The 144,179-nt window shown below is 39.9% G+C and overlaps 7 protein-coding genes and 4 long non-coding RNA genes across 22 annotated transcripts in view; 2 read left to right on the forward strand and 9 right to left on the reverse strand.

Moving 5' to 3' along the window:
* Positions 1–3,903: 3,903 nt before the first annotated feature.
* Positions 3,904–5,698, reverse strand: LOC116064550 (glycogen synthase kinase binding protein). The gene has a single exon (XM_031319790.2). It carries the CDS (start codon positions 5,583–5,585, stop codon positions 5,058–5,060), a length of 528 nt encoding a protein of 175 aa, XP_031175650.1. The 5' UTR covers positions 5,586–5,698; the 3' UTR covers positions 3,904–5,057.
* Positions 5,699–29,973: 24,275 nt separating this feature from the next.
* Positions 29,974–80,963, forward strand: LOC116064787 (C-type lectin domain family 12 member B-like). 2 transcript variants are annotated; one of them, XM_036006501.1, is made up of 7 exons: positions 29,974–30,188; positions 30,291–30,368; positions 34,268–34,357; positions 60,814–60,938; positions 61,161–61,215; positions 80,253–80,407; positions 80,556–80,963. In XM_036006501.1, exons 1-7 carry the CDS (start codon positions 30,161–30,163, stop codon positions 80,661–80,663), a joined length of 639 nt encoding a protein of 212 aa, XP_035862394.1. In that variant the 5' UTR covers positions 29,974–30,160; the 3' UTR covers positions 80,664–80,963. The 2 variants fall into 2 exon arrangements, with proteins under 2 accessions (XP_035862394.1, XP_035862393.1); XM_036006500.1 differs by having other exon boundaries at positions 29,975–30,188; positions 80,247–80,407.
* On the reverse strand, positions 50,885–64,725 carry LOC116064504. Of its 8 annotated transcripts, XM_031319751.2 has the most exons (14): positions 64,690–64,725; positions 55,268–55,397; positions 54,696–54,903; positions 54,313–54,583; positions 54,045–54,222; positions 53,749–53,825; positions 53,392–53,572; positions 53,026–53,268; positions 52,741–52,912; positions 52,370–52,518; positions 52,006–52,191; positions 51,699–51,772; positions 51,486–51,559; positions 51,192–51,411 (listed from the first exon to the last, which is right to left on the reverse strand). In XM_031319751.2, the coding sequence occupies exons 3-13, from the start codon at positions 54,719–54,721 to the stop codon at positions 51,557–51,559; spliced, it is 1,560 nt and encodes a 519-aa protein (XP_031175611.1). In that variant the 5' UTR covers positions 54,722–54,903; positions 55,268–55,397; positions 64,690–64,725; the 3' UTR covers positions 51,192–51,411; positions 51,486–51,556. The 8 variants fall into 8 exon arrangements, with proteins under 8 accessions (XP_035862392.1, XP_031175611.1, XP_031175628.1 ...); XM_036006499.1 differs by lacking the exons at positions 51,192–51,411; positions 51,486–51,559 and adding an exon at positions 50,885–50,904 and having other exon boundaries at positions 51,699–51,763; positions 52,082–52,191; XM_031319768.1 differs by lacking the exon at positions 51,192–51,411 and having other exon boundaries at positions 51,547–51,559; positions 52,006–52,156; positions 52,366–52,518.
* A 7,524-nt stretch (positions 80,964–88,487) lies between the features above and the next one.
* Positions 88,488–89,023, reverse strand: LOC118496130. The gene is made up of 2 exons (XR_004898595.1): positions 88,774–89,023; positions 88,488–88,650 (listed from the first exon to the last, which is right to left on the reverse strand). It is a non-coding gene; the product is annotated as an uncharacterized LOC118496130 (long non-coding RNA).
* Positions 89,024–114,910: 25,887 nt separating this feature from the next.
* LOC116064486 lies at positions 114,911–115,235 on the reverse strand. The gene is made up of 2 exons (XR_004108540.1): positions 115,169–115,235; positions 114,911–115,133 (listed from the first exon to the last, which is right to left on the reverse strand). It is a non-coding gene; the product is annotated as an uncharacterized LOC116064486 (long non-coding RNA).
* A 7,685-nt stretch (positions 115,236–122,920) lies between these two features.
* Positions 122,921–123,661, reverse strand: LOC116064777 (C-type lectin domain family 4 member A-like). The gene is made up of 3 exons (XM_036005926.1): positions 123,388–123,661; positions 123,154–123,245; positions 122,921–123,077 (listed from the first exon to the last, which is right to left on the reverse strand). Exons 1-3 carry the CDS (start codon positions 123,502–123,504, stop codon positions 122,930–122,932), a joined length of 357 nt encoding a protein of 118 aa, XP_035861819.1. The 5' UTR covers positions 123,505–123,661; the 3' UTR covers positions 122,921–122,929.
* A 1,874-nt stretch (positions 123,662–125,535) lies between these two features.
* LOC118496005 lies at positions 125,536–126,434 on the reverse strand. Its single transcript, XR_004898467.1, has 2 exons — positions 126,335–126,434; positions 125,536–126,258 (listed from the first exon to the last, which is right to left on the reverse strand). It is a non-coding gene; the product is annotated as an uncharacterized LOC118496005 (long non-coding RNA).
* A 121-nt stretch (positions 126,435–126,555) lies between these two features.
* On the reverse strand, positions 126,556–130,327 carry LOC116064331 (C-type lectin domain family 12 member B-like). Its single transcript, XM_031319476.2, has 5 exons — positions 130,226–130,327; positions 130,046–130,123; positions 129,779–129,868; positions 126,856–127,041; positions 126,556–126,749 (listed from the first exon to the last, which is right to left on the reverse strand). Exons 1-5 carry the CDS (start codon positions 130,251–130,253, stop codon positions 126,556–126,558), a joined length of 576 nt encoding a protein of 191 aa, XP_031175336.2. The 5' UTR covers positions 130,254–130,327.
* A 1,243-nt stretch (positions 130,328–131,570) lies between these two features.
* On the reverse strand, positions 131,571–131,986 carry LOC116064498. Its single transcript, XR_004108542.1, has 2 exons — positions 131,880–131,986; positions 131,571–131,804 (listed from the first exon to the last, which is right to left on the reverse strand). It is a non-coding gene; the product is annotated as an uncharacterized LOC116064498 (long non-coding RNA).
* A 3,035-nt stretch (positions 131,987–135,021) lies between these two features.
* The window catches only part of LOC116064311 (CD209 antigen-like protein E), a 114,107-nt gene continuing 104,949 nt past the window's right edge, over positions 135,022–144,179 (reverse strand). For 2 of the 4 annotated variants that reach the window (XM_036005925.1, XM_036005924.1), the window contains exons 4-7: positions 140,425–140,670; positions 140,184–140,344; positions 139,936–140,039; positions 135,022–135,252 (exon numbers count right to left, since the gene is read on the reverse strand). In XM_036005925.1, the coding sequence (XP_035861818.1) occupies positions 135,120–135,252; positions 139,936–140,039; positions 140,184–140,344; positions 140,425–140,670 (644 nt within the window). In that variant the 3' untranslated portion in view covers positions 135,022–135,119. Of the gene's footprint in view, positions 135,253–139,935; positions 140,040–140,183; positions 140,345–140,424; positions 140,671–141,147; positions 141,238–142,518; positions 142,594–142,701; positions 142,843–144,179 lie in introns of those variants that run through there. The other 2 variants (XM_031319432.2, XM_031319442.2) reach the window with 2 other exon arrangements.
* Positions 143,963–144,179, forward strand: part of LOC118496004 — a 1,343-nt gene continuing 1,126 nt past the window's right edge. The window contains exon 1 of the mRNA XM_036005922.1: positions 143,963–144,179. This exon is cut by the window's right edge and continues 12 nt beyond it. Coding sequence (XP_035861815.1) covers positions 144,100–144,179 — 80 coding nt within the window. The 5' untranslated portion in view covers positions 143,963–144,099.

Consider the following 144,179-nt stretch of genomic DNA (forward strand, 5'->3'; position numbering starts at 1 on the left):
CACAACGGAAGTTCTCCAGGCTTCTAGAGGGAGCAGCTAGTGGAACAGCTGGATTTTCGACCCCATGGAGGGAGGGAGAGAGAGAGAGAAAGAAAGAGAGAGGGAGCGAGAGAGAGAGAGAGAGAGAAAGAGAGAGGGAGAGAGAGAGAGAGAGAGAGAGAGAGAGAGCTGGGACACGTTCAATCACAGAACGCTGTACACCGTTGTGAAACGGTGTGCAACTGCTTTGAGATCATAGACTAGATATTAAATCTATGTTTGAGATCTGTTTTCTCTCGTTTGGTGGGTGTGTCTCGGCTCAGGTCACAGGTGATACTCAATCAGCAGAGACGTCTGCAAACTAGAAGAACTAGAAACTAGTAGAAGCCTGGAAAACTTCTGTTGTGTAATCTGGATGCTGCGTTTTTTTGTTGCATTTGTTTTCGGGGTTTGTGTGCTTTTCTTTTTGTATCGTTTTTTTTTTTGCAGCGCGTTTATGTATTTGGCTGTGTTGTGGTATTTGCAGCGCGTTTGCTGAATGCGCATGTGTTGTCAAATTAATGAAGTTGTTTTGTTAATTTGCTTGTGCTTTGTCTATTTGCATGTGTTTTCTTAAGTGACAGGGTGTTTGCCCCTTTCGGCCACCGTAGAAAAGTATGCAATATTCCGTGTATTTTGTGAGATGCGCATAGTGACAGCGAAAGAAACGAGAAGCGAAAGAAACGAGAAGCGTGAGGACAGAAAGAGAGAGTGCGAACTGAGAAGCGTGTGTTTAAATAAACCCTTGTGTTGTACGAAAACCTGTTGTTTTGATATTGTATTAATCTATTTTGATGTGTTTTCAACTTTTGTGTTTATGTTGAAGAATATCGGAATGAATATCGATATCGCAATATTCACGCTCAATGTCGCAAAATCACATTTTGTCAATATCGGGCAACCCTAGTAAGTACACATAGCCTAGAAATCTATACGTACCCTAGCGCCAGGGTCAGTCTAGCAACTCTCCATTGGCTTGCGAGCTGGAAAAGCCAAACTCTGGTCAGGCCAATCACATCGTGTATTGAGTCGGTGGGCGGGGCTTAACATAATGACGGCAGAGTTGCGACGGTTCGGCGTGAATTCCCTGCTACTTCAAAACAAAGAAGATGGCTGCTGCTGCTGGCGAACAGCGGTCTTTGGAATCGGCTTTGGCCGCGACTCTGGAAGACTTGGAGTTAAGCTTTTCTTTAAGAAAAGAACAAAGAACGCCACTGAAGTCATTCTTAAAAAAGGAAGATGTGTTCGGAGTTTAGGCGACCGGATACGGCAAAAGTTGAATCTATCAACTAGCGTTGCTGTGGTTGGTTGTAGCGCTATCCTATTGGGTGCAGAGGGAATTTGAAAGACAACCGTTTATCCCGCCCCTCAGATTGAGCTCTGCCAATGGTGAGTTCCCAGACCCAACATCTGGATGTGGGACTGGCTTGTCAGGCTAAAGTACACAAGGAACTGTGACAAATAAATGAATCTGAATCTGAATGTAATCTGAATCTGAAGACGTTTCTTTTTGTTGCCGTTCAAGTTGCTGCTTTCGGATACAATACAATACAATAGAAGATCCATCAATGTTCAGTACGTGTAGAGACAAGATGAGTGAGGCTGCAGGCAGATATAAAGTCATGTCTCTGTTCAGCTGTGTTTTGTGTTTCTTCTTCACAAGATGACGTATTTTGAGTTGAGAGAAGGTACAGACAGAGTATGTTTTTATGAGTGAGAGAGCTTACACAACTACAGTCACAGCTTTTTCTATTTTTATCTTCTATTTGTGCTCTGTGTGCGTCAGGGATGCAGTGAAACTGTGTGGGAGGCCGACCTGAAGAACAAACAGCCGCCCATGAAAAAACGAGATCATTCACACTCAGTGTTTTATTCTCAGATTCAGACTGCAACACATTTTATCCCAATTTTATCATAGTGAAACACAATTCATCTAAAGTGGACAGAAACTACGCTAAAAGCAGTGGTGTAGTCTACGTGATACGCAGGTATACTCACTATACCCACTAAGAAAGCTCCAGTATTTCCATATACCCTCTTAAAAATGCCCAATGATACGCAACAACATACTTTCCATTATATTTTGGATACGTTTTGAATTGTCATCCGTGTTTTTTTTCTTCGCATAGGCTAAATAAAGGTATTTCCACTGTAAATTGGTGCATACAAGTTATCTGAATGCAGGAAATGGAGTCTTTGACGCTCAAAATAACCCTGGGGGAGGACAGCCAGACCCCACCACTATGATATGCCCCCAAAGGCAGATTCTGGCCCATATCTATAGGCCAATATATTTATATACTGTACAGTATACCCACTACAATACATTTGACTAAACCACTGGCTAAAAGTAGTTATTTTACATGGAGTCTGGTGGGTTCGGTGATGGAGAGTTGGGGTCTGTTTTAAGTTCATTCACAAAAAGAATCCTTCATGTTACATACATTTTACCCCTCTGTTTCTCCATTTTGTGACAAATGTACATCAAATGATGGTACATAGTTGCATTTATTGTGGAGCTGTCCCTTTGGATGCTCAGATGACTTTTCACTCCTCCCTATACACATCCAAACAACTTTATTGATAGGCAAGATGCAAGTAAAACAACTAATTCTCAAGGACTGGATAACATCAAATCCACCCTGTTTCAGAAACTGGCTACATGAACTTGTTTCGATGATCCACCTGGAGAAACTGTGGACTAAGTACTTTTGCTGCGTTCCAGGCAACCCGTAACCCGTGTTTTCACAACCTTCTACCCGTGAAAGTACCCTGGAACGGCAGTCAAACCTGTAACTTACTGCCTGTGAACTGGTACCAGATCGTTGTTCTCCCAGTTAGTTTTTGACGTCACACAAACATAAACAACAATGGCGACCCCTGTTGATGCTGTACAGACGCCGGTGATTAACGGTGAGAAATAGAAATAAATAGACATAAATAGGCAACGTAAAGTAATTCTGCACATTGTAATCAAAACAATACACATACGATTGTGTACTACTACAGGTTATGTTAATTAAATGAAGCCCAAAATATGTCGCTGACAAGAAATCGCTAGTGTCAGCTAGCGTTAGCTAACGTCAACGTTAGGTAGCCGCTAGCTAACGCTAGCTAGAAGGGTTTGTCGTGACTTTGCCTGGAACGCTACCAAGTCGTGAGTCGTGACTTGAAGTCGTAACTTACGGGCTAAAAATTGTGTCTGGAACTCCGCATTAAAACATCAGCATAAATGGGAAGAATCTTTGATTCTACTTGTATTTATTCATGTAATTATGCACTGATTTTGTTTTTGGTATGGGTTTTAGTCTCCTTGACTTGTGGTTAAGATCTTTTTTTTAAGATTGTCTGAGTTTTTTGATAGCATATGAACACAATTTAACAATCACCCAAAGCAACACACACCCACAGGTGAGTGTGTTCAGTCTCGACCTGGGATCTCAGTCTGAAAGAGGATTTGTTTGTGTTGTGATGAGGTCAAACATCCACCCAGTGACTCCAAACAGCCGCGTTGGCTCCATCTGCTGCTGCTGTGACGGATGACACACACTGTGACACACAGTTACAAATCTCACACACACACACACACACACACACACAATATAACGGAGCAGCAACAGCAGAGGGAGCCATCGTAAACAACATGTAGGACCTCCACGGCTCAGCCACTGGAGCAAAACATGTTTTTCACCGCTGGTGTCATGCCTGCCTGCTGTGATTCAGCAGAGAGAAGGGGGGGGGGGGGGGTATTTATAGGCCCATAATGACCATGTGTCCTTCAAGACCACGCCGTCCACACTCTCAGGCCCAGAGGAAGCAGCAGGGACACATATTTCCACGTGTGTGACAAAACAAGTGAGCGAACTTTCCAATAAAACTCTTACAGAGATTTGGAAAAACAGAAGTTTATTAAGACAACAACAACAACAACAAAAAAACAGCCTGAATACTCAGGAACATTATCAGATACTTCGTTACGAAGCAGGAGTGGCAATTGTTTTTCTTTACACAGAAGAAATGAATGCAAAAAAAAAACAAAAAGGAACTCTGTGTAGTAGTTCCAAAAAGGTGAAAGCACCACAAAAAGTATTGTCATGTTACGGCCAACCTTTTCTCCCACCCCACCAAAAAAAAAAAAAAAACAACAAAAAAAACACATTACAAACAGTTACACATCACCCAAAGCCCTGTGGGAAACGGGCGTGTTTGCTCTTCTTCCCCATGCACCCCCTTCTCCTGCAAATGTTAGACGCCCTTGAGAAGAAAAAAAGTATTTAGAAGAGCTGCCGTAGACAAGAGGTGCAGTGTGTTGTCCTGTAACATCAGCTTTTTTTTGAAAATAAACCCGCATTCCTGAGGCTCAGGTCACTAGCTGAAATGAGCTGCTCCCAGGTCAGTTAAAGGACAACCCACTGAAGAACCTGAAATGAGAATAATAAGGAGGAGGAGGGGACTACAGCCATTTAACAGCCAGCATTAGATAGTAAACAAAATGGACTACTAAACCCCCCCCCATCTCACATTATAAAAAGGTCTGTTGTCACAGCAGGGAATGGCAAACCTTCCTCCCAAACCCCCTGAAACACATGGACGAAATTCCAGGATGCAGTGGTAAAAAACAAATGAATAGGCTTTGATTTCCTGCTACTGTTCACTGTGACTCAACCATTCATACAAAAAATTTTTTTTAATCACATCACAGGATGACAACATCAGTCGTTAAAAAGGGTGAAATAAACGTCATTTCTTAAGAAAAGGCCGGTAAAAAATGAGTTTCTGGTGGGTCAAAGCTCCACTGTTACCCCCGGGCGTCTGACCCGCAATGAGACATTCAAACATAAACAACACGGCTCATTAGCCGGGTGGCTAGCGAGCTAAGTAAGCTAGCTAGGCTTACTGCTAATTATTGAAAAATTCATGAAATTAAAAAACATAGCTACCAGTCCTGTAAAAAAAAAAACAGTCCTGTGAAATTTTATTCTAAACAGTCTTAGTTTTGTTGTGTCCATCCAGGGGAAAAGGGGGGGGAACACTGGCTCTCAGCACGGCACACTGTCCGCCGTCTTGGGGAAATCTCCACAGTCTGCAGCGGAGAACTGAAGCCTCCTCACAGCCTCTTTAATCAGGTTCCCCGATAAAATTAAGTCCTGCAGCAGCCGGTGAGGATCGTCCTCCTCCACGTTGATCCTCTTTTTGTTCCACGGTTTGATTTTTTGGTCCCAGTCCTGGTCGCTGTTAGAACCGGGGATGTTATACGGGCTTGCCCGGCTGCTCCCCCGGTGTCCCCGGTTCCGGAGCCGCATGCAGCAGCCGTGGTGTTTCTGTTTTTGCGATGGAGCTCCCGCGCTGCCGCTGATTATGGCTGCCGGTTTGACCACGCCGGAGCCGCCGCCAGTGAGCCCGTGCAGGCAGGACATGGACACGGACACTGACGTCTTCTGGTGGCCGCCGCTATTGTTGTGGAGCTGCAGCGCCTCGCCGATTTTCGTAACCAGCGCGTCCACTTCTTTGGAGCCGACCGTAACGGACTGCTCCAGAAAGATGTAGTTCTCCTTCCGACACGGCATAATGGCGGATATGTTGTCGAGTTTCTGTGAGTGGTTTTTGTTCTTGGTATGACTGAGAGCCGCCGGGCTGCTGCTCCTCGCTCTCACCACGCCGCTCAGCAGTAAACCAACAAGCCATCCGAGTTCATTTGTAAACAATGGGTGACGCGTTGTGGAATGTACCATGTTTCTTGCGAGTGAGAGGGGTGTTTTTCAAATCAAAATACATTACACCGTTATACATCATATACATTCACGAAATTAATCATTATGTTTACATTACATAAAAATAGAGGGGATTATTTAAAAGTTTGCAACGCAAAAGGCGAACAATAACATTCGTTTTTGGTATTATACCGTTGATCCGATTTCCCGCCTCAACCCGACTACGCTGCGGCGTTGGGCCTGCTCCTTTCAAATGGACATTACATAACACATAACTGTCTGCTGCTGCTGTCTGTCCATGCAAAACAAACAAAGCGCCATATCTTTTATGGGGGGAAAAAATCACATTTAATCTATACACAAACTCTCATTTTTATTCAAGCATTCATGTATGAACGAGCACATGCTGAAATCATAATATATTTTGAAAATCATCACAATATGTTCTATAAAATCCAATGTTTTACCAAATTCTGTCTCATATATAGCCGGCTTTATCAAATACTTTATACAATAGCTCCTGATTCCAAAAATGATGTCACGCATTTTGATGTCTGTAAAGAAAACAAATGTGACCTACATAGTTAGATATGGCAGACTTTGATAGCATAGTATTTACATCGTTGTTTTGGTCTTTTTAATGTAATCACCTAATCCTAAGGCTCACAGATGTTACCAGAGTCACAGCTATTAAAATGTGTGGCCCTATCGAAGAAAAAAACAACAACTAAGGATCTATCATGTTTGGTAAAGGCTATCAAAATCAAGTCTGTGATAATAAAACATTTGCAGCCACAACATCTGATCAAAAGAATTTGCTGTGACACTTGCATAATGATTATTTCTTTGTCCGAACAAACACTTTAAATCCCATATTAAAGGACAAACATCTGCACGATGTAACTACATCTTGAAACCGAACATAGTGTGAACTAGGCTAAAAACTAGGCCTAAATACACACATGTGGTCAAAATAGTTGGCTGTGAGCATGATTAGAAAGCACGTGGAGCTGCATGCTGGCATGCAGCGTGTACACACTGACAATAGGAGTGGAGGCAGGGTGTGTGTCTGTGGGAGAACACGGTGTTCATTTCTGTTTCTGAGAAACAGCAGCCGAGCTAAACCTGACTCTCCAGTCAAAGAGAGAGAGAGTCCTCATGACCGTACAAGGAGCTACTATCACTGCCTCCGCGTTGTATGTCGGCCAATCAGAGGGCTCCGGGTGAGGTTTCCTGTGTGTCTCAAAGGCAGGAGTCCAGTCATACTGGAATCCAGTGAGGTTGTGGCAGTTGGGAGAGATATCAACATGTGAAACCAAGATAAACTGTCATCACTTCCTGGAACAGAAAACAAACACTTTAGATGACTTGAATCCTTCTCCAAGTCAGAATAAGCAGTCATAACATGCACATAAAACATATGTTTATTTTGTTTACTACACATACAGTGTGCTATTTATATCAGTACATTTATAGTTTATTAGATTAAAGTCAAATGTTCAGATGTAAAATATGATATTTTACATTGCAAGGCTGTGTTTGGTTGTCAGGTTGTAAAAGTGCCAAATAAAGATTTAATTTGTCTTGCATTGCCAGCTCTATCTCCACAGCGCTGTGGAGTAGTGCTGCGTTCCAGACACAATTTTTAGCCCTTAAGTTACGACTTCAAGTCACGACTCACGACTTGGTAGCGTTCCAGGGTTCAGGTTAGGCTACCTAACGTTGACGTAAGCTAGCGGCTACCTAACGTTGACGTCAGCTAGCGGCTATCTAACGCTGACGTTAGCTAGCGCTAGCTGATACTAGCGATTTCTAGTCGGCGATGTATTTTGGGCTTCATTTAATTAACATAACCTGTAGTAGTACACAATCGTATGTGTATTGTTTTGATTACAATGTGCAGAATTACTTTACGTTGCCTATTCATGTCTATTTATTTCTATTTCTCACTGTTAATCACTGGCGTCTGTACAGCATCAACAGGGGGTCTCCATTGTTGTTTATGTGTGTGTGACGTCAAAAACTGTAACTGGGAGTACAACCATCTGGTACGAGTTCACGGGGAGTAAGTTAATGGTTTGACTGCCGTTCCAGGGCCCTTTTACCGGTAGAAGGTTGTGAAAACACGGGTTAGGTCTATCTGGGATAGGAGGGAAAAAAAAACGCTCTGGGTTGTTTACATTTCTTTAAACCAATCGCTGCGATGGTGGCTCTGCTAAATAGTCTCAGGAAGGAAATTGTTTGGGTGGAACATTTGCACCCCGCAAAAGAAAACGCCACATACAATATTAAATGAAGTTAACTGTTGACGCAATACAGTAACGTGAGCTATTTCAATTAGCTGATACATGGTTAAACCTCATTAGCTCTTCCCATCAATTGTTCCCAAAATGTCCCAGTTAGAGAGGAAATGCCATCAATATATTATTTGTAAATCTTTACAATCATTCCCCGAAAGAAATAAGCACGCCTGCCTTGTTGCAGGATCCAAATGTTCTTCAAAACTTGCCATTTTCAGTGTGTAACTTGCTAGCTGAAAATGTTCTGTCGTTGATCCAGTCTAAGATTAAGTTAATACATTTATTTTGAATAGTCTCTGTCATACACACAAACCCGATGTCCAAGAACTAGTGGCGACGAAGGCCGACTGTTGCGTCGCCTCAGTTAACGGTTGTCATTTACGGTCAGTTAGAGTTGTGTTGTGTTGTTTGCATGATAACAGGAGGAAGTGTGACATTGACGAGCGGTGCGACTGCGCCTCCTGCTGAAAAGTTGAGAATATTTAAATTTGTATGCGCGTCTTTAAAACCCTTCGAAAAACGTGACGCACTGCGCAAGAGGTTTTGCTGGCGAGAGAGCTAACGTCAGCGTTAGGTAGCCGCTAGCTAACGTTAACGTTAGGTAGCCTAACCTGAACCCTGGAACGCTACCAAGTCGGGAGTCGTGACTTGAAGTCGTAACTTACGGGCTAAAAATTGTGTCTGGAACGCAGCATGACTACAGCTCTCACAATTGTTGATGCACGGAGCAGCCATGTTGGATTTTTAGCTCAGGGTACTCTGTGGTTGCCCGAGTTCCAAGCTCAGAAATCCGAGGTCAGGGGGTGTGTTTCCGACTTTGACCTCCGAAAATCAGAGTTCCGAGTACAAATGAGGTTTTAAGCTGCTACAGTGGACTACACATGTATTAGTCTAGTTAGTGTGTCTACACGCTGTACAGTGTGTGTGCTTGTGTTTTAACACTGCATTTATTGAAGAAGTAAGAAATACACAAAATCGAGACGAAAATTGAAAATGTGTGATGAAGAAATCAGCAGAAAAGGCTTCCCACCGTCCAAGAATATGTAGAACTCCCTGTGAGCCACATGAGTCATGTTATACCAACCCTCCTCCCTTCCTACAGTGTAATGTCCACTGCTGGATTGTTGTGTCTTTACACTGAAAAATGGTCGGTCCACAACACAAGGAAGTGAGCTGGCAGAAAAGTGTGTCACACACTTCCTGCCTTACATGTTATCCTGTATGGCTGTGGTAAACACAATTCCTGTTTGTCTGCAGCAGCAGCTGCTGCTCTTACAGGTCCCTGAACTCACCACGACCACAACAGAAATGCTGTGTGTGACCTCATTCTCTTTCTTTTCTTTTCTGTGTACTTGTGAAACCTTCTGTAATCCCTCTGTGTGTGTGAGAGAGATAAACAGTGGTGGAATGTAACTAAGTACATTTACTCAAGTACTGGACTTAAGTACAAATGTTGAGCTACTTGTACTTTACTTTAGTCTTTTCTTTTCATGCCACTTTCTACTTCTACTCCGCTACATTTCAGAGAGAAATATTGTACTTTTTACTCCACTACATTCATCTGTTACAGCTACGAGTTACTTTACAAATTAGGATTCAGCACACAAAATACATGTAGTTTATAAAATCTGATGTTTTATTCTAAATTAAACCAACCAACAATATAATGGCCGAGCTGAAATGATTAGACCATTAAACACACAACTGGTTGGATCATTTCCAGTTTCTAAAATGTGACGATTTTTCTGTATTATGGACTTTTTACTTTTAAAACTTCAGGTACATTTTCCTGATGAAACTTACATACGTTTACTTAAGTAACATTTTCAATGGAGGACTTTTATGTGTAACAGAGTATTTTTACAGTGAGTGTGTGAGATCTTTTCCTGAAGTAAAGGATCTCAATACTTCTTCCACCGCTGGAGACAGTAAACAGGGGGGTGGGGGGGGGGGGGGCAGATGAACTAAAGAGGAGATTAATGATACTGTTTGTCACGGTAGGGAGCCTGGTCTTCCAGTCGGTGTTGAAATACAAACCAGGAAGTCCAGTCTGAAGGCTTATCCCGCTTATCTTCTCTGTCTGATACTGATATTCAGGAGCTTAAACAAGACTAAGAGTCTACAGTCATGCTAACTCTGTGACACAGCTAACATCGGCACGCTAACACACACAATAACAGTGTTAAGATGAACTTCCTCTGAGCCATAGAGCTCTGTCGTTGTTAAAAACACATAAATGAGCCCCACTGTTGATCTGGGCGGAGGTGGGAGTGAGTCACACATGTGCAAGTCACAAGCGAATCTCAAGTTTTAACCTTGAAGTTGCAAGCGAGTCTCAAGTCACTGTGGTGAGAACCAAGTAAAAAAGGCAAGGCAGCTTTATTTGTACAGCACATTTCAGCAACAGGGCAATTCAAAGTGCTTTACATAAAACATTAAAGAGCAGTTCAAAAAATAAAAACTGAAAAAATACGAGAATAAAAGTTACAGTGCAGTATAAAAAATGAACACTTACTACTCTGCTTGACTTATAGCAGGGAATCGACTTGAAAGTCAAGTTACGTCCCTGCTATAGGTCAAGTTACGTCCCTGCTATAAGTCAAGTTACGTCCCTGCTATATGTCAAGTAGAGTCCCTGCTATAAGTCAAGTTACGTCCCTGCTATAAGTCAAGTAGAGTCCCTGCTATATGTCAAGTAGAGTCCCTGCTATAAGTCAAGTAGAGTCCCTGCTATAAGTCAAGTAGAGTCCCTGCTATAAGTCAAGTTACGTCCCTGCTATATGTCAAGTAGAGTCCCTGCTATAAGTCAAGTTACGTCCCTGCTATAAGTCAAGTTACGTCCCTGCTATAAGTCAAGTTACGTCCCTGCTATAAGTCAAGTTACGTCCCTGCTATAAGTCAAGTTACGTCCCTGCTATATGTCAAGTTACGTCCCTGCTATAAGTCAAGTTACGTCCCTGCTATATGTCAAGTTACGTCCCTGCTATAAGTCAAGTTACGTCCCTGCTATAAGTCAAGTTACGTCCCTGCTATAAGTCAAGTTACGTCCCTACTATAAGTCAAGTTACGTCCCTGCTATAAGTCAAGTTACGTCCCTGCTATATGTCAAGTTACGTCCCTGCTATAAGTCAAGTTACGTCCCTGCTATATGTCAAGTTACGTCCCTGCTATAAGTCAAGTTACGTCCCTGCTATATGTCAAGTTACGTCCCTGCTATAAGTCAAGTTACGTCCCTGCTATAAGTCAAGTTACGTCCCTGCTATAAGTCAAGTAGAGTCCCTGCTATAAGTCAAGTAGAGTCCCTGCTATAAGTCAAGTTACGTCCCTGCTATATGTCAAGTTACGTCCCTGCTATAAGTCAAGTAGAGTCCCTGCTATAAGTCAAGTTACGTCCCTGCTATATGTCAAGTTACGTCCCTGCTATAAGTCAAGTTACGTCCCTGCTATAAGTCAAGTTACGTCCCTGCTATAAGTCAAGTTACGTCCCTGCTATAAGTCAAGTTACGTCCCTGCTATAAGTCAAGTTACGTCCCTGCTATATGTCAAGTAGAGTCCCTGCTATAAGTCCAAGTCAAGTCACATGACAAGGCCTACAAAATTCTGATGATCTACCCCAATTTTCACATTTAAATCAGTTGAAAATAGTCCACAACAAATGCACTATTTCCTCCTGTTTGTTTGATTTGATTGAGTTCTATTATCTTTATTGTGTCTCTGTGTCCAACCAGCAGCGGCAGATGGCCACCCACCAAGAATCAGGGTCTGTCCAAGGTTTCTGCCTGTTAAAAGGAAGTCTTTCCTCGCCACTGTCGCACCAAATGCTTGCTCTTGGTGGGAGGGTGGGGGGGAATTGTTGGGTCTTTGTGAATTATATTGTGGTCTAGACCTACTCTATCTGTAAGGTGTCCTGTTGCATTTCCATCAACTGGTTTGTAGCCAATAAACTCGGCTAAAGGTCGCCATAAGCAGCGCATGTCTGCAATCCGCCAGGAAACAGAGTAAAAGAAGTAGAGGGTTTTAGCCGGGAACAAAACAAGTCGCCTTGGCCATCTAAGCAAGGACCAAAGAAATACGGAGAGAGGTCTTCAGGAATTTGGTTCAAATGGGCAAGTATTGGCCATGTTGTCTGGAGACAAAGACACGTTATAGGAATATCTGGGAAGACGCAAACGGCAGAAACAAGTGATCAGTCCTCTAAGTTAAATGTTTGCTACACCAGAACTTATTCGGCAAAGACATTACCCCATTTTGTCCACAAAGGCAAAAACAACTTCAAGTGAGCATAAAAACTTTTTAGCGGAAGTTTAATCAAATGTTTCCATCCAGATTTTCGAATGCAAAACCAAAATGCATGAATGGAAACACGACTAATATTAAAGCAGCACATGGGATTTGTCGACAGGAAGAAAAACATTTATCTACAGCCTCATCCTTTAAAAAGCTAGATCGTGTGAACATCATTTAAAAAAAAAAGTTTATTCCCAGCTCCCTAAAGTTTGGGCAGCTATGAGGCACTGTGACTAAATTGGGAAGTGTATCTTTAAAAGTGGATCCCTCCCCTACAAATCCTTTAAACTTTCCATTTGTAATCATTATTTTGACGGCCCATACTTTACTTTAACAGGCTGCGGTGCCACCGGAGCCGTCTGAGCTGAATGGAGAGCGAGCAGAAAAGAAAACAGGCCTTTCAGCCAGAGGATCAACTTTGATAGCAGTTGGAGGGCTGCCAGCGGCTTGGGTTCACCGAGTTTGTTTCCTCCATTCAAAGAGAGCGAGAGAGAGAGAGAGAGTGAGAGAGAGAGAGCGAGAGAGAGGCCATTTTTACATTGCCTCTAGACACACCCCTCGCTCTCTCTCAGAGGAATGTGAAGAGGTTGCACATGGCAGGAAGTAATATCAAAGGATTTATTTGTTGCTGTGCTGTGATCCCGCCGGCCTGTGGGTCCGTGCTGTAAACACGCGCAGAAACATAATCACAGCCTCAATTATTAACAGCAAATTGAATAGAAAAGTTATTGTTTGTGTTGTTCAGACATGTTCCTGAACCTGACTGAGGGCCACTTAGCTGATGTGCACCGAATAACAGAGTTCCTTCACCACTAAAAGCTTAACCCTTGTGCTGTCTTCCCGTCGACTTTTCTCGACGTTTTTGTCAATTTTATTCAAATTTTTTTTGTCACTTTTTTGGCAATTTTTTAATTATGTTTTTGTCACTTTTTTAACAAGTTTTTAGTTGCTTTTTCCGATGTTTTTTTGCACTTTTTTTAAAGAAGTTTTTATCACCTCTGGTGATGTTTTTGATGTTTTTTTGGTCACTTTATTCAGCAATTTTTTTCCTGCGTTTTTGTAGCTTTTTGCAACATTTGTCACTTTTTTTAACGTTCTTTTGTCATAGTTCTGATATAGAACGTTTTTGTAAACGGGTCAAATTTGACCCGAGGACAACAGGAGGGTTAAAACATGTTTCTTTTATATATGACTATGATTACATGCATATAATATTCTGTTTTTTGCTCTTATTCTGAAAAAGACAATATTCCTCTAAGTTGTTTCCATGGCTGATGAAAGAGAATATTCCACTAATATTCTCGTTTACATGCAGCAGTGCAAAATAGGATTATTAGTTTTCCAGCGGTGGAGGACTTGTTGGAGCGTGTGAACACAGCGTCCCTCTTTCATTCCTTCAACCAGCTTCTAGAAAAGGTCGGCTCATATCCAAAAACCTGTTGATATCCAAGTCTTTGATAATGTTTAACTATAGCTGTGTTTCTCCTTCTTTTCTCTTGGCTGAGCATCTCTACCGCAGCCCTGCAAACTGTCGGCTGCTTGGTTTGTGTCCAACAACCATAGCAACGCACAGAGCTGACCGTAAAAAGGCAAGAGGCCGTAAACTGTCACAAACTGTTGTAAAAACTCTGATTGATATACAGATTCTAAATGCGTTGTAAACATGTCCAAAGAATGCTTTTTATAACCTGAATAATACCGACATATCACACATATCTTAATCACAAAATGCTAAATTGGGAAAAAGCTTTATTCTGAATATCCTAACAGAATATGCTGTTTACATGACCTGTATCAAATTCCGAATATCGTCATAGTCAATATTATTGATGTAATGCATGTAAACATACTCAGTGATCTGAAGCCAGAAATAAACACGGCCTGTCATGTGCTATTTGCTACATACAGGCAACAGATTGTGTTTGTCCTGTTTCAACACGACGACGTCCCCGGGCCCGAAGCCGGCTCCACGAAGAAATGGTTTCCCATGTTTTGGTGTGGGAAGAATTCGACTGATCTGCACAGAGATCTGACCTCAACACCATGGGAGGAAGTGGAACACCGACTGGGCCAACTCCGGTTTTGTTATTCTTCATGGTTTATTTTAAAGACACCTTTACACCTTTGGAATTAATCCATATAAAGTTGTTTCTAATGCAAATACAAAGTAGAATATATCAATTAAACATACACAAACACTCAGTTTAGTGCGGTCAGTTCCACTGTTACGAGTTTTACTTTGTTGGGTACGATCAGTGGCTAACGTCAGCTCACTTTAGCCAGGTATTGCTGATGTTACTGAGTCATGCTGCTGGCTTTATGAGTCTTCTCTATTTGTGCTCTCTGCTGTCTCAGCCCGTCACGGATCAACACTGCCGAGACTGTAACACAAGAAGTAAACACAATGTCGCTCTCCTGCTTCAAAGGTCACACTGAGGCGTCACCATTTAATGCTTTCAAAGTTACACAATCTGACATGTCTTAAAGGAGAATTCCGGTCGAGTCCTGTCAGTAGTGAGAAAAACGAAAGCAATCGGTGCTGCCTACACCGTGTTATCCTCCTGCTACAGTTTGCACCCAGGAGGCAGTTTTAAACGTTTTAAAGTTTTTAACATGTTCGAGATGTCATTACAAGTGCCTACCCATGTGAAGTGATTCCTTCTGAGTGAACACAGTGAATCTGACTGCAGTAGATGTGAAAGAAATGCATAAAAGTTCTGCTAATTCAGCTCTGTTTAGTTCCGGTGTTGAGACGGCAAGGAGTGCTACGGGACCGTCTACAAACTACAACACCGAAAAGAGATACAAAAATATTTTCATATATATTTCATATATGCATATGCTTATTTTTTAAAAGTAAGTGCTGTAGTACAACTAGCAGGAGACAAGTTATAATTGAGGTAAGTCTGGAGACACTACCTTATTTAATCATTAAATGAATAAATATTTTTGTTGTATTGTATCACTTTTCGGTGTAGACGGTCCCTAAGCACTCGTCTTGCCGTCTCAACACCGGAACTAAACAGAGCTGAATTAGCAGAACTTTTATGCATTTCTTTCACATCTACTGCAGTCAGATTCACTGTGTTCACTCAGAAGGAATCACTTCACATGGGTAGGCACTTGTAATGACATGTGGAACATGTTAAGAGGCTAAAAGCACGTTTAAAACTTGCCCGGTTTCAGCCTCCTGGGTGCTAACGCTAGCAGGAGGATAACACGGTGTAGGCAACACCGATTGCTTTCGTTTTTCTCGCTACTGACAGCACTCCAAATTTACAAACAACAGAGCTACGTGTTGAAATCGACCGGAATTCTCCTTTAAAGTTGGGCTGGGTTTAATAAAAAAGCTTTTCCGATTCATATCGACCTTCATTCGACTGATCGGACATCGGCCACGAGGTTAACATGTGTGAACTGAAGTGAGCCTTCCCTCCTCCACGCCTCTCTCCACCCACGTGGCATTGTGGGATTGATAAACAGAGATTATGTAATGGCAGTTTGTAAAACCTGGCATTACATAACCCTGATCGCTTCACCTCACGTTACTGATTCTCTGAATGTAAAGAAAACTCTGGCTACGAGTGTGTGTGTGTGTGTGTGTGTGTGTGTTTAAATTCTTGCTGACTGCAGAGCTTTGTGTTCAGATGCAGCCCGTGTTCCTCCCAGCCTGCACACATCCAACCAACTTTCTGAGCATCTGAGCAATTTATCAAGAGACTGGACCCCAGATGGAGCGTCTGAGTGGAGTATTTTTCACTTTGTCAGCTTTGTTTGTTCCTGGACCACTGACTCTCTCCTCGGCCCTGTCATATATGTACACGTATGTACACATATATGTACATCTGTGTGTCGGTATGTTAACAATTTGTGGACACGCAGACTGTAATAATTTCAAGAACATAACATAGTGCAGTTCAGATGTTTTTCAAGTGTGGTTGTATGAGCTCCTTCTCCTAAAAAAAGGATCCCATACTTCATAAAACTTTGTTTAAACCCTGTCTCCTATATATATATATATATATATATATATATATATATATATATGTATATACATATTAACAATTGTAGCTTTTGTTTTAACAGATAAACGCGCAGGTTCTTACACTTTTGATTTTGTGTTTTTGATCACCATCACTTTCGCCTCCTCTGGTGTTCCGTTTAGTTTTATGAATGAATAAACAAATGAGTTTGTGGACCATGTAGATTGTATTTATTTCTGCTTCTTCAAGGATCGTGCTTTCCAGGCGATATCAGCATTTTGTTTGGTGAGATGTTCATTCATGTAGACGTCTGTTCCCTTCAACTTCCAGAGGATGACAAGCCTCAATGGCGTTACAGTCCAATTCGACGCCCTTGGACTGTAGAAAGGCTGCCACTTGTTGTTCCACGGAGTCAGAAACCGACCTGTTGGGCTCTCGATCGTGGTCAGTGGTCACTGCCCGTGCGTACGACCGAGGTTTTATTTTGAGCCCTGATACAATAACATCATTCATTCTCATGTACTGCTCCAGATCAGTCACTCTGTTCTCCCAACACAGTCTCACGGCAGTTCGTGTAATTGTCACGTTATTTTTAATCTATTGATACGTGTACAACAACACGTTTATCTCGTTTTTTTCGTGGTGGCACGAAATGGGAACCATCTATTCAGAGGTTGGGTTTCGGGGAAAAACACAACGGGGAAAGGACGCCTTACACGCCGGGAGGCGACCGCTGGGGACGGGCGACAATAACGGGACGGTTGTGATTAGGAAGACTACGGGGAAACAAAACGCCAAATGCGGGACGTGATCCCCGGTCTCCCGGGTGTAAGTCTTGTGTTGTTTGACCCATCCACCCCCCCGACCAATCCTCCCTACGCGGATTTTCGGCTTTTCATACTACTCCCTACCGTTTTCGTGCTATGACCACGAAATATGCTTCCCATTGAAATACATTACTTTACATTTTTGTGCTGGCCACCACGAAAAAAACAAGAAAAACGTCCCCGTGAACACGTATCAATAGATCAAATAACGTGACCATTTCACGAACTGCTGTGAGACTGGGTTGCTCCAGGAAGGCGAGTCTCTTGTCCTTCTCTTCATTTTGAAGCCGGAGAGCCTTTACTTCCACAACCAGGTCTAAAATGGATTTTAATCTCTTCAGAGAGAAAGGCAAGCGACCTCTTAATGTCATTGATTTCCTCTATCGCCGGTTGCTTTTTCCGAGGACTTTTTCACGTCATGGTTCCAAGATGATGTATCCTATTTTTTTTGTTTTGGAAAGCCACAGCATTTAAACTCTTTGACTTCTTTACCCCGGCCAGTTTTGATAATTGGGGGGGGGGGGAATGGTCGGGGGGTTGTTATTACTACCACAAAGGGACACAAACCCACTACAAAGAGACAGAAAACCACAAAGAGAAAAAATCCCACAAAAGACACAAAATGTATGGGGAAATGGCATTATTTTAAATTGAAGAACGCAACATTTTCTTGAGGAAGGACGCCTAAAACCCCCCTCCCCCGCCAAATATGCACACCTAAGTCTTCAGCTAAGAAAAACACTGTGGAGTCCATTTATTAAAGTGAAAAACATGAATTTGCATAAACATTCTCAGATAAATATCAGCTCCGACCAGCACAAAGAGACCCTTCTGTTTCCCAGAGGAACCATTATAGTTCCTGGCACTAACATGCCTCCGGGGACGCAACAACCAGGCGGACTCCTTCTGTCTCTGAGGAGGATGTTCGTAATAACTGACACATCTTTCTGTTGTCTTTCTAGAGGCGGATGTGAAACCTGATGCAACCTCACTTATCAAGCTGCTGTTGCTTACAATAGAGTGCTTGCTAACCTTTTTGGTCACAGCCCTGTCGGATGAACCTGCGTACCTCTTCATACATTCCCAACGTATGTTCTAAATGAATAACATTTTTATGCTATAAACCCTAACCCCTAACCCTAACCGTTAGGGGTTAGGGGTTAGTGTATTTTGGATCCCAGTGACTTCCCCACGCATCCAATGACTACGCAGTTGAAATGGAAGCCAAAGGCAATGCACGGGCCGGAGTGTGTCAGTCAGATTTCTCCCGACCGTACGTCAATGAATCCGATGAAAAATAAAGAGTTGAACCCCTTTGTTTAACCCTTGTGTTTTCCTCGGGTCAAATTTGACCCATTTTCAAAGTCTTTAACTTCAGGAACTTGGGTTTCTTTCAACCAAATTGCCTAAAAATAACATGGATGCCATACAATGTTCTTCAGGTAAAATGAATGATTACTTTCATAGAATTTTGGTTGTTTTATTCAATTTTATGGCATTTAAATAAAATGGTTTTAAATGGTTTCAAGACAGTATCCTGACTAAACTTTGACATGTCTATAATTATCCATCCACATCCTCTGATCTTAACTATTAGTCAAAATAATTCATAATTCCGAAAAAGTGACAAAAACGTTGAAAAACGTGAAAAATATTGAAAGAAAGCAACAAAAAGCCGGTGAAAAAAGTGACAAAAACCTCGGAAGAAACGACAAACAAAATTGACAAAAAGCAAAAAAAAAAAAGTAATAAAAATTAGGTTTATTGGCCATGAATAAAAAAATAAAAAAGCTTTGAAAAAAAAACAACAAAAACGTTGGAAAAAGCACCAAGAGCTGATGGTTGATGAGAAGACAACACAAGGGTTAAAGGAGGGATAGAGGGTTGGAACTCACGTACCCCTTCATCATTTCATATTGTTAGTGTATAACAATATGTATTATATAAAAGTTGATATTGTTAATTATGTCATACAACCAAACTGTCAATATTAGGGTTGGTTTGGTCAGCAATCTTACTACTACTAGCCTTCTAAGCTGCTACTACTTAGAATAAAGCTGGATATTTATTACCACTTATCCATTAACGTTGCACATGCACACACATTCATTCTCCCTTCTGGGGGGAGGGGCTTAGGAGACCGTTTTGGGTTTTTAGCAGAAAGGGGGGAGGGACTGAGAAGTTGTGATGGTCAAATTTTTTGGCTAAGTCCTGGATCTTCACAATCCTACCTACAGCACCTTTAATATGTCGATAAATTCTTCCAATCAAATCAATATTTTTTCCAATTGCAGAAATACCCATGGGGTTCTCGTACCCCTGGCTGGGAATCTCTGTTCTAGGCTACTACTACGGAGTGAAGCTGAAGTTTCGAACATTAAACGGTTAACATTACTTTTCATGTGCTGAGCAGGGGACACTGACATGATGTAGCATCGATGCTAGTATCCCATTCATCTCCATTAAGCCATGCTAATATTTGTACACATGCACACAGAGTTCGATGAATTTGAGGTTAACATTTCAAGGAACCGTTTGGGACAAAACAAACAGCGATTGCTTAATGTACTGCTGAGCTGAGCCGGGTTGGACATGCTGTGATTTGGCTGGATGTAGTTAGAGAACACATTCAGGACATAACTTATGCCACACACACACACATATAAAGATACACACTCTGCTGACGCCGCACATAATGCAGCTGATGGGTTTGAAACTATGCAGGTTTATTACATTGTGAGATTTTATTACATTATTTTATGACAGTATGTGCTGTTATCGGCTGTACTTTTGCTGCACACACACACACACACACACACACACACGCACGCATGTGTGTGTGTGTGTGTGTGTGTGTGTGTGTGGGTGCGATCAGGGTCACAGCAGGGTGTGGCTTGTTGTCATGAAATAACAACAGAGAGTCTGGAGATCAACCTGAAAGCAGCTGCTATCTCGTAGCCAATCGGACGTGTCCATCCGTGTTTGTACATGTGAGTGAGTTTGTGTGTCGACACACAGAGAGAGAGAGAGAGAGAGAGAGAGAGAAGGATTAAGAAATAGTGTGCATTGCTCTGCTCACTGCAGGAAAAAAAGTGTAAATCGTCCCTGGTCCCCTGCTGCCCTGAATGTAAGACCACCCTGAGTATAACGTCGCTCTCAGACAGAAACCTCGTACCTCCATAATTCGTCTTTTTTCTTTTTTTTTTTTTTTTTTTTTTTTTCATAAATCAAGGCTATTGGTTAAGTCTGTCTGAGGGTTGTACACATATTTAAACTGTGCAGATGCGATTTCATCTGACTTTGTCTGAGGTAAATAGCTCAATAAAATGCTTACAAAGTAGCCTTTTTTAATTTTTAATTTCCTGAAAAATAATGGTTTAGGACATTTTACCAGTAACGTTAAAACAACCCTCCCAATTCACTCTTAAAACGGTCTGAAACTAAACTGAATTGAGAACAGAAATTAAAAACGAAATGAAACTAAAAACTATTGAAAAATACAGAACTACACTTGTGGTGTGTGTGTGTGTGTGTGTGTGATCAGGGTCACAGCAGGGTGTGGCTTGTTTTCATGAAATAACAACAGAGAGTCTGGAGATCAACCTGAAAGCGGTTTAGGACATTTAATCCGGCAGTAACGATAAAACACACCTCCCAACTCACTCTGGAAACTGTGTGTGTGTGTGTGTGTGTGTGTGTGTGTGTGCGTGCGTGCGTGCGTGCGTGTGTGTGTGTGTGTGTGCGTGCATGTGACTCATCAGTCATCTTTGTGTTCAGACTCAGGGAGCGGCTGGTCATTGTTCACTGATTTACAACTGAAGGTTAACAAATAAACTACAAACCCATGTTTACATGTCAACATCCACGAACTAGGTTAACCTGTCAGGTGCCTCGCTGCAGAAACGGATGAAACGGCTCAAACAGGGTCAAAATGTCTGTCCTCTGGGTGCGAGACCTTCCCGTTCTCGTTGCTAACCATGTCAGCAGCACTGTGCATTTTGCAAAGCATGTTTAGCGTGGAACACGGTGGGAAAATGACATCAGCAAACATGCTAATTATAGCAAACATGCAAATTATAGCAAGCATTTAAGGCTCATTTAAAGTCATTCAAGCCGCCTTCACATTGGCACAGTAGATACGGCTGCGAAACGACCGGAAGTCAATCATTTCCTATGGAGATTCGCAGACCACATTGCGAACAAGTGCGGTGTGAAAAAAAATCGGGTCTGTTGGTCATCCAGATGTGTTAAAAAAGTTGAACTCGTTCCTATCCGACAATCTGAGTGGAAGTTAGCATTGCTATGGTACTGATAAACAAATCTGAATTCTTAAAGGTGCTGTAGGTAGGATTGTGAAGATCCAGGACTTAGCCAAAATGTTTTAACATTGACAACTTCTCAGTCCCTCCCCCCTTTCTGCTAAAGCCCAAAACGGTCTCCTAAGCCCCTCCCCCCACAAGGGAGAATGAATGTGTGTGCATGAGCAGTGATTGACACGCAGTTAGACACCCCCCCCTGGCCCTGATTGGTGCATCTGAACAGGGAGCTGTGGATTTTTTCAAATCTCACTACAGACTGTAGGTGGTGCCAGAGGAGCTGGATTATTTATTTTTTTAATGACCTGCTTCATGTAGTTCTACTGGAACATAGGGTCAGTTTCAGCAAATATGACAGAAAGTTAGTTTTATAAGGCTTACCTACTGCACCTTTAACTTTTAATAAAATAAATAATGATTTCATAACGATATGTTGTCATGTAATTTATTAATTTTTATGATTTCCTAACGTTATTAGGGCAGTTAATACAATTAAAATGTATAATTATATATACAGACATCAAACTATTGACATTATAACGCTATATCACATTTAACCGACCTAACATATCAACATCCTGTGCAACTTTTCTCCACTCAGCAGCCTTTCTGTTTATATCTCTGTAGCCCTCAGATGAGAGGTCATAGAGAATTGAACATTCGGACACTGACAGAATGAGTCGTCTCCTCGCCATTTTTGTTCTACTAGCTTCCGACGCTTTCAACGGTGTGGTACGACGTCCACTGGGGGCGCATTGCGTATTATGGGGCTGATTTCAAGTGCCAGTGTAAAGGCGGCATTGGTCTACACCAGGGGTCACCAACCTTTTAGAAACTGAGAGCTACTTCATGGGTACTGAGTCATACGAAGGGCTACCAGTTTGATAAGCTCTTCTGAAATAACTAATTTGCTCAGTTTGCCTTTAGTTATATATGATTATTAATGATTAATGATAGTGATCTATGTGAAGACACTGATCACGTTAATGATTTCTCATTATCAATAATTATCAACAATGACTTAACAAGGTGGGAAACAGATAATATCAATATTCAATTTTCATTTTTAGAACAGGCCTGAGGGCTACTCATGTGGTCTTTGGGGGCTACCTGGTGCCCGCGGACACCGTGTTGGTGACCCCTGGTCTACACCATTGTACTCATTTGTGGTGTAGGGATATATGGGGGTGGGGACCTTGCAAGTAGGCCTTTTCAACCGATACCCCAGGAAATCTCCCTCTTTTTCACAGCCCGATGTTGGCTCGTATGCTTTTATTATTCTTTCTCTAGATGTTAAATGTAAGCATCAACAGAGGCTCTGCAGAAAGCATTTGTATGTCTCTCTTTCTCTCTCTCTCTCTCTCTGTTCCCTTTGACTACTTGCTGAGTTTATTTCCCTTTGTTGTAGAGAAATAATTAGCCAAACACGACAGTTGCAGACTTTATATTCAGTGTTCTCAGTCTGCAGTTCGGTATCTCTGACCTGCAGGTGGTCTCTGTTTGCCTTTTGGTGGATGATACACTTGGTGGCAGTTGCTATTTCTGAGAATCTCTCCCTCCTCCTCCCTCCCTCCCTCCCTCCCTCCCTCCCTCCCTGCCTCCTCCACCCTCTCCCTCTCTGGGTAATGAAGCCCAGGGGCTTCATGTTGTTGTTGTTGAGTGTGGAGGAGACAGCACGTGGCCCAGAGAGTGAACACAGGTGGAGGAGGAGAGTGTAACAGGGAAAACAGAACAAAATAATGCTAAAAGTTGTTCATCTCTAACACAAAGATACATGTCTGATGATGCTCTACAATGGAAGCACTGAATATGGTTTAAACTGCTCCCTTCTGACAGAAGATATGAAACTGCTGCTTTGCACCAAGAAGTGTCAATACTTTATAGACTGCGCGGCTGGTCAAGGGTTCATTTATGTGGATTATATTAATTGTATTCAGAACTGAAGAATATGTCTTCAAAACCTTATGAGGATATGGGTCGTTAGTTTCATAAATTAGGGCCCCTAGCGGTGGCAGAAATATGGGAGCATGCCTATGTTCCCACAGCCCTATGTTCCCACATTTCTAAGAATTTTTTTTTTCACTGAAAATTAGGCCCTATGTTCCCACATTTCTAAGATTTTTTTCAAAATTAGGCCCTATGTTCCCACATTTCCTTTTTCATAAATTTGTATCAGATTTTTTCCCCCTTTCTCCCAATTTGGTAGCCAATTACACCCAACCTATTATCCAGTAGCAATGGTAGTAGTAATAGTACAGATGGAATGTAACTCTAACATAGGGCCTAATTTTAAGAAAAATCTTAGAAATGTGGGAACTGTGGGAACATAGGGCTGACCCCGAGAAATACAACCTCATATCTAAACCAGAGAACTCAACAGTCACGATTTTAAACACGTCAACAGTTTGGTTAGGTTTAGGCACCAAAACTACTTAACTACTACTTAAACTATTTAAGTTTAGAAAAAGATGGTGGTTTGGGTTAAAATCAGACTTTACTGATTGTGACGTAGTTCCGTAAAAAAAAACAACTCGCTGTTTAATTTTGATTTTCAAGCGGAACATGAAAGTCCTGTGATGGTTTCACCCATCCATCACCCCAACCTGCTCCCTTATACTTCGTCACCTTTCTTCCTGCTTTGCTCCCGTCATAACTCACACGGCCACAAGAGGGCGCTGCCACTATAAACGTAAAGATAGGTCGTAATTGCTGCTTGAACAGAGGACATCTGGGAGCGTTTTCCAGGGGAGGACAGTCTCCATTGTCTGGGTCCAAACTTACATCAAGAACCCCTAAATTCACACAAATTAGACCATGAACCCCCCCATCGATAAGATTTTGTCCTAGGGTCCCCCTTTTAATTTTAAATGTGTTATTATAGAAAGTGTATGAAACCTTTGACCAGAATAGTTATACATCATGTCATTGTGTTACTTATGGATGGAATTATAGTGAAAATAATGATTCCCCTTCTTGTTGGTGAACCCCTGGAACACATTCATTGACCCCTTGAAGTCCACACATACACACACACACACACACACACACACACACACACACACAGATGGACCTGCTGCCCTCTGATATCAGATCAACTGTCTCTCCAGGAGCCAGTTGGCTTTCGGCCCCAACGACACTGATAGTCTCTCACCAAGTTCAACAATAAACACGGACTCTAAGTCTAAGACTTTAAACCTATAGCGTGTTCACACAGCAAACTTTAGATTACGTAACATAGAGAAGATTACAAGATGTAAGACAGAATCCACAATGTGTGAAAAACTGCAATTAAAAGTTCAGCTGAAGATAATTTGGCTTCCACTTGATAACCCACTTGATATAAATATCAAGTGGGTTATCTTTAGTTCAAAATTTGTGTTTCCACGAACTGTGTTTCCTTTCAGAGCTTTGACGCAGAGGTCACAACATTTTATTATTTATGATTTATGGTTATGTTATGGTCCCATGTATTTTAAAATAGACGATAAAGCAGGAAATGCTTCAGGACCTGTTTATGACGCTTAGCAATGCTAACCATGCTAACATTAAAATAGTCCTCAACTTGATTCTATCTGTTGTCCGTTTTTTCATCTTAAACTTTGACCCTTTTTTTTACCTCATCAAATTTAACTGGAACATTTTGGTCGCCTACAAATGTCTCGTTCAGCGTTGTGCCAACCAAGCTAGCTAGCTATTGCTAGCATTAGCTTATAACTTAACCCTCCTGTTGTCCTCGGGTCAAACTTGACCCATTTTCAAAAAGTTTCTATATCAGAAATTTGGGTTTCTTTCAACCAAATTGTCCAAAAAAATAATGTGTATGGTACCATACAACCATTACTCTATACATGTAAAATGAATGATCAGTTCACTACTTTCATTCAATTTGGGTGTGTTATTCAAACAGGAGGGTTAACTGGAGCCAGCAGGCTGCATGGGGGCCTTGGAAGTTGAGCTAATTCTGCAGGGACCAAAGATCTCCAACACAAACAGTGACGGAGGGTCAGCCCCCATCGACCCGTCTGGTGTCCACGCAGCAGAGCTCGTACGAGGCTATTTCTGTCCCTCACTCTGTCTGCTGGCAGCTCTAAACGGCACTCTGCTGACTGTTTGGACTCTGAATATAGAAGCTGAGCACACTGACAACGTGATGCTGCAAAGTCCACCATCATCTTGTGTGTTTAGTGTTAATCTGGCTCTAAACCTCTGAATCGCTGGCCAACTTTCTGCTTTTTTAAATAAATGCAAACCGGTCTGGTGTCGTGCTCACTGACGGCTGTTGTCCTGGTTGAACAGAGCCAATCACAGACAAAATTTGTCGACAACATTTAATTTCTGGGATTGTTCAGGTGCCGCCGGAAATTCCGTCGGATGTCCCTCTTTCCGTCCCCTTCCTCTTTCTTTGTGTTGGCGTTCTAACCTCTGGTGGATTTCTGAGGACTATGGTTAACTGCTCCTCAGATCTCTGCAGGGTAAATCCAGACAGCTAGCTAGACTATCTGTCCAATCTGAGTTTTCTGTTGCACGACTAAAACTACTTTTAAACGTACACGTTCCACCAAAACTAGTTCCTTCCTGAGGCTATTTTGCAGAGGCACCGTTGCTCCGTGCAGCACTTAGCGCCGCCCAAGACGATTGTGATTGGTTTAAAGAAATGCCAATAAACCAGACCACGATTTTCTCCCATCCCAAAATGCTGTGTGAACTAGCCAGACCTTCCTCCGCAGCGCTGAAATTATTACAAATTTGCGAATGTATTTTAACATTTGTCTTTTAATGTGAAAAGAATTAATTTTCTTTAACAAAAAAGAGGAAACTTTATGGTTATTCACAGTACAGGTTTTTTTTTACGTTCTTTTAACATAGACATGTAAATTCAGTCTATGATTTTATTTATTTTTATTTTCCTGTTTTAAAAAACTACAAAAAAATCTGTAAAGTAAAACAGAATAATTCCATAAACTTACAGTTTCTTTAACAGTGCGCAGAGGAAAAAGAAAAATATGTGTTCTGTGTTGTTGGTTTGGGTGAACTGAGCCTTGAAACTCTGGGGGACATTACATAACACCTCAGCTGAAACGTTGCAACATGTGCGAACACATACTGTACTCACACTGTACTTCACAAGTGGTGTTGTACATACTGTAACAGTACATGGTGTGTGTGTGTGTGTGTGTGTGTGTGTATGTCACTGTGTCTGTCTGTGTGTGTGTGTGTGTGTGTGTATGTCACTGTGTCTGTCTGTGTGTGTGTGTGTGTGTGTGCTTGAGGAAGTTATTTTCACTATAATTCCATCCATAAGTAACACTATGACAGATTGTATAAGTACTTTGGTCATAGGTTTCAAACACTTTCTGTAACAAAACATCAAAAAGCAAAAATCCTTTCAAAAGATGAACCCTGGGATGAAATCTTATCGAATAGGGGTCTAATTGTTGTCAGTTTAGAGGTACTTGATGTGAAAAAGTTTGGGAACCGCTGACCCAAACAGTGGAGACTGTCCTACCCCAAAAAACAGTGGCGGTGCCCTCTAGCGGCCGTAGTAGGTATGACGGGACCAAAGAATGAGAAATAGACTTATTGCCAGGTGAGTAGCACTAACCAGAATTTTGGTTGATGTTCAAATTTTACCAGCCACTCAATAGATTAGCATTGTTTTTTTGTCTGGTGAGTGAAGCAAATCTACCAGCCACTTGTATATTTTACCAGCATTTGGTTAGTAGTAGGTGCTAATCTTGGACCCTGGAGACATGTGCTAAAAGTTCAGGATATAGAAAATGTGCAGAGGACAGGATGTAAGGTGACAAAGTACAAGAGCGTGTGCTTCTGTGTGAGTGGCTGTTTCTTTGTATAAAGGGCATTAATAAAGAGAGAGCAATGCAATATGGGTGAGGTAAGAAAGGGAGAGAATAAGAGAGAGCGAGAGAGAAAAATAAAAGAAATCAACCTAAACACAATGCTTCTTTTGGGGGTGGAGGGGGTGGGTATCTCTGCCTGGGAATATCAGCACGCTTTACTCAAGTGATAGAGGAACAACCTTATTCAGGATGTTGTAACATGTTGAATCAAGTGCTCTGCCTTTTAGTACGAGTTCACGGACATGTCCAGCCATTAAACACAGTTGTGTGTCCAGTCCACCACCATACTTTGGTCCATATGGGGACTTGAACCAGCAACCCTCCGGTTCCCAACCCAACTCCCTACTCCCTATAGGTAACTATCACTAGTAATAAGTAGGTAATTATAGAGAAACTACAGCTGAAGTACGAGGTAAAACCTAAGGTATTAATCAATAATTCAACAAAGTACCATGTACATGACCAGTTTAGAATGGTAATAATGTAGAAAAAAGTGTGTATTTCCTTAAAAAGTAGGCAACTAATCCTTAGAAATAGCCCCTCAATTACCTAGCAATAAAAGGTACCAATTAAGTTATCCGGGGCTTTATTTTGTAATAGCCCAAGTATTATTATGTTTTGCTTTCTATGAATTAAGATAGTACTTTCCAATTAATTATTTAGATTTGTAAAGTTAGTGATCATGGCTATATACGCTTTGTTTAATTAATTTTAGAAAATATGAAACATTAGGCTCGTTCGAGATGAGCCAGGTCTGCGCAGAATCGATCACCGGCGATCGCCGCCCAATACATGCCGGTTAGATTTGTGTCCGACTTGATCCCGACTTGCTCTGACGTCATGCACACGTGGGCATCGATAACCTCACGAGATCAAGGCGGCCACAGTTCTGAGACTGCAAGACCCAGGCGGACCCAGGGCATGCTGGGAAACGCCGGCCTCTCAGCTGATCTAACTCAACATGATGACGTTATATATAAACGTTTTATTGATTTTGAATTGGAGGGATTTTACAGGCGCTGCTCTTTCACTTTCCCCACCCAGATTTTGTCCTGCCGATCTGGGGATTGAACCAGCGACCTCCCAGTCCCATTACATTACATTACATTACATGTCACTTAGCTGACGCTTTTATCCAAAGTGACTTACAATTGCTACGTACGTCAGAGGTTGCACACCTCTGGAGTTAAGTGGGTTAAGTGTCTTCCTCAGGGACACATTGGTTGATGTATTGCAGTGGGAATTGAACCCAAATCTCCCACACTAAAGGCATGTGTCATATCCACTGCACCATCACCACCCAAGCTCGCGTCCTTAACCCCTAAGCCACCACATTGAGTACTACTAACTTAAAGTCAAATTAAAAGTACAAAAACATACATAAACTTTATTTATCAATTATGATGTTAAAAAAAATGTGATTGTTTAAAAGTTCAGCTTCTTTTTCCTGTAAGACTTAAAGGCACATTTAACTGTTAAATCAGCATCATCAAGTAAACTGAATTCTTATTTCTCTCCATCAACCAGTGGCTGCTGTTGCGTTTCAAACAAGAAAACAGCGCGGAGAGGACGGCAGGAAGCTGACAGAAGTTTGGAGAAGAGGATAGAGACGGGCTGCTGATGTGTCTTTGAAATTTCCTCCAACTATAAAAACTGTTTTGCAGCTTTGACCAAGAGGAAACTGGAAACGGATAGTGGTGGAAGAAGTATTCAGACCCTTTACTTCAGTAAAAATACTAATACCACACTGAAAGAAGCGAATAACTCTGCATCTCTTTGAATCGCCAGGCTGCAGAAACAATGTGACAGATTGCTGGATTGGTCTATTTTCTCCTCAAGAAATTTGGGCAGTTTTATGTGTGTTTGGCTTGGAAACATAATCTTAACTAGCAACACTACTTGTAGTTCTAATCCTACATTTCCCTTGAACACATTGTCGTGACGTGTTGTCCAACCATTGGCTACGTGCCTAGCGCGCGGTATCGATTACTAGCTACCCTGAAACAGAGAAGATGAACGGTAAAGAAAAGTTAGTTAGGAAACAACAAACAAACATTTGGCTAGTGGAAAGTCTGATTGGCTGGTAACTTTAACAATCTGCTAGCTGTGTTGGCTGGTGATCAAAAAAGTTAATTTAAAGCCCTGCACACCACGATCACGTTATTGATCATGTCTTGACTTAAAGAAACAGCAAAAAGAAGAATTTCATGTTTTGTCAGATGGATCTTCAGTCTCAGCAGAAAGAAATTATTGAATTTGATTATGATAAAAGTTACTGTCATATCACTGTGATGATAGGTTGACGACAGCAGCGTGGGAAAATGCTGCAGATACACAGTGTGGTTTAACACCATTAAAGGAGAAGACTTAAGACATTAGCTGCTAAACACACAACAACTCCGCCACACTTTAAAAGCAGAACTGACAACTAAACATATTCTCTGTGAAATTTAAGTTGGTACACATTATTTTTCATAATGCATGATGCTTTTGAAGTATGACAACACATTGGCAGCAAATGCAAAACTTACAGCCGTGTTGAAATCAAACATTTTTGTAATTAGTGTAATTATTTAGGCAACCAGAGTCTGTACATTTCTGACTTTGTTCCCCCTGTGGTCTGTGGACACTAAGACACAGACTTTGTTCCCCTTGTGGTCTTATGTTTTTAAGCCACTTTGGACAGCAATGCACGCACTCTACTTCCTCTTCAGAAAACACCTTCTTATTAGCTGGCGACTTAAAATAAAACAGTCACATCCTCAAAGCAGAAGTCCAGTAAAGACCATCACAGCGGAGCAGACACCCTCCTAACAGCTCTCATACAGGACTGCAGCAGGACTTTAAACATTTGTTCAGGATGAACAGAAATCCACAGGAGGAAATTGGTAATTAAAAATACTCTAATGTTTATGTTTCTGAGTGTAAATCTACTATATGTTCATGTGCCAGGATGTTGTCTACATTTGTGTTTGATGTTTATCTTTCAGAGGAAATGGAGGAAGAAGCAGCAGCTAACTATGTTATTGCACCAGCATGCACTGTGGAGAAAGTGGCAGCTCGTCCAGGTAAAGCTGAAATGTTGATGTTCGCTTTTTAAAATTCCTCAAATCTCTTTTGAAAACAAACCTTAACTTATGATGTGTTGTACAAACTTAGGAAGTCTTAGGTTATATATGATTAAAATAGTAAATATATGTCTGAAATGAAATTTTGTAATATCACTTTGAGAAGGAGTTTTGTCAAACATTGTTTCATCATATCAAACCCTGGAGTGTAATGTTGCTTAATTCAAAGCACCTTTCTGACCGCTACTAGAAATCATTCCTACCACAGGCAATACAACTTGTTAACACATCATCACTGAGTGTTACATAAACATCATAATCAGGGTTCAATATTAACTTTTTTGTTGACTAGCCAAATGGATTAGTGATGTTCAAATGTAATCAGCGACTCAGTAGACTAACATTGTTTTTATTGGCTGGTGAATGAAGCTAATCTACCAGCCACTTGCATATTTTACCAGCACGTGGCTGGTAGATGGTGCTAATTATAAACCCTGATGACAACACTGCAACTTGCACAAACATAGGTTTTACTTACATCTTTATAAATACTATTAAGTATTAGTAGGTTGTACATTATTTATTCATCACTTGTATATACGTTTGTACGTTCTTTCTTTTTTGAAGTTGTTCTTGTATTCTATCCTATTTATTATTTCTTTCATATTCTGTATGTGTGTCTTATATTTTGCTGCTGTAGCACTGAAATTTCCCAATTTGAGATCAATAGAGTCTAATCATCTAATCTCTGACTGAATAATCAACATCATTAAGTAAACTGAATTGTTATTCAGTTCAGTTTTTATGCTCCACATATCTGAAACAAACTCCCAGAAAACTGCAGGTGTGCCGCAACTCTCAGTTCTTTTAAATCAAGGCTGAAGACCTATCTTTTTGATGTTGCATTTATTTAAATAATTGTTAATTTCTTATACTGCACTTTACATTTTATTCTCGCATTTTATCTGTTTTTAATTTTTTTTTTATCGTTTTTAACTGCTCTTTAATTTTTTTATGTAAACCACTTTGAATTGCCTTGTTACTCAAATGTGCTATATATACGTTTGTATAATCTTTTCTAAATAGTTGTTCTTGTACTCTATCCTATTAATTATTTCTTTTATATTCTGTATGTGTGTCTTCTTATATTCTTCTTATCTTATATTTTGCTGCTGTAGCACTGAAATTTCCCAATTTGGGATCAATAGAGTCTAATCATCTAATCTCTGACTGATTAATCAACATCATTTAGTAAACTGAGTTCTTATTTCTCTCTCAGACCAGAGGTTTCGCTGCTTCTCTCAGTATTTTTGTAAGGAAAAAGTATACTAGCTTCTGTTATTATGAGTAATGAAAGCTCAAAGCCGTGCGAAGCATCTGGGCCCATTGTGGGTGAGATGGTTGGAAAAATATGGACCGGACTGCTTGAGATGTTTGTCATATTGGTAAAAATGGAACACTAAGTACAAACAAAGACTGAAGTTGCATTGTTGACACGTTTATAACAATCAATATAAGCATATAAAGAGAAATTCCTATTTTATCTGCTTTTATATATTTAACTGTTTTAATTGCTCTTTAATGTTTCACTTCTTATACTGCACTGTAACTTTTATTCTTGTATTTTATCTGTTTTAAATTTTTTATTCTGTTTTCATGTAAAGCACTTTGAATTGCCCTGTTGCTGAAATGTGCTATACAAATAAAGCTGCCTTGCCTTGCCTTTTCTACTGATAGCAGTGTGTTGGCTGATACTGTTAGTCATCATGGGCCTCCGTATCTACTGTGAGTACCACTGTCTTAACTTGTTGTTGTTAGTCCTTATTTAAAGGACAGGTTCACATTTTATCAAGTCTGTCAGATGCCCATATGTTCATAGAAACATATTTTTTGCTCGTTGTAATCCTTCCTCCTTTTCATACCGGCTCTGTGCAAAAATGTATTCCAAAGTGTATCTGAAGCTAATATGAGGCTTCAGCAGTCTGAGTTAGAGAAATCAAGTGTGTATCATCTAAAGTTACAACCTTTATAGTACCAAGTTCACTCTTTGTGTTTTCCCAGACAGGATTTCTGAAGCAGAGTGATAGAGAGACAAAGAAGATATTTAAATATAAGAACGTTTTTGGCAAACTTTGTTCCCATCTTTTAAATTACAAGTGCATTTGTAAAAAAAATCTCTTATTCTCTAGAATGAACAGAAGGAATGAAAACCCAGTTGTAATGTTCATATGAACACCTGACTATTGTTTTAAGATAGATTTGAAACATGTGAATCCATCCTGTATTGTATTTTATTATAAGGTGAAACACTAAAGTGGCATAATTGATATTTTTGAATGAATTTCTGCCTAAAATGAAGTTTTTCGTTGCCAAATTCGCACCAGATGCTAGCTCGTGGGAAATAGTTTGGTCTCTGTAAATTATAGAGTGTGGTCTAGACCTACTCTATCTGCAAAGTGTCCCTGAGATAACTCCAGTTGTGAGTTGACACTATAAATAAAATTGAATTAAAGGAGAACACTTGAGACATTAGCTGCTAACTACACAACAACTCTGCAACAGTTCTGTCACGACTTCAAAGCAGAACTAAAAACCAAACACTTCCCTGAGGAACTTTGATTGGTACACTGTGATTGTTACCACTTCCCTTCATACAGGCTCTGTTTATTATTTTTTCTTATCTGCTGGTATGATAATCTATAATAGAACAACACTGTAAGCATCTCATCCATGTGTAACAGTATGTTGTGTTATTATTTGTCATAATGCATGATGGGTTTGAAGCATGACAACACATTCAAAAACATTTAAAATGACCAATTTTACAGCCCTGATATAATCTAACATTTGTTTATTAATATATACTTATTTTAGGCCACAAGAATCTGTACATTCCTGACTTTGTTCCCCCTGTGGCCTTGTCATACGGGAAACTGAGTACAGTAGAGCACGCACAGTAGAGTACTTCCCTACTCAGAAAACCGTTATAATATCTGCTGAATTTAAAATTTTAAAACAATCTCAAAGCAGGAGTCCAGTAAAGACCATCACAGGGGACCAGACGCCCTCCTAACAGCTCTCATACAGGACTGAAGCAGGACTTTAAATATTTTGTTCAGGATGAACAGTAATCCACAGGAGAAAATTGGTACTTAAAAATACTTTCATGTCTGCCTTTAAAATATAATTTACTATATGTTTATGTGGCAGGATGTTGTCTACATTTGTGTTTGATGTTTATCTTTCAGAGGAAATCAAAGAAGAAAATGACTATGTTAATGTACCAGCATGCACTGTGGAGAAAGTGGCAGCTCCTCCAGGTACATTTCACACATTTAATATTGTTAAACACACTGTAAACCAGAAAAAGTACTCACATTTTTTTTTGAGTTTATGAACTGAAACATCTGAGGTTGTTAGAGCTTAAATATTAGGAGTAATGTGAACTTGCATTTTTTGATTACCGTTCTAATTAAGCCATCTCAAATATTATCAGAATAAAAAATATCGAAAATATTAAGTTAACATAACTGAATAATTTTAAGTATAATAACTCAGTATTTCATGTTCACTAAACTCAATATTTATTAGTATCTTGTCAATCGTTTTAATTATCCATAACTCAACACCGACTTCATAAATATCAAAATCCTTTACATCAAAACCAAACCAAATCCAAATATTTGTTGCAACTGATTGCCTTAAGTCAAATTAAAAGTACAAAAACATACATACACTTTATTTAATTTATCAATTATGATGTGAAAGAAATATGATTTTTTGAAGATTAAAAATGTGAATGTTTAAAAGTTTAGCTTCTTTTCCCTGTAAGATTTAAAAGCACCTTTGACTGTTAAATCAGCATCACCAAGTAAACTGAATTCTTATTTCTCTCTCAGACCAGAGGTTTCTCTGCTTCTCTCAGTATTTTCTACCGATAGCAGTGTGTTGGCTGATACTGTTAGTCATCATGGGCCTCCGTATCTACTGTGAGTACCACTGTCTTAACTTGTTGTTGTTAGTCCTTATTTAAAGGACAGGTTCACTTAATTTTGTCACATCTGTCAGATGCCCATATGTTCATAGAAACAGTTTTTGCTCGGTGTAATCCTTCAACCCGTTCTCATTCCGAACTCGTAAAATAAGGACGTTTGGACAGTGGCTGTCAGCGTCTGATGTGACGGAAAAGGCGTCTTTCAGCGTATTTGTGTAACGCACTGGGGAGAGCAGCAGTTAGAGAGGATTTAGAGAGTAGTATGTAAGGGCGAATTTCCACGTATGGAGGTTGGTTGGGGTGGTGGATGGGTCAAACAAACACAGGACTTTCACCCAGGAGAGCGGGGTTCGCGTCACGCTTGCTATAGTCGCTTTTTATTTTCCTCCCGCGTGTCACAGAACCGTACGCCCACCCACGACCTTTTCCTTAACATAACTGCGTCAAAAGGGACGGCAATAGTCCCGACTAAGCGCGTTTACTTATAGCGCTAAAGGGACGGCAATAGTCCCGACCAAGCGCGTTTACTTATAGCGCTAAAGGAGACTTTTAGCGTCGGACGGCAATAGTCCCGACTAAGCGCGTTTACTTATAGCGCTAAAGGGACGGCAATAGTCCCGACCAAGCGCGTTTACTTATAGCGCTAAAGGAGACTTTTAGCGTCGGACGGCAATAGTCCCGACTAAGCGCGTTTACTTATAGCGCTAAAGGGACGGCAATAGTCCCGACCAAGCGCGTTTACTTATAGCGCTAAAGGGACGACAATAGTCCCGACCAAGCGCGTTTACTTATAGCGCTAAAGGAGACTTTTAGCGTCAATAAGAACGACAAAGGCACCTGACCAAGCGTCCAGATTTTACGAGATGAGTGTGAGAACCTGTTGAATCCTTCCTCCTCTTCATACCGGCTTTGCTCAAACATGTATTCCAAAGTTGATCTGAAGCTAATATGAGGCTTCAGCAGTCTGAGTTAGAGAAATCAAGTGTGTATCATCTAAAGTTACAACCTTTATAGTACCAAGTTCACTCTTTGTGTTTTCCCAGACAGGATTTCTGCTGCAGAGTGATAACAACACGAAGATATTTAAAGATAAAAACATATTTTGACAACCTTAGACGACTGAAGTAGGACTGTGGACTGTATCCTCTATATCTTACTTTGGAAGTGCATTAGAAAGATTATTCTCAAAAAACAAAACAAAATGTCCCTACCACTATGATTAAGAAGCTCATTTTCATTTTGCAGTTGCTACATTAAGTCATGGCAGTGATGCCAATCGCAACCTGACAAACCTCAACGACAAACTCAGCGTCTTAGAAAACCAGATCACAGACCTGACTGCAGTAAACCAGGAGCTGGAGACACGAAACCAGGAGCTGGAGACACTAAACCAGGAGCTGGAGACGGAGAGGAACAACTTAAGAGGACAAATACAAAACATCAGTCGAGCTCAGTGGAGCATTGATGAATACTGCCCCAGAGTAAATAATGGTGTGTTCAGATCCCATTAATTAGGTCCAATAAAAACCAATAATAAAAATAATATCACAATGCAGTAATGTTGTTTATTGGTTGGTCTCATAAACTGTCTCAGAGAGACAGTGTAGAGCTTGTCAGAAGGGCTGGGAACCTGACGAGTCCAGCTGCTATCTGGTTAACGACGCTGATCAGAAAACCTGGGAAGAAGCTCGAGAAGACTGCAGAGGACGGAGTTCAGATTTGGCTGTTGTAGATGATAGAGATGAATGGGTAATGAGAAAACTGGCATTTTTATGATGCAATTATGAAATGAAAATGTATTTTTCTGTAGGTCTGAACACACTGAATCTGTAGATCAGTGTGATTATTTAAGTGTTGTTTTTAAATATTTGACAACTGTTGCTCTCTTCTCAGGGTGTACTCAGATTTTACAGCCTGACCGTTGGATACTGGATTGGCCTGAGAGCTGAAGGAGGGAGATGGAAGTGGATCGATGGAAGTGATCTGACTGAAGGGTAAGCAAGACATTCCTAAAAACTTTGAATAATAAATCTATCTGCCTTGATCTAAACATCATGTTCTTCCCTCAGCTTCTGGATACCACCAACACCACCACCTCCTACTGACGGTCAGTGTGTAGTTTTTGTCCAACACAGTAGCTGGTTAGGTTGGAGCTCAGTGAGCTGTGCTGACATAAACGGATGGATCTGCAAAAAGAGTGCTTTATCTGTTTAAACACTGCAGTCAGACTTGAGAAGTTTACTGGATGCTCTGCATGATAATATCAACTGGCTTCATAAATATCAAACCATGAAGACTTCTACTTCACAATTTAATGTTTTTGTTTTTCCAAAATATTGAGAGATTTTACTGTATGAAAAAGAGAAAAGAAATATTTACAATTACTTTTAAAGCTGTGTGTGTGTGTGTGTGTGTGTGTGTGTGTAAATGTAATGTATAGGTGAATTAGATACTGGATTATAGAGGTTTGCTACTAAACTGTTAACTATTAATAACTCTGAATGTGCTTTTGTTCTCCTTTGTTAGAGATGTGATGCTTATAATTTGTATATCAGCAGATTGATGAGAGGGACAGACAGACTGCTCAGCTTCCTGTTTCCTGTGTAACAGGTTATATTGTTGCTCCTCATGAGCCAAAATGGAGGCACAGCATCACTTGTTTTTCTTCAGCATTTAATGTAAAGCATATTAATATTAAGGGCCCTATTTTAACGATCTGAGCACACGGCGTGAAGCACATGGCGCAGGTGCGTTTAGGGCGTGTCCAAATCCACTTTTGCTAGTTTGACGGCTGAAAAAAGTGTCCGTGCGCCGGGCTCATGCTTCAAAAGGGTTCCCTTTAAAAGCCAGGCAAGTTTGTACGTTGGCGCATTGCTATTATGATGGAGGATTTTGCTTTACTATTTTTATTTGTAATCTTTTGCATGTTTGTGTGCTGCTGCGCTTCCCTGTGTGTGTGTTTGTAACAAACATTGTGTGCGTGCGCTGTGCATAAGCCTAGACACATTTTGATAATGTGCTGTTAAAATAACAATGACATGCTGCGCTATTGACCTTAGACCAGTTTAATTTTGCTGCCTCAAGATAGCAATACGCCAAGAATTCACCTTAACACACCTCCCTGCAAGACTCACACGCCCATGGGGGCAAAGATGGGCGCAGGTGCATTTGCTATTTAAACAACGTGGGCGCTGGACGGTCTTAAAATAGCAGACACTTGCTTCGGGCTTTGCGCCGTGCTCCGCCGGGTGCAAGATAGGGCCCGTAGTTGTGTAATCTATCTAGAAGCAAAGTCCTGTTTCATTACATTGAATAAAAACCCTGCAACACATTGTTGTTGTCATCTTTTCCGTACATCATGCTGACTCCATGTCAGAACAAACAACATTATTCAGGAAGTTACAACATCATTGATCAAGATGTGTGAGAAACAGAAGTTCACTAAGACTGTCACAGCGGAGCAGACGTTGCTAGCACCAATTCGGCTCGTGGTTTTTGCAATAAACAGTACTCAAAAAAGTATAGCGATCAAGATTAACGTAAAAATTGCCCGGAGTTCTCCTTTAACTAAATAGACAAGTTACCTTTGGCATTAATAGCAGATGGCGTCTCGTTAGCTCCGCTGCTGCTTGACTCACTTGTTGTTGCTGTGTCGCTGAGTAGTAGAGAATCAAACACACGACAGTCCTGCAAACGGATTGCGTGCTGTGTGGCCAAATGTTTCTGCATATTGGAGGTAGTTCCCCCCTTTGCCGAAATTAAACTTTTACAACTGTTGCAAATGACTGCATTGGCGTCTTTTCGAATGAAATATAACCACACTTTAGATCACTTCTGCCTCGATGACATGTTTGCTGCGTAACCAAAAGAACGCAGCGTGTGTGTGACGTCATGGTCATGACACATTTGCAACGAGCGGAACCGTTAAGCGGAATTGTTAAGCAGGTACACTAGCAGTTCCAAGGAATCGATTCACTGGGAACCGGTTCTAAAGAAGAACCGATTCCCATCCCTAGAAGAGACTGAAAGGGTTCTTCTAAAAAAAACACAACATCATCCGCAAATAGTGAGAGGTGATGCTGTGTATTGCAAATGCATATCGGTGATACCATAATCGATTGGCGAATGGCTTGAGCCAGAGGCTCTAGAGAGAGGACAAATAATGCTGGACTCAATGGGCAACCTTGGTGTGTAGATCTAGAAACTGGAAATAAGGAGGACGAGGTGCACCCGGTCAACCTGATCTCACAGAATTCCATGAAATGAACACGGCCCCTTAACTCAAAATCTGTGGCAGTTTCACGGAATCGCAAACATTCCGTGATGGACCCACGGAAGAATTCCGTGAAATGAACACGGCCCCTTAAGTTAAGGAAAAGGTCATGGGCTTACGGTTCTGTGACACGCGAGAAGAACTGGACGGAAAAGAAGAAAGCTGTTAGGAGTTTCCTAACAGCTTTCTTCTTTTGACATGCGGGACACGAACCCCGGTCTCCTGGGTTAAAGTCTTCGGCCTTACATAGTACATAGTACCATAGTCGCTCTTAATGCTACGTCATCTTCTCATTGACTTGGACTTGGCATTGTTTTCCGTGGTGGCCACACAGATTTTTCACACATTCCGTGCCACCACCACGTAATGCGCTGTTAACAATTTGTGATCATTTCACGGAATTCTGTGCGACCAGGCTGGCCCGGTTAAGACTCGGGCTGAAGGATTAGAATACAGAACTTTATTCATACCTATGAAAGTGTTACCAAAGCCCATCACCTCTAAGACGACCATAAGAATGACAACTCAAGCCTGTCAAAGGCTTTCATTGCATCAAGAGAAAGAAGTGACACTGGCGTCTTGCTGTCTTCTGCAGCATCAGTAATGTGGAGAAGGCATCTAACATTACCTGCTGCATTTCTCGTTTTTGGTCAGAATTCACTATTTTTGACATATGGGACTCCAAACGACAGGCTAGGAGCTTTGCAAAGATTTTCAAATCAGAGTTTAGCAGGCTCAGAGGTCGATAGCTAGAGCACTCTGTAGGATCCTTATCCTGTGTGACAGGTTATATTGTTGCTACTCATTGGCAAAAATGGAGGCACTGCATCACTTGTTTTTCTTCAGCATTAAATGTAAATCATATTAATATGTAGAGTGTTTTATCTATCTAGAAGCAAAGTCCTGTTTCATTACATTAAATAAAAACGCTGCGACACATTGTTGTTATCGTCTTTTCCGTACATCATGCTGACTCCATGTCAGAACAGACAACATCATTCAGGAAGTTACAACATTATTGATCAGGATGTGTGAGAAGCAGAAGTTCACTAAAAGTAGGCCATAATATTGTTGGCTAGTTTAATTTATAATAAAACATTAGATTTTACAAACTACATGTGTTTTGTGTGCAGAAATCTTAATTTGTAAAGTAACTAGTAACTAAAGCTGTTGGTAACCCTTCCTTTTACAGTCCCCTTAATTACAAAGGATTTATCCTGTAAATACATAGTAATACTAATTCCATTATTAGGTAACTATCACTGGTAATAAGTAGGTAATTATAGAGAAACTACAGCTGAAGTACGAGGTAAAATCTAAGGTATTACTCAATAATTCAACAAAGTACCATATAGTTCTGACCAGTTTAACCTAGATAAAATTGTGTGCATCTAATTCTCAGAAATAGCCCCTCAATTAACCAGCAATAAAAGGTACCAGTTAAGTTATCCCGGGGTTTATTTTGTAGTAGCCCAAGTTTTATAATGTTTTGCTTTCTATGAATTAAGATAGTGTTTTCCAATAAATTACTTAGATTTGTAAAAATATTGTTCATGGCTATATAAGCTTTATTTAATTAACCTTAGAAAATATGAACCATTACATCTGTACTTACCTGGTAACAGCCACTGGGTAGGCAGTGTATCTCTTAGGTAGTCATGATAGAACATCTTCATAAGTAGTGGGTATGTTCTTGTAGATGTGTTCACAATTTACTCAAAACATAAGCAGAAACTGGACTGTAAAAGGAAGTCTTGTTCATTTCCAGGTTGTTACCAGGGTATTACCATACAAATTGTAAGAGATTACTCCATTTGTGTGTTCAGTCATCATCAACTTGTACCATATAGGTTCCACAACGTAACTATGAAAAACATGAATATTTACCCATTACTTAGTCACCAATACTTACTTATTACCAGTGGGAGTTAACTAATACTCTAATAGTATTGCCATAAATGATCCAATTTATTTGTTTTGATAAAGGGTCAGTTGATGAAGACTCTGCAGACAGTGTGGGTTAAAACTATTAAAGCCAGGGTCTGTCCGAGGTTTCTGAAGTTTTTCCTTGCCAACTTTGCACCAAATGCTTGCTCGTGGGAAATAGTTGTCTTTGTCAATTATAGTGTGGTCTAGACCTACTCTATCTGTAAAGTGTCCTGAGATAACTCCAGTTGTGAGTTGACACTATAAATAAAATTGAATTGAATGAAAGGAGAACACTTAAAACATTAGCTGCTAACCACACAACAACTCTGCAACAGTTCTGTCACGACTTCAAAGTAGAACTAAAAACCAAACACTTCCCTGAGGAACTTTAATTAGTACACTGTAATTGTTACCACTTCCCTTCATACAGGTTACTTTAAGATAAGAAACTGTAAGCATCTCATCCAGTGTAACAGTATGTTGTGTTATTATTTGTGTATGATGGATTTGAAGCATGACAACACATTCAAACGCATTTAAAATGACCAATTTTACAGCCATGATATAATCAAACATTTGTTTATTAACATATACTTATTTTAGGCCACAAGAATCTGTACATTCCTGACTTTGTTCCCCCTGTGACCTTGTTATGGGGGATACTGTGGATAGTGAGCGGACAGTAGATAAGGAATACTGCGAGCACACATTTTACTTCCCCATTCAGAAAACAGTTATAATATCTGCTGAATTGAAAACCCCAGTCACAATCTCAAAGTAGGAGTCCAGTAAAGACCATCACAGCGGAGCAGATGCCCTCCTAACAGCTCTCATACAGGACTGCAGCAGGACTTTAAACATTTTGTTCAGGATGAATAGAAATCCACAGGAGAAAATTGGTACTTAAAAATACTTTCAAATTTATATGTCTGCATTTAAAATATAATTTACTATATGTTTATGTGGCAGGATGTTGTCTACATTTATGGTTGATTTTTATCTTTCAGAGGAAATCAAAGAAGAAGATGACTATGTTAATGTACCAGCATGCACTGTGGATAAAGTGGCAGTTCCTCCAGGTACATTTCACACATTTAACATAGTTAAACACACTGTAAACCCGAAAAAGTACTCAAATTTTTTTGAGTTTATAAACTCAGAAATCTGAGGTTGTTAGAGCTTAAATATTAGGAGTAATGTGAACTTGCATTTTTTGATTACCGTTCTAATTAAGCCATCTCAAATATTATCAGTATATGTAACCGGAAAATATTAAGTTAACATAACTGAATAATTTTAAGTATAAAAACTCAGTATTTCAATTATATATTAATATTTATTAGTTTCTTGTCAATCGTTTCAATTATCCGTAACTCAACGCAGACTTCATAAAACTCAAAGTCCTTTACATCAAAACTCCAAATATGTGTTGCAACTGATTGCCTTAATCACACTGAGTACTTCTAACTTAACGTCAAATTAAAAGTGCAATCTGCCGAAAGAAGACTTTATCTGTTTAAACACTGCAGTCAGACTTGAGAAGTTTACTGGATACTCTGCATGATAATATCAACTGGCTTCTACTTCACAATTTCAATATTTTGTTTTTCAAAAAGGTATAGGGATTTTATTTTGGTTACTGTACATTTTTTTAATTACTTTTTCAAAGCAGTGTGTGTGTGTGTGTGTGTGTGTGTGTGTGTGTGTGTGTGTGTGTGTGTGTGTGTGTGTGTGTGTGTGTGTTACACTACATTTCAAAAAACACTACAACATTTTACAAAACACAACAGCAAAAGCTTCATACAGGCTCTGTTACTTGAAAAAGATGTCTAACAGTATGTTGTCGTATTATTTGTCATAATGCATGATGGGTTTGAAGCATGACAACACATAGGCAGAAAGAAAATGCTTTTAAAATGACCAAATTCACAGCTGTGTCATAACCAACCATTTGTGTTACCATACACGTATTTTAGGCCACCAGAATCTGTACATTTCAGACTTTGTTCCCCCTGTGGTCTTAATCATAAGGGATACTGCGGACAGTAGAGCACACACTGTACTTCCCCTTCACTAAACAGTTATTAATAACGGCCGAATTGAAAAACACAGTCACACAGGGGCGGATCTAGAAAAATATTTATGGGGTGGCAAGAGGGGGGCAGGAATTTTTGAGGGGTGGCAACATATGGCAGACGTATATATACTGAATTTTATCACGGTTTGATGAGAAATAGTCTGTACACACTACAAAAGGGCACAGGCTGCCATTTACCAACTCAGACAGACAAACTTAATCTCATCCAGTAAGGGGGCATTATCACAGGAAAGGCATTAAGGTAAGACACAGGTGATGAGTGGCAGATGTGTGAGAGGGGAAGCAAACAGTTCTGGACTGTGTGAGAGAGGCAGCGCTGCAGGCAGCATTTGTACAAGATGATGAACTGTCATTGATTAGTTATAACCATCAGACTGTGTTAAAGCACCCATATTATGCTCATTTTCAGGTTCATACTTGTATTTTAAGGTTGTACCAGAATAGGTTTACATGGTTTAATTTTCAAAAAACACCATATTTTTGTTGTACTGCACCGCTCTCTCTCACTGCTGCAGATCCTCTTTTCAGCTGGTCTCTGTTTTAGCTACAGAGTGAGACCTCGTTTCTTCTTCTTCTTCTGTACTATCTTTGATTGCACTGCACATGCTCAGTAGCTCAGATGTAGATCATGTCAGCTAGCTAGCTCCATAGGCAGTAAAAGAAAGGCTGTTTCTACAACTTCGGTCAGTTACAAGGCAGGATTAGCAGGGAGACTTCTAAATGAGGGCGCACATGTAAGTAGTTCTTTTGTAGATTATGGTGAACTTGTGTGTGTTGTAGAAGTGCTTTGCTAGGTAGCATGCTAGCGTTAGCATGCTAACGCTAATGCTAACGCTAACGCTACGAGCTAATGGTTGCGTTTAGCCTGCTTGTTTCGGCTTGTGACGTCACAAGCCCTGCCGATTTTGAACAGCTCACCCGGAGACTGAAGGCAGGACACATTCAGAAACCGTATCTCACTCTAAACAGCATGGATGGATTTTTTTCAAAGTTTGTATGTGTGTGGAAGCACCAGAGACACAACATAACAACCCAAATCCCAGAAAAAGTGATTTTTTCATAATATGGGCACTTTAACACACACTAACATTTTAGCCTGGGAGAGTATTTTTAGGTTAATTGTTTAATTTGTTTAATTTAATCTGAGCAATAGATCTAAAATACATTCTAAACAAAATATAAAAACTCATCTCCCCATCTCATCACACTTTCACACTGACAACTTTCCCTAATTATTCATATTTAAGCAAACATGAATTTTTATATTTATTTAATGTCTAAGCAATGTCTCTTAAATTTTATAAAAATGTCCGTCTTTGTCATTTGTTGTTCTTATTCATATGTAACTTAGTATATATGCAGCAACAGTTTTCATACCATGTGGACCAGCTCGACTGGAGATGGTTGGTGATGGCCCAGCTCTCTGCTTTCCCTTTCACTGTCTGAGCCCTGCACGGTATCTCGTCTCTCGCTTTCTCCCTCCTCATCTTGGTGATGCTCTCCCTCCATATCTTCACCGCTGTGGTGTTCTCCACCTCCTCCTGTCCCTGGTCGCCTTGGCCTTGTATTCTATCTCTGTCACGTTTCTGTTGCCCTTTTGTCTCCACCTTGTCTTCGTCTTCTCTCTCTCCTTCCACCTCTTTTCTCTCTCCTTCCACCTCATATTACTCATATATACATTTTGTAGCCTACTTTACACAGAACAACCGTCAGACCTAAGTAACATTATATGTAGGCTATGGGTAGCAAAATAACGTTCTTCAACCTGATTTTATCATCTCAAAATCAGCATCGCAACTATGCTAGCACTGTGCTTTTGTTATAATTTCATTTCTTGATAGATAGTTAATCCGTTTTGACTTATTTTCCTCCTCTGTCTCCTTTCCTGACGACTCCTGGCTCCCTCGCTTCGCGCCGCTCAGTTTTCCAAACAAATCAGGCTCTTGCCGCTCTGACGTCATCTCGTGCTGCATTCACTGCAGTCGGACATTGGAGATTCACGCTCATAAATTGTCAAATCGGCCATAACTTTTAATTCGTTGCTGCCAACTGGGGTGGCAGCAAGGGTGGCAAGGCTTTCTTTTAGGGTGGCATTATGGCACCCTATGCCACCCCGGTAGATCCGCCCCTGCAGTCACAATATCTAAGCTGTGTGTGTGTGTGTGTGTGTGTGTAAATGTAATGTATAGGTGAATTAGATATAGGATTATATAGGTATACTACTAAACTGTTAACTATTAATAACTCTGAATGTGCTTTTGTTCTCCTTTGTTAGAGATGTGATGCTTATAATTTGTATATCAGCAGATTGATGAGAGGTACAGACAGACTGCTCAGCTTCCTGTTTCCTGTGTAACAGGTTATATTGTTGCTACTCATGAGCCAAAATGGAGGCACAGCATCACTTGTTTTTCTTCAGCATTCAATGTAAATCATATTAATATGTAGAGCGTTTAATCTATCTAGAAGCAAAGTCATATTTCATTACATTGAATAAAAACCCTGCATGTTGTATGTACTAGGATTTTGTCTACAGTTTGTGTGTTTTGCAATGTTATATGCTTCTGATGCTTGACAACAGCACCAAAGGGTTTTAAAAAACGCCCCAATTCTTTTCAAAATCTTTTGCATTTGGATGCGTCCACTCTGCTGAACATATTGGGGAATCAGAGTAACTCTTGAACAAAAAACTGTACATTTATCAACGACTTATTAAGGAAAATGTGAAAAGTGTGTTCAGTCTTTGCAGAAAGGTCATTTGATTGTGATATAAAGTCACTGTTGAAAAGCTGTTGGTGAAAGGGGAACTGCAGCAGCGTGAGAAAATGTTGTAGTCAAGACACCTAAACTGAGACCAAGTCAACTCCAAGACCAGAGTGAAACGATACCGAGACAAGACCGAGACTTTGAGGTGGCGAGACTGAGTCAAGACCAAAGACCAAGACCAAGACCAAGACCAGACCAGAGCCAGACAGCCAGAGCTTCTTCTCTTGTCTCCCGCATTCACTTTCTTGGAAGTGCGGGTTAACCCTCATGTTATCCTCGGGTCAAATTTGACCCGTTATCAAACTGTCTATATCAGAAATATGGGTTTCTTTTTCACCAAATTACCCAAAAATAACATGGATGGTTCCCTACAACACTCTTTGTAAGTACAATTAATGATCACTATACTTTCATTACATTTTGAGTGTTTTCTTCAATTTTATAGCATTTGAAAAAAATGTAAACGGTATTTGGACTAAACTTTGACATACTGTACACCAGTCTGTGATTATCCATCAACATACATTACTCTAATATTAGTCAAAATAATTCATCATTTCTGCTTAATTTCCTTTAAAAGAGGTGTATTGACCATGAATTCCAAAAATAAGTGTAACAGTAGTGGTAATAAGTTGGTGAGTGGCACTTATACAGTACTGGTGGTAGTGGACAAAAGCGTCAACAGTCAAAAAAAGGGACAAAAACATTGAAAAAAAGTGTAAAAGAAAGTGTTAATTTTCTATTTTGACCTGAGAGGACAAGTGCATGGTTGGCGTGAAGACAACACAAGGGTTAAAGGGCGGTGGAGAGGGGGTTAAAAGTAACAAATTTCAAATTAGAAATTAGTCAAGTCATTGGTTGCATTTGAAGCAGGACGTTGAACATCAGATTACAGTAATGCACAGGCAACTTATTTATATCCCTCTAATGCCTGTCGATTTTCTGAGACGAGACCGAGAAAAAAGTGCTTGTGAGACCAAGGCTGAATCTCATCAGCCTTATTTGATAGCTCCTCGGCTCCCTGGTCCTCGTCTGGACCTGAAGTTGTTCTGTCCCTCCTCAGTGAAGGCCGTCTCAAAGCTCTTATTTCTATCCCGAGGACCAAGGAGTGAGCATCGAGGAGCTGTGGCGAGGAAACAGAGAGCAGCCTTCCTGGAAGCCGTGCAGCTGAAGGAGTTGCTAACTCCGCACAAACAGTTGATTTCCTCTCTCCTCCCATGATGTCTTTCTCGTGCCTCCTCGGTGGGAGGGACTAAAACGCGAGGAAGGGAGGTAATTGAGGGAGTCGAGGAGGCAACTTAAGCAACGTGAGAAGAAGCCCAAGACCGGTCTCGAGTACTACAACCCTAAAAACAGTGCGGGTTGAACCAATCACAACTAATCAGCATCAGCTGCTAACCAAACAACAGCTCTGTCGCAACTTCAGAGAAGAACTAAAAAACATATCATCTCCTTCTGTATGATTTTTAGGTTTGAATCAAGGGCAGCAGGTTTTTGCAGACTTTTTAAAAAATGGACACAAACACCCGTTTCCTGTGTAAAAGTCTTGTGTTTTCTCCTTAACTTCTTCTGGAACATGAACTTCACTGCCCCACTTTAAAGCCCTGTAAAGTCCCTAATGCACATCTTCATGCTCCAGTACAGCAGCAGTCAATGTAGTGCTGACAGCAATAAATACGTGGACTTTATACGAATTACATTGCTTTACTTTTCGCAGCTATAGGTAATTGGTTCATGAGAACAGCCTGAATAACAATCATAAAAGTAAAAGCAAACACCAAGTCAAAGATTAAACCCTGATAGATCCTCCTAAAGCAGTAATAATCATCAAACAATAAATTAATAAAAACAGACTCTGTCTTGACATCAACATCTGAAGAGTGCTGAATATGTTTGACATAATCCTCCTTATCGCAACCTCGACCCTAAAAACAAGTCAAGCCCTTGACTATAAGAACAGACTGTCCTAAACACACACACACACACACACACACACACACACACACACACACACACACACACACACACACAGCGTTATGAGTACAAGGCTCAGAAAGAAGTTATAAAATTTTTTACAAAGTAAAGTTTTCGTTTTAAATCATATAAAATGTCATTGCTGCTGTTTGAGCACTTAAAGTTTAGGTTAGTATGTTTAATTTTTTTTATAGGCTATCACAATTATAATACAGCAATTCAAACTGATGATAATAAACAAAGTGACACAGCAGTAACGGCTGCTTCCAAAGGAGGGAAGCATGACAGCATGACTGTGAAATATAAAGAGCTGCATCTGTGTGTGTGTGTGTGTGTGTGTGTGTGTGTGTGTGTTTGTGTGTTTGTTTTGTGTGTGTGTGTGTGTGTGTGTGTGTGTGTGTATGTGTGTGTGTATGTGTGTGTGTATGTGTGTGTGTGTGTGTGTGTGTGTGTGTGTGTGTGTGTGTGTGTGTGTGTGTGTGTGTGTGTGTGAGCATGCATGTTTGTACCGGCTGCTGCCACAGGAGGGCAGCATGACTATGTGAAATATAAAGAGCTGCATCTGTGTGTGTGTGTGCGTGCGTGCGTGCGTGCGTGCGTGCGTGCGTGCGTGCGTGCGTGCGTGCGTGTGTGTACATCTGAACCTCTTCTATTTATTCTCTATCTATTCATCCCCTGTGCTGCCGAATCTGGGTAACACATTTTGTTCCTTCATGTTTTTAACATGCTTGATTGAAAATGAACTAATCTGAGTTATCAAGTTAACAAGTCTTTTAGAGTGTATGTTATGCCTACAATACACTAGAAGGTTTTGAAAAGACTAAAGTCTGACACCATCTCACATCTGAAGACAATCATCTCACAAGACTACTACTTAAAGACTATCGTGATATGCAAAAACTGAGGATCTTGCAGAGTCACACATTGCAAGACTACAACTAGATTCATTTTGAAAAATGTAAAGATCCATTGTGTAATGTTTTAAGTTGATTCTTAGCAAAAAACCTTTGTTCTTTCACAAATATTATATATATATATATTCTGACCATGTTTGGTCACAAAACAACACACACAACGATGACGTTATTGATCACGTTTTTTGACATTTTGACTTAATGAAAACAGCAAAAAGAAGAATTTCATGTTTGTCAGATGGGTCTTCAACCTTGAGCAGAAAGAAATGATCGAATCTATTTGATCGTGATCAAAGTTAGAGTCGGTTGATGATAGGTTGACGGCAGCAGCGCGGGTAGATGCTGCAGATACACACAGTGTGGTTTAAGACTTGAGACATTAGTTGCTAACCAAACAACAACTCTGTCACATCCTAATGGCAGAACTAAAAACCAAACACATTCTCTGTGAAATCAAAGTTGGTACACATTATTTTTCATGATGCTTTTGATAATAATTTCCTTTACATAAATAAAGACATTTCCAACATATATTGTTGCATATAAATTTCACCAGAATCTTGAATTTGACATTGAAAATGTTACAACCCCCGGTTGTAATGTTTCACCCCTAATGTTGAAACAACACCTACGTCCTTGGGCGGCGGTAATCTATTTGTCATCCAAAAATGGAACCGGACACAAACGTTATGTTTTCATATCTGCAGGAAAAGGAAACAACGTTTTTCTTCTCAAGTCGACTAAACTGTTTCCTTCCTGCTGCTTTTGGAGGGAAAGTTTCTCTGTGACCGCTGACGAGTGACACGGACCCGTTCTGTTTTAGCGTGGAAAGCTATGGACAGACACGAACGGACTGAACACACAGTAAGAAGGCTTAAAGGTCCCATATGGTGACACTTAAACTTATATGTGTACCGTTTATATGTGTCTATTTAACACTAATTTAATAGTGTTACCAAAAAAAAAGTGTTGGGTTGATTTTCCCACACTTTTCTGAGAGCCTTTTTTCTCCCCTCCCACACACGCTTGGATTCGCTGCTGGATGGAATGTTCAGCCCACAACTAAAGAGCAGAATGCTCTGATTGGCTAAGCACAAATCTAGAATCAGATTTTGTTGGAAGCCTACTATAAACCAACATGGCAGCGGGATTTGCAAGACCTTACCAGTTAGAGCCCGAATGCTCAAGTTCAGAGGATTCAGGCGAAGAGGACCAATTCATTTCTTTTGGAAGAGGTCAGCAGGACGTTTCAGAGTGATAAGTTGAGTGCGTTTTCATTTTAGTAGGCTGTAACGCTTTAGAAAAAGTCAGCTAACGTTAGACGTGTGTCTTCAGTGATGTGGCTATTCGGGGCTAAGGCTAACGTTATATGGTGGCTGTGTATTTTTGCGTATTTGGGGTTTTTAAACATTTGAAAGTCACAGAAACCACTTAGAGTGAATGATGTGTTTTCATGTTATTGTCATGCTTTCTGCGATGTGTCTGTGTTTATATTCCGGCGCACGGCACATAACGTTACCTGACACACGCCCACCTACTCTTCTCTGTGTGCGCCGCTGTTGCCTGGAAAAGGCAGCGGTGTCAGCAGCATAAAGGTCCCCTGGGACCGCCGGTAGATGATATATTACGACCTTATTTGTAGTTTCATAAAATGTATCAGACTTTACGAATATGAAGGAAATTGCTACTTAATGTTCTTACCTCAGTCCTCGCAATGTCGTAATGTTCAAATACATTCTCCAGTCAGTACTAAATATTTGAAAACACCCAGATCATGTATTAAAGTTAATTGTTGTTTCCAAATATATTACATTTGTTTTCATTGAATTAAAAAAATTGGCGTGCTTTTCCTGTTTCATGCTTCAGTTAATGTTTAATGTTACTACAGGTGCACATGTGGACATTGTGAGCGGATGCCGTCCGAGGTTGAAAATGTGTGCTGCAGGGAGATACCTCAGGTAACGTTACAATTATTGTCTGGTTTATCTCACTGCATCCACGTAGATATTAAAAAGGATGCAATATGCCAAGTGTTGTCAAAGAGCACAAAGACACAGCATCACCGGGTTACCTTGCTTCCTGCTTTTTGTTAATATCACTGTCATATGTAATTTAACGGTCTATGTAATATTTTATAAAGGTCAGAAGAAGATGTGACGAGCTGCCTGACCCACCACAGTGTATGGTGGACCACCCAGGCCTGGAACCTGTCTGTCTGAACCCTTATTCACTGCAGAATGCACTGAATATTTACAGGGCTGATTATGGGCCTCTGAGACTCAGAGTAATGACAAAGTAAGTGCTCCAACAAATCGTTTATAATATATTTTTGTATATACAGCTGTTTTAATTATATTATGCTACATTAATTAAACCAGATAACTCCTGTTTTACAACACCAAGAAGTGTGAGGGCCACAGCAGTGAAACAATTGACAACAGAAGCTTACAAATGTTTAATAAAATGTTATAGAGACCCAACAATTCCCCCAAGAGCAAGCGTTTTGTGCGACAGTGGCGAGGAAAACTTCCTTTTAACAGGCAGAAACCTCGGACAGAAGCAGGCTCTTGGTGGGCGGCCATCTGACACTGCCGGTTGGGGGGACAGAGAGAGAGAGAGAGAGAAGGGCTGCATAGAAACTACAATAATGAAATTAAAGGAGAACTCCGGGCAATTTTTACATTAATCTTGATCGCTATAAGTATGTGAGTACTGTCGATAGCAAAAAAAACGAGCCGAATCGGTGCTAGCTAACTGGAGCTGCTGCAGCTAATGCCGAGAGCTCCCACTTAGCTAAAACAGCAGTTTTGGGGGCATATCATAAAGAGTGCCTTTGTGCCTCTTAACAGACACAAAATACAATTAAAATGAACAGAGATGAAAAGAAACCACAATAACAAGTTAACATTATAACAACTAATGTAATAACAGAAATATTAATATTTATAGCAGTGGGTATATAGCAGTCTAATAGAATGTTAAGAGCTGTAGCTATTATAGCCTGCTTCAGAACCACTCTGCGGCTGGATAAGGGTGTGAACGGCTCTCTCCAAACACTTCCTGCAGAAAGTGGTGCAGCTTGGCAATGTGATCATCTGGGGGAAACAGATAACAGTTAAATCATGACAGTATTTTTAATTGAACCATTTTTATGCTAAATTAACTGTACCTCTGCTGTTGCTCCTCCTTGCACTAATGTCGTTGAGGTTGTCGGTCCAGCTGAGCTCAGACTGCCTCACCTCACTAAAAACAAAATGTTTACACAGAAAGATTTACTTGCATTTAATAGCAATGCCCATTGCTATTATTTTTATCCTGTAATTGGATCAATGTAAACATGTATTTATTGGGACCGGCTCTTCTGTTAATAAGGAGTCTGTACCTCTGCCGTTGCTCCTTCTTGCACTACCGTTGTTGAGGTTGTCGGTCCACCTGAGCTCTGACTGGCTCCCCTCACTGAAGACAGCAAAAGTTTAAACAAAATGTCAGTTAGAAGTATATGCATAACTCAAAACATGTAACCTGTTTAAGTATGTCATTTCTATTTCTTCTGTTTTAGTCGTTACAGGTATTTGGCCTACAGAAGTTTTGTCAGCTGGTGCTGGGGGTTTCTTGGTCGAAGGGTCAGGGTTGTTATCCCTTCATGCGTCGTCCTTCGAATAAGGACAGAGTATGCAGACAGTACCTACACTGGTTTTCGACCTGTGCTGGATTGAAGCGTGACACAAATCCTGCAATGGCCTCTTCCATGGATGGCACCGAGAACTCAGCACAAAGATCCTCTGGAATGGTGATCTTCTGCAGCTCTTCAGTAAAAGGTGCTGGGTCAGGGACAACACTCTCAAATGTGAGGGCGATGAGTTCATTTACATAGCCTGTGGAATGAATGAAGTATTTTTTATTTATTCATTAACATGTAATGTTCAATAGCAATGGGTCTCTGTTTATTAGTCCTGCTCTATATGAAGTACCCTGAGAAAACTTCTGTTATGATTTGACATTATAAATAAAATAAAATTGAATTAATGTTGCATGTTGTGATAATTTACTTACAGAATGTCGGCTCAATTTTCCTTCGTTTGAGGCTGTATCCCCCTTTCTTCGCTTTAGGGAAGGCCAGTTTAAAGGCAGGACCTCCCAGAGCACTTGTTGACTGTGGCCGGTTGGCATTCTCATTGAAGTGGAATGCTGAGAGATAGAGTCTGCAACAACAACAATGTTGTGTATTTTATTACTTAAATACATTGTACAAAGAAATAGAAGTCTACACACTGTGCTAAGCTACCTGAGGAAATGGCCCAGATCAAAACTTTTTGTATTTTAATAATCTGGTCAGAAAGTAGGCCAGCAAAACTACAGTAACAGGGGTATTTCTGTCATAATGATGGCTGGCTGTGCATAATCACTTGCATAATGTGCATTACCTGCAAAGCATCCCAATGAATGGGTAAACCACACTCTTTGGTGCAAAGCGGATGACAACGCTGTGGAAGGCCTCAAGAGAGGATGTTTGGTGGTGAGGGCTTAGTTTCTCCACACCCTTGATGAACCTCTTGTTTGTAAGGACCTTCTCCAGTCTGTAGGAAGCCTTTGATCCTACGAAATTATTTTAAAACTGTTTAGAAAATGCCTTTAGATGCCAAATGTAATGGTTTTATATTACCATCATTCATATTTTTCAAAGGAATAAAATAAGAATAAATGTATACCTGGCTTCAACCACCTCCTCTTATCTATGACATCACTGTGCTCACACTTTGGAAAAAGGGGGTCTTCGTGTGTGTGAATGTTGTGGATGTGATTGATGACAGATGTCCACTTTGCCACCTTCTCTGGGCCTGTCTTGGATGATGATGCAGTCCAGTAGAGATGGTTCCTAATACTCTGTTGCCACTTTTTTACCACCTCACAATCCTTCTCCTTGGCAAGTTTGTCAATGTTCTTAGACATCCCTTGGATTAAACAATATAGTAAAAACTACTGAGTAATATTGAAATTCCATGTCAGAGCTAACTGTAAATTACAAATTCAGACAGAACAGTGCGTCAAAAGCATAACAGATTAATATGTCATACCCTTATCAATATGCCAGACGTCATAGTACTGTGTGATGCCCTTTTCTCTCAGGTATTTTTGAATCTGGAGGTGGCGGTCTGTGACTATGCAGTCCAATGTGACACCACTTGCCTCCAGAAGAGCAAGGCTTCGCTTCAGACCTTCCTTCTCCATGTAGTAACTCCCTCCGACCTCATTGCTCTGTTGATAGAAAACAGGGTAGATTGAGGGAAGAGGACACAATAAGAAATAGCTGGAGCAAAAGTCCAATGTGCTGTCATAAAAGGTCATGTCAGATTACTATGTTGGGGATGCTTTGCAATTGCATTTGCACTACTAAGTAGTGGTGGTTGAAATATCTTTGGTAATATACACACCTGCACAAGTTGGATATCGATGACTGTGCTGGTTTCAAGATTCATCACAGTATAGCTTCCAAATTTGGCACAATGGCCTGCAAGACAACGGTGCACATAAATCGCAGTAAAACAATGTAGCACAGTACATGTAATAAAGTAAAGCGTTATTAAGGCAGTTTAAAAAGAAAACGGTGCAACTATTTCCGCTGTAGCACTACATAGTTGCGCTCCGGTCCCACCCTACAGGGTGATACAGTGAAAGTGTTACCAGAAATTAGTTTTCAACTCAAAATGATGGTGTTTCTGCTACTGACCTGGAGAATCTGCCCGCATATCTCCTCCAATGATGACCTTGCTCTGCTGGCTTAAACTTTGAAGCTCAACCTGCTGGGCCCTTTTCCATTTCCAAACAATGGCAGGTTCTAGATAGGTTTTGGCATGTTTCCGGAAAGCTTGGTATCGCATGCTCCTCACACCAAATGCATTGAAAACCTTTTTAAAAAATAATGAAAAAAATGTAAATTGCAAGTTGATATGCATATAACAAAAAAAAACATTTTGTACAAATGAGCACCTAAATACCTTTTTCATTTGGATGAAAGATGTCCCTGTAAAATATACAGCTGCAGAGAGATGAATGTTCCCTGCAGGTGTACTTCCAATGAACGGTTGACTCTTCCACTGTCTGTTGAACTCACAACGGTGGCACGTCTGATCAACAGCAAGGAAAGTCCCACGTATAGTTTTCCGGACATCACACATGGAGCTGCACACTGGACATAACTCAAACAACTCGAGGAGGCAGTTTTCATATACAATATATTTAGGTACATCATATGGTAGTGAGGCTTGTCTGTGCAAGGGAAAAAAAAGAAGCACAACAGAAAAACATAAGAAATATTATTCACATCAGAATTGAGACACATCAAAGATAAATAGCTATTGGAGCTTTCTTGAGAACTTACGATACAGTCGATGACTCTGTTGTCATTGATACACTTCGAATGAAAGTGGAGTCATTAGGGTCAGTAGCCTCAATGGAGGCCTCCCATTCATCGTCATCCTCCTCTAGTTCCAGTCGCTGCCTCTTTTTGGGTGGAAGGGGCTTCAAGGGTGTTGAGGTGAGAAGTTGGGGAGACCACACATTCTCACAGACCACACTTGTCTGAGAAGCTATTTGGAAATTATGCCTTTGTCAAACAATGTAGACTGTGGCTCATTTGAAATAGCAGTAATAACAAACCATCATGTAGTGCATAGGACAAGATATCTGTATACAGTCTCTAAGATCAATGTTAAATGTCTGCCCACATTATGTACTATATCTCACTGATAAGGTTCCCATATTTGTTTTCTCTTTGATCCCCTCTTTCAACTGCAATAGGAATATATGGTTCATAGATATAACATTTGGGAATACCTATTACCAGTAATCATTCAAATGATTACTTTTGACTTATCAGCTTATAAACAAAAATGTAAACAAAACACAACTTTGCAGGTAAACTACCATTTACAAAAATTCAATTTCACTAACCTCTGCTTCTGATGTGAGTCTTAAGAGTGTCCTTGGATAGTTGGGTTCCAACAGATCTTTTTGGAAGGGGGTCAGTCTGGCAGCCAATACTCCGGGAGGTACTGGCCTGGGAAACAGGTCTAATGGCTCCCTAAGAATACATTCACATATATTAGGAAATGAAAAGGAGACAGCGTGATAATATTGCTAGTCATAACACATTTAATTTTTCATTGTAGGCATACAACAAAAAGTGTGGTAACTATCAGAGACCAGCAGCAACAGAACACAAGAAAAAAAAAAATTTGACGAAGTAGCGTCCTCTATCTACTATAACGTAAATGACAAATAAAGGCACTTGGATGAGGCAAGTAACACTGAACAGCGGCAGTGCAAACAGTGCAGTATAACAAGGTATTTAACAAGTTAGATGCAATACAGATATATGTGCATATAATAAATAATAGGTAACGAGCTTGGTTAATCACATGTAGAGCTTATAACATATACTGATAATAAATAAATATATATATATATATATATATATATATATATATATATATATATGTGTGTATAACCATCTGTCTGTAAAGGAAGACAGCAGGGCGAGAGAAAGTAAAATCAAAAGGGTTGGCAAGCAGGGGATGCATTTTTTATCATTTGACAGAATCGCTAACTAAATATCAATAACATAATCCTTTATTTATATCGTTTATAAAAGATTATCAGTGTACTTTCTTGCCAGATTCGCTCGCCAAGAAAATACTGTATATCAGACGCTGCAAATGGCGAGCCGCTGCGCGTCCTGTCTCACAGCTGGATGGAGGAAAAAAAGCTGCTAGAGCCTCCAGGGGACTTCTGGGCAGAGGAATAGTGTGTTTTATTAATGTGTGAAGGCTAATGTTGCCATTGTTTACCATTAATGTGATTTGCGATTAATAATTTTCTACTGGTGCACGTCTGTTTATTAATCTGATCGGACCGTCGAGTCCAATCTATTTTCTGTGAATGCACTCTGATCACGGTGCAATGCTGATCTGTTCTGTTGACTATTGCAGCTAGCTTGTTAAAACTGTAATTGCTACCTGCTAACTCCCCTTTCACAGAGTTTTAGTTATTGTACTGAGTGAGATAATCAGGTTTTTCAAAGTGTCTTTCCTTTCCTAAGGAGCTTCCTTTCCTCTATCATTAACAAACGCACACACACACACACACACACACACACACACACACACACACACACACACACACACACGTACGGACATACACACGCCCAAGTGAACAGTTGGCCAACAGCGAGTCACGTATGTCGAATAACTACACAGCTAGCACATAGTGAAGTAGTTTAGTGTGTCCCTCTTTGTCAACCACACATTAGTCTGAGAGCTAACTGACTAGCTTAGTCACGTAGCGTTGCAACACAGCCCACTACCGCCCTCTTGAGGCTAAATAGCTTTTGTGCAGCTAACACATAGCCTAGCTTCAATGAGCTAACGGCTAATCTGTGCGTGACCGAGCAACCCCGGGCTGCGTCAACCCCCTCCTCCTCGCACTCTCTCTCTCTCTCTTACACACACACCCACACACACACACACACACACACACACACACCCACACACACACACACACACACACACACACCCACACACACACACACACACACACACACACACACACACACACACACACACACACACACACACACACAGTGTCTCACAGGGACATGCTGGTTTGTTTTTGCTTTGTTTTGTTGTAGTTTAAAAAGGGTATATTGGTTTTAATTGATAGAAGAATTATTGTTCGGCCATTGATGATTTTGAAGTTAATAAATTCTACTATACTTTAAATAGCAGTTGTCTGTGATTATTTGTGTACTTATTGTAATAACAAGCTGGTTAAACAGGTCCGTGCTCAAACTTCACCCTTCCTTTTGTTCCTTTAGAATAATAGATAGATTAACCAAGTTAAGATCTGTATTTAAAAGCGAATACCACCTAATGAGACTATTTCACAGCTCGGTTATTGGCCCCTGAAGTTCCAGGGTGGTGCCCCGTTTTGATTGTTTGTTGATTTGATAAAGTTATTAACAACCATAGCTTCATAACTTTATTAATATAGATGAACATCTTTGATAATTTGCCAATAATTGGATCTGTACACCTACAAATTCCCAACAATAGCCTTGACAGAAATGTTAAAACATGTTTTAATATAAGAATTCAGCCCAAAATAACCTATAAACAGACCAAGCAGAGCTGCCACTTGTGGAGAGGCAGACTACACTAAAGAGTGTTCAGGGGTAACCTAATGTCTAACATACACTAGAAGACTTTGAACAGACTTTGAAAAGACTGATGACTAATAGTTTGACACCATCTCATATCATAAGACAACCATCTCACATCTAACGTTAAAGACTGTCAATGCTGCAGTTATAAAAACACAAAGAAGATATTTAAAGACTTTAAAAAGTTAGCATACTGAAGTAGAACTCTATCTCTTACTTTGGAAGTGCATTAGAAAGATTATTCTCCATTATGAACAGGAGGAATGATCAGAGCAAGAAAACCCAGTTTTAATGTCCATGTGGACACCTGACTATTGTTTTAAGATAGATCTGAAATATGTGAATCCATCCTGTAATGTCTGTTATTATAATATGCATCACCAAAATTGAATTTTCACTATGACTACGAAGCTAATGCTTTTAATTTTGCAGTTACCAATCGCAACCTCAACGACAAACTCAGCTATTAAAGCCAGGGTCTGTCTGAGGTTTCTGCCTAAAATGAAGTTTTTCCTAGTCAACTTCACACCAGATGCTAGCTCGTGGGAAATAGTTTGGTCTCTGTAAATTATAGAGTGTGGTCTAGACCTACTCTATCTGCAAAGTGTCCCTGAGATAACTCCAGTTGTGAGTTGACACTATAAATAAAATTGAATTAAAGGAGAACACTTGAGACATTAGCTGCTAACTACACAACAACTCTGCAACAGTTCTGTCACGACTTCAAAGCAGAACTAAAAACCAAACACTTCCCTGAGGAACTTTGATTGGTACACTGTGATTGTTACCACTTCCCTTCATACAGGCTCTGTTTATTATTTTTTCTTATCTGCTGGTATGATAATCTATAATAGAACAACACTGTAAGCATCTCATCCATGTGTAACAGTATGTTGTGTTATTATTTGTCACAATGCATGATGGGTTTGAAGCATGACAACACATTCAAAAACATTTAAAATGACCAATTTTACAGCCCTGATATAATCTAACATTTGTTTATTAACATATACTTATTTTAAGCCAGTACGTTCCTGACTTTGTTCCCCCTGTAACATTATCATAGGGGATACTGCGGACAGTAGAGCACGCACGGTAGAGTACTTCCCCACTCAGAAAACTAAAATTATAATATCTGCCGAATTGAAAACCCCAGTCACAATCTCAAAGCAGGAGTCCAGTAAAGACCATCACAGGGGACCAAACACCCTCAAACCAGCTCTCATACAGGACTGCAGCAGAACATTTTGTTCAGGATGAACAGCAATCCACAGGAGGAAATTGGTAATTAAAAATACTTTCATTTTTATATATCTGCATTTCAAATTTCATCTAATATATTTATGTGGCAGGATGATGTCTACATTTGTGTTTGATGTTAATATTTCAGAGAAAATTGAAATGGAAGCAGCAGCTAACAATGTTAATGCACCAGCATGCACTGTGGAGAAAGTGGCAGCTCCTCCAGGTACATTTCACACATTTAATATTGTTAAACACACTGTAAACCCGAATAAGTACTCACATTTTTTTTGAATTCCAAAACTCAAAAATCTGAGGTTGTTAGAACTTAAATATTAGGAGTAATGTGAACTTGCATTTTTTGATTACCGTTAAATTAAAAATACTAATTAAGCCATCTCAAATATTATCAGTATACGCAACTCGAAAATATTAAGTTAACATAACGGAATAATGTTAAGTATAAAAACTCAGTATTCCATGTTCACTAAACTCAATATTTATTAGTTTCTTGTCAATCGTTTTAATTATCCATAACTCAACACCGACTTCATAAAACTCAAAATCCTTTACATCAAAACTCCAAATATTTGTTGCAACTGATTTAATAAATTTATTTATTTTTTTTAACCTTTATTTATCCAGGTAAGTCAATTGAGAACAATTTCTCATATGCAACAACGACCTTTCACATTCACACAGTTAAACATTCATACCTGGAAGCTGCCCAGTACCACCACAGTCTGATCTGCTGGCCACTGAGCAGCTCCACTGGAGCATTTGAGTTTAAGGGCCTTGCTCAAGTCCTCAGTGGTGGTGATTTGGGAGGGACAGGCGCTGCTCTTTCACTTTCCCCACCCAGATTTTGTCCTGCCGGTATGGGGATTGAACCGGTCCTAAGCTCGCTTCCTTAACCCCTAGGCTACCACATTGAGCACTACTAACTTAAAGTCAAATTAAAAGTACAAAAACATACATGAACTTTATTTAATTTATCAATTATGATGTTAAAAAATGTGATTGTTTGAAGATTGAAAATGTGAATGTTTAAAAGTTCAGCTTATTTTTCATGTAAGACTTAAAAGCACCTTTGATTGTTGTTGTTGTTGATGTTTATCTTTCAGACAAAATGGAGGAAGCAGCTAATGTACCAGCATGCACTGTGGAGAAAATGGCAGCTCGTCCGGGTACATTTCACACATTTAATATTGTTAAAGATGAGATTCATCAATCATGATAGTTTGAAAATGTAAATGTTTAAAAATTCTGATTCTTTTCTGTAGGACTCAAAATGTATTTAAAGCACCTTTGACTGATTAATCAACATCATTAACTCAACTGAATTCTTATTTCTCTCTCAGACCAGAGACTTCGCTTCTTCTCTCAGTATTTTCCACTGATAGCAGTGTGTTGGCTGATACTGTTAATCATCATGGGCCTCCGTATCCACTGTGAGTACCACTGTCTTAACTTGTTGTTGTTAGTCCTTATTTAAAGGACAGGTTCACATTTTTGTCACATCTGTCAGATACCTACATGTACATAGAAACAGTTTTTGCTCGGTGTAATCCTTCCTCCTCTTCATACTGGCTCTGCTCAAACATGTATTCCAAAGTGTATCTGAAGCTAATATGAGGCTTCAGCAGTCTGAGTTAGAGAAATCAAGTGTGTATCATCTAAAGTTACAACCTTTATAATACCAAGTTCACTCTTTGTGTTTTCCCAGACAGGATTTCTGAAGCAGAGTGATAACAACACAAAGATATTTAAAGATAAAAACATATTTTGACAACCTTAGACGACTGAAGTAGGACTTTGTCCTCTATCTCTTAGTTTGGAAGTGCATTAGAAAGATTATTCTCTAGTATGAACAGGAGGAATGATCAGAGCAAGAAAACTCAGTTCCAGTTTCAGAGTTCACCTGACTATTGTTTTAAGATAGATTAATACATGTGAATATATTCTGTAATGTCTTTTAATATGATGTAAAACAAAAAATTGCATTATCACTACTATTAAGCTCATTTTCATTTTGCAGTTGCTACATTAAGTCATGGCAGTGATGTAAGTGAGCCGATGGCTGCCAATTGCAACCTGACAAACCTCAACGACAAACTCAGAGTCTTAGAAAACCAGATCACAGACCTGACTGCAGTAAACCAGGAGCTGGAGACACGAAACCAGGAGCTGGAGACACGAAACAAGACACGAAACCAGGAGCTGGAGACACGAAACCAGGAGCTGGAGACACGAAACCAGGAGCTGGAGACACGAAACCAGGAGCTGGAGACACGAAACCAGGAGCTGGAGACACGAAACCAGGAGCTGGAGACACAAAACCAGGAGCTGGAGACGGAGAAGGACAATTTAACAGGACAAATACAAAACATCAGTCGAGCTCAGTGGAGCATTGATGAATACTGCCCCAAAGTAAATAACGGTATGTTCAGATCACAATAATTAGGTCCAATAATAACCAATAATAATAATAATATCACAATGCAGTAATGGTGTTTATTGGTTGGTCTCTATAGTTTCAGAGAGACGGTGTCAAGCTTGTCAGAAGGGCTGGAGACTCATCAACGAGTCCAGCTGCTATCTGATTAATGACGCTGATCAGAAAACCTGGGAAGAAGCTCGAGAAGACTGCAGAGGACGGAGTAATGAGAAAACTGGCAATTTTTATGATGCAATCATGAAATGAAAATGTATTTTTCTGTAGGTCTGAACACACTGAATCTGTAGATTATTTAAGTGTTGTTTTTAAATATTTGATAACTGTTGCTCTCTTCTTAGAATGTACTCAGTTTATACGGTGGGTACTGGATTGGCCTGAGAGCTGAAGGAGGGAGATGGAAGTGGATCGATGGAAGTGATCTGACTGAAAGGTAAGAGACACAATCTTAACCACTTTGAATCATAAAATCTATCAGCCTTGATCTAAACATCATGTTCTTCCCTCAGTTTCTGGATAGTAATACCACCACCTCCTCCTACTGACGGTCAGTGTGTAGATTCTAGTAGGTTCGGATGGACATCAGTGAGCTGTGCTGACAGAAGGCGATGGATCTGCCAAAAGAGTGCTTTATCTGTTTAAACACTGCAGTCAGACTTGAGAAGGTTACTGGATACTCTGCATGATAATATCAACTGGCCTATAAATAAACTATGAAGACTTCTACTTCACAATTTAAATGTTTTTCAAAAATGTATAGGTTTTTTATTTTTTATTCAAAACAGAGTTTCTTTGTTACAAGAATATTCATAAAATATACAGATAATTAATGCAGTAATCTATTTCTCACATACAACCAACCTAAACATTTGTGCATTGTAACAACATTTGCTCTCTATCCACACCTGAGCGCTATACGCACGTCTCTATTCTGCACCATTTGCAATTTTTGTATCTGTATGGTGAAATATCCCAACATTATGTTATGTTGTCACATTATTTGTCATAATGCATGATGGTTTTGAAGCATATTGGCAGAAAAAAAAATGCTTTTAAAATGACCGAATTCACATTACCATGTTACCATACACGTATTTTAGGCCACCAGAATCTGTACATTTCAGACTTTGTTCCCCCTGTGGTTTTGTCATAAGGGATACTGCGGACAGTAGAGCACACACTGTACTTCCCCTTCACTAAACAGTTATTAATACCTGCCGAACTGAAAAACACAGTCACAATATCTAAGCCGTGTGTGTGTGTGTGTGTGTGTGTGTGTGTGTGTGTGTGTGTGTGTGTAAATGTAATGTATAGGTGAAGTAGATATAGGATTATATAGGTATACTACTAAACTGTTAACTATTAATAACTCTGAATGTGCTTTTGTTCTCCTTTGTTAGAGATGTGATGTTTATAATTTGTATATCAGCAGATTGATGAGAGGTACAGACAGACTGCTCAGCTTCCTGTTTCCTGTGTAACAGGTTGTATTGTTGCTCCTCATGAGCCAAAATGGAGGCACAGCATCACTTGTTTTTCTTCAGCATTTAATGTAAATCATATTAATATGTAGAGTGTTTTATCTATCTAGAAGCAAAGTCCTGTTTCAATACATTAAATAAAAACCTTGTGATATATTGTTGTTATCGTCTTATTCTTACATATTGCTGACTCCATGTCAGAACAGACCACAACATTCAGGAAGTCACAATATCATTAAACAGGATGTGTGAGAAGCAGAAGAAGAAACGACAGTCACAAACATAGCAGAAGTTCACTAAGACTGTCACAGCGGAGCAGACGCTCTCATACAGGACTACAGCAGGACTTTAAAAGAAGAAACACTGGATAAAGCTGGTACTTCAAAATATCCAAATGTGTGTGTGTGTGTGTGTGTGTGTGTGTGTGTGTGTGTGTGTGTGTGTGTGTGTGTGTGTGTGTGTGTGTGTGCGTGTGTGTGTGTGTGTGTGTGTGCATGTTGTATGTACTAGGATTTTGTCTGCAGTTTGTGTGTTTTGCAATATGTTATATGCTTCTGATGCTTGACAACAGCACCAAAGGGTTTTAAAAAAGGCCCCAATTCTTTTCAAAATCTTTTGCATTTGGATGCGTCCACTCTGCTGAACATATTGGGGAATCAGAGTAACTCTTGAACAAAAAACTGTACATTTATCAACGACTTATTAAGGAAAATGTGAATAGTGTGTTCAGTCTTTGCAGAAAGGTCATTTGATTGTGATATAAAGTCACTGTTGAAAAGCTGTTGGTGAAAGGGGAACTGCAGCAGCGTGAGAAAATGTTGTAGTCAAGACACCTAAACTGAGACCAAGTCAACTCCAAGACCAGAGTGAAACGATACCGAGACAAGACCATGACTTTGAGGTGGCGAGACCGAGTCAAGACCAAGACCAAGACCAAGACCAAGACCAGACCAGAGCCAGACAGCCAGAGCTTCTTCTCTTGTCTCCCGCATTCACTTTCTTGGAAGTGCGTGTAAAAGGGCCGTGGAGAGGAGGTTAAAAGTAACAAATTTCAAATTAGAAATTAGTCAAGTCATTGGTTGCATTTGAAGCAGGACGTTTTACATAAAATGACAGTAATGCACGGGCAATTTAGTTATATATCCCTCTAATGTCTGTCGATTCCGAGACGAGACCGAGACCTTGAAAAAAGTGCTGAGTCTCGTCAGCCTTAAGTGATAGCTCCTCGACTCCTCAGTCCTCGCCTGAACCTGAAGTTATTCTGTCGCTCCTCTGTGAAGGCCGTCTCAAAGTTCTTATTTTTGCCCCGAGGACCAAGGAGCGAGCATCGAGGAGCTGTGGCGAGGATACAGAGAGCAGCCTTCCTGGAAGCGGTGCAGCTGAAGGAGTTGCTAACTCCGCACAAACAGCTGATTTCCTCTCTCCTCCCATGATTTCCTCACGTCTCTCTTGTGCCTCCTTGGTTGGAGGGAATTTCCCCATTGTGGGATTAATAAAGTCTATCTTATCTAAGCGCGAGGAAGGGAGGCAAGTGAGAGAGTCGGGGAGGCAACTTAAGCGACATGAGAGGAAGCCCAAGTCTTGAGTACTACAACCCTAAAAACAGTGCGGGTTGAACCAATCCCAACTAATCAGCATCAGCTGCTAACCAAACAACAGCTCTGTCGCAACTTCAGAGAAGAACTAAAAAACATATCATCTCCATCTGTATGATTTTTAGGTTTGAATCGAGGGCAGCAGGTTTTTGCAGATTTTTTAAAATGGACACAAACACCTGTTTCCTGTGTAAAAGTCTTGTGTTTTCTCCTTAACTTCTTCTGGAACATGAACTTCACTGCCCCATTTGAAAGCCCTGTGTTTTATGAACACCTCAAAACCCATACCACCTCCCTAATGCAGATCTCCTCTAATACAGCAGCAGTCAATGTAGTGCTGACAGCAATAAATACGTGGGCTTATACGAATTACATTGCTTTACTTTTCACAGCTATAGGTAATTGGTTCATGAGAACAGCCTGAATAACAATCATAAAACTAAAGGCAAACACCAAGTCAAAGATTAAACCCTGATAGATCCTCCTAAAGCAGTAATAATCATCAAACAATAAATTAATAAAAACAGACTCTGTCTTGACATCAACATCTGAAGAGTGCTGAATATGTTTGACATAATCCTCCTTATCGCAACCTCGACCCTAAAAACAAGTCAAGCCCTTGACTATAAGAACAGACTGTCCTAAACACACACACACACACACACACACACACACACACACACACACACACACACACACACCTATGGTGTTATGAGTGCAAGGCGGAAAGACTTACTACATTTACCTTCAACTCTACTGACAGCTTTTCCTAAATAAAATGTTAAAGTTTTTTATGAAGTAAAGTTTTTGTGGGTCATTGCTGCTGTTTGAACACTTAACGTTTAGGTTAGTACATATATATATATATATATATATATATATATATATATATATATATATATATATATATATATATATATATATATATAGACTATCACAATTATAATACAGCAATTCAAACTGATGATAATAAACATAAAGTGACTCAGCAGTAACGGCTGCTTCCAAAGGAGGGCAGCATGACTATGTGAAATACTGTATAAAGAGCTGCATCTGTGTGTGTGTGTGTGTGTGTGTGTGTGTGTGTGTGTGTGTGTGTGTTTGTGTACCGGCTGCTGCCACAGGAGGGCAGCATGACTGTGATATTTAAAGAGCTGCATCTGTGTGTGTGTGTGTGTGTGTGTGTGTGTGTGTGTGTATGTGTGTGTGTGTGTGTGTGTGTGTGTGTGTGTGTGTGTGTGTGTTTGTGTGTGTGTGTGTGTGTGTGTGTGTGTGTGTGTGCATGTTTGTGTGTGTGTGTGTTTTGGTTCAGTAACACTGTGTCACATGCAGGGGCGTTTCTAGTACTAGAGGAGGTTCGGATCCATTTAAATAAACTGAATGTACCTTTTTCTGAATCAATTTATGCTGGAAATATGTAAAGGGAAACATAGGGGACAATCCAAATATAAAAACATAATGGAATATATTGCAATAAGGCTCTCAGGCATTCTGTATTGCTTTCAACTATTTATTCTCCTTTGGATCGACTTTTCTAATGATATCTGAGTCAGCACACATGTAGCCTAGCACCATTTACTCCTCCCTCCTCTTTTGTATCTTTTATTGGGGAAATAACCTCCTTACATGTGCAGTAATGACAATTATTCACCTTAAGGACACATTAATTAATTTTAATGAATTAATAAAGACCCTGGACTGTAATATTTCAGATGTGTTTGAGCAAGATTTCTACTCATGTTCAAAACTTTGTGCACGTTAAAAATATAACTCATCCCATCTGTGTTCTCTGAGGTTTGGAGGAGTCGTGGTGGAGTACTTAAACTTATGTTGTCCTTTTCTTTCACCTTATACTCAAAACGTATACACTCCCTTATGGAGTTAGATTTCCCTTTACACCTTATAGCATGTAACAACCAGAAACACCAGCACATTAGATTCATCCCCAAAACATGTAGGCTAAGCACTGTAATGCAAGGTTAATAGAGCTGAGTCCTTATAAACTTAGCACAAAAAGTAAGGAAATTTGTGTTTGGTAGATTATTTCTCTGTGGTAACAATGCTTTTTGGCAATAAATCTTATACTGTTGGAAAGCCTGTTTAGTTCCCTTACAAATGGTTTCCCCATTTGTAAGGAACATGCATTTGTGGGATGAGCAGCAGCGCTGAGTTTGTGGGTTGCGCCCATGAAACATTTGCCAAATCTTCTCTGCCATTGCCAAACAGGTTATTTTGCTGTTGCTATTGACACTTGTCACTTGACACAGGAACGTTATGTTCAGTGATGAGTCCAGATTCTGCCTATGGCAGTTGGATCATAGGGTCAAAGTGTGGAGAAGACATGGAGAATGCTATGTTGATTGCTGCACCGATAGAGTAACACCTTTTGGTGGAGTGAGATGGTGTGGGGCGGCATCTCCCTCACTGGAAAAACGAGGCTTGTCATCATTGGAGGCAATCTCAATGCAGAGAGATATAGAGATGAGATTCTGCAACCAGTGGCAATACAACATCTCCAGTCTGGGACTGAACTCTATCTTCCAAGATGACAACGCTCGCCCCCCACAGAGCGGGATTTATCAGAGACTACCTCCAGAATGTGGGAGTGGAGAGGATGGAATGGCCTGCCAGCAGTCCTGACCTCAACCCCATTGAACACTTGTGGGATCAGCTTGGGCGTGCTGTTCGTACCAGAGTGACCAACACAACCACGTTGGCTGACTTACGACAAATGCTGGTTGAAGAATGGGATGCCATCCCACAGCAGTGTGTGTCCAGGCTGGTGACCAGCATGAGGAGGAGGTGCCAGGCTGTTGTGGCTGTGTATGGTTCTTCCACACGCTACTGAGGCTCCTGTTTGTGAAATGAATAAATTGTTAAATTGCCAATATGTCTTGTTTCTTCAAACTTCAATCATCCAATCCACCAAACACCAAATGAGTCAATGGCAGAATAAGCTGTTTGGCATTGGCAGAGAAGATTTGGCAAATTTTTCATGGGTGCAACCCACATACTCAGCGCTGCTGCTCATCCCACAAATGCATGTTCCTTACAAATAGGAGACCATTTGAAAGGGAACTAAACAGGCTTTTCTACAGTATAAGATTTATTGCCAAAAAGCATTGTTAGCACAGAGAAATAATCTACCAAACACAAATTTCCTTACTTTTTGTGCTAAGTTTAGATTCATTTTGAAAAATTTAAGCAAGCTGGGTAACTACTGCTAGCATTAGCTGGTAACTTTAAGGGAAAGTTTGCAGATTTTCTGTTCTGCTGTACATGCAGATGAATGTCTCCAGTACCCAGAGATCTGCGTTTATCTGCCGGTAAAACTCCTGTTGGATGACTCGCTTCAGACGGGTTGAAAATCTGCAACTTTCCCTCTTTAGCTTAGCGCGGCGCCATAGCAACCATAAAGAACACTGGTTCTAGCTGTTTGCTGCTTTCTGTTTGGTGATGGAGGGAGAGCACCAGTGGTGTAGTCTGTGATACGCAGGTATACACAGTATTACTACTAAGAAATCTCCAGGATTTCCATATACCCACTTAAAATGTGCAATGATACGCAACAACATATAGTTGTGACAGAACGTTCACTTCAGATATTTGCATTCACAAATACGAGGTTGAGTAATGTGACAGCAAACTAAACTAACACTGCAGAACATGCAGAGAAACTTTTCACATCTTTCATCGACCCGCTCCTCGCTGTGCGTAGTGTGTGTGTGTAGCGACCAGGCCCAAATGCTCCGCCTACACTAACGCCAGTATCCTCCCTTCACCGCACATTTAAGACAAATATAAGTAGCCTATTTTATTTTGTCCTAGTTGCTTTGGGGTCAGCTTTTGGGATCCAGGCTCAGGTCCCTGATGTGAAAGCCCCCTTACTGCTTTATATTCCTTTATATTTTTGATATATTTTGAATGTCATCTGTGTGGATAAATAAATATATATTGGTGCATAAAAGTGTATCAGAATGCAGAATATTAGCCTTTGACGCTAAAAATAACCCTGGGGGAGGACACCAAGATACCCACGCTTTGATACGCCCCCTCCCCCCCAAAAGGCCCATTGCGAGCCAGGAAGAAAAATGTGGTACAGGATACCCACTACAATACATTAGACTACACCACTGGAGAGCACCCATTGGTTGTTGTCAATGTTCACATGGTTCATCTTCACTACCAAGACTTAGAACTTAGGATAATATCAAACACAATTGATTTTGTCTGAACGTCCAGACGGGAGAAAGACTGGGACTGAGTTTTCTGACCTTACACCGACTCTAGCAAGACTCTCAGGATTATATTTCGATATTGGAAACTAGTCTGCGGCAGTGGAATCACTTGAAAATTCTTTTGGTGTAAGTTCAGTTCAATTAAATTTTATTTATAGTATCAAATCATGACAAGAGTTATCTCAAGACACTTTAGAGATAGAGTAGGTCTAGACCACACTCTATAATTTATAAAGTCCCAACAATTCTAGTAATTCCCCCAAGAGCAAGCACAGTGCATTAGTCTCGCATTAGTCTCGCATTGCAGACCTTCCTCCACAGCGCTGCGGAGGAAGGTCTGGCGAGTCCACACAGCAATTCTGGGATGGGAGGAAAACATGCTCTGGCTTGTTGGCATTTCTTTAACCCAATCACAATCTTCTTGGGCGGTGCTAAGGGCCGGACGGAGCCACGGTGCCTCTGCAAAATAGTCTTAGGAAGGAACTTGTTTTGGTGGAACATGTGTACGTTCAAAAGTAGTTTTAGTCATGCAACATAAAACTCAGATTGGACAGATAGTCTAGCTAGCTGTCTGGATTTACCCTGCAGAGATCTGAGGAGCAGTTAACCATAGTCCTCACAAATCCACCGGAGTTTAAAATGTTGTTAGACAATTATGATTACATTCTTCTTTTCTGTTAATATTAAACTATTTGCATAGTAAAAAGCCAAAATACTGCTGGCGCTCTCACAAGATAATCATGGGAGCCGACTGACTAACCTTGTAAAAAATACAGAATGCTCCTGAGGAGGAGATGCCCTGCCTGACCAGAGATAAGAAACATCGACTTTTATGACTGTATTTTACTCTATAAAAAAAGCTGCCGTTGAAGGCTATCGTTAGTCATTTTCTGTATTTATGCTGTGAGTGCTGTAAAACTGACTCTACTTGCAAGTAAACAAACTTTGAGACAATTTCAGTGATTCTGTCCATTCCTTGATAAATAATTATCTTAACAACTTGGTCCTTCGAGCCGGAAACACAAAGACAAAGAAAGCCCAAGGCAACGGATATCCGGCCTAAATGAATGAAATCTGGCGGAATTTCTGTTGGCAAAGGAACAATCCGGATGTGGAACGTCATGAAGATAGACTAGTCGAGCATAAATTATGTGCTAGTTTTTTTATAAAAAGGGAACAAGAAAGGTAAAATGAAAAGTCTAACAATTTAAACTCAACAGGGTGTCTTTAATAGGCGTGTGAAGATGGAGAGATGTTTGTCTCACCATGTGTTAAACAAGCAGGACACACTTTGTGTTGAGCTGATAAGAAGTGATTGTATCTGATGTCTTCTGTTTAATGTTCTACATCTCTAACCCTTCTCCTCCTTTCATTCCCCTCCTTCTGTCTGTCCTGTCTGGATCTTTTTTCACGCTGCACAGCGAGCCGGTAGCTTTTAAAATAAACATTGGATTCATTTCTTTTAAAGCAGCGGCTCGCTCTCTCGTCCATCATGTTGCATCATCTTCAAAAGCTGCGTTCAACAAGGCCGCTCTCACTCTCGCTCGGCTGTGTAGACCTCGCTGGGCAATAGGGCTGATGGGTAATGTAGGGGTGAAACAAAGCAGAGGGACGTGGGACACACACATGCACGCACGCACGCACACACACACACACACACACACACACACACACACACACACACTTCCCTTGTTTTCAGATTTTAGTTCTGACTAAGAAAAGTCAAACTATGAATAATTGAAAGTGATTTTCATTTGGATGACACGTTAGCAGGAAAATAAAAGTTGTCCTTCTCTCGCTGTTCAGCACAGTTTACAGTAAACACGTTACTCTGGTGGGGAAGACAACACAGGACAAGAAAGTAAAATAAAAAAGTGGTTCATCAGCCACCGTTTCTCTAAGTCAGTAAATACAGAAAAACTAAATACTGTATGCCGGCCCAAACCTGGAGAATATAAATAGCGTGTATTTCAATGTGCATTGACACACACACACACACACACACACACACACACACACACACACACACACACACACACACACACACACACACACAGCTGATTTGACAAATTTCTCTCTGATTTGCCGCTTTCTGCTTGAACATGTCACATCGGAGTTTGTCTAAAAAAACATACACAAACACACACACACACACACACACACACACACACACGGATGAGCAATCATGCGTGTATTTCAGAGGCCTGATGTGACGTGCGTGTGTGTGTGTGTGTGTGTTTGTGTGTGTATGTGTGTAGAATAGAAAAGAATAAAGAATACGTTTGATGTTTGTGTGTGTGTGTGTGTGTGTGTGTGTGTGTGTGTGTGTGTCACATCAGTGTGTGTCTGTTTGAGCCGCTTGCTGGCCGTCTGTCTCTTCTCATTGCACAGATTCGTATTTCTGCTCTCAGATTCATGTCTATCTGTTTCTAACATCTGGATTCAGGTGAATGGGGCTGGGGGAGGAATATTGTGTTATATCTGTATAACTGTGTATATGTGTGTGTGTGTGTGTGTGTGTGTGTGTGGGGGGGGGGGGGGGGGTAAGAAGCCCTTTATGCTACATTTACATGTATGAAAAGTGCTATATAAATAAAGTCTGATTGTTTGTGAGTATAAATTGTGTGTGTGTGTCTGTCTGTCTGTGGTTTCATTTTTTAAATAACTGCATTGTCTGTCCAACACAACACAACAACCGATGGTTTGACATGAAACTCTAGAAGATGTGTCCTTTTTTTAGGTTTTCGAGAATGAACTTTGACCTTCCGGAAAAGCTGATTTAAATTACCCCCCTAACCGACTGGAGTGTTTATTCTCAGTGATGTTCTGCTGACAGAACAACATACCTACAGTAAGTCAAACTTACATCTTCCTCAAAACATGCAAATCAGAAAATATTCTCTGTTTTGCTGCAGCTCTGATTTCATTTTGTGTTGTAGCGGCAAGATCGAGGGTAGCTGGTTAAATGTGAGTGCTCCATGTGGTATAGGACCTGCCCCCCCATCTCTAGTCACTACACTTTCCACTAACCATCAGAAACAGGATCAGAAAAGGGTTTATTGCCACAGTAAGTTACACAAACGTGGAATTTGCATTTGTATTTGGTGCGTACATAAACAAACAAACATATTCAACATTAATAATAATAAACAAATGCAGAAACAGAAATAAATGTATACAAAATAGCTGTTTAGCATAGAAAAAGGGTTGACTAGTACCAGTCAAAAGTTTGGACACACCTTCTGATTCAGTGCTTTTTATTTTTTATTATTATTTTCTACATTGTGGATTAATACTTAATACATCAAACTATGAAAAAACACCAATGGTTTTATATAATTATGTAGTAAAGGAAAAAGTCAACGACAAACCAGAATATGTTTTATATTTTAGATTCTTCAAAGTAGCCACCTTTTGCTTTGACGACAGCTTTGCACACTCTTGGCATTCTCTCAATCAGCTTCATGAGGTAGTCACCAGGAATGGGTTGCCAACAGTCTTGAAGGAGTTCCCAGAGGTGCTGAGCGCTTGTTGGCTTGCTTTGCTTTGCTCCAACTCATCCCAAACCATCTCAGTTGGGTTAAGGTCGGGTGATTGTGGAGGCCAGGTCATCTGACACAGCACTCCATCACTCTCTGTCTTGCCTGGAGGTGTGTTTATGATCATTGTCCTGTTGGAAAACAAATGATGGTCCCACTAAGCGCAAACCAGATGGGATGGCATGTCGCTGCAGAATGCTGTGGTAGCCATGCTGGTTAAGTGTACCTTGAATTTTGATTAAATCACTAACAGCGTCACCTGCAAAGCATCCCCACACCACAGCTCCTCATCCATGCTTCACGGTGGGAACCACACATTCAGAAACCATTCGCTCACCTATTTTGCATCTCACAAAAATAACAGTTGGAACCAAAAATCTCACATTTAGACTCATCAGACCAAAGTACAGGTTTCCACTTGTCTAATGTCCAATTCTTGTGTTCCTTGGCCCAAGCAATTCTCTTCTTTTTGTTCCTCAGTAGTGGCTTCTTTGCAGCAATTCAACCATGAAGGCCTGATTCATGCAATCTCCTCTGAACAGATGTTGATGTTGAGATGTGTCTGCTACTTGACCACTGTGAAGCAGTATGTGGGCTCTAATCTGAGGTGCTGTTAATTTGCAGTTACTGAGGCTTGTAACTCTAATGAACTTATCCTCTGAGGCACAGGCAACTCTTGGTCTTCCTTTCCTGGAGTGGTCCTCATGAGAGCAGTTTCATCATAGCATTTGATGGTTTTCGCGACTGCACTTGAGGATACATTCAAAGTTCGTGAAATTTTCCGGAGTGACAGGCCTACATGTGTTAAAGTAATGATGGTGGATTGTCGTTTCTCTTTACTTAGTTGAGTATTTCTTGCCATAATATGAATTAAAGCAGTAGTTGAATAGGGCTTTTTACTGTTTATCGCTGTGTACCAACCCTACCTCAGCTTCCTGTTTCCTGTGTGACAGGTTATATTGTTGCTACTAATTGGCCAAAATGGAGGCACTGCATCATTTGTTTTTCTTCGGCATTTAATGTAGCTAAAGAATAATAATATGTAGCGTGTTTTAGCTTTCTAGAAGCAAAGTCCTGTTTCATTACATTGAATTAAACCCTGCGACACATTGTTGTTATCGTCTTTTCCGTACCTCATGCTGATTCCATGTCAGAACAAACCACATCATTCAGGAAGTTACATCATTAAACAGGATGTGAGAGATGCAGATTGAAAAAAAACAACAGTCACAAAAATAAACTGAATAAAACAGGGCACAACCTTAAAGCAGAAGTTGTCTAAAAACCATCACAGTGGAAAGATTTTGAAGATTGATTTTAGGAAAACGCCTTACAAGAAAAAGTGTCCTGAGGCAGTGGTGGAATGTAACTAAGTACATTTACTCTAAGTACTGTACTTAAGTCCAATGTCCCGTATATTTAGAAGAGGTAAATTTGCCCCCCTCAAAAAATATGAAAGACAACAAGTCTTGCATAAAGTACTTGAAAGCAATACTTGAGTAAAATTACAAGTATTTATCAGAAAATGACTTTGGTAGAAGTTAACGTCTCCTTTTAGAATATCACTTAGTGAGTAAAAGTCTTAAACTATCTAATGTTTATGGTACTTAAGTATCAAAATTAATTTTCTGATATTAAATGTACTTAAGCATTAGAAGTAAAAGTAAAAGAAAAAGTAAAAAAACCTCTGATAATGAACTTTATGGCCAAATGTGTGTAAAGCCACTGTAGTCGGAGTGTTTAGCATCTGTTACCATGGCGGCAGAGCATGCACCAGGTGCTTCCATGACACTATCAGTATTTATGCTTCCTCCTCTTCTTCTTTAGTTTTGGCCTATGGTTGTTTTGTTTTTGCCGCTTGGCAACAAACAGGCATTAGGTCACCAACTGGAAGGGAGTGTGCATTATCTTGGCAATTTAGGAGCAATGATTTGCCAAACCTGCTGTTTTCCAGTGTAACAAATTTCTTGATTTTGATTTGATTTTATTTTTTTTCTCTGATTTTATTTTGTAGTAACGAGTAACTAAGATGCTTAGGGGAAATGTAGTGGAGTAAAAGTAAAAGTTTCTGGAAATATAAATTAAGTAAAGTACAGATACGTGAAAAATCTACTGGTTATATCAGCTAAATTGGGCCACTTTTTGGTAAATCGTTTGGGACAATAATACAATACCATATATGCCTTTTCCATGTGTTTTTATGATTAATAATGACTGATTTTGATGATTTTGTGTTGAAATAATGTAATAAAATATAATTATTTAGGCCCTACATTTCTTGAAACATCAGCTGTGCCAACTTTTTTTGCATGAGCAGTTTCAGGTAAAATGGGCCAGTCAAACTGCCACATAACATTTAGACTGCATTAAACAAACACATTAATGTGCCATTAAAAAAAAGGTTTGGGTGCAAACCTACATATTCAAATGTGCAATTAAAAAAAGTCCATTTTGGAACAGCATAGATCAGTGAACTGATGTCAGTGGTGTGTGTGTGTGTGTGTGTGTGTGTGTGTGTGAACAACACATTTAGAACGAAATGTGCAAATTACAAAAATTCACATTCAAAATTGATAACTGATATGTTTGTGTGTGATGAAAACATTTTTCAAACACAGTCTTTGCCAGTGAAACCATCGTCATCACAGATACCATTCTCTTCACCACAGCTCTCATGAAACCAGGCAGAACATGGATCACATTTTACCCTGCTCAGTAGCCTTAGCATCCCAAGCTCTGGGTTGTGCTTTAGAAGGTTCTGAAACCAGTAATATCCGGCCCTCCCTGCTGTCTTGGAGAAACCAGATGTGTTTTTTGGCTGCAAAATCAAAGGCCACTTGCTGGACATCACGTTCTGTGAAGGGAAACCCCCTCTGTGCCAATGTCTTGAGGGTGGCAGCAAGCTCCCTTTCTGCCTCCTCTGGAAGGTAGGGCTTCCGCCCTGACACATGTTCACTTCCAGTCACCTTTCCACTGATGTGTCTTTGCAGTGTGGATCGCAGCACACCCCATGCTCGTGATGAGAGGTGCACACTCACTGTAATTCCTTTCTTCACTCCCTCCCTGTATTCATCTAAGGCTCCCTTCATCCTCTCCTCTTTCCACAGATTGTAGTTGTTTGGCCTTCCTTTCCCTCCCTGTTTTATCTTTGTATCCTTTCCTCTCTGGTCCTTGCTCCTCCTCTCTTTTCTCTCTTTCTGTCTCCTCTCATTTCCTCTGCATTCCTTTCTCCTCACCTGTTCTCTCACTTCCTGTCTCCTCTGCTTGTCTCCTCTCTCATCCTTCCTCCTCCTCTCACTTCCTCTCTCTTTCCTTCTCCCTCTCTCATCTCCTCTCGCTTCCTTCTCGTTTGCCATACTCACTGTAAATAAAATATCTACTACCATTATTACTGTTGGGGGGGGGGGTCATGGTGAGTGTGTGTGTGTGTGTGTACGCACATACACACACACACACACACACACACACACACACACACACACACAGACACACACACACACACACACACACACACAGACACACACACACACACACACACACACACACACACACACACACACACACACTCACACACACACACACACACACACATACACACACACACACACACACACACACACACACACACACACACACACAGACACACACACTCAAACACATGTGTATGTGTGTTTGTGAGTGACAAAGATGATGGCCCATTTTAGCTGAAACCATGTTGTCCATTTTACCTCAGTGGGTTAAGGTAAATTGGGCCGCCAAGAAAAATATCACTTTTTCAAAAAATATGTTCATATACCAAACTAACAACATTATTTGTGATTGATGCCATCAAGACAGATATTATGCATATTTTTTTATGTGCATGTTTGTTTTTTATAGATTTATCATCCTTATAATAGTTTAGTTAGATTTGGTATGCGAGGCTACTTACCATGCAGCTTTCTGGTGCAGTCTTGATTTGAATTATTACCCCGCCCACCATAGCAACCATAAACCAATCAAATCATCTGTTACTTGTCAAGCACAGTTATGACAACAGTTTGAAATCCTTTACAGTCATTGGCTCTAAATTCCAGAGAGGCTGGGACCCCCAAACCTCAAATGGCCCATTTTACCTGATATCACCGTAGTGAAGTATTTGTACTTTATTACATTACAACACTTAAGACAACCCACTCCCCAAAAGAGGTAAAAATAACCATTCAGGGGGCTCAAAACATGTACAGAAAACAATAACTGTGTCTACTTGTGCTACATCAAGGGGTTAAAGAACACAACAGGGTGTGACAAATAAAGATGTGATTTCTTGTCTTTTATGTAAATTTAAACTTTGGAGCTTTAACAAGGTCTCATTCTGTAATAGATTTGTTGTTGAGAAGTACAGAACAATACAGAATAATAATTTCCTTTACATAAATAAAGATATTTGCGACATATATTGTTGCATAACAATTCACCAGAATCCGTGAAATTAAGTGTCTGAAGTTGAAAATGTTATGTGGGAGTTACCCCCTGACCCCCTGTTGTAATGTTTCACCCTAATGTTGAAACAAAACCTACGTCCTTGGGTGGCGGTAATCTATTTGTCATCCAAAAATGGAACCGGACACAAACGTTGCTTGAAGATACTGCAGACACACAGTGTGAATTAACACCTTTAAAGGAGAAGACTTGAGACATTAGCAGCTAACCAGTCAACAACTGTGACATCTTAAAAGCAGAACTACAACTTAAACACATATCTGTGAAATTTAAATTAAGTTGGTACACTGCAAATGTTACCACTTCCCTTCATAAAGGCTGTTAATTTAAAAAAAGTTGAGATAATCTATAATAGAACTAAAGTATGCTGTATTATTATTTTTCATAATGCATGATGCTTTTGTAGCATGACAACACATTCGCATCAAATGCTTAGAAATGGCAACATTTACAGCCATGTTATAATCAAACATTTGTTTATTAAAGAGCCCATTTTCTGAAAAAATCTGCACGGCTTTCTACGTCACTAGCCGAAACGAGGGGCCTAGGGGGCTAACTGTTAGCATGCTAGCTCGTGCTCAATGGCAAAACACTGCTACAACACACACAAATTCACCCTAATCTACAAAATAAATTGTATAGAACTACTTCCATGTCCCTGTTCTGCAGGTATTCCACACAAAGTTGGAAGTGGGCCCTCATTTAGAAGAAGTCTGCAGGCTAATCCTGCCTTGTACAGGCCGAAGTTGGAGAAACAGCTAGCTAGCTCATGTAGTCCTTACCTAGCTACTGAGCATGTGATCTCACCTAGCTACTGAGCATGTGATCTCACCTAGCTACTGAGCATGTGGTCTTACCTAGCTACTGAACATGTGATCTTACCTAGCTACTGATCATGTGATCTTACCTAGCTACTGACCATGTGATCTTACCTAGCTACTGAGCATGTGATCTTACCTAGCTACTGAGCATGTGGTCTTACCTAGCTACTGAGCATGTGATCTTACCTAGCTACTGAGCATGTGATCTTACCTAGCTACTGAGCATGTGATCTTACCTAGCTACTGAGCATGTGATCTTACCTAGCTACTGAGCATGTGGTCTTACCTAGCTACTGAGCATGTGATCTTACCTAGCTACTGAGCATGTGATCTTACCTAGCTACTGAGCATGTGGTCTTACCTAGCTACTGAGCATGTGATCTTACCTAGCTACTGAGCATGTGGTCTTACCTAGCTACTGAGCATGTGATCTTACCTAGCTACTGAGCATGTGATCTTACCTAGCTACTGAGCATGTGGTCTTACCTAGCTACTGAGCATGTGATCTTACCTAGCTACTGAGCATGTGATCTTACCTAGCTACTGAGCATGTGCGACTGACAACAAAGATGTTACAGCAGTGAGAGTTTTCACTCTGTAGCTAAAACAGAGACCTGAACACAGGGTGAAAAGAGGAGCTGCAGCAATGTACAGTACAACAAAAATATGGTGTTTTTTGAAAATTAAACCATGTAAACCTATTCTGATACAATCTCAAATTACAATTATGAACCTGAAAATGAGCATAATATGGCCACTTTAACATATACTTATTGTAGCCACCAGAGTCTGTACATTTCTGACTTTGTTCCCCCTGTGATCTCATCTTATAACACTTGACACATGATACTTCAGACAGTAATGCCCACATAGATTTCCTGTTCACAACAACACATTATTATTAGCTGCCTAATTGAAAAACACAGTCACATACTCAAAGCAGAAGTCTAGTAAAGACCATCACAGGGGACCAGACGCCCTCCTAACAGCTCTCATACAGGACTGCAGCAGGACTTTAAACATTTGTTCAGGATGAACAGAAATCCACAGGAGAAAATTGGTAATTAAAATTACTCTAATGTTTATGTGTCTATATGTAAATCTACTATATGTTTATGTGGCAGGATGTTGTCTACATTTGTGTTTGATTTTTATCTTTCAGACGAAATGGAGGAAGCAGCTAATGTACCAGCATGCACTGTGGAGAAAATGGCAGCTCGTCCGGGTACATTTCACACATTTAATATTGTTAAAGATGAGATTCATCAATCATGATAGTTTGAAAATGTAAATGTTTAAAAATTCTGATTCTTTTCTGTAGGACTCAAAATGTATTTAAAGCACCTTTGACTGATTAATCAACATCATTAAGTAAACTGAATTCTTATTTCTCTCTCAGACCAGAGGTTTCACTGCTTCTCTCAGTCTTTTCTACTGATAGCAGTGTGTTGGCTGATACTGTTAGTCATCATGGGCCTCCGTATCCACTGTGAGTACCACTGTCTTAACTTGTTGTTGTTAGTCCTTATTTAAAGGACAGGCTGACATTGTATCAAGTCTGTCTAATGGTCATAAGTTTATATAAACAGTTTCTGCTCGGTGTAATCTTTCTTCCTCTTCATACTGGCTCTGTGCAAATGTGACAAAGGTCCCCAATAAGGGGGGATTTGAATGAAGGAACTGACAATGTGAACATTGTTTATTGGAGAAAATGGAGAGAAAGGCACACAGATACGATACAATATAAGAGATAGATAGATCTTAAAATAGCCTTGATAGAAATGTTAAAACATGTTTTAATATAAGAATTCAGGCCAAAATAACCTATAAACAGACCAAGCAGAGCTGCCACTTGTGGAGAGGCAGACTACACTAAAGAGTGTTCAGGGGTAACCTAATGTCTAACATACACTAGAAGACTTTGAACAGACTTTGAAAAGATTTATGTCTGACACCATCTCACATCTAACGTTAAAGACGTCATAATATGTAAAGACTGGAAATCTTGCAGAGTCATACATTACAAGACTTCAACTAGACTTTGTGTTTTCCCAGACAAGATTAATGATTCAGTTATAAAAACAAAAAGAAGATATTTAAAGATAAAAACATATTTTGGTAAACTTAGCCTACTGAAGTAGAACTTTGTCCTCTATATCTTAATTTGGAAGTGCATTAGAAAGACTATTCTCCAGTATGAACAGGAGGAATGATCAGAGCAAGAAAACTCAGTTTTAATGTCCATATGGACACCTGCCTTTTGTTTTAAGATAGATCTGAAGCATCCATCCTGTAATGTCTATTATTATAATGTGCATCACAAAAATTGCATTATCACTATGACTATGAATGAAAAAAAAATATTTTGCAGTTACCAATTGCAACCTCAACGACAAACTCAGCGTCTTCGAAAACCAGATCACAAACCTGACTGCAGTAAATCAGGATCTGGAGACACGAAACCAGGAGCTGGAGACACAAAACCAGGAGCTGGAGACACAAAACCAGGAGCTGGAGACACAAAACAAGACACGAAACCAGGAGCTGGAGACACGAAACCAGGAGCTGGAGACACGAAACCAGGAGTTGGAGACACGAAACCAGGAGCTGGAGACACTTAACCAGGAGCTGGAGACACGAAACCAGGAGCTGGAGACACGAAACCAGGAGCTGGAGACGGAGAGGACCAACTTAACAGGACAAATACAAAACATCAGTCGAGCTCAGAGGAGCATTGATGAATACTGCCCCAAAATAAATAACGGTATGTTCAGATCACAATATGACATCCAATAATAACCAATAATAATAATAATAATATCACAGTGCAGTAATGTTGTTTATTGGTTGGTCTCTGTTGTTTCAGAGAGACAGTGTAGAGCTTGTCAGAAGGGCTGGAGACTCTTCCAGTCCAGCTGCTATCTGATTAATGACGCTGATCAGAAAACCTGGGAAGAAGCTCGAGAAGACTGCAGAGGACGGAGTTCAGATTTGGCTGTTATACATGATGAAGATGATGAGGTAATGAGAAAACTTTGGGAGTTTTGTTGTAAACAATTATGAAATAAAATGTATTTTCTCTAGGGCTGAACACACTGTGATTCTGTAGATCAGTGTGTTTATTAAAGTATAGTGTTTAAATCTCTGATAAATGTTTCTCTCTTGTCAGGATGAACTCAGGTATTTCAGACAGTCCATATACTGGTACTGGATTGGCCTGAGAGCTGAAGGAGGGAGATGGAAGTGGATCAATGGAAGTGATCTGACTGAAAGGTAAGAGACACATTCCTAAACACTTTGAATCATAAAATCTATCAGCCTTGATCTAAACATCATGTTCTTCCCTCAGTGTCAGCAGCTGGATATATGAACCACCATCTGCTGCTGACGGTCAGTGTTTAGTTTCTGTCATGTTCGGATGGACATCAGTGAGCTGTGCTGAGAGAAATGGATGGATCTGCAAAAAGAAGGCTTTATCTGTTTAAACACTGCAGTCAGACTTGAGAAGTTTACTGGATACTCTGCATGATAATATCAACTGGATTATAAATAAACTATGAAGACTTCTACTTCACAATTTAAATGTTTTGTTTTAATAAATAAACATGTACAAGGGTCTTACTTTTGTTAGAAGAGAAAAGAAATATTTCAAAGCTGTTTGTGTGTCTGACACTCAGATGTAATGTATATGTGAATTAGATAATAGATTCTATAGGTATGACTGTCAACCTGAGAAAAATACAATGACTCACCTGAAGGGAGAATGAACTCTGAATGTGCTTTTGTTCTCCTTTGTTAGAGATGTGATGTTTATAATTTGTATATCAGCAGATTGATGAGAGGTACAGACAGACTGCTCAGCTTCCTGTTTCCTGTGTAACAGGTTATATTGTTGCTACTCATGAGCCAAAATGGAGGCATAGCATCACTTGTTTTTCACAAAATGTCCCCAGAGCTCTTTTCTTTAGCATTTGATTTGAATAATATTAATATGTAGTGTTTTCTATTGATCTCTAGAAAAAAAGTGATGTTTTATTACATTGAATAAAAACGCTGTGACACATGGTTTTTAATCATCTTTTTCTGACATATTGAAGGAACAACATAATTCAGGAAGTTACAACATTGAACAGGATGTGTGAGAAGCAGAGAGAGAAAAACGACAGTCACAAAAACAAACTTAATGAAACAGGGCGCAACCTTAAAGCAGAAGTTGACTAAAGGCCGTCACAGTGGAAAGATTTTGAAGATTGATTTTAGAAAAACGGTTTACAACAACAAGTGTCCTGAGGCAGTGGTGGAATGTAACTAAGTACATTTACTCTAAGTACTGTACTTAAGTCCAATGTCCCGTATATTTAGAAGAGGTCGATTTGTCCCCCTGAAAAACTATGAAAGACAACCCACTCCCCAAAAGAGGCAAAAATAACCATTCAGGGGGCTGAAAACATGTACAGAAAACAATAACTGTGTCTACTTGTGCTACATCGAGGGGTTAAAGATCACAACAGGGCGTGACAAATAAAGATGTGATTTCTTGTCTTTTATGTAGATTTAAACTTTGGAGCTTTAACAAGGTCTCATTCTGTAATAGATTTGTTGTTGAGAAGTACATGATTCCTAAAAAAAAACATCCTGAAACACGTGAAGATGTTTTGAATATGTAGAAAGTGTTGAACAATACAGAATAATAATGATTTCCTTTACATAAATAAAGACATTTGCAACATATATTGTTGCATAAAAATTCACCAGAATCCGGGAAATTAAGTGTTTGACGTTGAAAATGTTATGTGGGAGTTACCCCCTGACCCCCTGTTGTAATGTTTCACCCTAATGTTGAAACAAAATCTACGTCCTTGGGCGGCGGTAATCTATTTGTCATCCAAAAATGGAACCGGACACAAACGTTGCTTGAAGATGCTGCAGACACACAGTGTGAATTAACACCTTTAAAGGAGAAGACTTGAGACATTAGCAGCTAACCAATCAGCAACTGTGACATCTTAAAAGCAGAACTACAACTTAAACACATATCTGTGAAATTTAAATTAAGTTGGTACACTGTAAACGTCACCACTTCCCTTCATAAAGGCTGTTAATTTAAAAAAAGATTAATGATTCTTATCTGCTGGTGAGATGATCTATAATAGAACTAAACTGTGAGCATTTCATCTTTTGTCTAACAGTATGCTGTATTATTATTTTTCATAATGCATGATGCTTTTGTAGCAATAAAACAAAGACCAATATGAACATTCATAATTACACTTAATGTAATTATTTTAGGCCACCAGTGTCACGGTTTGTCAGGAAAGGTTTGGACCCAAGTGCAGTTTAGAAGGTTTATTAAATGAAAATGAAGTACATACCAAAAATCCAGAAAGTAACAGGCAAAAACAAATTCCAGAATCGCAGAACGGGATCGTAAAACAGGAAATCAGAGACGAACGGTAACTCCAGACACGAACACACAGCAACAGAAAAACAATGATCCGACAACAGACAAAGAAAACACAGAGACTAAATAAACCAGGTAACGAGGACTAACAAGGGACAGGTGACACTAGGCTGGGCAAACAGGTGAAACACATAAGGGTAATCACCAGGGAGGGAAACACAGGAAGTAAAATAGACAAGACAAGACAGAAAACCAGACTATCAAAATAAAACAGGAAACAGAACATACAGGCACAAACGGGAAAACAAGACAGGAACTACAATAAGACAAGACAAGGGAGGAAACATGGGCTACAACAGAAAACAGAACAAATACACAACAAAACAGAAACAAGAACAGAATCTCAAAACCAAAACCATGACAACCAGAGTCTGTACATTTCTGCCTTTGTTCCCCCTGTGATCTCATCTTTGAAGACACTTCGGAATGTAATGCACGCACTAAACTTCCCCTTCATAACAACTATTATATACTACTACTATTATATTATTAGCTGCTGAATTAAACGAAAACGCCACAATGTCACATCCTCAACGTAGAAGTCCAGTAAAGACCGTCACAGTAGAGCAGACACCCTCCTAACAGCTCTCATACAGGACTGCAGCAGGACTTTAAACATTTGTTCAGGATGAACAGCAATCCACAGGAGGAAATTGGTAATTAAAAATACTCTAATGTTTATGTGTCTGTATGTAAATCTACTATATGTTTATTTGTGTTTAATGTTTATCTTTCAGAGGAAATCGAGGAAGCAGCTAACTATGTTAATGCACCATCCTGTACTATAAAATGGCAGCTCGTCCAGGTACATTTGACACATTTAATATTGTTAAACATGAGATTTATTCATCAATCATGATGCTAAAAAATGTGATAGTTTGAAGATTGAAATTGTGAATCTTTAAAAGCCCAGCTTCTTTTTTCCTCTACAGTGGGACTTGATGTATTTAACGCACCTTTGACTGTTAAATCAGCATCATCAAGTAAACTGAATTCTTATTTCTCTCTCAGACCAGAGGTTTCACTGTTTCTCTCAGTATTTTCTACTGATAGCAGTGTGTTGGCTGATACTGTTAGTCATCATGGGCCTCCGTATCTACTGTGAGTACCACTGTCTTAACTTGTTGTTGTTAGTCTTTATTTAAAGGACAGGTTCACATTTTATCAAGTCTGTCAGATACCTACATGTAATCCTTCCTCCTCTTCATACTGGCTCTGCTCAAAGATGTATTCCAAAGTGTATCTGAAGCTAATATGAGGCTTCAGCAGTCTGAGTTAGAGAAATCAAGTGTGTATCATCTAAAGTTACAACCTTTATAGTACCAAGTTCACTCTTTGTGTTTTCCCAGACAGGATTTCTGAAGCAGAGTGATAACAACACAAAGATATTTAAAGAAAAAAACATATTTTGACAACCTTAGACGACTGAAGTAGGACTGTGGACTTTGTCCTCTATCTCTTACTTTGGAAGTGCATTAGACAGATTATTCTCTAGTATGAACAGGAGGAATGATCAGAGCAAGAAAACTTAGTTTCAGTTTCAGTGTTCATAAGAACACCTGACTATTGTTTTAAGATAGATTTGAAACATGTGAATCTATTCTGTAATGTCTTTTATTATAATGTAAAACACTAAAGTGGCATAATTGATCAAACGAAAAATGCATCGCCACTATGATTAAGAAGCTCTTTCTGTTTTTTGCAGCCTTTTTTTCGCAACTTTAACGACAAACTCTGCATCTTAGAAAACCAGATCACAAACCTGACTGCAGTAAACCAGGAGACGGAGACGGAGAGGAACAACTTAAGAGGACCAATACATAACATCAGTCGAGCTCAGTGGAGCATTGAATAAAAGTAAATAACGGTATGTTCAAATCCCATTAATTAGATCCAATAATAAGTAAGGGATAATCACCTCAAGTCAGGGCAATAAACAGCTTGATATGCCTGGCTTGTGGAAGGTTACCGCCCTCAACTTTGTCTCGGGCGGTAAGCCGTTCACAAGCCGGGCATATCAAACTGTTTATTGCCCTGCCTTGAGGTGATTATCCCGTTTATTCTACTTCTTACTTGCCAACATAATAAAACAATTCAAATACTTTAATAATTATGCTTTTTCTTACTCGTATTGCATGCTTATTAAATGTATACTCTGTTTGAGTTCATCTTCCTCAAAAAGTAGTCCCCTTTAGAACTACGGTGAATAACGTTAGCTCAGCTGTAGCTGAAACAATAACTCTGTTTCCCTGGTTACGCCTGATGGTTTGACTAATATCTGGAACAATCATTCCCATCCATCAGGTTCTTATGCAACGCAAACGTTGTTCACTGCTCCAGGAATTAGGAAGGACCTTAGATACGACTTGCCTCCCTTAGCAACCGGAGCTATTTATAGTCCGCTCAGCTGATAGAACCCTTCAGCTCAGCTACGAGCCAGAAAGCTAACGTTATGCTAGCAAGATCCAAAGTCAATAACATTGTGTACAGTTGGCAATCAGTAAAAATAATTTGACAGTATGTTGAACAAGACAAGCTAGCTATCAGCCATGTCATTGTCCCCAAAACAATATAACAACTTTTACGAAGAATTTGATCCGCGATGTGTAACGTTACTGTCGGCTGCAGCCTGAAGTAACGACCACACAAGGCTTTCGCTTGCGAAACTATGTATCGACTGACCCTCCTGTAGATTTCCGACACATTTTAGAAACTTTTTTAAACAAGGTTTATTTTTAGAATGGACCTCATGTTTGAAATTTCTGTGATAGAAAAAAAATACAAGCGGCGTATTGATCTACTATTTGATGACGCTGTGCTCAGTCAGCGGGCAATATGCCGGGTTAATGCTCTCCTCCCAGCCAATCAGAATCAAGCATTCTTAAACGATTCTTCATTATTTGTCACCCAGCCTGCCCCTTTTACCTGCTTCCCATTGTCAAGAAGTTTCTCAACCTGAAGGAGAGAGACTTTCATGACATTATTCCAATATTTTGCTATGTGTGCTAGACAGAATGAGGAAGCCAAAGCAGCCAGCCTCCGAGCTACAAGTCAAAAGTCCAGTACATCAACTAGCAGCTCCCCTGAACTCCTGTCTGTCAGCTCTAATGCAACCCGGTCAGTCCTTTGTGGGGACCCGCATGGTCTTCCCTGGGACCTGTGGAGGTCGTAGACGGGGAAGGGGTCAACATGGCTCCCAACGCCATGTCCTGCTTCAACCTCTCTCCAGCCTGGAGCCCGTGCTGTGCAGCAGCAGGGAGCCCCTGCTGCGTAGCGGACCAGGGTCCTCGTCCAGTTCTCCAGAGCCTCCGCTGACCGTCCTTCCAGAATCTTCGTTGACCATCCTTCCAGAACCTCAGCTGACGTGCAGCCGGCCAGAGCCTCAGCTGATGTCCAGCCTCCCAGAGCCTTCGATGACCATTCTCCCAGAGCCTTCAATGACCGTTCTCCCAGAGCCCTCACCATTGTCCGGCGCCCCAGAGAATCCTGCTCCCCGTGTTTTGTCGGCGGCCCGGCCGACTCCTGCTACTGTTGCCTTGTTGCCTGTCACTGTTCCAGTTACCTTGTTGGCTGATCCTGGCCCAGCTGTCCCTTGGCCGGGCTCCAGCACAGCGGACCCTTGGCCTGGCTCCAGCACAGCAGATCCTTCGCCTGCCCAGCCTCCAGTGACACTCAGCCTTTACCGGTCTGCTCGGTCTCCAGAGGGGGTCCGCCTTCGACGGCCTGCCCAGCCTCCAGAGGGAGTCAGTTCGGCGTAGGCCTCCAGAGGAGCTTCGCCTTCGCCGTCCTGCTCGGCCTCCAGAGGGAGTCAGTCTCCGCCATCGGCGTCATTGCTGGCCTCCTGAAAATCTTCGCCGGCGTGCTCGTCCGTTAGAGGGGTTTCGCCTTCGCTACCAGCCTCCAGAGAGCCTTCGCCGTCCTGTTCAGCCTCAAGAGGGGTTCCGCCACATAGTCTCATGCAACACAAAACATGCTCTCATACATTACACAGGTACCTATATAGTAAGCACATTAACTCCTAACCTCCTTTCAGTGGCAGTTTTTAATTGAACAACCTTGTCTGCTGCATTATCCATAATAAGTGTAGCACAGCCCCCATCTCTCTCCCCCTTTCATGTCTATCCACTTTCAAAAATGAAGGGAAAAGCCCCAAAAAATAATCTTTAAAAAAAAAATAATAATCCTGGAATCGCCCAGGAACAGTTCTTCTCAGAAGTAGTCAACATTTGAAGAAAGAAATGTGAGATACAGTTTAAGAATTGTAGCTTAACATATTCAGCTATGTTTTCTACTGACTATGCGTCATGTCGTCATGTTTAGAATCATATCAAACTTAATTTAATCCGTGTTGTTTAATACTGACATCAGGATGCTAACGTGTTGCCTCTCTGTAATCTGAAAACTCTGCTGAGGAGGCTTGTTATTCAACTTAACAGAACTAAAATAAGATAAAATAACTCAAACTATATTTTCTACTGACACTCAGAGGATGAAGTGGCTCCTTGTGTGATTTTAGTAGAAGCTCTTTGTATTATATAACTTTAGAAAAGACACAGGGACCCAATTTATCCGCAGGGATCATTAAAGTTTCATCTTATCTTGAGTCACTGTGGCAGCAGCAAAGGAGTGGATACCGATAACAATACAGTAAAGAAGAAGAAAAAAATGAAGATATTAGCAGCATTGTTTTTCCACCCGAAAGTTAAGGTCTGAGATATTTTGGGCGCCTTCATTCCAGAAGTCCTGTTCATTTGTTAGAAAATGTTCAGTGACTCATAGTTCTCTCTCTTCAAGTCTGGAGGAACTGTGTTACAGATGAAGCCATCTCAAATTTCGGAAAGAAAAGTTCAGTGGATTCAGTCAAGAATGGCTAATCAAAAGTGTAAAGAGGGTAGAGTTGCTGACTCCAAATGTAAAAAAACAACCTTTAATAGTTCTGAAGTGTAGGTTCTTCTGCGGAAGGTCTGTACATTTTTTTAACAATAATCCATTTAATAGTTGTTTAGATATTTCTGCCTGAAGTTGAAGGACACTATCATGGTTGAAAAGTTGAAGGCACTTCTCAAACAATAGTCGAGAAGATACGTTTTTTATAAGAAACATCCAATCACGGAGCTTTAAATTCTTTGCACGTAGGTCCTGGAACTAAGCAGACTCTTTGGTTTCTGAGTTATTGGTGTACTTTTGTCCCTTTTGAAGGAGCTACGCTAACAGTTTCCCCCCAGCAGGGCCGTTTGAAGGAATTTGGGGGCCCCAAGCAAAATGGACATGGAGGCCCCCCCAACCCCCCGCACGCACGCAAAGCCTACAGGAACCACAGCATAGCCATAAAGTTTAAGTTCACCCACACTTTATATAAATAAAAAAAGGTTTACAGTTCATAAACTGCTGTTGCATAAACTGTGCATAAATAAAACATGTTTAAAGTGCAAATACTCGTGTTGCATATACTGTGCATACATTAAAAAAAAATTACAGTGCAAATACTGCTGTTGCATATAATGTGCATAAAAGTTGAACATTTTCAACAATTGAACATTTGCAAAAAACACCACTGTACCATAAATGTCCATGGGCAAAAGTGACTGGTATTTACACAGTTTGGTGGGAATTCAATAGTGATTTGCACTGTTTTTTTTTCTAACAATATGACAGCACACACTTATCAGTTTAAACTCTGGGCTGTGCAGGATATCAGCTATAATTATAGAGCTTGTGGTGGTGGTACCTTGTGCTATAGAGGAAACATCAGCACTGTGAAGTGATGCATCTGTTGATGTTGAGGATGAAGTTGATGGTGTAGCTGGGAAAATAATTGAAAAAAAAATCTGAAATTAACTGTGAAGTACGTTTTACCATTTCACTGTTAGCATATTGAAAGAGGTCACTATTAACAGCTCAGCTCAGTGAGAGAAATTCACTCTACCTTCATCAGTGGAGGTATCCTTAGGAAGAGCCTGAGGGCTGAGAAATTTAAGCAAAGCACCTTGAGGGAGAAAGAAAAGATTGTAACACTTTATAATAACCATCATTAATAGATGGTAAATTGATAGTTAATTAATCTTTAGTTGATTGTCATTTAACTGTTAGCAAACTGTCTTTTTACTGTTAACAAACAATGAAATTATAATTAAATGTTTACTAATTATTAGTAGTGCTGTAAATTAACAGTTTATTGTAACACACATATCTATCTAATATATTAGGTATCGGGTAATGATTAAACATTTTTTGTAAACCTTTAAGAAACCATTTTTAAAACATCTATAAACATTACATAGCTAGACGGACCAGATATTCCTAACACTTTGTTAAGGGTTACTAATGCTTAAAAATATCCCAAGCTAATGTTTGATGCACGGAATTTATTGTGTGGTTTTCCTAACCCCCATTTGGTAAATAGATTATCACGGTGGAATAGTTAGTATAGCATGCTAACGTTATGCCACTTTCATCAAAACCTATTACAAAGCTATAGCAATGTCATGTCATTAAATACATTAAACAGTGATTCTGGAACAGATCTGCGTCTTCCTTATCCCGTTAAAAAACATATTACAGTAGTATGTAACCATATTCCGTCCGTTCGAAAAAAAAGTTGCACCAACTGTTCGTTACAAGCAGCATTTGCCGTCAGGCAGGTTACAGGTAACATTAGCTAACATAAACATATTTTTGCTAGCCTACCTGCTGCAAAATTACACCAAGACAAGTAGAGCTATTTTATCCAGTGTAATTTATCACTTACCACTATCTTGTTTTTTCTTATCCTCTTCTTCCTTTCTCTTTGCATCTTAGAAAACCAGATCACAAACCTGACTGCAGTAAACCAGGAGCTGGAGACGGAGAGGAACAACTTAAGAGGACCAATACAAAACATCAGTCGAGCTCAGTGGAGCATTGAATAAAAGTAAATAACGGTATGTTCAAATCCCATTAATTAGATCCAATAATAAGTAAGGGATAATCACCTCAAGTCAGGGCAATAAACAGTTTGATATGCCTGGCTTGCCTTTGGCTTCCTGAAGCATAATTCCGCTTCATGATGACTGCCGACCGAGGAGGTTTTGTATTTTGCCGGCAGCAGAGATCACAAGAGGGGCCCCTTGAGGGGGATCCCAATAACAGTGTCATTGCACTTTACTGACTATCAAAGGGGCGCTCACACAGTTTGTCGTTGCATTTTATTCTTAACCAGTCGTTGTCTTGGGGCCCCAGGCCAGCTCGAGGCCCCAAGCAATTGCTTGGTTTGCTTGCCTTGTCGCGACGGGCCTGCCCCCCAGATTCCTTGGTGCTAAGCTAGGCTAACATACAGTAACAGTCCTGCATGGTCACACAGAGACGAAACTGATATCATTTTTCTTATCGGACTCTGGGGAAGACGAGTTCAGAGAATGTCAGACTGTTGCTTTGAGGAGAATTTTAAAGAGTGTTAAGTGATCAGTACCAGAATACCTGATAGAGGGACGGTGTGTGTGTGTGTGTGTGTGTGTGTGTGTGTGTGTGTGTGTGTAGGAGTCAGATGAAGTGAGAAAGAGGAGGAAGACGATGCTGTAAATCCTCGTCTGCTGCTGCTTTAGCGTCTCTGCCTGCTCCCCTTTCCCTGAGATTATAGCCACTACACACGGGATACGGATGTGTGTGTGTGTGTGTGTGTGTGTGTGTGTGTGTGTGTGTGTGTGTGTGTGTGTGTGTGTGTGTGTGTGTGTGTGTGTGTTTTGTGTGTAAGTCATTTATAAGCCTTGGTGGGTGTCATAATGTGTTTATGTGTCTTGAGTGTATGAATGTGTACTTGTGAGTAAGCTTCCTGCATATGTGTGATAATAATCCCTGTGTGTGTGTGTGTGTGTGTGTGTGTGTGTGTGTGCGTGCCAGCGTGCGTGTTTGTCTGTCTGTCTGTCTGTCTGTGTGTGTGTGTGTGTGTGTGTGTTTGTCTGTCTGTTTGTCTGTCTGTGTGTGTGTGTGTGTGTGTGTGTGCGTGTGTGTGTTTGTCTGTCTGTCTGTCTGTCTGTCTGTCTGTCTGTGTGTGTGTGTGTGTGTGTGTGTGTGTGTGTGTGTGTGTGTGTGTGTGTGTGTGTGTGTGTGTGTGTGTGTGTGTGTCTGTGTGCGTGTCTGTGTGCGTGTAGTAGTTTAAACCAACCCTCGTCTCCCTCAACAGGAATCTGAGCTGGAAAATCCTGACGCTCCGACACAGAAATCCAGGTTAATGATGACGAGAGGCAGCAGACACACCGCCAACCGGAATAATCTCATCAGGAAGAGAAGGAGGAGGAAGGTGGGTGAAATCAGTGATGTAGGAGGTCTAAATGTAATGTTGGTTTTTCCAGCCGGCAGTCCTTATATTATTACTATTAGTTTCTCGTTAATGTATGACTTTATAATCTCAGAAAATGTTTAAAAAAATCTCATGCAATCACATTTATTTTTTTTCTTGTAAATTTGTGAGGTTTGTTTCCCTAAATTTATTACTTTAATCCCAGAAAATATTTAAGTTTTTTTTGCATAAATTTCACTTTATAATCTCAGAATATTTTTTTTTATCTAAATTTGTGAGATTGTTTTCTTGTACATTTACGACTTTAATCTCCAAAAATATTTTTATTAAAAATTAAAAAAATCTGCATACATTTGTGAGGTTTCTTTTGTGTATTTACGATTTAAATGTCAAGAAAATTTAATTTGTGATTTTTTTCTCTCTTGTAAATGTTCAACTTTAATCTTGGAAAATATTCAAGTTTATCTCAAATTTGTGAGGTTTCTTTTGTAATTTATTGACATTAATGTGGAAAGACATTCAAGGTTTTTTTGTAAATTTGAGTTTTTTCATGAACATTTACGACTTTAATCTCGGAAAATAGTTTTCTCTTCATGAATTTGTGAATTTCTTCTAGTACAGAGTGTTACCCCCCTCCCCCTACTCCATCAACCCGTTCTCACTCCAAACTCATACAATACGGACGCTTGGGCAGTGGCGTTCAGCGTCAGAAACAACGCAAGAAGCGCCCTTCAGCATGTGTGTAGAACGCACCGGGCAGAGCAGCAGCTAGATGGCGTTTGAAGATGACGTAGCATTAAGAGCGACTACGGTAGCAAGTAGTATGAAAGCCCGAAAATCTGCATAGGGAGGTTGGTTGAGGGGGTGGGGGGGTCAAACAACACAGGGCTTTCACCCAGGAGACCGGGGATCGTGTCCCGCGTGTCACGTTTCCTAAACCCAACTGTCCCGTTCTTCTTTTCCTAAACCCAACTGTCCCAGCGCGTTTAGATAATGCGTGTTTAGATCTGACGGTAAAAGAGACTTTTAGTGTCAATAACAACGCCAAAGGCACCTGACCAAGCATCCGTATTTTACGCAATTGGAGTGAGAATGTGTTCGCTTCATCCGTATTTTCTTCCTACAATGGCCGTCGTACTGAGATGCCATTTTAGCATTAAAAGTATTTTTTAAGTAACTGCAGCTTGAAATTTTATTGAGTTATATGTTGCTGCTAATAAAGTAATTTCTAGTTCAGACATTTATTTAACTGAACATAAACTGAAAAATGTTACTTCCTGCTTCCACGTGGTGCCGCCAAAAACAGCTGGTACATGACTGAAGCTTAGCTAGGGGAGGAGGGGAGGAGGGGAGGATGAGAGGATGAGAGAGGAGGGAGGAGCGGATGAGCTTGTACAAGAAAAAGTGCGGCAACGGTTTCTGACAGAAATCTGACAGCTGCTGCAGGTTCACATCAACCCTCAGTTCTGCCGAGTTCGCACACTCCCGTCACATCAAGTCAGCTTTTTACCCACAGAACCCACAGGTTCAGGACAGGGCTGTGTGTATGTGTGTCTCTGTGTGTGTGTGTGTGTGTGTGTGTGTGTGTGTGTGTGTGTGTACCACAGAGAGCTTGTGTATGCACATTTGCAAAAGTGACGTACAAGAGCAGCAGAGTGTGTGTGTGTGTGTGTGTGTGTGTGTGTGTGTGTGTGTGTGCAATATATGAGAGAGTTAAAGACAGATTGAGAGCTTGTGTGTGTGTTTGAGGTATTACTTTATGCAGTCCCAAGAGTGTGTGTGTGTGTCTGCACGAGTTTGAGAAAGAAATCGAGAGCTTGTGTGTGTGTGTGTGTGTGTGTGTGAGCTGTCGTCCAGGATTTACCCTCAGTGAGTTAATCTGAGTGTCGGCAGGATTCTCTAAAGGTTAGAAAAAGAAAGAGGGGAGTGTGTTGGAAACACTGCAGCTGACCTCATTTTCTACACACACACACACACACACACACACACACACACACACACACACACACACACACACACACACACACCTCCGTCACTTGTCTTAACGCTGTGTTTGATTGTTTGTTTGCTCTGTAGGTTTGCGTCTGTGAGCTTATTTGTGTTCCTCTGTGAAACTGTAAAGGTTGTGTCTGCAGCCTCTCTGGGCTCAACCTGCAACAGACAGAGTAAAAAAACCCACAGGGAGTTCATAAAATAAAATATTTCTTCATTCATTTAATTCACTGCATTTCCTTTAGGGCTGCAAGTATGAGTATTTCAAGTACTTTATGTATCGATAATATGTACTAACTTGACCTTAATTGTTAGCTCTATAAATAGTAAAAAAAATGTCCATTGTAGTTTCGCAGAGATTCAATTTCTACATATTTAGTTTATTATAAAGTCCACTGATGTATAGTGTACTAAACAACTTGCATGATTAACAGCTTATTTAAATTGTCTATGCCATGAAGTATATTGATTGGGAGAAACCTCCAATAAGCAAAAGTGGTAGCGGTGCCTAAGTAAAAAGTAGAAATACTCGATTACAAGTCCTGCTTTCAAACTCTTTATTGAGTAAAAGTACAAAAATAGTATGTATAGCAAATATACTTAAAGTAGCAAAAGTAAAAGTACTCATTATGCAAAAATGTCCCATTTCAGAACCATATGTTTCAGATCATTGAAGGGCTGTCAAAACTGGCCAACAATGATGTTCAAATTTTACTTCTAAAAAACATAAAGGTTTGAATATATATCAAATATTTGTGCACATTATGTCCATAAGAGGGCAAACCAACACAACGGGAGACACAACTTGTACAGATATATTCATTTTGACATGACTATTAAAAAAGATTTAAACACAGTAGCTCTCTATCTCTCTCTCTCTCTCTCTCTCTGGCGTGTTTAGGAGGCAAGTCTTTGCGTATTTGTAATTTGGTTCTAAAAAAGATCTTCAAGATCAAGTTAACATTGTCAGACATGGTCATTGTTGCTGCCGCTCGATCTCTGCTGCCTGCCTCCATGTTATGTCTTGTATGTGCTTTCAATGTTGCCTCTGTAACTGTTTTCTTTTCCCTTGTCTACTTTGATGCAAAAGCAGCCATCATCTGTGCTTGCTCCAATTGTGTTTGAATGTCTTAATCCCTTTTGCTTAAACCTGCTGGCATTACATTACATTACATTACATATCATTTAGCTGACGCTTTTATCCAAAGCAACTTACAATTAAGTGAGAGGAAGGGGAACATGTTTTTAGTGGTGGGGGGGGGACACGGGAAGAACAGGCAAACTCCACACAGAAAGGCCGGGATGACCAGGGCTCGTTACCTTCTTGCTGTGAGGCCACAGTGCAATCATTATAGATGTAATTTATTTTATTTTATTAACCATTGTATTTTAGGATGCCTATGGTCAACTGGCCGGGGACTACAGCTAGAAACTAGGCATAGAGGCTAAATCTGCTCCTTTTACTGTACAGTTAATAAAAGAGGACTGTCCACAACATTATAAACTAATAAACTAAACTAAACTTCATTATCCATGAATGGGACAATTCTTTCTACAGCTAGCAGAGAATAAAAGAAATACACAACATAACATTCATTCATATTCCATAATCCAACGGGACAAATTGCATCAAGCTATTGATGAGACCAATTGTAACAGCGACAAATGAGCTCTTCAATCTCTTGGTCTTAAACCTCGAACAATTGTACCTGATGGCAGCAGCCTGGATTCACAAGACAAGGGGTGACTCGGGTCAGCGAGTATAACTTCAGCCTTCCTCATGGGTCTGATCCTGTATGAAAGGGGATTACTCTTCAAAATGAATCCCTGCAATTTCCCCACACATTATTACGATGATGTTTAGTTGTTGCATATTTTTCAAGGTGAGGGACCCAAACCAGCAGTTAAAACAGACTCGATAAAACAAGAATAAAACATTATCATAAAAGATGTAGCAACATTAAAGTGCTCATAATATGCTCATTTTCAGATTCATAATTGTATTTAGAGGTTGTACCAGAATAGGTTTACATGGTTTAATTTTCAAAAAACACCATATTTTTGTTGTACTGCACATTGCTGCAGCTCCTCTTTTCACCCTGTGTGTTGAGCTCTCTGTTTTAGCTACAGAGTGAGACCTCTCACTTCTATTACATCTTTGTTGGGAGTCACACATGCACAGTAGCTAGGTAAGGACTACTAGCCAGTCAGAAGCAGAGTATGAGGGTGTGCCCTGACAGTACCTAGGTAAGGACTACTAGCCAGTCAGAAGCAGAGTATGAGGGCGTGCCATGCTAGCAGCTAGGCGAGCATTATAACGTGTGTTACAAAGTGACGCATGATGTCACGGAGGTAAAGGCTGGACTACAATAGAGCTGTAATAGAAATAGAGTTTGTGAACAGTGTTTTCTGTTGGAGATGGTAAGTCCCTTTGGGGGGGACTTTGGGCTTTTTCACTTTGTAAACCTATAACATGCACAAAAAGATATATGACACAATAAAGGAAAAGGAAAAAGCATAATATGAGCACTTTAAAACGTCTAAGCTTCCGATAAAAGTACATTCGCTGGTGAGCTTTAGCACAAATTGCATCTGTGTTGGCAAAATGTCAGGTTATTGTCTATAATTGTACCCAGATATTTGTACTGCAGTACAGCTTACAACTGTAAAAACAGGAGAACTTGGCAGATACTTCTTTATAAAATCAATAATAATTTCATTGGTTTTCAAGACATTTATGTTCAGGATTGAGCGCTCACACCAGTCAATAAAATCATTCACCACTAGACCGTCATCAGTGTCCTTCTCATTAAATAGTGACACAATTACTAAATCAGCCGCAAACGTAATAATACGCCTGTCTACTTCTCGACTCCGGCACTCGTTGGTGTATAAGTCAAATAGAAGTTGGTGAAAGGACACTTTGCTGTACCTTGAATATGTCAGAAGATTTGGGCGTCAGTCCTTACCGACAGAAGTTCCTGAATCTCAAAGTAGCTTTATTGTCATTATATCAAGGGGTCAGGCAACAATATAATGAAATTTGGGTGGCAGTTCCCTGAGGCATAAAAACATTACACAGTTAAAAATGACATTTACAACAATTAAAGATATAAAATCACTAAAACTGTAAGAATGCAAACAACAAAATGCAAACTGTGCAAACACACCAAGCAGCAGCTGCACTGTATATTATGAAAAGCAATGTAAAGAATAAAAACAATTCAATGTTATGTTGTGTTATTGCACAATGAATCTAGTCGTCTCTCTGGTTAGAGAGTTTCTTCGGCGTCTTTGTGGCGTAATCTCCTTCCCCCTGGCTGTTCCTTTACTTCCGATAGCGCTAGCCGCATAATAGAAACACCATCAACACTCAACATTCAAATATTAGTTTTCATATTCACTTAATGGTGAACTGGTGAGATTAAATAATTATTTCTCCCCCCTCCATTTCGGACATGTCAAAACATGAATCAAGTGTTTGTCATTCATGTGTCTATGCTTTTTTTGTGTGTAATATTATTGTTTTCTGTATGACCCTTTCTGTTTTGTTACACATTCGAAATCAATCAATCAATCAACATTCGAATGTCTTGTTTTTTTGTTTTTTACAATTTGAATTTAGAATTATCCGCTCGGTCTGTCAGAAAAAAAATCAGTAGGGCCATATGTTTATGTGACTTAAAATTTTGAAAATCCCACTCAATGTGTTTTGGAGTCATCTGAAGTAATTAAATGATTCGATAAAATGAAATGATGTTGGATTAACCTGAGCTGCCAGCTGAACAAATACACTGAAGCTGAGGATTCATCTGCAAACCGAAGAGCTGCTCCGCTCCGTATAAACCGAGCAGCTCGACACCCTTCATGCGTCCGTTGCTTTGAAGGGAAGCCAAATGGCTCGGCTCCACCGCGCTGATCTCATCCACTCTGCAAACTCTGAATATTAAAAGACATAATGCATGCAGTTTCCCCTCTCTTGCATTTTTCCCTGTAGTTCTTTGTCGTGCACCGGTGCACTACGTGCTGATTTAGATGTGGGGTGTCAGCCAAGCTGCCCTCAGGCGGTTTTGCCCTCTGCGACCCATTTTTATGGAGGCTCCCGCTTCCCCCCGCTGTCAGCCCGATGCTGCTGGGCCGACCACAGAGCAGTCAGGTGATTCATGTGCTGGACCCCCAAATTACTCGCCTCCAAAGTGCTCTTCTGCTTCATTAAAGAGTCCCAACCGGGAGTTCATCATTCAAAATCTGTCACTCTATTTCATTTAGTCCACACAAGAATGACGTTATTGATTTTGTTACAAGACAGAAACGGAAGCAACAACTGCACAAAAATAGTTTGCAAAATTAGATACAGACACAGCCATGTGGCAACAATGAAGGAGGGCAGGCTGTTCTCATGCACCATTCGTATATATTGCTACGGAAAGTAAAGCAATGTAATTGTTATTTATAACTGTCAGCAGCACGTTAACTGCTGCTGTATAACAGCATGAAGATCCTCGTAGGGAGGAGGTCGGGGGGATGTTTGGCTCCTAAAACACAGGGCTTTCAAGCCGGGGAGTGGAGTTCACGTCCCGGAAGAAGTCAAGGAGAAAACACAAGACTTTCACCCAGGAAACGGGTGTTCATGTCCCAGGAGTACTACTTAAGTGGCCAGTGTTTTAACCCAAACCATAATCTTTTTTCTAATCTTAACTAGTCGTTTTGGTGCCTAAACTGCTGTTGCCGCATGACGGTCAAACTTAACTGCAACCCTTTAGCTGAGAAAAGATGACTGTGAGCTGGACACCAAGACGACTAGTTAATTTCAGGAAAAAGATTATGATATGACCCACTATCCTGTTTTAATCTGTCCTATCAATAAAGGCAATAAAAGCCATAGAAATCATCTTAAAAAAATAAATAAAAGCTAGGTGAAAGTCTTGTGTTTTCCCCAGGATGTGAACTCCGCTCCCCAGCTTGAATAATAAATACGTGGAATACATACGATTACATTACATTTCATGTCATTTAGCTGACGCTTTTGTCCAAAGCGACTTCCAATTAAGTGCTTTCAACTTTGAAGGTACAAATTCCAGAAAACAAGTAGTAAGTGCAAGTACATTAGCTTCAAATAAGCAAAACTACAAAGCCAAATGAAAGTGGAGCTGTACAAAAAAAAAAAAAAAAAAAATATATATATATATATATATATATATATATATATATATATATATATATATATATATATATATTATTATATTATTTATATTTATAATATTATTATTATTATTATTATTATTTATCCAAGGTGCAGTCGGAAGATATGTGTTTTTAGCCTGCGGTGGAAGATGTGTAGGCTTTCAGCCATCCTGATGTCAATGGGAAGCTCATTCCACCGTTTAGGAGCCAGGACAGCAAACAGTCAGGACTTCGTTGAGGGATTACTTGTCCCTCGCTCTGAGGGGGCAGCAAGCAGGTCGGCTGATGCAGTGCGGAGTGGGCTGGCTGGGGTATGGGGTTTGACCATGTCCTGGTTGTAAACTGGAGCTGATCCGTTCGTGGCCCAGTATGCAAGTATTAGTGTCTTGAAGTGGATGCGGGCAGCAACTGGTAACCAGTGAAGAGAGTGAAGGAGCGGTGTAGTGTAAGAGAACTTGGGTGGGTTGTAGATCAGTTGAAGTGCTGCGTTCTGAATGAGTTGCAGGGGCCGGATGGCACATGCAGGCAGGCCAGCCAGGAGGGAGTTACAGTAGTCTAGACGTGAGATGACTAGAGCCTGCACCAGATCCTGAGCCGCCTTCTGCATTAGAAGGGGACGAATCCTTCTGATCTTATGCAGCATGTATCTACACGATCGTGTAGTTGCAGCAATGTTGGCAGAGCACACAGTGCATTACTTTTCGTAGCTATATGTACGAATGGTTCATGAGAAAAGCCTGGTGTGTGTGTGTGTGTGTGTGTGTTTGTGTGTGTGCGTGCATGCTGACAATCAGCCAGTCTGTTTTATCAGAGCTCAGTCTTTCATCTCTGCAAAAGGCCTGAACGCAGCAGACCGACTGGGTGACACTGACACCCAGGGGTCTCTGAACATATCAGCTCCCATCCTCCACACTTCAGCCCAAAAACCCTGAAATCAGATACTTCCACCACATAATCAGAATCAGAAAAGCGTTTCTTGCCACAGTAACTTACACTTAGGTGGAATTTGCACACATAAACAGACAAACAAACATATTAAACATTAATAAGAATCAGAGACAGAAACAAATATACCACCACGTCTGTCACACACAAACAGGCCTAAAAATGACCTCACTTTTTTTGGTTAAAACCCTGTCCTCAGTATGTAGCAAGTACAAGATCACACACACACACACACACACACACACACACACACACACACACACACACACACACACACACACACACACACACACACACGCACACACAAGCTCTCGATTTTTTTCTCAATCTCGTGCAGACATACACACACACTTGAGACTGCATAAAGTAATACCTTAAAACACACACACAAGCTCTCAATCTGTCTTTAACTCTCTTGTGAACGTACACACACTCTCTGCTGCTCTTGTATGTATGTCTCTTTTGCCAATGCAAATGTGCATACACAAGCTCTCTCTGGTTCACACACAGACACATACACAAACACACACACACCCGCCGCGCTGGCTACGGACCTCCATCACAGCTCGGTCATGTCAGCGGCAGTTAGTAGATGTGTTTAGCCGAAAATGGGTGACTTTGAGCCAGTTACATAACACCGCGAGCTGCCGCTCGTTTCGGCCAATATTACGGTTAAATTTCGTCCACAAAATACAAGCATTTTGCCGCAACAAAAATTAAGATTAGGCTCCAAAACAACTAGTTAAGATTAGGAAAAAGATTGTGGTTTGTATTAAAACGCTCCCAAGGAACACGCATTAATGTGTGCTTTTACTTTTTAAAGTAGTTGTTAAAATCTGTAATTCGTAAGTATGTTTTGTTTTAAGTATTGTACTATGCTTTTACTTTTAATAAAAGGCAAGGTTTTATTATACTTAACGAACTTAGCGTCACATGCATAACCTACAGCAAGTGAAGTAACATCTGATTTTAACCTAAACCACCATCTTTTTCTAAACTCAACTAAGCAGTTTTTGTGTCTAAACCTAACCAAACTGCAACCATTTCACAACATTTACGTGTTTAAAACCCTGACATTTACGTTCAAAACTGCAACCGTTATGTGCTCTGGTTGAGATATGAGGTTGTATATTTCCTGCCACTGCTAGGGGCGCTAATTTATGAAATGCTCTTGTGGGTCACATTAAAGGGAAGGAACAAACAACATCGTTGGAGAACTTGTTGGTTTATGTTGACGCAGAGACTTGACAGTGGATAGTTCATGGTTCAAGATCTGCTCGCATTATATTTTATTGCTTAGAGCTTTCAGGCTTTACTGAGCTTCATCCACGCACACAGATAATGTGTAAATGTCTATATGTTTGTGTATTTAAGAGCTGCGGGGCGGTAACACTGATTCCTGTAACGTGCATGTGCATCTGTGGACGTATTTGTTTTTTAGCCCCAATGGCCCGGAAAACTGCTCTGACAACAGGTATTATGGTTTAATTTGAGCATGAAGCTTAATGGAGCTCGAGTAACGAGGCCCAGAGCCGGTGTCCTGCCTGTCTCTCCCATCACGTCAGGCGGGCCGGTGGCCTGGTGGCTCCATCACCCTCCGACACCTACAGCGTCTTTGTAATGTGGAAGAAAGTCCGCTGTTTTCCACCTGGCTGCCTCAGAACAATAGGGCACATTTAAACCCATGCACATTATGGAAACAACACCGCAGAGGGCGATTTCTTTAATGCGATTATGCTCGTGTGATGGCGATGAAGCAGTGTAAGTCGCTATAATCCAAATTCAAGAACGTCCGAGCTGGTTTATGGTTCAATATTAAAGAGAAACTTACAGACAAAGCAATCTGCAAAGTAGTGTGCAGCATTTAATTTACCAAGGATATGTGTTAGGTTTATTAAAAAAAAAGGCTGAATGGAGAAGATTTAAGAGGAATCAGGATTAAATACTGAGAGGAATCAAGCACAGTAGAAGCAGCTGCAAGCTGTGTTTTTCCAAAACTGAAACCAGACTGTCCTCCAAAAAAAGACCCTATAAGGGCGCGTTCACACCAACACAAGTAGACTTTGTATTTCACAGTTACTGCTTTCCATCAGATCGTTTAGAGATCTCGACATTTCCGAGCGCACTTAAAGGCAGCTTCATTTCACAGAGAAAGAGAGATAGAAAATGGACGGAGGGACTGAAGAAACCGTCTCGGGCAGTTCAGTGCTTGTGTTTGGTGTTTAACTTTCCTGTGGCAGCGATAGAGGCAGTGATTTCCTGTACGGGACTCTCACACCGCCTCCAAACACACTTACAGGTGTGATCGCCGGTTACATGATTGGCTACCACACCGTGACACAGGGTTGCTTTTCTACAAAAGTTGAATCCGTCTCAACTTTTACCCGCAGGCCACTGTAGGTTTGGTTCGACTTCCCCCCCGCTATGGCCCCCACCGCCGCAGCCTAAACGCACTACCACCTATTCAAAAATGAATGGATACATCATTTTACGTATATCTTTTGTCTGTGTCCCTGCCGCAGAACATTAAGAAAACATGAAAGAATTTTTTTGTCCTTTTAACAAAATGCCATGAGACACATTCCTAGAGAGTTTATGTCCTTAGAAAACAAAGCAATGCATTGTCATGAACGGGTTTGTATCAGATCCTATGAAATTACGGCGACTGCCAGCCGGTCACATGTCAGTTAAGTTTTGCGGTCTATAAAGTTAAATTTAACCGAGAAAAGTTGCCTGTGAGCCGAGTGCAGAGCACCGTCAGGGTCCTTTAGCAGAAAGTGAGCATCATGCAGCGGCGACAGTTAAGTTTAGGCACCAAAACGACTAGTTAAGATTAGAAAAAAGATTGTGATTTGGTTTAAAACACCGGTCCCCTTAAGGAGTACTCCCGGAACATGAACACCCGTCTTCACGCTCTTACACAGCAGCAGTCAATGTGCTGCTGACAGTAATAAATATGTGGAATACATACGGCTTTACTTTTCAGATCTCTCTCTCTCTCTCTCTCTCTCTCTCTCTCTCTCTCTCTCAGTACTTTTTAAAAATCATTAAATTCAGCCGTTTTTTGGAGCGTCTCGGTTGTCCATCAGGTTGCATCATCATCAAAAGCTGCGTTCAACAAGGCAGCGTCTTGTTCAACATATTGCAGCGTGTTAGGAGACGGGGTGCGTTCGCTGGTGTAAGCTTCTGTGAAGTGACGGCGGATCAGACACTGTGATTTTACATTTAGAGACCAGCGTGTGTTAATGATCTCTTGTGTTTGATCTGGGTTTCTACATTTAGTCCTCTGGATTTAACACTTGACTTCCTGTCCATCTGCTGTGTTTGTTGATGAGATTCTTCTGTGTTCAAAAGAGTGAAAAAAAAATTGTTGTGAAGCATCAGAAACTTCTCACACATTGCAAAACACACAAACTGTAGACAACATCCTGGTACATAAAAAGATAAAGAAGATAACTTACACACATAAAAAAAATAGAATTGACATGATCCTGGGTTTTCTTTAGTTTTATTTTGTAGTATACAGATACAGAAAATTGTATTAATCCCCAAGGGGCAATTCATTTGTACAGTCTATCCCATCCATGTCATAAATAAGTACAAAAGTAACGACAACAATCAGCATCCACATCAACATCAACATGCCAGTGACAACAATAGCATAGATTTGTGTTCAGTAGTCTAATAACTGAAGGAATGAAAGAATTTGCATACCGATTAGTTTTCCGTACAGGGACATAATAGCGCCAAACTGATGGCAAAACTGAAAATTCATTAAAAAGTGCATGGTCAGGTTGAGTGTTTTCCCGCCTTTGTGATTGTCTGCCCCGCCCTGATGTGTTTCATCTGTTCATGAGCCCTCATCTCACCTGTCTTTCGTTACTACCTTGAGTGTGTCTAAATGTGGATACTTCCGTGCGTGCACTTACATGTAGTGCACTGTGTTCACTTGTCCAGTGTGTACATTTCGACAGGGTAGTGTTGCCTTAAATCATTCTTCTTCTGTTTAACCCTTTGGGGACGAAATACGCACCGGCACACATAACTCCTACTCAAAATGCGATATTTCAAAAATATTTACTATTTTAATCAGACTTTGGTAAACTCATTTCAAGCACCAAAACAATTCGTACAACACATCATAAGTTAATGTTTGTTTTCAAAAGAGATTTGAGGACTTTCAGAAATTTTCAAAAAGCCAACATCAACGTTTCAGCTTTGGTGCCAGATTAACTCTTAACACATTGCTTGAGAAGAAATTTGGGCTTCACTATACTGAAATAAACTGCAGCCGGGCAAAGCATTGGCGCCACCTATTGTCGTCCATTTGGCTGGTTTTCTCATTAACTGACTGAAGTAAAGTGATACTTATTGAAGAGAAAAAAACATGCATATATTACATTTGTATAGTTAGTGTTTCGCCGTTTCAGTAGTAACTGCTGCAGCTTCCTTGCACGGCGCTGTCGCAACTTTAAAAATAAGTTGGTGGTCCAGTAGCTTCCGCTCCGTAGCAAAGATGGCGAATGTTAAGTGCATCCGTGTACTTGCAGTGCTGCAGTCCTGCATGTGGCGAAGTCCCTCGTCTTCCAATAGAACTCATGGGACATTATATCGGAAAAAATATGTAAGATAGTGAACAGGGAAAGACATTTGGGATCCTGTTTGATTTGAGCCGTGAATTTCACATATGATGTTTGTTGGGACCACCCAGGAGTGAGTTAAACATTATATTTTTCAAGCAAAGGGTTTTCAGCCAACATGTGACTCAGAGACCATGTGGTCTTTCTAAACAAAGGATCTTGGCCTACGGTAGAGTCCACATCCCTTGCTCCAAACTCCTAAATGAAGAAAAGGAGAATAGAAAGACGCAAAATGGCGTCAGGGAGGGGCCTGCAGATAAGGTTCGACACCTTCAGCTTCACTTTGAATCTCCCATTGGCTCCTGGGACCATAAACACAGCAGGGAGCCAGGTCTGGTGGCCTGAGCTATTAAACCTTACGTCAACCCCCACTCTTTGTCTTTGCCCTGTGACTTCGGTCGCTACAGGTTGACACACAAGCGAACGTTTGCTTTGAAATAGCTCCATTTCCCAAGAAAAGTGGATTATTTCGGTGATTCTGACAAGCATCTTGGACCCTATGGAAACACGCGACCAGTGTTTCAAATCTGCAGAAGAGAGAACCACGTTTTTCTCTAGAAGGAAATCAAACAACACGGACTGCTTTTCCCTCCCGAGTCGACTCTGAACTGCTCCACAAACCCTGCCCGGGTGGAGTTGTTTCGTTAACCCCTGGCCAAGTGGTTAACTCGTTTCTGTCCTACGTGGAAAATTCACTGGACAAACTTAATGGACTGCACACAGTAAGGAGGCTTAAGATTCTGGGCAGAGGAATAGTGTGTTTATTAATGTCAGTAAGGCTAATGCTGATTTTAGATTCATACTTGTGCTATTGCTGCATGCTTGATTTATTAATCAGATCGGACCATCGAGTCCAAACTAATTTCTGTGAATGTCCTCTGATCACGGTGCATTGTTGATATGTTGTGTGTTTGACTAATGTAGCCTGGTGTAAACCGTAAAGGCCACATTCATTTTCTCCCGCTGGGAAGAAGTTAGCTACTGTACTGAATGAGAGTGTGATCATTGTCAGAACCGCAAAAATCAAGACTCAAGGTGCTTTTTCTTTATTCCAAGTGTGTTTTCCCTCCATTTCTCTCTCTCTCTCTCTCACGTAGCTGAGTCACGTGGAGCCTGCAACACAGCCCACTGCCGCCCTCTTGGGGGCTAACTAGCTTTTGTGCAGCTAACACATAGCTTAGCTTCAAGGAGCTAACGGCTAATCTTGGGCCTAGCCTATCAATACCATCCTCTTGGGGTGAAACAGTTTCGTGCAGCTCACAGATGTAGCCATTTTTGTAGTCTTTGGCTAGACTACACCTCGTCACCCCCTCCTCTTTCACACTAACTCACTCATTCTCACACACACACACACACACACACACACACACACACACACACACACACACACACACACACACACACACACACACACACAGTGTCTCCCCACATGCTGGTTTGTTTTTGCTTTGTTTTATTGACTTAAAAGAAAAGTATATTGGTTTTAATTGATCAAAGGATTATTGATTGGCCATTGGTAATTTTGAAGTTAATAAATTCTACTATACTTTAATTAGCAGTTGTTTGTGATTATTTGTGTACTTATTGTAATAATTGCTGGTCGAACATGGGTAGTGCTCGAATTTCACCCTTCCACTGACAATGAGACTATTTCACAGTTCAATATTGGCCCCTGAAGTTTCAGGGTGGTGCCCCGTTTTGATTGATTGTTGATTTGATAAAGTTATTAATAACCATATTCATAACTTTATTAATATTTATAAACATCTTTGATAATATGCCAGTAATTGAATCTGCACACCTATGAGTACCCAACATGTTCATCAACTGAAAAGATAATTTTGCAAGTCGAGAAAGTCTGTTTGTGTCTGCTTTAAGGTTGCAAACTGTTTCATTCAGTGTATTTTTTTATTTTTTTTCTATTTGCATCTCGCACATCCTTTGCAATGATGTTGTAACTTCCTGAATTACAGTATGTTGTTCGTCACTATGTAAGAACAAATGTTTAAAGTCCTGCTACATACCTGTATGAGAGCGTCTGGCCTGCTTTGACGGTCTTAGTGAACTCCTGCTTCTCACACATCCTGGTCACTGACGTAACTTCCTGAATGATGAAGTCGAGAAAGTCTCATTTTGTCATAAAACTGTTGAAGTACACCACATTATTAGGCTTTTAAATCAAGACAGCCATAACAATGTATGTAAAAATACTCACATATGTTTACTTTATCTCAATTACCAATGATATATACATCATTTATGGTTCATATTTGCAATTTACCCCTGTGAGATCACAGATATGATCATATGATCATTTTCGTTTTTTGTGAGAAAACAAAGAAATTTAATTATAACAAGGGTAAAATAATATAAACAAGATTTTTGATCATTATTGGTGCTTATTTCTTAGAACTTAATCAGAACAGGTGAAAGTGCTTGAAATGTAACAATTTTGTAACTTTGTGTGGGAATAGCAGGTGTAGAAAGACAACAGTTTCATAGCACCTACAGTTAAATACACTTGGGTCCAGTAGACCCGAACACTTCATATGTAATAATTATGTGTAGGGGGCATGTACTGTGTGCAGTCATTGACAATAAGTTATTTGGGCCCAAGCGCCGACAACGGCGAAGGCCCTATTGAAACTGAAGGAATTCTTCCTTTCCTGGCCTCCAATCAGATGCCATGTATGTAGATATTATGTTTATATAGTGGATCGATACAAATAACACAACACCTCAACAGGCCACAACTGGGCAACATTAAATTATGGTTGTTAAGCACTATACCAAAAATAAATAACAAATATATACACTCTTTGTAGTGCAAATAACGTAAGTGGCCTGATGTTTATACTTGTGCGCTGGTGTGTGCGTTGAGCCGGCGCGTGTGTGTGTGTGTGTGTGTGTGTGTGTGTGTGTGTGTAGTAGGTAATAGAGCGAGGGAGAAGTGAGTGTCGGCGATTAGCTTTCGAGTGAGTAGCGACTCTAGAATCATAGTGAGAGAAACAAAGTGTCTCCTCTGTTCTTTCTGACCACGGTGAAAAATCTGTAGCAGGAAAAGTTAACCCTCTCCTTGATCTCATAACGCCATACCTGTCTCTCTCTCTTGACTGACTCACTTGTGTTGTTCGTTGTGTGTCTGACTATGCGTGCTTTCGAACACCCGCCCAACACTACCTCTGATTGGCTAACCATGACATTTTACTCAGCCAATCGTCAGTATTTATGCGCTTGCATCGTGCACTGCCAACTAACCAAGGAAGAACAGTAAAACAAAGTATTTGCCTCTCGGCTCAGACTCAGATCAAGTTGGTCTGATGAAAAAAACAGCTTCAAATATAGTATATTTCAGGCAGTAATGGCGTTATTAAGATGGGAAGAGTAATCCATTAGATTACTCGTTACTGAAAAAACGTGACGCCGTTATTTATAATGCCGTTATTCCCATCACTGGCTATGAATGGCGCTGTGTTTATTTCCTTGTTGAGTTCTTCCTGAATAACATGAGCAGTGCTTTCTATTATGTCATTCTGAATTGTCTGTGACATACCCGTAAATGTTGTAGCTGATGCTAGGTGCTCTGCTAGCGTTGTGTCAAACTCGGCGAAAGCTTGCACTAGCTCCACAAAGTTCCCCTTGTTGCCAGAGATGCTAGCTGACTCGTTGTGGCCACGGAATGCCTGCTCTTGGCCTCTGAGATACAGTACGGCAATAATTAAAAAAAAGTTAAAGCCTGTCAGTCTGTTTCCTGCCGCCCTTTAGCCTGTGTGTGTGTGTGTGTGTGTGTGTGTGTGTGATGATGATGTAACTTCCTGAATAATGTCTGTTCTGACATGGAGTCAGCAATATATAAGATAAAGACAATAACAAAACTGTGTTGCAGCGATTTAACTCAATGTAATAAAACATGACAGTTTCTAGATAGATAAAACAATCTAGAGAGATAAAACACTGTATATTAAGACACTTTACATTAATGCTGCAGAAAAACAAGTGATGCAGTGCCTCTATTTTGGCCAATAAGTAGCAACAATATAACCTGTCACACAGGAAACAGGAAGCTGAGCAGTCTGTCTGTACCTCTCATCAATCTGCTGATATACAAATTATAAGCATCACATCTCTAACAAAGGAGAACAAAAGCACATTCACAGTTGTTAATAATTAACAGGTTAGGGCCCCTTCAGGCCAGTCATTGTAATTTTCACTAGCCATACCTATATTATCCAATATCTAATTCACCTATACATTACATCTGAGTGTCTGTTTTTCAGAGATACACAAACTGCTTTGAAAAATAATTCACTGTAAAGATTTCCTTTTTTTTTCCAAAAAAAGAAAGGTCCTTTACATTTGTATTCACGAACAAATGTATTCAAACATTTAACTTGTGAAGTAGATCTTTTCATAGTTTATTTATGAAGCCAGTTGATATTATTATGCACAGTATCCAGTAACTTTCTCAAGTCTAACTGCATCTTTTAAACAGATAAATACCTCTTTTTGCAGATCCATCGCCTTGTCAGTACAGCTCACTGATATCCATCCGTACCTTTTCCATCTATTGTCTTGGACAGAAACTGCACACTGACCGTCAGTAGGAGGTTGGTCTTGTATCCAGTCGCTGAGGGAAGAACATGATGTTCAGATCAAGGCTGATAGATTTATGATTTAAAGTGTTTAGGAATGTGCCTCTTACCTTTCAGTCAGATCACTTCCCTTAATCCACTTCCATCTCCCTCCTTCTGCTCTCAGGCCAATCCAGTATCTGTAACAGTGCCAGCTGTAACTTTGGATTAGGGACTGACAAGAGAAACGGTCATAAGATATTTAAAAACAACACTTAAATAATCACACTGTGATCTTCAGATTCAGTGTGTTTAGACCTACAGAAGAATACATTTTTATTTCATAATTGCATCATAAAAAACGTCAGTTTTCTTATTACCTTATTCTTATTATTAGTTCATCTTTATTATCTACAACGATGAAATCTGAACTCCGTTCTCTGCAGTCTTTTTAAGCTTCTTCCCAGGTTTTCTGATCAGGAGGATCAGCGTCATAAAACAGATAGCAGCTGGACTTGTTGTGTACCCAGCCCTCCTGACAAGCTCTACACCGTCTCTCTGAAACTACAGAGACCAACAAAATTACAATCTATTTCTAATGGTAATTATTGGACCTAATGAATGGGATCTTAACATACCGTTATTTACTTTGGGGCAGTATTCATCAATGCTCTGCTGAGCTCAACTGACGTTGACTTTGTTCCAGGTTGTCTCCATGTTTTGTATTTGTCCTGTCAAGTTGTTCCTCTCCGTCTCCAGCTCCTGGTTTACTGCAGCCAGGTTTGTGATCTGGTATTCTAACCGGCAATTTCCACTGGATGCGTAACGGCTGCGGATCCGCTCCGGAACATCGGCGGAGTCATTAGGTTTCCATTAAAGTCAATGTGTGTATTTCCACTGACTGCGGAATGGCTGCGTCCCGACTCCGTCCCAGCTCCGGCGGTCCACAGCCCTCCGGAGCAGATACGCAGAGCTTCTATTTTTGCCAGACGCCGGAGAGCTCATGGTAGATAGTCCGGGACAGGAAGTCGAGCACAGAAACAAAATAAAAATCTGGTTAATTTTCAAAATAAAATACACCGTGCTCAAGGCGGATCATATTTCCCTGCACTACACCTTGAAAACACAGCACAGAGTTGTTTCCCCTCTACTCCTCTGGATGGAAACAAACTGTTGTTGGTTTTGTGGTTCTATTCTACGTGAATTCGCGCGACATTGTGGGTCCTCGTGACTACAGCTGTCAGTCATGGCCGCAGCCGTGCCACAACAAATCCGGACCTAGTGGGTATTGATGGACGGCGGAGCACGCAGACGTTCCGCAGCGGAGCCGGTCTGCAGATGTTCCGCATCCTGTGGAAATCCGGAGTAAGACGCAGAATTTGTCGTTGAGGTTTGTCAGGTTGCGATTGGCAGCCATCAGCTCACTTACACTCTCATGACTCAATGTAGCAACTGCAAAATGAAAATTAGCTTCTTAATTATAGTGGTAATGATTTTTTTTAATTTGTATCGATAATGACACTTCAGTGTTTAACACTGTAATAAAAGACAAAACTGAGTTTTCTAGCTCTGATCATTCCTTCTGTTCATAATGGAGAATAATCTTTCTAATCAACTTAAGAGATAAGTGATGAAGTTTTTGGGCCCTATTTTAACGATCTAAGGGACCATTTGGTATTTATGGAATGGACCACCGGAGGAAAATAGGGGAGGGTCATGTCTTTTTATTCTTTGTTGAGGGGAGGGTCACCCAACATTTTTTAGTCTGGGGGGGGAGGGGAGGGGTCACCCAACTTTTGTATTCATGAAAACAGCTAAATTTCAAAGTGGCTTGTTTGGTGCATATTTTTTCATGTAGCTCTTAGTCTCGGCCCTCCTTCGCTACCTGATGGGTCTGACCCATGAGTTTGCTGAGGGGCAGGGGGAGCACTGCCCCCCTGGTGGCTCAAACGGGTAATTGCATTGTTTAAAAAATGAGTGGAATAATTACATCTGGCATGACCAAATATTTTATAAATATTTTAAATAATACAAAACAACTAAATGGTGGTAGGTAATACATCAGATTTCATATACTGTTTTAGTAAAAAAAAATATTACCTGGCTGACGATGGGAGCAGCAGGACGCAAAAAACGAAAATTACTGTTGCACTAGTCTGGACATCTTGCCGTGCCAACCTTGCAATAAAGGTTTCCTAAATGCCATGTATATAAATGTGATGTCAGCTTACTAATTGATTGCGGGTTTTGTGTAGATTTTGGACTTTTATACGTTTATTCCACTTTGTTTAAACGGTGAAGTGGAGAGGCCTCGTTCACCTGTTTGGAGCTGGCTGGTGAATGTGACGCTCGTATCGGCCTGGCTGGATACACTGTGACTCTGTTTGTGGATCTCCTGATCGCTGTGGATTACTTTTTTTCGTGTCATTTGATTACGGCAAAATACGGATCTTTTTTCTTAACGTGTCTTAACGTTTTATGATGTGACTGCGCTTTGTTTCTGCGTTTGGAGAGGCATCTCAACAGACTGTAGGTCCAACACTGTTTGTTCAATGTTACATTTTAGTTGAATTTAAGCGTCTGTCTATTGCGTTCCAAGACAGCCGTGCCGCGATTGGATTTCATAAGGGCGAATTGTTAAATTGTTACAATGTAATTTAAAATCTGCTTTAAAAATAAACATATATGTTTTGGAATATAATGTTCAGCTTCAGCAACTTTACCTATGTGCTAAAATATACAATAACTAAGGAAGCCTAGTGACGAGTCCATAGCAACCAGTGTTGAATTGGTTATATCCCAGCGTCCTTTGCTGAATGGTCTCAATGTTTTATTGTTTTATTTCATGTGAATACTAGTTTACTAGAGGAGTAACTTAGTATTTGAAGTAATGCAGTAATGCAGGAAGTGTGCATTTAGTTTCCATGCTTATTGTGTTTCCACAACAATGTTAGTGAGTAAATCTACTGAAATGGCCACCACACCATAACAGAGGAGTGGGATGTGTAAGATGAGAATGCAGAGGTTAACTCATGTATGTCATTGCTGTAAAAATCAAATGGTATTTGTACATCTTTGTTAAGCACAAACTAGCACATAAGGGGTCGGTCATCCCTCTTTTTCAAGTAATTTCAGAGGGTCATAGAAAAAGTATTACTGGCGAGGGGAGAGTCAAGTCTTTTTAGCCTAAAGGTCCCAAAACTCCTCCGGTGGCCACTTGAATAAATAAGGAACAGTCCCTAAGCGCACAGCATGGAGCGCATGGCGCAGGTGCGTTCAGGGCGTGTCCAAATCCACTTTTGCTAGTTTGACGGCAGAAAAAAGGGTCTTTGCACCAGGCGCATGGTTCTCAAGGGTTGTACTTAGTGTCTTCATTAATCAGAGGTGTGTTTTGGGCGTAACATGCAATAAACCAATCAGAGATCATCTCCCATTCCCATAAAAGCCAGGCGCGTTTGGACCTTGGAGCATTGCTATTATGATGGCGGATTTGCACCGTAATATTTTTATTTGTAATCTTTTGCATGTTTGTGTGCTGCTGCGCTTCCCTGTGTGTGTAACAAGCATAGTGTGTGCATGCTGTGCATAAGCCTAGGCGCATTTTACTATTTTGCTGTTAAAATAACAATGAAATGCTGCGCTATTGACTTTAGACCAGGTTTTTGTTGGTCAATGGCGTGATCACTTTCTGCTGCCTCAAGATAGCAATATGCCCAGAATGCACCTGAACACACCTCCCTGTAAGACCAGCACACCCATGGGCGCAAAGATGGGCGCAGGTGTATTTGGTATTTAAACGGCGTGGGCGCTGGACGGGAAATTGACAACTGAGTCAGTCTTAAACTAGCAAAGACACTTGCGCCTGGCTTTGCGCTGCACTGCGCTGGGAGTAAGATAGAGCCCTTTATCTTTTAATATATTCCAATCCAATTTTGGTTTTTAACAATTATGCCACTTTAATGTTTTACATTACAATAACAGACATTAAAGGATGGATTCATGTTTCAAATCTATCTTAAAGCAGCTATATTATGCTCATTTTCAGGTTCATAATTGTATTTTAAGGTTGTGCCAGAATAGGTTTACATGGTTTAATTTTCAAAAAACACCATATTTTTGTTGTCTCTCTCACTGCTGCAGATCCTCTTTTCACCTGGTCTCTGTTTTAGCTACAGAGTGAGACCTCTTTTCTTCTTCTTCTTCTGTACTATCTTTGATTGCACTGCACATGTGCAGTAGCTCAGATGTAGATCATGTCAGCTAGCTAGCTCCATAGACAGTAAAAGAAAGGCTGTTTCTACAACTTTGGTCAGTTACAAGGCAGGAGTAGCTGGGAGACTTCTAAATGAGGGCGCACATGGAAGTAGTTCTTTTGTAGATTATGGTGAACTTGTGTGTGTTGTAGCAGTGGTTTGCTATTGAGAACGAGGTAGCATGCTAGCGTTAGCATGCTAGCGTTAGCCATAGCATTAGCATGCTAACGCTACGAGCTAATGGTTGCGGTTAGCCTGCTCGTTTCGGCTTGTGACGTCACAAGCCGTGCCGATTTTGAACAGCTCACCCAGAGACTGAAGGCAGGACACATTCAGAAACCGTATCTCACTCTAAACAGCATGGAGGGATTTTTTTCAAAGTTTGTATGTGTGTGGAAGCACCAGAGACACAACATAACACCCCAAATCCCAGAAAAAGTGATTTTTTCATAATATGGGCACTTTAAAACAATAGTGAGGTGTCCATATGTTTGTCAAAATAATTTGTTTTATCTTTAAAATATTTTTCTTTTGTTTTTATCACTCTGCAGCATAAGTGCTACCTGGGGAAACACAGAGTGAACTAAAAAGGTTGTAACTTTAGATGATACACACTTGATTTCTCTAACTCAGACTGCTGAAGCCTCCCTTCAGATCAACTTTGGAATACATCTTTGAAGGGCCAGTATGAAGAGGAGGAAGGATTACATCGAGCAAAAACTGTTTCTAGGAACATATGGGCATCAGACAGACTTGACGAAATGTGAACCTGTCCTTTAACTGACAACAAGTTAAGACAGTGGTACTCACAGTAGATACGGAGGCCCATGATGACTAACAGTATCAGCCAACACACTGCTATCAGTGGAAAAGACTGAGAGAAGCAGAGAAACCTCTGGTCTGAGAGAGAAATAAGAATTCAGTTGAGTTAATGATGTTGATTTAACAGTCAAAGGTGCTGTAAATACATCAAGTCTTACAGTACAGAAAAAAGAAGCTGAGCTTTTAAACATTCGCATTTTCAATCTTCAAACATATAGAGTTTTTAACATCATGAATGCTAAATAAATCTCATGTTTAACAATATTAAATGTGTGAAATGTACCTGGACGAGCTGGCACTTTATCCACAGTTAATGCTGGTACATTAAAATAGTCATCTTCTTCCTCGATTTCCTCTGAAAGATAAACATTAAACACAAATGTAGACAACATCCTGCCACATAAACATATAGTAGATTTACATACAGAAACATAAACATTAGAGTAATTTTAATTACCAATTTCCTCCTGTAGATTTCTGTTCATCCTGAACAAATGTTCAAAGTCCTGCTGCAGTCCTGTATGAGAGCTGTTAGGAGGGCGTCTGCTCCGCTGTGATGGTCTTTACTAGACTTCTACTTTGAGGATGTGACTGTGTTTTCAATTAGGCAGCTAATAATAATGTGTTGTTGTGAACAGGAAATCTACGTGGGCATTACTGTCCGAAGTGTCTTATAAGATAAGATCACAGAGGGAACAAAGTCAGAAATGTACAGACTCTGGTGGCCTAAAATAAGTATATGTTAATAAACAAATGTTTGATTATAACGTGGCTGTAAACGTTGCCATTTCTAAGCATTTGATGCCAATATGTTGTCATGCTACAAAGCATCATGCATTATGAAAAATAATAATACAGCATACTGTTAGACAAAAGATAAGATGCTCACAGTTTAGTTCTATTATAGATTATCTCACCAGCAGATAATCATTCATCATTTTTTAAAGTAACAGCCTTTATGAAGGGAAGTGGTGACGTTTACAGTGTACCAATTTAATTTAGATTTCACAGATACGTGTTTACACAGCAAAAAGTCCAGTGTTGAATTAACTCCCACTGAGTTGATTTCAACACTTTTTGAGGGTTTATATTAGGTCCACACTCTCAAGAGTTAAATTAACACTTTCAAAATAGTTAAACATTTAACACTCTGCTAGAGTTCCTTTTTTAACTCGCAAAACAGAGTTAAAGTAACACTAAGGGATTAGACAACTAACACTGCTCCGAGTTCATTTTTTTTTAACTATTTGGGTAGTGTTAATTTCACTCCCTAAAGTGTCAATTATCTACACTGAAAAAAATGTTAAAATGAATTGTTAATTTATTCAATATTATGTATTAATTTAATATATACTTATATTAATAAGAATTAATCACAATCATTTTCAAAAACATTTATTTGTGCCTTTTCTCCCTTGCAGTCAGTTGAATTAAAACATTGTGAATGAAGGTATAATGTACATACTTTCATCTGAAACATTGTATGAGCTTTGAATATCAAACGGTTTATGAAATTTAAGCTCAGACATTTTTAGTAGACACCTTTCCGCACTTCGTAATACTCTGAATGCATGATGATGGTCATCAAAATTCTCTGTAAATAGCTTGTTTGTCAAAAAAAAAAAATTTGATCTTCAACCAAAAGTACATCACTTATTTGACAAAAGACTGGCATGTCTTCTTCCATTGCACTGCAAATAACTAGTCCAGTCCATACTCTACACCATCAACTTTAACCCAACTAGTTGAGAAAACATCTTTTGACAAGATCCTTTCAAGCATTTCATTGTTGACGACATTCTCATCTCTGAAGAGAAAAGATTTAATTGGCCCATACTCATTTTGTTTGAGGGTGAAGGTTTCCCACTGATAAGCAATGGCCATCTGATGCTTCTTAGCAAGCGATTTGGTTCTGTTTTTGAAACTTTTAAAACAATCTTTAAACAGCTTGTGTTTGGCCTCAAACCTCATACACCATGTATATAATAAGGGGCCAATTTTCCTTATAGAAGATGGGTAATGGATCATAAAATGATGCTTAGGTATCAAGTTCCTATGTGGATACAAGTGCTTAAATAGTTTGTGGTGGTCAACAATCAAATGCTTTAAATATATTGTCATACCTAGAGTGAGAGAAGGTGAAAAAACTATGTTCATTATTTGAAGTAACAGTAACAAATTCCAGTTTTTGTTTCCTGCAGGAATAATTTCACCAAACAATAGTGGGATGTTTTTCACAATGTCTGAATAGAATTCAAACCAATGCCATTGCCAGCACTCTCCAAAATAATCTTTGTAGGACGATTTTTTCGTTCTAAAAAGCCATAATCAAAACCATAAATCCTGGAAAGCAAGTCCTGTTCTGACATAGTGTTGTGTGAGATATCCAAAAAGCAATTTGATCTCATACTGAACCACACCCTCAAGAAGATCATGCATGATATCAAATGAATAGTTATTACAAACATGGAAATACTTCAATGAATTAAGTGTAGATCTTTTTTTCAAACCATAAAGTGACTTCAATTGTGGGTTTTCCTGGAGAGACTGGCAATGCATTTCAAACATATCTTCCCCACGAAGAATCACCTTAGGATCATCCTCACTGTATACCGTTTGACAATCATTCTTCTCAGTCAAACAAAGGCGACAGAAATGACGGCTACTGAATGACTCATTAAAACCAAGAATTGTGTGCATCCCTAGATTATCTCCAGTGATCTGACAGATTGTACCATATACCTGCTCATCTGAAAATGGAAGACTTAGCCCTTGGCTTTCTAGTTTTTTCAAATCATTTATCAACGGTTCTAGTCTAACATCAAAACCATACTTGTGCAGATCTTGTGTGTGAAAAAGTGTTACCAAATGAATGTTCATCAAAACCGAATTAAATTTCAAAGGGGATTGGCTGTTTCAAAATCATCATAGTATAGTTGGATTTGTAATGCATGTCTATTAGCTGTAAACAAAGGGTGGGTTTTAAAATAACTTCCATCAAAAAAGTCAGTATAAGTATCAGGCTCTGATCTACACTCCATCTTTAGCAAAACACAAATGTCTGGATTCCTGCACATGAACTTCAATGTTTCTAAAATTGGCACATATATAAAAGTATCCTTCACAGGTACTTGATCATAAGTACCGGATTTCTGATTTCGCCTGTTGTCATATCTCACTCCCAGTGTTATTTCTACTGGCTCGACAACTCCCCATTTTTGGTGGAAGTATTTATTTCGTTTCCATTCTGTATTTAGATTTGTGAAGGGGTTTTCATAATCTTCAAAAGATTGATTTATCACAGATATGTTGGGGTCAGTTATAGGTAAAGCAGAAATAGCTGTATGCTTTGCTTGTGAGCGAATCTCACTTGTTAGTTTTTTCAAATCTCCAACAATTGAGGATACCAAACTGTTGGAAATCCCACTCCCTGTAATTTGGCCACGATGGATGCACACATTTCTTTAGTTGGATCTTTAGTAAGTCCTAAATCATTGCTCTCAGAAGAAACAGTGGAAGAGCTACATTGGTTTTGTGGATTAAATTTGTCCTCCAAAGCATGTGCCTGAGATGAAGTTGCAACTGGCTCAATAGATGAACATGCAACAGTTGAAGTTTGAGCCATTTGCTGAACATTACTATGAATACTATTAACGTGCTTCCGAAAACCTGTATATGTTAGGAACTGATGCCTACAGCCTTCCTGAGAACAAAACAATTTGAACTTGGGTCCAGGATAGTAACCATGTTCAGCTCTTAAATGTGAAATCAACTGTTGACTGCTGGGATAACATTTCTGACACATGAAACAGGTCAGCATTGTTATAGCTTCTTACTCACAGGGTGCGAGTGCTACTGGCTGGTTAAGCAGTCTCGCTCTCAAGTCTTTAACTCTGGGTGACTCCTTCATTTTCCCCACATCAATGTTATACACTGTTGTCTGCAGGAATGTGTAAAAAAAAAAAAAAAAATCACAAGTGCCACATCGTAAGACAAATTAAACACAAAATGTGCTTTGAAAAGTTCATCACATGCCCCGAGGGAGCAGTTTGCCTTGTATGGGATGAGACGCTTATCCATTGTGATGTAGAAGCTGTCAATCTTGCTCTGCTGACGCCCAACAGCGAGGAGGTACGGCTGCCGACCCTGCTGGTTGCGGAGATGCTCCTCCAAACTGCAGCATGACTAGGGTTGAGATCAGAAAACTGAAAATTAGACACAAGAATAATGTACAGCCACAGAGAAAAGTGATTATTCAAACATCTTTTCATTGGCTAGTGCAAGATGGGAATGAAGACTTAATTACAATTCCATCCACTTTTTAACAACCCTCGTTTACATATATGGCTAAGAAGGTGACGTGACAAATTATTATAATCACCTTAATAATATAATTACCTTATGAAAGGTAAGTCTCTCAACTGCATCACATGCACTAATTTTTGGAGACTTCAGTCCCCCTGGAGGTGGTGGAAGGAGATGTAACAGCAACAACAGGAAAGCCATTTCTTGGTCGTAGGCTGAGGACAAAGAGTCACAAGAATTACCTGAAAACTCTTCAAATGTAATACTTGAAGTTTGAATGAGAACAAGGAGGCATTATGAGAATGTTTTAAACCGTCATCCTTCTATTAGTCACATTTATCCCAAAAATCAGCTCAACGTTCAGAGATACACAGAATAAACAAATGAATTATTGCAGTTATAGTTTAACTGCAATTATAGCAAATTTATTAAAATAAAAAAATAAAAACTCACTTGTTGCCTCATCAAGATCACTTCCTGGGGGACATTCTGCTGACTGCACCAAGCGACGCAACTCTGGTGTTGAGGTGAGCCGCTTAGCCTCTTTTATGACATTTGGCTTGAAGAACAAATCCCATTTCTGAAGAAGCCTGGAGGATGTGTCATCATCAAATAGGAGAGTGAAGTCTTGGTCCACCTTTAAGAAAGAAGATATGAAACTACTACTTTCAATTTTCAAGCCATTCTAAACATCTCATCCCAAACTTACCAATCCTTTTGTATCCAGGAATCTTGGGAAGCTGGAGAGGATATCAACACTTCTGCCTGGGTCATTAACGAGCTTCTGACGGTGCTGAAAGGTCTCTCTCATCTTCTGGAAAATCAGGGAATTGTCCGTGGTGTAGTGAAGAGTGAGGAATAGTGGACCCAAATGCAGGGAGAGGCAGGCAGGCAGGAGATGGCTTGAGTTCAGGGATTTATTGGTTAACAAAAAACGGCAGCTCAGAGGCTGGAAAAACCACACAAAGGAACTCAGAGAAAAATACAAAAGCAACAGGAAAAACACAGGCTGACGGCAACTCGGGCAGGAAACAAAAGGAGCAAACTTACAGGGACAGGACAAAACGATCTGACACCAGACAAAGGAAACACAGGGGCTAAATAAACTAGGTAACGAGAAGACGCAAGACAGGTGACAACAGGGCTGGGGAACAGGTGGAGCACATCAGACAATCACACAGGCGGGAAAACACAAAGTAAAGCTAGACAAGACAAGACAGAAAACAGACTATCAAAATAAAACAGGAAACCAGAACAACAGACAGGAAACATGAAATAAACTAAACACAGAGACTTGACACAACAAGATACGACACAACAGGGAACAGAAATATACAGAATAATGCAAAAAAAAACAGAAAATGTACAAAACCATAACATGTGGTATGGTTGAGCAAAGACATGGCCTCTTGGCAAGCATCACCATCAAGCTGCCTTTCAACATTAACAGTCCTTTGGAAATTTGGGCCCCCTGGAGAAAAGTCAATTGGGCTATTTGGTGGCAGTGCAGATCCTCGACGAATGTTCCTCTGGACTGTTTTCAGACGCCAAGAAATGTATCCTGTGCTGCTTGCAGCATCATAGAAGTGTTCCTGAAATGAAAAAAAGAAAAGAAATGCGTTGTCATACAAGGCTCATGAGAAATCTCACGGAATTCAAATATCAATGTCGTCCACACAGTTTTGTGTCACAACATGACATGAAAGAGTTAACAATAATAATGCCTATTACATAGCCCTTCTTGGAGTATGGATCCTTGAGGGAAGGGAACAACATCACTATCCCACGTGCATAATCTTCTCTGATTTCTTTAGTGGGGTGGTGCCTGAGAGGAGATATTAAATTAGTACATTCATGCAATGGCCGTGCAGTTATTTGGCACAAATAAAAACAATGTGAAACAAACATACCCATGATTGTCAATCATGTGAGCCACCAGGATGTTAACCATTTTTCTTCTTGCAGCATCTGTTAGGGTTTCTGTTGTTTGGTACTCCTGTAGTACTTCTTCACCCCCAGACTTGCCTCTTAGCACAGTTTCAATCAACTAATAAAAAACAAAAACATTAGAATACAAAACATGGTGATAAACAGCTTTTTTAGAGACTCAGAGTGAAAAAATGTGGAAGCGTTAAGAAACGTGTTTAGCAGACACAGCATCACGTGCATCCTCAGTTCTTTGTCTCTTGCTAGGGACATCATCTAGGATTAGTTGATGCACTTAAGCTGAAGCTTGAGTCGGACGTCTCAGAAGCAGAAGACAAGGAGAAATCAGAGAATTCTAAAGGAATAGAAAAAAATGCAAATAATTATATTATGTAAGGTGTAGAGTGCTTTATTATACCTGCCTTGATATCTCACCCTGATCTGAGAATACTGTCAGCACCACATTGCCTTGTCCAACGAGGTCACTGAATATTTCTGCATCAACTTCTGTCCCTGTTGCATCCTTGTATATAACTTTTGCATCAGATGGCAGGCAAAACCTCTCGATGACTGGAAAAGATAGTAAGGTCAAACTGAATGTGCCTTTGAAGTCAGTTTAACAGACAGACAGTCAGTCACTGTTTCTTGCCTCACAACCAATAACACGCTCACGTTAAATACATACATCCACCACTGTATAATCCTTAAATAGACCTAGAGCATTTTCCCTCACATAACCCATTCCCTCTTAAGTCCAAATTTAAAAATTGATGATTGGCTTTTTTATTGACTGTTTTGGTGTATATTATACTTTACACTCTATGAAGCACACATTACAGAACTGAAAATGTTCAGCAATTTAACCCCATTTACCGTATAAAAGAGTCTGATAAAGGCATGTAAAGAAATCAGAATCGACAACATTAAGGAGCTTGCACAATAAGCTTTTAAAAGAACATGGGTGTGGTTTAAAACCTTGCTTAAAAGCCATGCTAACCTTTTTCATGGAATTGCATAAAGTCAAACCGTCCTTCATCCTCATCCAACATCACATATTTCTGCTGTTGGCTGTACTTCACCTGGACCAGCATTTTGACTGAGGCATGCAAGGAAGTTTGACAAAGTAAATAAACATTTAAAGGAAAAACGGTAAAAATTAAATCTAAGTCGACAGTGTTATACCATTTTTGGTGACCCATCAGATTCTGTGACCTGCAGTGTTGGAAAAAGTACTAATTTTCAGACAATCGGGCTGTGACTGAGATATTAAAATGCTGCTTATGCGTTTGCATAATGTTTAATATATCAGTCACAGCCCGATTTTCTGCTAATTTTGTACTTTAGCTTTAACTTAGTAATTTCAGTACAATTAACTGGTAATACTTATATACTTTTACTTAAGTAAATGATCTGAATACTTTTTCCAACACTGCAGGTCATAGAATCTGATGGGTCACCAAATACAGTGGTACACTGGTCACACAGACAACTAAACACATGAAACAAGTCTGCATGTTGGGACCGTTCTCTTAATACATCCATGGTTGGGACATGTTTTTTGCGGCCCCTTTGATGTTCAAACTGAAGGGGAGACGGTTAAAAAGAAAGTTAGCTCCAGCCTCAAACAAGATTTTATAGATTTATACAGTAAAAAAACATAACGCTTTGTTTTTCCTTTGTTAAATCATCCTTGATAAAGTTGGAGATGGTTTAAGTAACAAACTGTTAGCTAGCTTACCACACTGCTAGCTAGCTAATCACCAGGACAAATTTGCTGTTCAGACCTGGCAACAAACACGGTTTTGTAAGGCATATATTCTCTGTAGATGGTTCATTGTTCATACTGAAATTCTCAGCATCAATTGATAATTGTTTCAGTAAGTTTGAGTTAATTGCACTTACCGTGTAGTACTGCATGGGAAGTAGAAAGTGGCGCAGACTTGTCTCCTCTGTCTCCAACTCTGCGGAGTTGGGTTACCACTGACCAGATCAACTCTGTCAAATAACTCCAACACTGAACACCATTTAAATCAGAATGTGTTAAAATTACACTCTGGGAGTGAAAATCAACTCGGAAATGTTTAACCCTGAAATTTCAACACTCCAATTTTTGCTGTGTAAGTTGTAGTTCTGCTTTTAAGATGTCACAGTTGTTGATTGGTTAGCCGCTAATGCCTCAAGTCTTCTCCTTTAAAGGTGTTAATTCACACTCTGTGTCTGCAGCATTTTCAAGCAACGTTTGTGTCTGGTTCCATTGTTGGATGACAAATAGATTACCGCCGCCCAAGGACGTAGGTTTTGTTTCAACATTAGGGTGAAACATTACAACAGGGGGTCAGGGGGTAACTCCCACATAACATTTTCAACATCAAACACTGAATTTCACGGATTCTGGTGAATTTTTAACAACAACAATGTTGCAAATGTCTTTATTTATGTAAAGGAAATTATTATTATTCTGTATTTTTCAAAACTTTCTACATATTCAAAACATCTTCACATGTTTCAGGATGGTTTTTTTTAGGAATCATGTACTTCTGAATAACAAATCTATTACAGAATGAGACCTTGTTAAAGCTCCAAAGTTTAAATTTACATAAAAGACAAGAAATCACATCTTTATTTGTCACGACCTGTTGTGATCTTGAATATTGACGATATTGTACTTTTTCCCAGAAATCCTGGCCATTATATTAAGGCATAAACCAACCATAGGGGTACACTCAAGGTGCTGCTGCTAACATTGGCTATTACATTAGCCTAAAACGATAATTATAGCCATACATATATATCACAGTAACACTGCAAAATTAAAGACAGACAAACAGATCCAACTAAAATCACGTTTATTGAGTCAGCAGTTATATACAAACAATAAGGAAAGCTTCAATACTTAAGGTTGTTGCAGTAGTGGACCAGCTCACCAATCTGGCTTTCTGCCGCTGGTATGCGCACGCACCCTGTAATGTTGGTAAACAGGAAACCCGTCTATGGAATCTATTATCTAATTCACCTATACATTACATCTGAGTGTCTATATTTTCAGACACACAAAGAGCTTTGAAATATTGATTTTCTCTTCTAACAAAAATAAAACCCTCGTACATGTTTATTAAAACAAAACATTTATATTGTGAAGTAGTAACCTTCTCAAGTCTGACTGCAGTGTTTAAACAGATAAGGCCTTATTTTTGCAGATCCATCGCCTTCTCTCAGCACAGCTCTCTGATCTCCATCCGTATCTCCATTTGAACATGTCATAAACTACACACTGACCGTCAGCAGCAGATGGTGGTTCATGTATCCAACCGCTGACACTGAGGAAAGAACATGATGTTTAGATCAAGGCTGATAGATTTTATGATTCAAAGTGTTTAGGAATGTGTCTCTTACCTTTCAGTCAGATCACTTCCATTGATCCACTTCCATCTCCCTCCTTCAGCTCTCAGGCCAATCCAGTACCCGCTGTAAAAACTGAGCACATTCTGAGAAGAGAGCAACAGTTGTCAAATATTTAAAAACACTTAAATAATCACACTGATCTACAGATTCAGTGTGTTCAGACCTACAGAAAAATAGATTTTCATTTCATAATTGCATCATAAAAATTGGCAGTTTTCTTATTACCTGTTCACTTTGACTCTGTACAACAACCAAATCTGAACTCCGTCCTCTGCAGTCTTCTCGAGCTTCTTCCCAGGTTTTCTCTTCAGAAGGATCATTAATCAGATAGCAGCTAGACATGATGAGTTCCCAACCCTTCTGACAAGCTCTACACCGTCTCTCTGAAAATATAGAGACCAACCAATACACAACATTACTGCATTATGATATTACTATTATTGGTTATTATTGGATCTCATTATTGTGATCTTAACATACCGTTATTTACTTTGGGGCAGTATTCATCTATGATCCACTGAGCTCGACTGATGTTTTGTATTTGTCTTGTTAAGTTGTTCCTCTCCAGCTCCTGGTTTACTGCAGTCAGGTCTGTTATCTGGTTTTCTAAGACGCTGAGTTTGTCGTTGATGTTGCGATTGGTAACTGCAAAATAAAAAAAAATACTTTTGTGATAATACAATTTTGCTGATGCACATTATAATAATAGAAAAACTGTTTCTAGGAACATATGGCCATTAGACTGACTTGATAAAATGTGAACCTGTCCTTTAAATAAAGACTAACAACAGACAGTGGTACTCACAGTAGATACGGAGGCCCATGATGACTAACAGTATCAGCCAACACACTGCTATTGGTAGAAAATACTGAGAGAAGCAGTGAAACCTCTGGTCTGAGAGAGAAATAAGAATTCAGTTTACTTAATTATGTTGATTAATCAGTCAAAGGTGCTTTAAATACATTTTGAGTCCTACAGAAAAGAAGCAGAGTTTTTAAACATTTACATTTTCAAACTATCATGATTGATGAATCTCATCTTTAACAACATTGTGTTGTACATTTCACATGTGTGAAATGTACCTGGACGAGCTTCCATTTTCTCCACAGTGCATGCTGGTGCATTAACATAGTTAGCTGCTGCTGCTTCCTCGTTTACCTCTGAAAGATAAATATCAAACACAAATGTAGACAACATCCTGGCACATACACATATAGTAGATTTACACTCAGAAACATAAACATTAGAGTAGTTTTAATTACCAATTTCCTCCTGTGGATTTCTGTTCATCCTGAACAAATGTTTAAAGTCCTGCTGCAGTCCTGTATGAGAGCTGTTAGGAGGGCGTCTGCTCCGCTGCGATGGTCGTCAATAGACTTCTACTTTGAGGATGTGACTGTGTTTTTTTTTAATTCGGCAGCTAATAATAACGTGTTGTTGTGAACAGGAAATCTATGTGGGCTTTATTCTCCGAAGTGTCTTATAAGATAAGACCACAGGGGGAACAAAGGCAGAAATGTACAGACTCTGGTGGCCTAAAATAATTATATGTTAATAAACAAATGTTTGATTATAACATGGCTGTAAATGTTGCCATTTCTAAGCATTTGATGCCAAAGTGCTAAAAAAGCATCATGCATTATGAAAAACGATTATGAAAGCAGATAAGAATCATTATTTTTTTAAAGTAACAGAGCCTTTTTGAAGGGAATTGGTGACGTTTACAGTGTACCCATTTAATTTAAATTTCACAGATAAGTGTTTGATTTGTAGTTCTGCTTTTAAGATGTCACAGTTGCTGATTGGTTAGCCGCTAATGCCTCAAGTCTTCTCCTTCAAAGGTGTTAATTCACACTGTGTGTCATTTGGGTCCAAACCGGTTATTTCAAAAATTGTGACAAGAACATTTTAAAGTACCAGCTTTATCCATTGTTTCTTCTCTTCCTTCATCCTGAACACATTTAAAATCCTGCTGCAGGGGCGACCTCTGGCTCACCCAGTAAGGGCGTGCGCCCCACATAGTCTGGGTCCTTTGCATCGGCCAGGGTTCGGGTCCGACCTGCAGCCCTGTGCAGGTCATACCCTGTCTCTCTCCCACCTTTCTTGTCTATCCACTGTCAATGTCAAATAAAGGGAAAATGCCCCAAAAGTTATCTTTAATATCCTGCTGTTGTCCTGTATGAGAGCGTCTGGTCCACTGTGACGGTCTTTAGTGAACTTCTGCTTTAAGGTTGCGCCCTGTTATATTCAGTTTGTTTTTGTGACTGTCGTTTTTTTTCTATCTGCTTCTCGCACATCCTGTTCAATGATGTTGTAACTTCCTGAATTATGTTGTTCCTTCAATATGTAAGAAAAAGATGATAAAAACAATGTGTCGCAGCGTTTTTATTCAATGTAATAAAACATCACTTTTTTTCTAGATAGATGAATAGAAAACACTCTACATATTAATATCACTTAAATCAAATGTTAAAGAGAAGAGTTCTCGGGACATTTTGTGAAAAACAAGTGATGCTGTGCCTCCATTTTGGCTCATGAGTAGCAACAATATAACCTGTTACACAGGAAACAGGAAGCTGAGCAGTCTGTCTGTACCTCTCATCAATCTGCTGATATACAAATTATAAACATCACATCTCTAACAAAGGAGAACAAAAGCACATTCAGAGTTCATTCTCCCTTCAGGTGAGTCATTGTATTTTTCTCAGGTTGACAGTAGTCATACCTATAGAATCTATTATCTAATTCACATATACATTACATCTGAGTGTCAGACACACAAACAGCTTTGAAATATTGATTTTCTCTTCTAACAAAAGTAAGACCCTTGTAAATGTTTATTTATTAAAACAAAACATTTAAATTGTGAAGTAGAAGTCTACACAGTTTGATATTTATGAAGCCAGTTGATATTATCATGCAGAGTATCCAGTAAACTTCTCAAGTCTGACTACAGTGTTTAAACAGATAAAGTCTTCTTTTTGCAGATCCATGGCCTTCTCTCAGCACAGCTCTCTGATCTCCATCTGAACATGTCATAAACTACACACTGACCGTCAGTAGGAGGTGGTGGTTTTCGTCTCCAGCCGCTGACACTGAGGGAAGAACATGATGTTTAGATCAAGGCTGATAGATTTTATAATTCAAAGTGTTTAGGAATGTGTCTCTTACCTTTCAGTCAGATCACTTCCATTGATCCACTTCCATCTCCCTCCTTCAGCTCTCAGGCCAATCCAGTACCAGTGTGTGTACTGACTGAAATACCTGAGTTCATCCTGAGAAGAGAGAAACATTTATCAGAGATTTAGACATTATACTTTAATAAATACACTGATCTACAGACTCACAGTGTGTTCAGACCTAGAGAAAATACATTTTATTTCATGATTGTGTCATAAAAACTCCCACAGTTTTCTCATTACCTCATCATATCCATCATCTACAACAGCCAAATCTGAACTCCGTTCTCTGCAGTCTTCTCGAGCTTCTTCCCAGGTTTTCTGATCAGGAGGATCAGCGTCATAAAACAGATAGCAGCTGGACTTGAAGAGTCTCCAGCCCTTCTGACAAGCTTGACACTGTCTCTCTGAAACTACAGAGACCAACCAATAAACAACATTACTGCATTGTGATATTATTATTATTATTATTATTGGTTATTATTGGACCTAATTATTGGGATCTGAACACACCATTATTTACTTTGGGGCAGTATTCATCAATGCTCCACTGAGCTTGACTGATGTTTTGTATTGGTCCTCTTAAGTTGTTCCTCTCCAGCTCCTGGTTTAGTGTCTCCAGCTCCTGGTTTACTGCAGTCAGGTTTGTGATCTGGTTTTCTAAGACGCTGAGTTTGTCGTTGAGGTTGCGATTGGTAACTGCAAAATGAAAAAAATTTGCTTCATAGTCATTGTGATAATGAAATTTTGGTGATGCATATTATAATAACAGACATTACAGGATGGATTCACATCTTTCAGATCTATCTTAAAACAATAGGCAGGTGTCCATATGGACATTAAAACTGAGTTTTCTTGCTCTGATCATTCCTCCTGTTAATAATGGAGAATAATCTTTCTAATGCACTTCCAAAGTAAGAGATAGAGGACAAAGTTCTACCATAGGCTAAGTTTGACAAAATATGTTTTCATCTTTAAATATCTTCTTTGTGTTTTGATAAATCTTGTCTGGGAAAACACAAAGTATAGTTGTATTTAATGTTAGATGTGAGATGGTTGTCTTCAGATGTGAGATGGTGTCAGACATTCGTCTTTTCAAAGTCTGTTCAAAGTCTTCTAGTGTATGTTAGACATTAGGTTACCCCTGAACACTCTTTAGTGTAGTCTGCCTCTCCACAAGTGGCAGCTCTGCTTGGTCTGTTTATAGGTTATTTTGGCCTGAATTCTTATATTAAAACATGTTTTAACATTTCTATCTAGGCTATTTTAAGATCTATCTATCTCTTATATTGTATTGTATCTGTGTGCCTTTCTCTCCATTTTCTCCAATAAACAATGTTCACATAGTTGTCATGGTTGTGTATTTTTTATGTTTCAGTTTCAGTCTCTTTGTTGTCTTTGTCTGTTGTCAGATCATTGTATTGTTTTGGGTCTTTGTGTGTGGAATCTACCCCCTTTGTTTCAGTGTTCAAGTTTTTGTGATTCCTGTTCTTTTGGCTTCCTCTAAGTTTTGGAACTATTTTTGCCTGCTGCCTTCAGGTACGGTGGCCGACAGGGGCAAACACCCTGCAACTTAAGAAAACACACACAAATAGACAAAACACAAGCAAATTAATAAAACAACTTCATTAATTTGAAGAGACATGTGCAGCATTCAGCAAATGCGCTGCAAATACACACAACACAACCAAATACATAAACGCGCTGCAAATAAAAAACAATGCAAAAAGAAAAACACGCAAACCCCGAAAAAAGAAGCGATGCAAAAAGAAAAAAAACTTCATTAATTTGACAACACATGCGCAGCATTCAGCAAACGCACTGCAAATACACACAACACAACCAAATACATAAACGCACTGCAAATACACACAACACAACCAAATAGAGAAACGTGCTGCAAATATGAAACGATTCAAAAAGAAAAGCACACCAACCCAGAAAACAAATGCTACAAAAAAACGCTGCATCCAGATTACACAACAGAAGTTCTCCAGAACTCTAGAGGGAGCAGCTAGTGGAACAGCTGGATTTTCGACCGTTATTAACCGATATTAAATTCATATTATTATTATTATTATTATTATTATTATTATTATTATTATTAATAACATATTATTAATATACAGTCTATGCTCCCGTCTCATGCCCTCCCGGCTGGTGCTGTCCCCGAGCTTCGGTTTTTCAAAATAAAAGCTCGCGTCTGGTCCGCTATGTGTTTGTACTTTGGTGTGTTGGATGTTTGTGAACTAAACAGTACGGCAATCATACTGATGAATACAATAACTTTTTCAGCAGATGTCGTACTTACAACACGTTGGAGTTAGCAAAGCAGTTTTGTGTTTATATGTGCGAGCGGGATTTATTCAGTTTGATAAATCCCACGGTAAATTGGCTGGTTTACTAAACAGGGAGGGACTAGAAATCCTGTTTTCTGTTTTTTGTATTTCAAGAGTGAATTGCTCCACAATATGAATACAGATTGCTCACTTATTTTGTTGGTAACCGTTGTTGTATAATCACAATATTACACTTGAGGAGGCCTACACTTCAGTAATTTCGGACCTCAAAATTAAACCCTCTCATGTAATATGGCTTAAACAAACATCAACGTTAAACGCTGATGCAGTTTTAAACGTTTTATCACCACGGGTTTACAGACGTCTCTGCTGATGAGTATCACCTGTGACCTGAGCCGAGACACACCCACCAAACGAGAGAAAACATATCTCAAACATAGATTTAATATTTACAGTCTATGCAGTTTCTCTCTCTCTCTCTCTCTCTCTCTCTCTCTCTCTCTCTCTCTCCCCGTGAGGTCGAAAATCCAGCTGTTCCACTAGCTGCTCCCTCTAGAGGTCTGGAGAACTTCCGTTGTGTAATCTGGATGCAGCGTTTTTTTGTTGTATTTGTTTTCTGGGTTTGCGTGCTTTTCTTTTTGCATCGTTTTTTATTTGCAGCGCGTTTATGTATTTGGTTGTGTTGTGTGTATTTGCAGTGCGTTTGCTGAATGCTGCACATGTGTTGTCAAACTAATGAAGTTGTTTTCTTAATTTGCTTGTGTTTTGTCTATTTGCGTGTGTTTTCTTAAGTTGCAGGGTGTTTGCCCCTGTCGGCCACCGTATTCAGGACTCCTTTGGTTGTATCGTTTTGTTATTTTTATTAAATCCTCAAGCTCACCACTGCATGCTGTCACTACATTAGGGTCCACCATTTCCCTAAACTACCTAACAATATATTCCTATGGTGAAGTTGTCAGTTCCCCCTTATTGTGGACCCTAGCCACATTTGCACAGAGCCAGTATGAAGAGGAAGAAGGATTACACCGAATAAAAACTGTTTCTATGAACATATGGGTATCTGACAGACTTGATAAAATGTGAACCTGTCCTTTAAATAAGGACTAACAACAACAAGTTAAGACAGTGGTACTCACAGTAGATACGGAGGCCCATGATGACTAACAGTATCAGCCAACACACTGCTATCAGTAGAAAAGACTGAGAGAAGCAGTGACACCTCTGGTCTGAGAGAGAAATAAGAATTCAGTTGAGTTAATAATGATGTTGATTTAACAGTCAAAGGTTCTTTAAATACATTTTGAGTCCTACAGAAAAGAAGCAGAGTTTTTAAACATTTACATTTTCAGACTATCATGATTGATGTATATCATGTTTAACGATAGTAAATGTGTGAAATGTACCTGGACGAGCTGCCACTTTCTCCACAGTGCATGCTGGTACATTAACATAGTTAGCTGCTGCTGCTTCCTCGATTTCCTCTGAAAGATAAACATTAAACACAAATGTAGACAACATCCTGGCACATACACATTTAGTAGATTTACATACAGACAGATAAACATTAGAGTATTATTAAGTACCAATTTCCTCCTGTGGATTTCTGTTCATCCTGAACAAATGTTTAAAGTCCTGCTGCAGTCCTGTATGAGAGCTGTTAGGAGGGTGTCTGCTCCGCTGTGATGGTCTTTCTGCGTTGAGGATGTAACTGTTTTCTTTTAATTCGGCAGCTAATAATAACGTGTTGGTGTGAAGGGGAAGTTTAGTGCACGCATTACTGTCCGAAGTGTCTTATAAGATAAGATCACAGGGGGAACAAAGTCAGAAATGTACAGACTCTGGTGGCCTAAAATAAGTATATGTTAATAAACAAATGTTTGATTACAACATGGCTGTAAATGTTGCCATTTCTAAGCATTTGATGCCAAAGTGTTGCATTATGAAAAATAATAATACAGCATACTGTTAGACAAAAGATAAGATGCTCACAGTTTAGTTCTATTATAGATTATCTCACCAGCAGATAATAATCAATCTTTTTTTAAAGTAACAGCCTTTATGAAGGGAAGTGGTGACGTTTACAGTGTACCAACTTAATTTAGATTTCACAGATATGTGTTTGAGTTTTAGTTCTGCTTTTAAGATGTCACAGTTGCTGATTGGTTAGCTGCTAATGTCTCAAGTCTTCTCCTTTAAAGGTGTTAATTCACACTGTGTGTCTGCAGCATCTTCAAGCAACGTTTGTGTCCGGTTCCATTTTTGGATGACAAATAGATTACCGCTGCCCAAGGACGTAGATTTTGTTTCAACATTAGGGTGAAACATTACAACTTCAGACACTTAATTTCTCGGATTCTGGTGAATATTTATGCAACAATATATGTTGCAAATGTCTTTATTTATGTAAAGGAAATTATTATTATTCTGTATTGTTCAACACTTTCTACATATTCAAAACATCTTCACGTGTTTCAGGATGTTTTTTTAGGAATCATGTACTTCTCAACAACAAATCTATTACATAAAACAATCATTAATATGATTTACATTAAATGCTGAAGAAAAACAAGTGATGCTGTGCCTCCATTTTGGCTCATGAGTAGCAACAATATAATCTGTTACACAGGAAACAGGAAGCTGAGCAGTCTGTCTGTCCCTCTCATCAATCTGCTGATATACAAATTATAAACATCACATCTCTAACAAAGGAGAACAAAAGCACATTCAGAGTTCATTCTCCCTTCAGGTGAGTCATTGTATTTTTCTCAGGTTGACAGTAGTCATACCTATAGAATCTATTATCTAATTCATCTATACATTATATCCGAGTGTCTGTTTTTTTCAGACACACAAACAGCTTTGTAATATTTCTTTTCTCTTCTAACAAAAATAAAACCCTCGTACATGTTTATTAAAACAAAACATTAAAATTGTGAAGTAGAAGTCTTCCCAGTTTGATATTTATGAAGCCAGTTGATATTATCATGGAAAGTATCCAGTAAACTTCTCAAGTCTGACTGCAGTGTTTAAACAGATACATTCTTCTTTTTGCAGAGCCAAGGCCGTCTGTCAGCACAGCTCACTGATCTCCATCTGGGTGTGTCATAAACTACACACTGACCATCAGTAGCATTTGGTTGTTCATGTAACCAGTAGCTGACACTGAGGGAAGAACATGATGTTTAGATCAAGGCTGATAGATTTAATATTCAAAGGTTTTAGGAATGTCTCTCTTACCTTTCAGTCAGGTCACTTCCATCGATCCACTTCCATCTCCCTCCTTCAGCTCTCAGGCCAATCCAGTACCAGTGTGTGTACTGACTGAAATACCTGAGTACATCCTGACAAGAGAGAAACATTTATCAGAGATTTAGACACTATACTTTAATAAACACACTGATCTACAGACTTACAGTGTGTTCAGAAAATACATTTTATTTCATGATTGTGTCATAAAAACTCCCACAGTTTTCTCATTACCTCATCATATCCATCATCTACAACAGCCAAATCTGAACTCCGTCCTCTGCAGTCTTCTCGAGCTTCTTCCCAGGTTTTGTCTTCAGAAGGATCATTAATCAGATAGCAGCTGGCATTTATGATGAGTCTCCAGCCCTCCTGACAAGCTCTACACCGTCTCTCTGAAACTACAGAGGCCAACCAATAAACAACATTACTGCATTGGGATATTATGATTATTGGTTATTATCGGACCTCATTACTGTGATCTTAACATACCGTTATTTACTTTGGGGCAGTATTCATCAATGATCCACTGAGCTCGACTGATGTTTTGTATTTGTCCTCTTAAGTTGTTCCTCTCAAACCCAGACGGAGTACTGGAGGAAAATGAAAATTGAGCGGAAGTACATAGGAGGGCGGAGCCAGGCTAGGTCTATGTTACCGCAACCCAAGAATGTAGGTTTTATTTCAACATTAGGGGTGAAACAGGGGGTCAGGAGATAATTCCCACATAACATTTTCAACGTCAAACACTTAATTTCCTGGATTCTGGTGAATTGTTATGCAACAATATATGTTGCAAATGTCTTTATTTATGTAAAAGAAATTATTATTATTCTGTATTGTTCAAAACTTTCTACATATTCAAAACATCTTCATGTGTTTCAGGATGTTTTTTTTAGGAATCATGTACTTCTCAACAACAAATCTATTACAGAATGAGACCTTGTTAAAGCTCCAAAGTTTAAATCTACATAAAAGACAAGAAATCACATCTTTATTTGTCACGCCCTGTTGTGATCTTTAACCCCTCGATGTAGCACAAGTAGACACAGTTATTGTTTTCTGTACATGTTTTCAGCCCCCTGAATGGTTATTTTTTACCTCTTTTGGGGAGTGGGTTGTCTTTCATATTTTTTGAGGGGGACAAATTTACCTCTTCTAAATATACGGGACATTGGACTTAAGTACAGTATTTAGAGTAAATGTACTTAGTTACATTCCACCACTGCCTCAGGACACTTTTTGTTGTAAACCGTTTTTCTAAAATCAATCTTCAAAATCTTTCCACTGTGATGGTTTTCAGTCGACCTCTGCTTTCATTCAGTTTATTTTTGTGACTGTTGTTTTTTTTTCTACCTGCATCTCGTACATCCTTTTCAATGATGTTGTAACTTCCTGAATTAAGTTGTTTGTCACTATGTAAGAACAAATGTTTAAAGTTGCAATATGCAATACTGACAGCTAGTGTTTAAAACTGCAGTACAAATTCAAAATACTGGAGAGAGTCGTCTCCCCCACCCCCTCCTGCCCAGACTCGAAGTTCTCATTGGTTGCCAGGCTGAGACCGCAGCATCCAACAATGTTAGACAGCGGAGTAGCTAATGTTAGATGCTGGCTATATTGACAGTCATAAAAGCCCGTGCTCACGCGGAGCTCTGTACCCAACTGACAGGCACACTTTTTCAGCTTAGAATTACAGTAGGAACCGCTAAAAACCCAACAACCTCGCCATCTTCTCCATACGCCAGGATAGGAACTACTAAAAATACCACTACCTTGCCGTCCTATTCCACCCGACTGAACACACTTCATTGGCTTAGAATTGCGGCAACAATTGCTAAACACACTGCAAACTCACGGTCCAGTCTTCCCGATTCACAGCCTCCCTCTATTGGCTTAAAATAACTCACTATTGTACACGTTGTAAACAGCTGTGGATTGCTTGCCTGGCCCTCCGGTAACGTTAGCAGTTAACAGGGTTAGCATGGCGTCGTTAGCCAGGACCAGTCGGGATCACTTTACTGGCTGTGTCTCAATTGTTTTAACCAACTTGGGTACTCTAGCTATATAATTCAATGTGAGTACACAAATGTTTAAAAATACAGTACATAAAATGCCCGTCCCTAGTAGCTGTGATAAATTAGCCCGAAGCTAATGCTTACCTGTTTAGGAGTAAATTAGCCAACTCGGCGTCCTATTGGGCTTTAAGCTGTCTTCATCTTTCAAATACATCTCCAATATTTACCCGGGGTTTGTTACGTCTCTGGTCACGCAACTGTTAGAAGCATGCCGTTTTTTTTATGTCATGTAGAATCAATCTCCGTTGATCCTGTTCGTTTGTTTGCTGCTTTTATGGCTGTACTAACGTTACAGCTGTAGCGCGCTAGGTTTACGTTTTTACAGGTATATCTGGCAACCCGGCCTGGCTGTCAAACTGGGCAGTTGATAACAACACACAGGCCAATACACAAACAGAAATTCCGTCACAGGACGGAAATTTCAAAAGGAGAAAATACTGGCATTAGCTTAGTTAGTTTCCTTAATATCTGATGACATATTGGGGTCATTTTTGGATTTATTACAGTACATATATTACATATTGGACCTTTAAAATCCTGCTGCAGTCCTGTATGAGAGCGTCTGGTCCACTGTGACGGTCTTTAGTGAACTTCTGCTTTAAGGTTGCACCCTGTTTTATTCAGTTTATGTTCAGTATCAATGTTCAATGATATTGTAACTTCCTGAATGATGTGGTTCCTTCAGTATGTAAGAAAAAGATGATAAAAAACAATGTGTCACAGCGTTTTTATTCAATGTAATAAAACATCACTTTTTTTCTAGATAGATGAATAGAAAACACTCTTTAAAATCAAATGTTAAAGAAAAGAGCTCTGGGAGAACAAAAGCACATTCAGAGTTATTAATTGTTAACAGTTTAGTGCCCCTTCAGGCCACACATTGTATTTTTCTCAGATTGTCAGTAGCCAATATTTAATTCATCTATACAACACATCTGAGTGTCTGTTTTGTTCAGAGACATACAAACAGCTTTGAAAAATAATGATTTATATTCTCTTTTTCAAAAAATGTATAATTAATTTGCATTTTTATTCATGAAAACAAAACAAAACTAAATTGTGAAGTAGAAGTCTTCACAGTTTGATATTTATGAAGCCAGTTGATATTATCATGCAGAGCATCCAGTAAACTTCTCAAGTCTGACTGCAGTGTTTAAAAAGATAAAGCCTTCTTTTTGCAGATCCATCCGTTTCTCTCAGCACAGCTCTCTGATCTCCATTTGTACCTGACATAAACTACACACTGACCGTCAGTAGGTGGTGGTTGTTGGTCTTGTATCCAGTTGCTGAGGGAAGAACATGATGTTTAGATCAAGGCTGATAGATTTTACGAGTTTTTTTGTTTTGTTTATTTTTCACAATAAAATCAAGACAACAATAACACAAAAAAGTGAAATAATACAAAATAAAGATTGTGCAGGTGAGATTAAGAAAACCCCTAGGGGCTTATAGAAGGAGTCTCACCTAAGGAAGTGAGGAATACAGTTTTTCTCAATTTCTTAAACACTATAATCAGGCTTTTGAACTAAAATTTCAAAACCATAAAGCCATTTTTCAAAAAGCACACCCATTTCACTAAACTATAAACACTATTCCCTGGTTTTGACACACGAGTCAGATTTGTTGAACTGTTACTGCAAAACACAAATCCCTTAATTTCTCATTGCCTACACCATGTTGTCATTTAGAAAGCACAGCATTCAATATTGCTCACTCAAGTCAGCACAGCTGAAGCTGAATTAGCACACAATTACCCAGGTGGAAACACTACGAGTCAAAATTGATCACACACCAATCAGAACTTTCAATAGATAGATAAAATGGCCAGAGTCAGTTCATTGAGTTTTGGAACAGCGGATCCACAGAGAAATGACGGTCGAGGAGGGAGACTAACGACCTTCTAACTGCATCAGACAAAGGACTTGTCTCTGTACTTGTCTTATTAGATCTTAGTGCTGCATTCGATACTATTGACCATACCATCCTCTTACAGAGACTGGAACATTTAGTTGGCATTAAAGGAATCGCACTAAACTGGTTTAAGTCCTACTTCTCTGATCGATCACAATTTGTTAATGTTAACAATAAACCCTCCAATTACGCTAAAATTAACCATGGCGTTCCTCAAGGCTCAGTGCTTGGACCAATTCTATTCTCCTTATATATGCTTCCTCTAGGCAATATTATTAGGAAACACTCAATTAACTTTCACTGTTATGCGGATGACACCCAATTATATCTGTCAATCAAGCCAGACGAAACCAGCCAGCTAGCTAAACTTCAAGCTTGCATTAAAGATATAAAATCATGGATGGCCTACAATTTCCTGATGTTAAACTCAAACAAAACCGAAGTTATTGTGCTGGGCCCGAAACACCTACGAACCTCATTAGCCGAAGATATAATTACTCTGGATGGTATTGCCCTGGCATCCAGCACTACTGTCAGAAATCTAGGAGTTATTTTTGATCAGGATCCTTCCTTTAATGCCCATCTAAAACAAACCTCTAGAACCTTTTTTCACCTTCGTAACATTGCTAAAATTAGGAACATCCTATCTCAAAACGATGCAGAAAAACTAGTCCATGCATTCGTTACTTCCAGGCTGGACTACTGTAATTCCTTATTATCAGGATGCTCAAATAAGTCCCTTAGGACTCTCCAGCTGATCCAGAATGCTGCAGCGCGTGTTCTGACAAGAACTAAGAAAAGAGATCATATTTCTCCTGTATTAGCTTCTCTCCATTGGCTTCCTGTAAAATCCAGGATTGAATTTAAAATCCTTCTTCTGACCTATAAAGCTCTAAATGGTCAAGCTCCTTCATATCTTGAGGACCTCTTAGTACCTTATTGTCCCACTAGAGCACTACGCTCCCAGAATGCAGAGTTACTTGTGGTTCCTAGAGTCTCTAAAAGTAGAATGGGAGGCAGAGCCTTCAGCTATCAGGCTCCTCTCCTGTGGAACCAGCTCCCAATCTGGGTTCGGGGGGCAGACACCGTCGCTACATTTAAGACTAAACTGAAAACTCTCCTCTTTGATAAAGCTTATAGTTAGGGAGTGAGGAGTTGCAGTGAACGCCTAGACCGGCGGGGCAGGGTGTATAGCTGCAGACACAGCACCCCTGCTTTTCTCTGCTTCTCTTTACAGTCATCAGATTTACCTATCATATAATCAATAATATAGTGCCTCTCCTAGTTATGCAGTTATAATTCTAGACTGCCGAGGAAGTTCCTTCTTATGACACGCTCTTTTCTTTTGTTTCCTTTTATGCACATCCTGTCCCAGAAGTGCTTGCTACTAACCTAGCTCTGGGGAGTTTACTCCCCGGAGTCCTTATGTTTCTTCTTCGCCCAGAACATCGCCTCGGATTAGGGCGACACCAAGACCTGGGTCTTGGGTGCAGCTGTGGCTATGGACCTGCTACACCCTGCTACGCTCTGCGATTCCCTGCAATGCCAGGCTACGTCCTGCTGCGTCCACCGCGTCCACCCATGCTCTGCTGTGCCACGCTACATCCTGTACCGTCATAACCCCAACCATCAGACACCGCCCACCAAGAGTCTGGGTCTGCCAAGGTTTCTTCCTAAAAGGGAGTTTTTCCTCGCCACTGTCGCAATAGCCACTGCTAATGCTTGCTCTTGGGGGAACTATTGGAATTGTTGGGGCTTTATAGAGTGTGGTCTAGACCTACTCTATCTGTAAAGTGTCTCGAGATAACTCTTGTTATGATTTGATACTATAAATAAAATTGAATTGATTTGAATTGAATTGAATTGAATAGAGGAAGAGGAAGAGGAAGAGGAAGAGGACATGGTCGAGGAGGAGGAGGAGGAGGACGTGGTGAAGGAGAAGGAGAAGGAGAAGGAGAAGGAGGAGGACGAGGACGTGGTGAAGGAGGAAGGCGAGGAGGGAGAGGAGGAAGACGTGGTGAAGGACGAGGTAGAAGAGGAGTAAGGGCAAGGAGACAAGCAGTCTCGGATGAAATTCGAGCCACTTTAGTGGACCATGTTCTTGTCCATGGTATGGACATGAGGGACGCTGGGCAACGAGTCCAGCCTAATTTGAGTCGCTTCACTGTCGCCTCCATCATCAGAACCTTCAGGGAGGAAAACAGGTAGGTGTACTTACAGTACGACTGCTCTGTACAGTAACTTTTGAGTGCTGTACTCTGTGCTTTCACATCACATGCACTGTTGTACTATGCTTCTGTAATACTAAATAAATCCATCAAATTTACAGTAATGCGTGCTTCTATTTTTGTAGGATACAGAGACGACCATCTGGTGGTGGGAGGCTAAGGCTTTTGTCAGAGGAGCAAGAGAGGGAGCTTGTAAACATGGTCATTGCCAATAATGTAATCCGCCTGCGAGAGATTCAAAGGAGAGTGATTGAGGATAATAATAATTTTCAAGGAATAAATTCCATCAACCTTTCCACAATTGATCGCATCCTCCGAAAGCATCGGTTCCGGATGAAACAGGTGTACCGCGTCCCTTTTGAATTAAACTCTGACAGGGTAAAAGACCAACGAGTGGAATATGTTCAGGTATGACTTTTGATATTGTATGAAGTATTGTGCACCATCACAGTATAGCAGTTTATGCTGCCATTTGTGCCCTCCTGAACTGTGCTTCAGGGTAGTGCTATACTCTATTGTGTTTTGATGTGTTTTGCAGAGAATCTTTGAGATTGAAGGCTGGCCTGTTCCACCTGAAATTATCTTTGTGGATGAGGCTGGTTTCAACCTCACCAAAAGAAGGAGAAGGGGGAGGAATATAATCGGCCATCGGGCTATTGTAAATGTCCCTGGTCAGCGTGGAGGGAATGTCACGATTTGCGCAGCCATCAGTCAACGAGGGGTACTCCACCGCCATGCCAGTCTAGGACCCTATAATACTATGCTCCTTCTTGCATTCCTTGACGGTCTAAGAGAGCATATGTTCCAGCTGGACCACAGGGAACCAGCACAACCAGAGCACCCTCACTATGTTGTTGTTTGGGATAACGTCAGCTTCCATCGCGCTGCTCTAGTTCGTGACCAATATTTTCCAACCTCTTTCTGCCTGCATACTCTCCATTTCTTAACCCAATAAAGGCGTTTTTTTCGGCATGGCGGTGGAAAGTGTATGACCGAGAAGCCTGCCTAGACATATCAGTAGATGCGTGTCAGGGGTGGATCAGGCATGCAAGAGGATTTTACCCCCGCTGCCTGGCTAGGGCCAATATAGCCTGTGATGTGGACGAGATTCTCTGGCCTGACCCAGAGCAAAGACGGGATGCTGATGCAGAATCATTTTGTTTTGTTTTTTTACTGTGTAGTACTGTAATACAGTAATGAATAAAATGTGCCAATGTAACCATTGGTTGTGTCTTGTGTTCATCTGAAAAGGTTTGTGGCAACATAACTTAACAGTTTTGGAAATGTTGTTTTGAATTTATTACACCAGTGTGTAAAACTAAGTTTTAGTGTGTATGTTGTGACGGCTTGTGTGTCCCGTCTGGGGTCAAAGTTTGGTTTTTCAGCAAGAGTTAATGGTTTTGATATAGTGCTTCATTTTGACCTGAAAATAGGATGTTTGGTGAATTGGGTGAGACGTTATGGATTTGTGTTTACTGTTTTGAGAATACGAGGCATAGTTTCAAGAAATGTGTTTAAGCAATCGAGAAAAACTGTAATATAGATAATGAACAATTACAAGTGTCCTAAACAACAACAAAAAAATAATTGAACACAAGTAAGCACTGAATTAAAAAAAATAAAAATAAAAGCATAAGGTTGGCTACATAACATAAATTACAATAAAATAGATAAAATGAGGATATGTGGACTGATGTGTGTATGTGTAAGTAGAAATGACAGACAGCAAGGCCAAAGAAAATGTGATATGAATAGTTCAGATCATTACAGATAGTTAAGTTTGGTTAATCAGACAGGTCTTAAGCCTATTTTTATAATTCAATGTCTTACCGTTCAGTCAGATCACTTCCATCAATCCACTTCCATCTCCCTCCTTCAGCTCTCAGGCCAATCCAGTATCCGTATATGTACCTTCTGAAATAGTTGCGTACAATCTGAGAACAGAGAAACAGCTATCAGATATTTAAACACGTGTTAAATACACACACTGTGATCTACAGATTCAGTGTGTTCAGACCTACAAAAAATGCATTTCACTTTATTAATTGCGTCAAAAAATCCCACAGTTTTCTCATTACCTGTTCATCTTCATCATGTACAACAACCAAATCTGAACTCTGTGCTCTGCAGACTTCTCGAGCTTCTTCCCAGGTTTTCCCATGAGAAGGATGAATCAGATAGCAGCTGGACTCGAAGAGTTCCCAGCCCTGCTGACAAGCTTTACACTGTCTCTCTGAAACTACAGAGACAAACCAATAAACATTACTGCATTATTATTATTGGTTATTATTGGACCTAAATAATGGGATCTGAACATACCGTTATTTACTTTGTGGCAGTGGACATCAATAGTCCACTTAACTCGACTGACGTTGAGTTTGTTCCAGTTTGTCTCCATGTTTTGTATTTGTCCTATTATGTCGTTCCTCCGTGTCTCCAGCTCCTGGTTTACTGCAGTCAGGTTTGTGATCTGGTTTTCTAAGACGTTGAGTTTGTCGTTGAGGTTTGTCAAGTTGCGATTGGCAGCCATTAGCTCACGTTCCCTCTCATGACTTAATGTAGCAACTACAAAATGAAAATGAGCTTCTTAATCATAGTGGTAATTAATTTCGTAAATTATGCAACTAGTGTTTTACATTATAATAAAAGACATTACAGAATGGACTCACATGTTTTAAATCTTAAAACAATAGTGAGGTGTTCTTATGAACATTAAAACTGAGTTTTCTTTCTCTGATCATTCCTCCTGTTCATACTAGAGAATAATCTTTCTAATCAAGTTCCAAAGTAAGAGATAGTTGACGAGGTCCTCAGTCCTTTTATCTTTAAATATGTTATTTATGTTTCCATCACAAAAAGTTAACTTAACTTAAATTAACAAAATGATACACACTTGATTTCTCTAACTCAGACTGCTGAAGCCTCATATTAGCTTCAGATCAACTTTGGAATACATCTTTGAGCAGAGCCAGGATGGCAAATGAAGTGAACTTGTCCTTTAAATAAGGACTAACAACAACAAGTTAAGACAGTGGTACTCACAGTAGATACAAAGGCCCATGATGACTAACAGTATCAGCCAACACACTGTTATCAGTGGAAAAGACTGAGAGAAGCAGAGAAACCTCTGGTCTGAGAGAGAAATAAGAATTCAGTTGAGTTAATGATGCTGATTTATTAGACAAAGGTGCTTTGAATACATCAAGTCCTACAGTATAGAAAAAAACAATTTGAGCTTTGAAAACATTCTCATTTTCAATCTTCAAACATATACAGTTTTCAACACCATGATAAGATAAATACATCTCATGTTTAACAATATTACAGTTTTTTTTCAACTGCTTACACACAAAATCTTTTCATGTCACACAATTTGTGAAACCTCTCACTCAAAGTGCAAAATTACACAGCAAGTCTCCAAAACCATAATCTATTCTCAGCCTTTCACTCAGTTTTCATTCACTTTTTTCAAAACATTACACACAGTTCTCTACCTAAGACACAAAAATCTAACAGGAAGTGACTTGCTTTCCTTTTCTAAACACAACCAATCAAAATGCTACACTGAACAATGGATGCCAACAATAGACAGAGAGCAAGGGGAGGAGGAGGAGGAGGAGGAGAAGGAGGAGGAGGTAAGAAGAGGAAGAAGGAGAGCCATCTCTGTTGAGATCAGGGCCACACTTATTCATCATGTGATCAACCACGGATTGGCCATGAGAGAAGCCCATCTAGAGTAGCCTTACAGTGGCGTCCATACTGCATGCAACTATCTAATGACTATTTCAGCATTACAAATCAATCAGACTTTGTTTTGCACAAAGTGCATACAATCCCCTCCCCTCCCCCCGCCCCAACACACAACACACACACACACACACACACACACACACACACACACACACACATTCTTTATTCTAAAAATGATACCTTTGGTTTACATATGTTTGTACTTTTGTTTTCTTGTTCCATGCTACTGTATACAACACTGAGCTACTCTTACAAACATGATGTTTTGCCCAATAAATATTTCCTGTTTTACTGTAACATTACATTGCTGTTTACAGTGCACTTTTCAACCATTTTCAGCAGATTACTTTCTCTCTAGAACATTGTAAATGTAGATATAAGCCAATGAAAGACAAAAGAGCTTTAGATTTAGAACAACAGTGTGTACATGGTATATCCAAAAATTTACTATTATGAAAAAAGTGTTTGCCATTTGATGCAAATGCGTCATTTTGAGATGTGTTTATGGTATTTTGAATGCAGTTCATTGTGAAGGAGATGTGAGGCATTTTGCATTTCGTGTGAGCAGTTTTGGGAATTGTGTGTAGAGTTTTGAAAAAAGGAGACATAGTTTTGAAAACCTGTGTAAGCTGTTGGAAAATACTATAAATGTGTGAAATGTACCTGGACGAGCAGCCACTTTCTCCACAGTCCAGGATGGTATATTAACATAGTCATCTTCTACTTCCTCGAGTTCCTCTGAAAGATACACATCAAACACAAATGTAGACAACATCCTGCCACATAAACATATAGTAGATAAAGTCCTACATACAGACACATAAACATGAAAATATGTTTAAGTACCAATTTCCTCCTGTAGATTTCTGTTCATCCTGAACATGTTTAAAGTCCCGCTGCAGTCCTGTATGAGAGCTGTTAGGAGGGCGTCTGCTCCGCTGTGATGGTCTTTACTGGACTTCGACTTCAAGATTGTGACTGTGTTTCAATTCAGCAGGTAAGAATAACTGTTTTGAGAAGGGGAAGTATAGTGTGTCCAAATGTTGGTTATTTAGTTCTGCTTTCAAGTTGTGACAGAATTGTTCTTTGTTTGGCAATTAATGTCTCAAGACTTCTGCTTTAATGGTTTTAACCCACACTTTGTGTCTGCAGCATCTTCAAGCAACGTTTGCATCCAATTTCCTTTTTTGAATGATAAACAGATGACTGCCTGCTGCAGAACGTACATGGTACTTGGTTGTCGCCCTTGGACCATCTTGATCATTATGCTGTGCAAAGGATTGTGGGTCGGATTAGCCAGAAAATCTGACTGGATGCAGTCAGACATCCCATTATTTTTGTCATGCATTTGACAGACTATGTATTGGGGACATGCTAAATGGTTTTTTTTCTGGCATACTAGACAGTACGGCCGCATCGATTAGAAATATTCTGGACACATAACAGCTGACAGCGTTTTTAGTTAATGAAAGTATAGAATAGTTGTCAGGGAGAGGAGGTGGGAGGTTAAAGAAGAAAAGAGGCCAACAGGGGGGGAAGGAGGGGAAGGTTGAAGAAGTGAGGAGATGAGGGTGAGAGGAGTGATGAAGGATTACAGTTTTTTCTGATTGCTTAAGCGCTAATCGTGAATCTTGTAGCACAATTTCTAAAACTATTAATACGTATAGCAAAACCACTCACTGAGTTTGCAAAACTAAAAGCACAAACACTGCTTTGCACTCATGTTGCAATTTTGTAACACACACTTTGCAAAACTGTAGGCACAATTCACAGCACAACACTCTTTTTGCAGAACTTTAAACACAACTCTGTGCTTACACTCAATTACCACATTTCCAACACACTACTAGCAAAATTATACACATGTATGGCTATCATTAACACTATTTTGCCAACTGTCTGGCACACATTCACATGTGAAAACTGTTTTAGATAATTAGTTCACTTTGCAATCAGCCTAAGCACTATAAATAAGCCACAGGTAAGCTGTCTGTGTGGAGTACAATGGAAGGAGCAGTAAGAGTGAGAAGAGGAAGAGGACGAGGACGTGGACGTGGAGTTGAAGAAGTTGGAGGGAGAGGACATGGACTTGAAGAAGCGAGAGGGTTAGAGGAAGTTAGAGGAAGAGGACAAGGAGGAGCAAGAAGAGGACGAGGAGGGGAAAGAGGAAGGGTAAGAAGAGTAAGAAATAGAATAACTGATGACATCAGAGCTACAGTAGTGGACCATGTCATCAACCATGGGATGACCCTGAGGGAAGCTGGCCAACGCGTTCAGCCTAATTTGAGCCGCTACACTGTGGCAAGCATCATTAGGACATTTCG

Source organism: Sander lucioperca, chromosome 10, assembly GCF_008315115.2.
Source record: "Sander lucioperca isolate FBNREF2018 chromosome 10, SLUC_FBN_1.2, whole genome shotgun sequence".
NCBI classification, from domain to species: Eukaryota; Metazoa; Chordata; class Actinopteri; order Perciformes; family Percidae; genus Sander; species Sander lucioperca.

Bases quoted from the DNA above. Each gene is read 5' to 3' on its own strand.
- LOC116064550 (XM_031319790.2), bottom strand. From the start codon at position 5,585: ATGCCGTGTCGGAAGGAGAACTACATCTTTCTGGAGCAGTCCGTTACG.
- LOC116064787 (XM_036006500.1), top strand. From the start codon at position 30,161: ATGAACAGAAATCCACAGGAGGAAATTG. The intron at 30,369-34,267 runs GTAAAGCTGAAA...TTTCTCTCTCAG, and splicing joins GAAAGTGGCAGCTCGTCCAG to ACCAGAGGTTTCTCTGCTTC. The intron at 60,939-61,160 runs GAGCTGGAGACA...GGACAAATACAA, and splicing joins ACCTGACTGCAGTAAACCAG to AACATCAGTCGAGCTCAGTG.
- LOC116064504 (XM_031319746.2), bottom strand. From the start codon at position 54,721: ATGACAACAGAGTCATCGACTGTATC. The intron at 53,826-54,044 runs GTCAGTAGCAGA...GTTGTCTTGCAG, and splicing joins TATGCGGGCAGATTCTCCAG to GCCATTGTGCCAAATTTGGA. The intron at 53,269-53,391 runs GTATGACATATT...GTTTAATCCAAG, and splicing joins CGTCTGGCATATTGATAAGG to GGATGTCTAAGAACATTGAC.
- LOC116064777 (XM_036005926.1), bottom strand. From the start codon at position 123,504: ATGTCTAGCTGCTATCTGATTAATGATCCTTCTGAAGAGAAAACCTGG. The intron at 123,246-123,387 runs GTAATAAGAAAA...CTCTCTTCTCAG, and splicing joins TACAGAGTCAAAGTGAACAG to AATGTGCTCAGTTTTTACAG. The intron at 123,078-123,153 runs GTAAGAGACACA...TTCTTTCCTCAG, and splicing joins GGAAGTGATCTGACTGAAAG to TGTCAGCGGTTGGATACATG.
- LOC116064331 (XM_031319476.2), bottom strand. From the start codon at position 130,253: ATGAACAGAAATCCACAGGAGGAAATTG. The intron at 130,124-130,225 runs GTACTTAATAAT...TTTATCTTTCAG, and splicing joins AAATCCACAGGAGGAAATTG to AGGAAATCGAGGAAGCAGCA. The intron at 127,042-129,778 runs GTGAGTACCACT...TTCATTTTGCAG, and splicing joins CATGGGCCTCCGTATCTACT to TTACCAATCGCAACCTCAAC.